Raw genomic sequence first — 144,179 nt, 5'->3', positions numbered from 1 at the left:
CCGAATAATTCTAGGTGTTCCTTTCATGCCTGTGCATTGTGGGCCTTCAGAAGAGAAGGGTCATTGCTAATAAATTATTGTGTTAATTGTCTGCTGGAGGAATTCAGTATTCGAGTTTCTTACTTTTCCTTGCTTCCTGTGCCAATTTTTCCATCTCTATAATTGTCCTTCCTGTTTATGCAATTCCATATGCACAGTGGCTACTAAAAGTCAGCTGCTAAAACTGTTTACTGTAAATATTTACACTGTGGCCATTAGTGAAATCTCTATCTCTGAATGGATGATGGATGGCAGAGGGTCTAATCCAAAAGAGACCCTGTGAGATAAACAGGCGAAAGTCATGTGCAGAGGCTGGGAACACTGCTTCCCATTCCCTTCAAGGCATAAGAAAATGATGTCTTATGCCTGGGACAATTGCTCTGAAACATGCTAAGAAGCACAAGGTTATTTACTGATGTCGGTGGCACTCAGGTGCCAGAACACGTATCAATTAATACTGAAAGCATCCAGGGACGGGAACAGAGGGCTAATGTGTTACTGCAGTTTATAATCTAATGAAGGTTGGATTGTACATGGACCAGGCTAACAGTACATATTGCACATCTCGAGGCCATGCTGTGAGCATGGAAGGCAGGAAAAGCAGAGATGCTAAAACACTAAAAAAGCCAGTATTTATCATTAATGGGAGCTGCAGAAATTAGGTCAACCCCGACCTGATGCCAAGAAACATCAACATATGCTGTTCCCCCTGACACCCAGGTTTCAGGGCTCTCTTTCAGTGGTGTACATCAAGCAAGGCTGCACTTACGTGTCCATCCTATGGCACTGTACAATGAGCTGAGACTGCTTCTGAGCCCCAGCTGGACCCAACCTGACAGCAGAGCCCCAGAAGAGGCAAATCCAAGAACCATGATGCATGGGTGTAGGGGATAGAGCTGTCTTCCCACCATGGCATCCCAGCTCACACATCCCATGCCATAGCTCTATGCTTCCCACCACTGATATTTCTCTACTTGGATACTAGGTGTCATTTCCAGTTCTTCACCTGTGCTTTTTTCTGTGCGCTCTGGTTCTGCTTTTAGGAACATGACCCATTATGGATGCCCTCCTCTTCATGGCATGCTGGGCTCTGGGCTGCCAGCAGCTCCTGGATGAACAATGGGCAGTCCATCATCCTGCAGAAAGGATGGACCTCAAGTGCCTGTTCTGCACACTTTTCATCCCCAGTACTCTTTCAGAATGAACTGGTGTGGCAAAGCACACATCCTCATGAAAGAGAGACACTGAAAGATATCAAAATGAAATCCCCTCCAAACACTGCACTATCTGGGAACAGCAGATACCAGCAGGTATTTGATATTAATCAAATATCACTGCAGTAATAGTTTGGACTTCATTCAATGTTAGTGGAAGTTCTTCCATCTAGTGCTGCCAGATCATCCCTGAAAGAAGAGTCACCTCATGTAAGCCAAGCCTAAAATCCCAAGAGCACAAATGAGAGAATCAAGAAGGTGACGTTCCCTGGAAACCTCCAAATAGACAGGTCATTATATCTTAGGATAGAGACGAGCCTCATGCCATGGTCCTAAACAGAGTTACATGTATTGTTTACAAACCAGGATAGAACATAATCTGAAAGCACTCGCTTAAGCCCCCTGTTTAAGCCGCAGCATGCGTTTAGATGCTGTTTGCAGGGATGGGCTGTCCTAATGATCCATCTGATATACGTCACGGAGCATGTCCTGTGGGGAAATAACTTGGCAGTTTACTCTGGATTTAAGATAGGACTTGTGAGCACGTGAAAACACTGTATGACTTATGCCTGCACGATGTGATGGCTTGGGAAATGCTGCGCGTGTTATTAAACCCGTATGAAATTAGGGCAACTTCTCTGTTGTCATTTTAATTCCTAGACGAAACTAAAATCCACAGGGAAACGACCAGGCTAATAACACTGATGTTCATGGATATTCATCCTCATGAACAGCGTCTTCGCCAATTCATTAGCCCAAAGGCTGAGTAAAAGCAAGCTGGAGGATAACAACAAGCATGGAGTCTGGAGTAAAGGAAAGGACAGGACCTTCCTTGAGCACTGTAGCAAGAAGGAGATGGAGAAAAGCTTTGTGGTTGACACAGGATGTCACCTGAGGACCAGAAGAGAATGGATGTAGACAACACGGTTCCAAATCCCATTGAGGAATCTGGATTACCAAAGAGTCTGAGGCAAGGAAGAGCTAACAGCTAGTTTAGGCAGTCATTTGGTTGGCATTTGTGGCTGTAGGCAGAGGAGGCAATCCACAGGCTTTCCCTAAGGGTGACAGAGGGGTGACCCAGGGCCACGCAGCAGCACAAGGGGATGAGCTTATAAGGCTCAACATCTGCCCAAACAGAGGAGCCACCTTTTGGTGTCATTTAGTGTGAGAATGGAGCCAGAAGGGGGCTGGTCTCTGCTCCTAAGTAACAAGAGATAGGGCCACAGGAAACTGCCTCAAGCTGCTCCAGGGGAGGTTTAGACTGAAGATAAGGAACAATTCGTTCCCCAAAGGGTGCTCAGGCATTGGAACAGGCTGCCCAGGGCAGGGCTGGAGTCACCATCCCTGCAAGTCTTCAACAACCGTGCAGATGAGGCCCTCAGTGACGTGGGTGGCCTTGGCAGTCCTTGGGTAATGGTTGGACTTCATGATCTTAAAGGTTGCTTCCAACCTGGTTTTTCTATGATTCAAACCCTGCTGACCTGCACCAGATGTACAGCAACGCTCATCTTCCACATCCACACTGGCACACCTGCAAAGGGAACTCCTAAAAGCTCGGTTTTGGTGAAAAGTCTGGTCTCTGTGGGCTACAAATCCATAAACCTCCATTTTCCCCCTTGCGGCACAGGTGCCCCTCTGATCAAAGGGAAAACAAGCCCTGTCTTGAATACAGCCTTTCATTTTGCAGAAGAGCCTTCCTTCCCACACCAGAATTAATCTCGGCACAGGTAGTTTTCCATCTGAAGCTCAACCTTCCTTGTGGGAAAGCTTATTTTTGGACAGCGGTACAAACGCTCAGCCCAATTAGCCACTGCTGCAAATGGTCTTTTAACAGCAGCCAGGGTGGGATTAGTCATTCCCGGGTGGGAAGGTTTGCTCCATGCATCACCTGCCAAGCTCCACACAGCCCCTTGCTGCAATGAAGAGGAAATGGATGGGATCTGGTGGTATCATCTTTGATTTCTCTCTCTAAGGTGTTTTATTTCTGCTGGCACTCCCAGAGCTCAGGCTTGGATGTGTTTATGACACGGCTTGATGTTAATGCGAGTTTTCCATGCTCCACCATTAAATTCTTACTCCCGAGTCCCCCATGTGTCACTCTGCTCTGACCTACCACTTGTATTTATCTTTTCCCCACCTTTGGAGTTTATAGCAAAAAAAGTCATCACACGGAGCAACAGATGGGAAGATCAGAGCAGGAAACTGTCTTCTGCTTGGCACAGAGCACACAAAATGGGCTTAGAAGACCACCGGCACACATCTGGAATGGGTCGCCCAAGGAAGTTATGAATGCTCCATCGCTGGACACATTCAAAGCCAGGCTGGATGGGGCTTGGAGCAAGGTGCTCTAGTGGAAGGTGTCCCTGCCCATGGCAGGGGGTTGGAACTGGATGAGCTTTAAGGTCATTTCCAACCAAACCATTCTATGATTCTATATCTGTGTCTTATTGGTCCTCCCCCGGCTGCTAGTGGACCACATGTGCCACAGTGGGCACACTGCAGTCTGCCCTGCAACAACTAATTAAACCGAAATTCATTAAGTTCAACTCAGCTGATCCAAAGCTTACATTGCAATGCGCTTTCAGGTTTGGTAGATTAACCCAACCCCTGCTGACACCTGACCTTCAGACACAGGTTTGTAGGCCAAAGAGCTACATAAGCTCATGGGATTTTGCTAAAGCCACTCTTTTCCTCAGTCTGGTGGGGAAACCGAGGCCAGCTTCCCACACCCCCAACTAACTCCTTTGACACGTGCCTCAGTTTCCCTCAAACAAAGACAGCCATGGCTTACAATGAGTGCCATTGAAGAGATAACCACACTCCACTCCCTGTTACTGACTTCAGAGTGGCATTTCCTCTATCAAGAATGAGTCCCACAGCAAGGTATATATACCTGGCTGCAAGACAAGCTTGCTTTTCACCCATGCCTGCTGCGCATACCGCACAGAGGTGTTGGGAGGATTAATTACTTAGCGTGTGCAGAGGGCTTTGAAGATAAAATGTGCCAAGTAATTACTATGTGTTTTACTGATTTGGGCATGCATGGACACTTTCTTGCTTAATGGTTTGTTGATTCTGTTGACTGGCAGCACAGCACAAAGCCCTGTTTCTTGTGAGGTTTCTTGTTCCAGTATTACTTTTAATAGGCTTTTTAATTGCAGTATTTACTTTAGTCACCTCTTAAAAAGCTAATTACTTGTGATCCTGTTTACATTTTTGTTTAGCACAGACAACAATTACATCTTTTCTCCCACAGCCCACAGTTACTCTATGACATGCTGGGCTTGATCTATTTCCCCCCCCTCTGTAAACAGGACTTTCTGACCGCAATAACTTATTTCCCTGCTCTTGCTCCATAAGGTGGAGTAGAATCTTGGTAAACACTCTCTGGTTTGCCCATGATGAAGGGAACATGGCAGAAGGTGTATTTGTTGTATAAACATGATAGGTTCACCCTTTGTATCATTAAAAGGTGTAAATGGGATGTGAATGCAAATAGGAGAGAGGCAGCACAACAGGGTAGGGAAAGAAAATGTATGCGAAATTCAGTGTTCTGCTGATTATGGTGCCAGTAATTCCATCCAGGGAGGGCATTAGGCTTTAATTTTAGGAGGACAAGCAAGTAGTCAAGTGGGACAGCTGGTGACACTCACTCTGTTTGGAGCTTTATGAAAGGCACCGATAGAAACATCAGCAAGGAGGCACAGCAGAGGGTGTTGCATTGAGGGCAACCCAACCGGCTTCGTGAGAGCTGGAAAAGAGGAGCCCAGCCAACCACCCATGCACCTTCTCCTTGGTTTGATGTCTTCCGCGGTATTTAAACTACCATTTCCACTTCCACAAACACCCAATTAAAGGCAAAGACCTCATTAGACAGAATCTGGCAGATCACACCTATGTTACTTCCTCACCGCTTAACGCCAGCGTTAAGCTCCTCTGCAGCACGCAGGCATCTGTGGAAAGGTCAAACCTAGCTCAGAAACTGCTACCACCAACCACCAGACAAGAAGGGTTTTCTTGTGCCCTTAACCTCCTTTTATTGCTGCTCAATAACCTGCTGCACAAGGATTTCCAAGTTGAGAAGCTTAGAGCAGATTACTTCTCTGCCTACCCTTACCCCCAGCCTTTGAAAGGACACCTAGTCCCGCAGGCGGAAATGAAGACCTTCCCAAGCACTCAAAGTGGGAATTAGATCTCTTCTTGATGAGATGACCTTTGATTTACACTTACCTCCTCCTTCCTTCCCCATGGTTTGTTTCTGCATAGACAGGCTGCTGGGAAAGCAGTTTCAGTGAGGGCTAAAAAAGAGGAGGTCAAGGTAAAGCGGTGGAAAGAAACTCCTGCTATCTGCTGAATTATCCACGTTATCTGTACTTCAGCCAGTCACCTCAGCTCTCACTTTGTGTTGTAAAACTCAAAGTCCCTGTAGCGCTTTGCTCCAGGAGAAACAAACCCAACCAAACCCTTTTGTGCCAGCTCAGACTGATGAGGGAAAATGGTTTAAACACTTTCCCCCATCTCCGTGGTCCAGGGGCCTCACTTGCCTGCATTTGCAGAGCACAGAGGCCAAGGGAGATGTGCATCTCCTTTAAGATACAAGCCAAAATAGAGTTAGCAGATGGAAACACTTGATTTGCCTCGCAGTGATGCCATCCAGAGGCCAGAGAGCTCCAAGGGGAGATCCTGACATGCAGAAAGAGAGCTGATACAGCTACTGCACAGGGATCTTAGGGGCTCATTCAGCCCTGCCTCTGTATTTACTTTTCACAGGTTTTATGTGCATTGCAACAGCTTTTTTTGCCCCAGGAACTCCCAGCAGGTGAAAAACCATGGAGGATGCTCACAAAGCCAGGTTCCAGGGAAAACCTACCCACCTCTGCCTGTCCTGCCATCTCCAACTGAGGTCAAGGCAATCCCACTGATTCCTGAATGCATTAAATTCATTACAAGAGCAGTAAGTCCCTCCAGGAGTCCTGCAGTCAGGTACAGCATCCTAAACCTTGCAGGGCAGGCAGGCTTCAGGAGTATCATGTTTTTCCAGGCAGGGTATTGAAAGCAACAGGAAAACAACTGTCTCATTGTTTCGAGCATCCCTAAATATTGCCAGTAAAGATCTGGTCAACTTTCCACAGTCTGCTGCTTTGGAGATTTTTCCATCAGGGCGATTTATTTCATCAAAACAGCTCAGAGGCCACCAGCTGTTAAAGCACTTATGGAAAGGGCCAACTCAATTCTCATTATTCACTGCAGGTTTCCCTTAATAGAATCAAACTGGTTAATAGGTGCTAATACCGGTAATACAGCCCTCTGTACTTTGACCTAAATTCTCCTCCGGTTCCCAAGGGGGTGGACACAGGAGGAGCACTGCAGGATTTCCTCCGGCGCAGGGACAGACAGGATTAACCCATACAGGCAACCCTCATCCACTGTGGTTTAGGAGCATTTTGGGGTCTAGGCTCCTTCGGATTGGATAGTGTGAAAAATCCCATCCAAAACCTCTGATCCCAAACTGCTTGCGGTCCATTTGCATCCAAACTGCTCAGTCTCAGCCCCTGTTCTTCACAATGACCTTTCCCTGCTGCATTCAACCAGTTCAGAAAGTCAAAATTAGGTTGGTTTTCTTTAATAGAAAGGTAAGATGTGGCACAAAGAGTATTCTAAGCTTGGTAACTGCACTACCAGCTTGAATACAGAGCAAGCAAGCAAATATTACTGTGAAATTAAAGGGGAGGGAGGGTGCCTTCACTTTTCCTTTCTTTTTTCCTCTGGGAGAATATCCAGAAAAATACAGATTGGTGCAAACACTGCAAATGCCACTGTGTTTTTGTCAGGTTCATTTGGCAGGTCAGGTTCAAATGAAAGGGTTCCTTTAGTTGCTTTCATTGCCACGTAAGCCAAGTTGTAGTTTCAAGTATATGAACCACATGTGCTTCTCTAGGATATATATGCAGAGCTGTGACAAAAGCAGCTCACACAAGCAGGCGGAGAGCAGAGCATGGAAGGGGATCTGGGGTGAAACGAGGCAGTTTTACTCCTAATGGTCCCAAACCCAACAAAAGCATGTGCTGTCCCCCAAGGAATTGGCCCTGAAGTACTCCTCAAATAGGAACAGGTACCCTTAGGCTTCAGAGTTAACGTTCCAGGGTGTTGACTGGGGCACAGTTTACACCTATGAGCTGGTGCAGTGGTGTGCAGCATTACCACGCTTCCTTTTCCTGCCCCAGAGAGGAGTCTCAGCATTCCCAACACTGACCTCCTGCATGCTCAGCCTGCGCTCCCCAGATGAGTTTTGGCAGTGAAAGGGAGGAAGGAAGGAATGTAGACTCCTCCAGCCACCAAGTTAATGGGTTTCAATGTGTAATTAGTGTCGTTCTTGAAAACCCCTGTCTTGTCATCACTCTGAATGTGTTTAGCTTCTGTTTCCTTGTTATTTTGGGATCTCATTTTTCCGCTAGATTGAGGAGATGCTTCCCCCTCCATGTGAGTGTTCATAGATGATTAAGACATGACTGGAATCCTCTTGGCCTGCTCTTTGCATGTGAAACCTTTGCCTCAGGAAGGGCAAATATCCACTATACAGTTTGGAAGCTTGACAAGATCTGGTGTATTCAGCAGAGATTGATAGACCCCTGATCTGTATCTAGCCCTGGGTACCACACTTCTTTAGGACAACCTATGCACAGCGACCATGAAATAAAGGCTAATTTTCTTGTATTGGCAAGAGTGATTTCATTTCAAACAACCCTGAAAATCCTGAAGTCACCCCAAGGGAGCTGATTTAGGAGATGGTTCAGCACGTGCTCTCATTATCATTACTGGGAAAAAATAGGTACCTTGAGAGGTAAAGTCAACTTTGAGTTAGGTGGTGGGGAGGAATTCTCTCTTCTCTCCACTTTTCCTCTCCAAATCAGAGAAATACCAATTGATGGAATTAGGGAATATAACTTGACATCTCTGCCATTAACTGTAATATATGATGTTTTAAACACAGGTATTGGAGGGTACATGGCCTCCTGCAGCCAAGGCAGTGTCCAAAGTCCCAGTGCCTGCACCCACCTCTATCCCAGGTAGAATGTGCATCAATGACGGGCTTCAGGCATACCCAGCTGGGTTAAGTTAAAGATGTACATTCAACCCTGCAAATGCAGAGATCTAGAGTTACACACTACATATTTCTGCTCTCTTACCCTATTTTGTTCTGTTTTCATATTTATTTGCAAGCCAGCACAATTGCAGAGTTCTGAGGAGGGATGCACTTACATTCTCCTGCCTTGAGACAGATACAAAGACTTAGGAAATGCCACAGAAGTAAACTCTGCTAAGAAAATGCAAGAATTGAACAGTTCAGCTTTCAAGAGTCAGATAATGGCAAACAGAAGGTTGAACTTTTCCCCTCGTGTGCATATGCATCATGATTCATTGCATACTCCTCTTATGCTATTCCTCAACTATTGCAGTACACCGTAATTTGTCTCAAGAGGCAAACGGTAGTTTGCAGAGCTGCATACTTGTCTCGGAGCAGCAGGGCAAGGCTGAGTTCACAGCACACCCTGTTCGCTATGCCCAATTCACTGTAAAGAATGACAAGCTTGCTGGTGTCAGGGAGAAGCAAGAGCAGGGCTGCTCCCTAAAGGAAAACCCAGGATACCCAAGCAGTAACTCAGGAACAGGGCAAGGGGCAGGCTCCAATGTAGCTCAGGTTGGGCTGAGATCAAGTGGGGACCAGCAAAGGTCCAAGGTGAGGCTGGTCAGAGGAATCAAGGTTGGTTAGCACCCTCAGGGCTCCATGCTGGTGCATGGATGTCCCCAGGATGTGGACACTTGACTTGTGGCTTCAAGCATTGCAAGCCCTGAAGATGGTCCCCAGGGTACAGGCTGCGTTATGTCAGACCAAGTGGTGTGCTCCATGGTTAAGCTGAAAGCTGCACCGTGCTCCAGCTGTGCAGGATCTGGCCTTGTGAGAGGACACGAAGTGGTAGGTTTGAGTCACTTCTGGCAGCAGCCTTTGAGGAGTTCATCATCCCCAAAGCACAGCTCTAGAAGGAGCTCCATTAGAAAAAGGGAGCCCGAAGCCATGGCTTTGTGTCCACATATCCACATCACTGCTTCTCTGTGGCCAGTTTGGACCAGTGAAGTCTTGCAGACCAGTAATGCCAATACCTCTAAAGCAGGTCCCTGAGCAGACGTCTGAAAGAAGTCCAACCGCAACATTGACGCCACTGAGGTCAGCATAACCCCGATGTCAGTTGAGCCTGCTGCCCGTGGAGCCTGCCTGTGTGCAGGACACACACTTCCCAGCGCTGCACGCTGAGTAATCAGCTATTCCCATGCAGATGAGCCCTGGGAGATGAGCAGCAATCAGCACTGGGACTCGCAGTTCTGGGAAGCGCAGACCTCTGCTTTCAGAAACATCTCACTGCAGGAGTAATAGCGCTCGAGTCTTGCGAGTCATAAAAAGTAATGGGAAACAGATGCTGCCGTATCTTAGATTAGAATCTCTGTTTAGATTTCCAAGATAATTTTTATCTCCGATACTTTGGCTAATGTAAAGGCTGATATGATAAATGGATTTTCTATGGAGTCCGAAAACAGCGCGCCTGCTTCAGAACGCAACCTGATACACGCTTGTCTCAGGCAGGGAGACAGAGATAAGAAACAGAATTGGCCTGAATGAGGGTCTGGATGGAGGATGTGTTATATGTATGAGGTCAAATGACCCTGGACTGGTGCTGGAAGAGGAGTCACATCTCCCCACCTGCCTGCCCTAAGCAGGGGCTCTTTGGAGTGAAGGGGAGCATCCCCTCAATCCCTCCCTGCAACCTCCCACCCAAGGGCATGATCTTGGAATGACCCTGGGATACCTGTCACTTCTGCAGGGAAGTGAAACCAAGGTCTTCAAATCCTAAGTGAGGCGAGCTCAAATACCCCGTACGCCGAGTTAAAATCAGCCACTATGGAGAGAGCAGGGTACCACACTCCAGCAACCGTATTTCCACTGGCCTGCAGTGCTAGGATGGACTTTAGACCTCCCGGTACATCCACACTCTCCTCACCTTACTTGCACTGTGTTTTCTGAAGCCTTCTTTTTCTCCATAAGTGGACTGATGACCTTTAACATCCCCTCTTCCCATTACCATGCCTCTACTGAGGCCAGGCACAGTTTGCTGCCATGCTGCTATCACCTTTTCCCCACCTCTTTTTGACCATCCCTTGGACACAATGGACACAAACGGTGGATACATCCTCTCCATGCCAACAGGCAACGGCAAACACAAGAAAGGAAAAAGAAATCTAAAATGGGAGGAAATTAAGATTTTTCCCTAAATTATATTTTTATTATTATTTCCCCAGCCTAAAACCCTTGGCAAAGTAAAACTCATCAGTCCCTTCTAGCATTGTAAGCGGAGGTTATGTAATATTTACAGTGATATTAATGCAATCAATCAGCGTCAGCAAGTGGAGATGTGGGAGCCAGCTATACACACAAGAGAAGTGGGGAAAAGGAAAGCACAAAGGGGTCCCTGTGATGGCCAGGGAGGGATGCCAAATACTTTCCCTGCTTTCTAAAGTAATAGGTTACAAAATCACACAATCTGCTTTGGCCCAGTTCATTAAACATAACTGACTTCCCCACAGACCCAAGATGCCCACCAGTGCCCAGGGGTTCACATAAACACCTTTCCTCCTCCCGTTCCAAGGGGAAGACTTCGCCCAGCCCTGCTGCAGCTCAGTCCCAAATGATGTCAAAGGAGCCCTTGTTGGATCATGGGTTACTGGGAATGGTGAAAGCATCATGGATCGAGAGCTTGCACTGAACAGAAGGGCTTTGCCACTGCCCCATCCACTTGCAATGAAATGCCAGGGGCTGAAAAGAGGCCATTCTTCTCAAGGCGTGTGCCTTCCAGCCACCAGGCAAGTGACTTTGCAACCCTGAAATCCACACAAATAGCCACTTCTGCTGCTTTGTTTTCTTTTTTAGGTGGAAACGTTAAGGTCCAGAGGGGATTGTTGCCAGGGCTTCATTTCTGCATTACCATCAGAGGCATTTTTGGCAGCAGGGAAGAGGCACCGATTTGCTGTACAAGAGCTGGAAGTGGGATCTGCAGACAGTTCTAGAAAGGCCTCAAACCCAGCCCAACCAGGCAGCCCGAGAAGGGGTCGGCAGTTGGCCTGCAAGAAAGTGGGATCATGCTGAAGAGCAACAGCTGGGACTGTGCTCTCATCCCTGTCTACCAGCATGGAAACACTGCAGGCATGGCTGAACCATATCTTGGAATAAGTGTTCCCTAAATAACTGCTATTGATGTTTGGAACACAGCCTGCTGTCTGGCAGAGGCCAGTTGTGGGATTGATGTGGACCATCACAAGCTCCGACGATGCTGGGACTAGGGGTCATTGCTGCTCTGCCTCTTGGACCACTCTCACCAGGAGAAACAGGCAAGTCAGTTCAGAAGAGATTCAGGGCATATATTCACAAAACCATGAATCCTCCCTTCAAAATAAGCCAGAAGGGATGGATTACCTTGTTTTCTTGATCTTAAGATGTTTATGCAACTGTTGAGATAGTGGTCAGATGGTTCTCACATGTCAGTAGACCTCCTCAGTTATTTCTGCTGGAATTTTGCAGCCAAATCTGACTCATCCAAGAAATGTAGATCTGCTCTGGATGGGTCACTGCCTGTTGATGTGCTTGTCTGAACTGAATAACAGCAGCTTCCAGAATTCACCTTTGCATGTTATGGAAAGGAGAAAACTTGGTGTCTTTAGAAAGGAGAACATCACTTGAGAAACCTAGGCAAGGACCCCAATATAATTAAGAAAACCTCAAGTGCTGGCAAGCATGGAGATGCCTAAAACCCTACAGCACTATCTTCAGAGGATTTGTTTGACCAAGAATTCTGTTTAACCTCTAGAGTGAGAAATTCCAGGTATGTTTCATCAGAGGGAGGAAATCCCATATAGAATCATAGAACAGTTAGGGTTGGAAAGGACCTTAAGATCATCCAGTTCCACCCCCCTGCCATGGGCAAGGATGCCTCACACTAGACCATGCCACCCAAGACCCATCCAACCTGGCCTTGAACGATGCCAGGGATGGAGCATTCACAGCTTCCCTGGGCAACCCATTCCAGTGCCTCACCACCCTCACAGTAAAGCACTTCTTCCTTATATCTAACCTGAACTTCCCTTGTTTAAGTTTGAACCCAATCCATCCGTGCAGTAAAACAACAGAAGGGACATACCATTTTCCCATGTTTATGCCTGTTATGTTACCCCAAAACACAAAGCCAGAGGCATGCTCAGGTCACAGTCAAAGACTTCCCCCCACCATGGGCCAGAGAAAGCCAGAAACCACCACAAGGAAACTCCTCCACCTTCAGAAAGAGTTTACTGACACCAACCTTGGTTAAGAGGCAAGGGACAGCTGAATGGCAGAGCATCAGCTGCTGAGCTGCTGACCCTGGTGCAGATGGAGATAAGGCTCAATGACTCCTTTGACCCCGAGTTTGGAAAGAGCTGTTGGCCCAGCCAGGATTGAGAAATGCCTGCTCTCTGGAGGAAGATGAGCACATGGGTAGCGCTGAGCTTTCCAGGAGCAGACCTCCCCTAGCATCCACTTGGCAGTGAGACCCAGTTGTCTTTGAGCAGGCAGTCAACATGTGATCAGTTTGGGCTCCTTCCCATTTACAAGGGTGACTCTTGAGGAAAGCTTGACATCAGATTCTGCCCCGGTCAGAGAGTGTGAAACTGTCCGAGGCCAAGTTCTGTGCACTTCTGAGCCAGGATCTCTCTTCTCCTCTGACCAAGGGAGTCTATTTCAGGCTGAGTTCCCAGTGACATGAGCAGGAATTCCTAGAATAAGACCCTTGCGCACAGATGGAAGAGCAAACTTTTGACCACTGAGCAACCACAACCACAACCCACTTCCATCAGCTCCAGCCTTTTGCTCCAGCTTTAGCTTTCCTTGTAGATGCTTGGAAGCTTTCTTCTGGGTGAAGGTCAGTGTCCTCTGGGAAAAAAATAGGGTCCCTTTATTGTTGTGGGGACCTGTCCCTTGCACCATGGAGGTGCCCACGAGATTCCCTGGAAACCTTTGTCACTGAGGACCTTCATCACTGGGGGCAAAGGAAAAAGAACGCTTGCCCCAGACAACTTTAATCATGTTCTATAAGCAACTATAGTAGGCGTCTGATCTTCCTTCAATCTCTTTTTAATCTCTGTAGAGAGAGATCTTCCTTCCAGTGAGCAATTCAGAGCAGGAATTAGCCTCATGTGCAGGCAAGAGCCTTACAGAGTCACCTTTCTCTCTCCCCTGTATACAGGGGTTGATGACCAGCCTAAGCTACGTTAGACACCTTAAGCAGACACCTGGAAATGGACAAGATGAACACTTCTCTGGTGCTCTTCCCTTTGTGTCTCCATCGCAGAGGGCAAAGTCTCATCTGTGCTTCCCAATCTAGACCAACACCTTTCTCAACACTAAATTGAGCAAGGATTGATACTGGGTAGAAAGGTGACCTGAAGCTCTTATTCCAGGGGGTCAGAGAGGACAGCAGCAGTTGCTTTCTCTGGTCTGTGGTGGTATTCACAGCTTTCCCTGTATCTCACACTGAGGCAAAAATTACACAATGCCCTGACCATACATTTAGCCACACTTCTGATGCTTCAGCAATCTGGTTTCTCAGCTAGAGGCTGGAGCCAAAGCATATTAAGAAATGAGCCTGTGAGTTGAACATATGCTATCAGCAAAGTCTCATTTTATTGTTGCCACTTACTATTTCCTAACAGGAGGAGGATGCACATGGGGCTGGCTTGAGACAGCAACGATGCAGGGCAAAGCCCCAAATTGCTTTAAGCCTTCAGGCCACTTGCTGTCACTGGTCTGCAGCACAAAGGCGTCCAGTTTTGACCCACCAGATAAGGCTAATGGAAGGAATCACCATAACAAAAACACTTCAACAGGACCTGAGGTACTGGCAACCACCTCACCACCACATTGCAGGCTTACATGGAATAAGAACAACTAAGCTGCAGATGAGCTCAAGATGAAAGATGGCTTAGGGAGAGCAGTTCACTCCAGTCCAGGGGAGCCATGGGCTTGGCCAGCAGTCCCTGACTAATGCCGAGTCCATCCTGTTTGGTTATAAACACAGAGCAGCACTTGGCCGCTGCTCTCGTCTGCATTTCCATTTGTGCTGATAAGACACATTTTTAAGGCGATGTTAATTGCCACACGAGATTTATTAGCATGGATATTACCCATCTTTTCCTTTCACCCCTCCCTCTCTGCAGCTCAATCCATCATTTTTATGAGAGGGCGAGTTGAGGACCACACCTCCTCTGCTTCCAGGGGATGGCACTACGAACATCAGCATCATCATCGCCCATTGACTGGAGTTCATAGAAAGCTGTGGGTAAATCACAGAATCACAGAGTGAACTGAGGTCTGAGAAGCCAATGGTATCATTTTCTCCTGATAAACCCTGAGCAGCTCAAGGTGCCAATAACATTGCCTCTAGTTTGCAGCAGGGTAATGAGAACAAAGAGCTTTTGGGGTGGAATCCAAACCACATCCTCCTATCAAACCCCGCCGAGCAAGCACGCTAAAATGGCTGAGCATGCAGCATGAAGCTATATAAAGCTGCAAGGATAATAGCCATTGTTTGGTGCCAGGCTTGAAGCTAAAGCAAGTTTTACAGGAGGAAGGTTACAGGCCTCTAATGGGATGTAAACTGCGTTTCTGTGCGCGGCAGAAAGTGTGCGCCTGGTGTCTGTGCGGATCCTTGCAAATTGCGTCTTGAAATGTAAGCATTGGTGGTGCCAAGCAATTACGATGTTTATAGAAACTGATGGCCTACATCTGTTTAAAATACTTCCCGGTGTTTAGACTGACAGAACAGAAAACATGCTGCAAAGAGCAAGCACAAACGGCATGGTTTGATATATTATTGTTTTCAAGTGAGAAGAACTCGCACAATATTGATTACTCAAATTCATTAGCACTGGAAGCACTCTAGAGTGAACGCATGCCACAAACCTGCCTTCCTGCATGACAGAATTAGCAAACTGTAAGGAAACTCTTCCCTAGGGCAAACCCTGTTTGGGACTAGACTGAAGCAAGAACAGTCTCATATCCCAGCACCATTACAGCCTTCCTGCTTGATCTCAAGCAACACAAAACTCTCTCTCCATTGAGAAATCAGCTTTGATTTCTCAAAGATCAGAAATCTTTGCCTCAGCTCCCAGTCTCTGCAACAAAGATCCATTCTTACTCCAATTTAGCTATTTACAGCCAGACCGAGCAGAAGAGCAAGCAGAGATCCCATCCTGACCTACTTGCAAGGATAACTGGACCGGTTCAGTACACAGAGAAGCCTGGCCAAAGCCCTTAGCTTTGTCTCACCTGCCTCACTAACACTGTCCTTTATTACTCTGACTCCTTTCAGCAGGCTCTGCAAACTGTGCCTCTGCAGAGTCAATGGTCCCTCCTCACACCAACATCCTGCTGGCACCATGATGCACCCTTTTTAATCCAGGCAGCTTTGGACACGAGCAAAATACCCAGGTGCTTTAGGGGTGAAAGCAGCAGAGATTTTGTAGATCACGACCGTGAAAGCAAAGAGAGCAGAGCTGTATGGTGCTGCTCCAACAGCCCTCAGTGACACAGTGGCTCTTCAGGGACCTCAACGAGCCAACACAAACCAGAACCACCTCCAGAAAACCTGGGATTGCAATAGGCAAACCCCAGGACATCCTGGGCTTTGGCAAACCACCTTCCCCAGCCACAGCAGCACTAAGCAGTGCTAACCACACAGCGATACTCCAAGTCTTGTGCCCGTACCCATAGGCTTGCTTGTATGGCCATCCTTATGTGCTGCGTTGTAGTGCTTTGCCACCTGGCTAATCAAAGCAGCCTTCCTTCCTTAGTAGCTTGAAATCCTGCTATATATCCCCCCATAGGATCACTCTTGGGTGACAATGTTTCAGAACAAAGAGCCCCATTCACCAGACAAGCCGTTGGAGCTCATTTGCTGCCTCTTAATGTTAATCTTAGAGGGGGTGCATTGCAAGTTTTATGGGCAAAGCACACAGATAACCCCAGAAGGGACACCCTGCTCTGGAACTCGTTATAACCAAGTCCCCTTGGTCATGGCTGCTGTGCAATAAGTAGGAAGGTCTCTCCTCAATTACACTGAAAACAAATGTATGGCAGAAAAAAAAACCCAGCTCTGGAGCTTTCCCATAGTTAAGTGTCAGGATTATTGTGGCATCTAAGCTTAGTAAAATACTTGCAGTTTCCATTCTTCTTTTCCTCCCACCCAGTCCCTTGTATTTAAGACCATTTATGTCACACACATGAAGAGGCAGCCACATCAAGCACATCATCACAAATAGGCAGAGGAGGAATGAGAGCTTGGAAGAGATGGAGGCTGCCTATGGGCTGTACATTCGTGTGTAAATTATGTAAACCAGAAGCACGTGCAGGGGGGAAGCTGTTTTCCCTGGCACTGGCAGCGAGCCCTGTGTAAGCACTGCAGGCTTCAGAGCAGTGGCATGACCACGGATGTCTCCTAGTGAAGCACTGCATCTGTCACAGCAGCTCTTGAACCAACACATGGGGATACCCCAGAGCCGCTCTCTGCAGATAAGCAAGGAACAAGAGCCATTCTTGCCCTGCACAGCCCCAAAACACCAAGCACACATTCTAAGCACTGCATGAGTCCAGCTTGGGGCAGGCAGATTCATGCAGGAAGCTGCAGAAGGACCACATCTCCCATGAGGAAGCTCTCTGGGGCATTGGGATGGTTTTAATGTTGCAGCAAAGCTACTGCAAAAGCTCTGCATATGCTCAGTTCCATGACATTGATGCTTTTTGCTTGCTTCAAGTACTGGGCTTGTGCGTGCTCCCATGGGAGAGCATCCTGTCCCCTCAGCAACAGCACTGTCCATATGGGACAATGTGTGCTGTTCCAGCACTGCTGTCTCTCCCCCAGTCCCTGTGTAAAACATGCAGACATTTTCATCACTTAACTTATGGCTGCCCTGAGGGAATGCGCATAAGATTACCCAGTGATCTCTAAATCAGTCCCAGAACAACCTTTCCCAGCCACTGCCAAACAAAAGCGTTTCCAGCAGAGTTCAAGTCTTCTTTTCTCTGTAAGAAACCCGCTTTTCAGACCAGCTCAGCTGTTACTCTTGAGTGTGAGCTGGTGGAAACACACACAAATACCTGCAGCCTCACTGAAATGAATGGTAAAAACGGCTATTGAATTCTGGGAGAGTGGAATGGGGTTTACACCCATTTAAGGAAGGAAGGATGGATTTGTATAGCACCTGCAATGCATGGGGCAGGTAGGTGCAGCATCTACCAAGCATCATCTAGCAAGCAAATTCTCAAGGGGTAGGGTGCTTATAGACCTCTATTCTCCTACCAAAATAATTCAGTCACTGACATCTCAGAGTGAGCTTCACAGGGTAAGGTTATGCTATATCCTCATTTGGTTCGATGAGGACTAGGGGATGCTCTGTTCTGCACCCACTCTGCATTCATTATCACCAGTCTATCATCAGAAGAGTGCCCAGGCTCTTGGGAAATGAAGATTTTTGTGCTTCAATAGAAGCAAGCCGCTGTTAGAGACCTGTTTGCTCTGTTCTCCCTCTCTCCTATTCTCTTACCCGTAACCACAGCCCCACACCAGGCAAATGAACCAGAAACACCAATAGCACATGAGGAGGGGCATCCCTGCCAAGTAAGAAAGTGCTATGAATAAGCAGCACTTTATGGCCCCCCTTTGGGGTGATATCTGCTTATACCAGCCTACAAGATTGTTCCTTCCACCAGCATGGATGGGTGGATTTCAGGTGAAGCCAACCCAACAGTTCTGCTGCCACCTCTCAGTCCAGCTGTGCAACCACCTCCAGATGTCTGACATGATCCCACATATTGGAGCTTTTGAAGTTCCTCATTAATCACCTAGGACTAATTAATGTGTAAGGCCCATGAGGATGCCCAGCATGACTGTGCACCAGAGCAAGGCCAAGCCAACGCTACCCATTACACAGGGGCAATCCTGAGGACACCTCTAGCCAATGCTGAAGGACCTTAGCAGCTAGATTAGCTTCATGTGAAGGATATGGCATTGCCATCTGTGTGAGGAGACACATCAGGGTCAGGGCTCTGAGGTAACAAGTTGTCCCTACACAGCCAGTTGTTGGATCTGCTATGTGTTGGTATTCCTACACAACTAGACTTGGAAGCTGCTCACATCAACATTCAGCTGGAGGAAATCCCAGCCATGAGCCCACCGGGATCAGGGGAATCAAAGTGTTACTAATACAGAGCCATTTCTCACCCTCCCAAATCCACACTCCCAACAATAGGATGCAAGAGGGAGGATTTCTCCTAAGCTGAGCTGCTCCAGCAGGAAATGGCACATTTAGCACTTCTTTCATGACTGACTTTTCACCACATCCTTTTGTGCCCTCTCCCAAGCTCTACTGATGGTGACAGCAGCACAAGATCCCTTCATCTTTAAGAGAAGGGCCTTACACATGCACCAAAGCAACCCAGACCCAGGGTGCCAATACATACTTTCTACTTGGCTGGTCCTTAGACATGGCCACAGTTGTGTCTCTCCATCTTAGCTCTACAAATCACAGTAGCACCAGATCAAGCCTTTAGCTATGTTATTTCCTGAGGTTTGCTCATCACAAATGTTGACAGTAAGGATCAGCTTTAAGCAACAAACCAGAAAAAAAACAATTCCCTTCCATATATTCAATCAAATCCTGTTGGTTCCTTCAGAAGAAAACACGCCGCACCATGTTATTACACGGGCACAAGAGGAAATCACTCTTTGGATTTGGAAAGCAGATATTAATGGGCTCAGACTGCAATAGAGGCCACGTTCATTTTGCAATTGAGTTACTTTCTCTGATACAGCCTTGATTCTATTTTCCTGGCAAATTGTGATTGCTAATAAACTGCAATAACTTTGAGTTTACATTATGACTCACAGCAGATTATCTTGGGCAGTAATGACATTCCCAAAGCGGAGGGTCTCTCCAGTGAAATAGCTGGCATATGGAAGCAATTGGGTATTTACAGATTCCGATGAAACCTACATATTACTGATGAAGAAACCATGTTTTGATAAGATAACAGGCAGCAAGCTGACAGACGTATTTCTTAAAGGGAAGAAAACATGAAGCTCCTAACATCTGCTAGGGAGCCAGGCTTCACCCAGAGCTCATGGAAGTCAATAGGCTGAGTCCTCCAGGCTTTGCTGGGGTTGATGATCAAGTCTTCACCCTTTCTTGGAACAGGAGCATGTTCTGGGTCAGCTCACTCCATCCCAGAACACTTTATCCTACAATAATATTCCAGCCTCCCGCTTATTCTAACCTGGAATCCGTTTATTTCCTCTAATACCCAACTCTCGGTGTCTCATTCTGAAACCCCCAGGGCACCTGAAGTGGGAGCTTTAATCTCATAGCTCTATTAGTCAATCTTTCTCCTTGTCTTCAAACCCTGTTTACACGGAGCAGCCTCCCTCCCTCATCCCTTTCTGCTTTGTCTTTTGCTTCTCAAGGCATTTCCTAGCTGCTGCGCTGGGGCTCCACCTTGTCATGTAAATCCAATTCAATTTGCACAGTTCTGCTTCACTGAGGCTGCTCTCTAATACATTCAAGCTCCGTGAAAAATTCCAACCAGGTGATGCACGCAGAGGCAGCAGGTCCTAAGGCAGGATGTGGCAAGGCTCTTCAAAACGCACTCCAAGAGCAGGCAGGTGCTTTTGAGGGCTGATTTGCTTTACTTCTAATATTGACTTTTAATTACCAACAGCTAAACTTTGTTGTTCCCATATGATCCACGCTGCCACAAAATCCGTTTTGCCCTGGGGTCATTGACACAGTTGGAAAACTTTCTGTGTTTACTTCGTTTGGGGAGAAAATGGTTTCTTTTTCATGCATTAATGTCAAACCGTGTCCATGCTCATACTGCGAGCTCTGATTCTGCTCTTCACTAGGCTTTGGACTACATACCTATGCTTAGTATGGAGATGTCTTCCAAAACCTCTAGTGAAGAGATGACAGCGTGCAGGAAACTAGGGGGAAGGATGAGTTTTATTTCATGGTTTTACATCTTCTTCTCAGTAGGTGAAGTTTTGAGAACACTCAGTATTGCTCTGCCTTGCTTCCAAACCAGGTTTGATCCCCTGCAAAATACCTCTGAAACCAGCAGCATTACAGAGCTCAGGTACGAGAGGCCAGCTTGAGGTTTAGGTGGCATTTCATCTATTCTTCTGTGCAAAATAACCCCAACAAAACCCCCAAAGCCACAACAGATCCCCAGCTCTTGTTCCACTCGGGCAATAAAACTGAAAAACGCTCTTATAATAGCTTAGTAAATAAATACAGGGCACCACAACAGTTCAGGTGATTTATTGGCACTTCACATTATGAGGGTGACAGAAAGCACTGCAATAGTCAAGCACCACGGTCATGGCCATTATAAACATTTCTCTTAGAGGGGTTTATTACAGAGCTGTAAAAGTAAGCTCTAGGCTAGAAGCTGGCATCTGAGTTGCCTCTGCCTTTGAAGTATTTTATTGCCATTAGAAATTTGGAAGGGTAAAAAATAAATCCATTTGGAAACCATGGTTTCATCAGCCACTGCACATCAAGAGTGAAAAGAGCAAGCAGATAAGGAAGAAGAGAGGGAGCAGCGCTGTTAAGATGAGTAACGTCCAGCAGATCACGTGCCAGGGCGATGTTTTCAGTTCACCTTTTCCCATCCATAAGTGACTCAAGAGCAGTGATTTCTACAGAGTTTCTCACTCTCTCCAAATATTTGCCCAGCCATTTCCATGCAGTTATTGGTGTGTAATTTACAGCTTCTCACAGCAGGGAACGCAAGTTGCCTTGGGGTACGGCATGCCATTGAGTGCTGCTGGGAAAGCTGCAGCGCTCGGCCTGGCTCCCTGTCTTCATCAGAAGAGGAGGAATTTGTATCCAAGTGGCTCAAGCCCTGCCAGGTTACACATTGGCAAGAGCAAGTGGTAAATCCCACCTGGCCTGATGCTCCAGCTTCAGAAGCCTGGGCCAGGCAGGAGGGGGCTGCTTTTCCATTCCAGACTCTCCAAATGGAGGTTCCTCTCAGATTTCAAATCTAGAAAGGATCATTGTGAGCTTCCTATGCAAGAGAGCCCATTCCTTTTTCTGGTTAAGCATATTTGGTTGACTATCACCACAGCATTGCCCCTGCTCATTAGTTACCTGCGCAGCATCACTGTGCCATGAATAGGGCTCTTTGGAGCATCCCTGGGAAGACTCATGCCCAGCGATACCTTTAAAACCCATTATAGAAAAGGGTTGCATAGAAGACACTTGGGAATGGGTTTACCACCCAGGAGGACAGTATGGGAGCACAAACTTCTCCATTAGCCAGATTGGACAGGGGTTGGAGCAACCTGCTCTACTGGAAGGTGTCCCTGCCCATGGCAGGGGTTGGAACTGGATGAGCTTTAAGGTCCCTTCCAACCCAAACCATTCCATGATTAGCACCAACCAGGGTTGCACTCTGAGCATACTGCAGCTCAGGATCCCGTTTTGATGGCTTGTGTGTACCCCTGGTGCATCACAAAACCCAGTTCAGAGAGACAAGCAGCTTTCTTCACCAATTGCCTCATTCCTCCAGGACAAACCTCACAGTGAAACCTATCTGGATAGACGAAGCTATCTGGAAAATCAGCTTGGAACATCTCAAACCCAAACTGTAGGGTTTGGTGAGGATGAACCACCCCAAAAGCAGCACAGGAGAGGAGGCACCCTGATTTACACCAGCTGGCAGCCTGGCCTTACACCCTGGCAAACGGGTGCTATTATGGTCTGCCCTTTTCACAGCCACGTTCACCACCGAAATCCTCCCAGATGCTGAATTCCAGGCTGGATGGATGAGTCCAGCTTGGAGCAGATGTTTATCTCATTTGCTTCCACACGCTTTTAAACATTTCACATGTAGGAAAAGGATAAAAGCAAGAAGATTAAACATGGATGTCCAGAGTGTAATTAACATCGCCACTGGAAAGCTGGGTGTGTTTTATCTTTAACACAGAGTGACACCAGCTTCCTGTGTAATATGCATGAGTCCCGGGGAAGGGGGGGGTGATCAGAAATAACACATTGATGTTGTTAAGAATCATCTACTATTAGTACTGTTACAAAGCTGGGGTGACTCAACTCAGTGAGACCATTACAACCTCTGTGAATCAGTTAAACTCTATTTTAAGGTCTTGAATAAGACTTTGATGGGACCGAGTGTAAAAACCTACATAGGGTGAGATGCAAGTAAGGAATTTTGACAGGGGCATTTGATTGACCCAACAAATCCATGCATCAAGCTGTCATCATCACCAAATGTGCATGCCTCAGATTTTCCAGTTCAGCAAGCTTATAGAACATTGGGGCTTTTAATATATTTAAAACCATGAGTTAAAATATAATTATAATATAAAAATGTTATAAAATAAAAAGCTTATGTTTTATAAGCTGGCCACACTGGAAAATATGAGGCACAATCATCTTCTCTATAGCGGTCTCCATATTATGGTTCCAAGTTCCTCACACCTTGTAATACAATTAAGCATCCCCCTTCAGTGCTTCAAGTTTTGCAGACTACCATCAGAAGCGACCAACCAGGCTCTGCTCTCTCCAACCATCCCAATGCTTGGTGGCTTGGAAACAGATTACTCCAAGAGCACGTATGAGAAGAGAGCCCTAGGGGTAGCTTTGGCTCTATAAACTCCCTGCATAGAGAGAAAGAGAGAAAGGACACAACTATTCTCTTCCCAGATGCCCAGATGCAAATGGGCAGGCAGGTGCCAAAGGCTTCTAACTACATGACTTAATTCAGCCTGGTGACAACATAAACCCATGTGTAGGAAGATACAACAGCTCTAAGCAATAGATTAGGGTGTTCAGTTTAAGCAAGGCCTAAATGCACTCTATCAGATAGGAACAGTGTTAATATATATATTCTTTAATTATATGTTGGCCCTGAGGTCATACATCTGAACTGCTTTCTTCTTACTATGCTCATATCCTGCATCTCCATTTCCCACATAAGCATGGTCCATGCTGCCAGTCCTGTGGCAAAGCGGTATTAGCACCTCATGGCCATTTAACCGTTCTTTGGATCAAAGGCTTGCACATCTTTGAACATGAGGGCTGAAGAGGTTAAGGTAAATCAAGACAAATGCAACTCCTGATAATTACAAGAAATTCTGGACACGGAGATTTTTTGGCTGGGTGATTCATTAACAGGTTGCAAGAGGTGTTGTGCTGGTTTTGGCTGGGAGAGGGGTAATTTTCCTTGTGGTAGCTGGTATGGGGCTGCCTTTTGGATCAGTGATGGATACAGCATTGGTAACAGGGATGTTTTAGCTACTGCTGAGTAGAGCTTACACAGAGTCAAGGTCTTTGCTTCTCATGCCGCTCCAGCAGCGAGCGGGCGGGGGGTGCATGAGGAGCTGGGAGGGGACACAGGCAGGACAGCTGACCCAAGGGATATTCCACACCACATGGCATCATGCTCAGCATGTAAAGCTGGGGAAAGAAAGACAAGGGGGAGTGATGGCATTTATCTTCCCAAGTAATCATTATGCATAATAGAGCCCTGCTTTCCTGGAGATGGCTGAACATCCACTTGCCATTGGGAAGTGGTGAATGAATTCCTTGTAGTGCTCTGCCTGTATGCACAGCTTTTGCTTTACCTATTAAACTGTCTTTATCTCAACCCAAGTTGTCTTTATCTCTACCCAAGTTCTCTCCCTTTTCCCTTCTGATTCTCTCCCCCATCCCACCAAGGCAATTGAGCAAGTGGCTGTGTGGGGCTCATTTGCTGGCTGGGGTTAAGCCACAGCCTTGCCTGTCAAAATCTCTCCAGTTATGAGCGCATGGCTTGCCTAAAGGAGCATAGAGGATGATTGGAGTATGGATTAGATCATTCTGCACCATAAGGACACCCTGTCCTCCCTATTTATTCTTTCTGCCTGGAGCTATGGGATGGATTATCCAAGCAGAGTACAGCTGCATCTCACAACTTGTGATCTATAATTGTGATGAAATCAGGTTTTGAACTCTCAGGGACTGTATGGGCCATGATGTTGACCTGGGAACCAAGGGATGAAGTGGAGAAAGGGGCAGAAAGGTGGTGCTGTCCTGCCCAGAGAAGGAAGAGACTAAAAATATCTGACTGTGGAGCCAGGGAGCCTGAGTCCTAGATCCCAGCTAAAACCTTGCATGTGTGCTGACTCCATACCACTCCTCCATAGGCTTTGGTTGTCTTTGTAAGGAGATCCAAGAAGCTGGTCAAAGAAGAGCTACAAGAGGCTCCATTATGCCTCAACTTCCAGATGACGTCCTGTGCTATGCATTGGCTGTATCCCTTCTTGATCCAGACCCAAATGAATCTGAGACAGGAGGGACTAGAAGGGTAAGGATCATTCCTAGGGACAACTTAAAGGGTGGACACAACACTGCTAACGCAGCTGCAGGAGGCTGGGCAAAGCTGGGTGTACCATGACAACTTCAGGTGGATAAAAATAATCTGCAGTGTGTCCAGGGCTGACTCTTACGTGTTAGGGAGGACCATAAGGAATGATACTTAGAGTTTGGAAGGCTGAGTGGAACGTTCCAGTTCTTCCCAAAATATACAGTGGAAACACTTGGGCTCAGAGAGGATTACTATAGCCAGGACAACAAGAGAAGCAGCAGTGAGTCCTAGTGCTGGCAGTGCTAGGGAAGCTGAGAGCTGACTCAGACATTATCTTCCATGCTGCCGATCCCAGCGTCCTCGTCTGGCCTTTGTCAATGCATTTCACTAGTGCTCTGAAGGCCAGATCCCCAGCTATGGGTCAAGCCAAAGAGAATAGGCTTGAACGTGGGGTGACTGGCAACAGAAAAACTTCTCCAGACACTTACTGTGGGCCAGAGGTGAGCTGATGTGTGATTGTTATTGCAGGCTGGGAGGCGTGGTGTGCTTGGCAGCTGCTGTTTCCATCTGCCTGCATGGCTGGATAGGGAAAGGCAAAGAGAACTCATCCAGGCTGCAGGCTCCAGCCACCCATGGGCCTGTCAAGGACAGTTGCCTTATGAATAGGTAAACCTCCCAGTGGGACAGTCTTTCCTGGTTTGCTGTCCCTTTGACAAGAGGTCACTATTTCCTGATGAAGGATTCCTCAAGGACATCAGGAATCAGAGGCCAGAACTGCTTCATTTTCCTTGTTGCTTACTCTGTTCCACCCAAACCATCATATGGAGTTTCTTAGTGCTTTGCCCAAAAACTTGGACAAAGGTTAGTGGACTGCTTCCAAACTGAACACGACTATTGATGATGCACCTCTGCTGAGTCTGTTCCAGGTTGTCACCATAAAATGATTATCTACTAATAATCACGATGTTACTGCACTTAAACTAACAAGCAGATTACAATTGGCATCCCATCAAGTGCCGCCAACTCCCACCAAGGCACCAAGGAAGGCAAAGCTCCTCCTCATATCAGTATCAACACATGTAGGTCCAGTGGCATGAAACTACACGAGTTATTCCTTCCATTTGTGAGCATTCAATCCAGGCATCAGCCAGACCACCAGCAGCTCTTTTCCTTTTGGCCTTCACCATATCTAAAGACAGGTTAGCAAGAGGAATTTCAGCCTCATTACAAAGGGACACTGTGTTTTAGGGCACATCCCACAGTACCACCCTTCTCATCAAACCAGGCCAACAACTGAAGCAGGACCAGAGCTGAGTTTAGGGCCATGAGTCCAAATTCCCTTCCCATAGCAACCAGCCATCAAGGAAAAACAGAGTCAGCGTGCATCCAGGGAGCACACCCAAGTCCCACCATGGGATTGCTCCAAAGAGATGTCGTGGTGATGCTATTAAAGAAACAAGCACTGAGTTTTCCCCACCCTCACTGTTCAGTTTCACTCTTTATGATCATGAGGCCGGAAAGCATAAATAAATCCCACTTAATGTCACTGTCATTTTTCAAGCAGGAAGTGTCACTGGTTGACACCCAGCCATTAATTTGACATGGGGTAGTAAAATCATTTGATTCTGCAAGTAGGATTTTATAGGAATTAACCAGCCTAAAGATTTATGGCCAACATAACTGCTTTCACTGTAAAGGCTGGTATTAAAGAAAAGAAGCATCACGATTACTTATTGTAAAGGGTTTTTTAACAATGGAAACAGTCACTTAGGAAACCTGTTTTTTCTATAGAAGCACACACTAATTTTACTCACATTCTTTAAAGAAATGCCACAAAGGTATTTTAGGAGAAGCAGATATTGTGAGAGGCATAGAGAAATAGATGGGGTTTTAGTGGAGTGTAAACTTTGACCCTAAAGAACAAGCGCATATGCTGCAGCCAAAGAGATGATGGTCATAGTTTACCTCTCAAAGGGTTTGTAACTGTCTAGCTATCTGATGAAACCTGAGATCATAGAATGGTTTGGGTTGGAAGGGACCTTAAAGCTCATTCAGTTCCACACCTTCCACTAGAGCAGCTTGCTCCAAGCCCCGTCCAACCTGGCCTTGAACACTGCCAGGGATAGGGCATCCCTACTTTGGGAACTGCAAGATGCACCCAGCTGTGAGCCACCTTCAGCACAAGGAGCACCACAACCAATGAATCCAAATTGGACATCCACAGCACCTGAGTTAACACCGTGAGATCCAGCATTCATTCTTATGGACATAGCTGTGCGTTAACAGGCTCAGGTGGCTTCTGGTTTGCATCCCATCACCTTGGAGCAAGGTGGAGCCATTCCTGACCCACAGGCAGAGCTGCAATCCTACTGCTGGTGTCTGCATTGCCTCTGCAACACCTCACAGCCTCAGCCAGAATTCCTGCACGAACCAACCCACAGCAAGAGGGCCTCTGCACCAAGGAGATTTATATGCTCAACAGCAGGAGACTGTAGGGGAGCAGATGGAGAGGGGGTCATGCAAGGTCATATTGGAAATATATGGCAGAAGCAAGAACTTCCACCCAGTTGAGCTAAACCCTCGCTCAATGGCAAAACCATGAGACCATCCTTGCCCTTAGAAGAGTTTTTCCATGCCCTAACAAGCCTGGTGGGGAACTTAATGACATCTGCGTGCTCTTGCCTGAGCAAGGACCTCATGATTTGGCTGGGGGCCATGAAAAGAGATGTCCAAAAGTTATGAAAATAAAGGTATTTATCTTCATTGTTAGAAACAGAGCCTGAGCCTTTTATTTCCCTCTCTTGGAGGATTAAGCTCACAGATTTACAAAGAACTGGTTGATTACCAAAATAAATACATGGCCATGCCAATTTATAGGACAGAAACGTAGGAAACCCATCCAACCAAATCAGGCAAAGTGTAATTCATGGGAGAGCCCTCAGCATGTGCAAAGGGCACAGTGCATGTGGAACAAAGTACATAGGGAAAACATGCTAGAAACCTCTATCTGCAGGAACAATTCCCAGCACAGCATACAATGGAGCTATAAAATAAATGGCTTGGCTCTCCACTGGAAGCAAAGCCCAACTGTTCTCAATGAGAAGGAGGATCATGTATCTTTATAATGAGAATTCAGTCATTTTTAAATGTTGGCTTTGCTCATATCACCACCAAATCTGTCTGCAGAGCTGACAGGCTGCAGACTTCATTTGGATTTCTAACTGTGATTATACATGGCAGTGATGGATACCACAGGGTTTCCAGGGGCTTAGGGTTTAGGGCTGGTTTTTGGTTTTCAGTTGTTTGGGGCTTGGGATCAAGGGGGCTGTTGGGGTATTTTTAGTGCCACTGTCCAATGAGGCTTAAAGAGCTCTTTCCTCATTTTAATAGTTCTGATAATGCACAGAGATGAAAGCAGACCCTGAACAAGTTCTTCTTTATATTGGCAAAGCTGCCCCTTCTGCAATGAAACCCAAGAGCAGTTTCTGCTTTCAGTGCTCAGTGAGATGGAGCAGAACATGCTTACTGAGGCTGAACATACCATTGCCCTCAGAGGTGTAAGCACCACCCTTAGCAGCAAAGGTGATCCTCAGAGCACTAAAACATCTGCTTGCTCAGAAACCAAACAACCCCATAACCACATGAACATAAAGGAGCGTGGCACGTTCAGGCATTAAAGGAACTTTCCTTCCTCACAAGGTAGAATATTGTTTTATAGACAATAGCACATATATAAGTGATGCGTTTCACAATCAGATCAGCTCCTTTCACAGCCCAACCTGAAGAAACAGTTGAAAATGAGGTAAGCCTTCATGCAAGGCTTAAACCCACATTTGGAATCAATTCTTTCCCTGTCCCACCAAGGCTACAGACAAGCACAGCACTTGCATTACGGTGGGATGCAAAGCAAGAGACTCTGTTGTAGCCTCGTGCAGCAACGCCCAAGGCTTTACAGGAGATGGGCACAGTTGGGTACTCAATTTCTCCACATCTTTGCTCCTATTATTAAGACTGAAGAGCAGAAGATTGTCCAATTACTGCTCTGGAAACCAAGTAAATGTTATTATCCCTAGGGACTACAGCCTGGTCTCCAATGGGAATAGCAACAGGAATGATTTTGACTTCTGTAAGGCTGTTCTCCACATCCTGAGGAGAACGTCCCTGCATTTGCAACACAAGACATTTGGAAAGCAGCATCCCACATATTAGCCTGATTTGGGGCACATGAGACAGACTGGAGTTTAGGCATGTGGGCCAAGTGGTTAACTGCTGCTTTGGAGACAAGTTAAATGCATATAAATCAGCAAGCTGGTGACATTTACCGAGTTCACAGCATGTTCTTTACAAGTGGACACAAAGCAGGGCAAAGAACAGGTTCAGATGAGTTGCTGATAACAAATGTGCTTATCTGAGCTAATCTCGCACACCACAGGGCTTGCTCCCAGCAAAAAGGATCTTCCCCATACTTCCAAGCACCACAAGGTCCACAGCATAGAAGTTCTGCACAGAAGCTGGATAACACCTTGGGCTCCAGGCTGCTGTGGACTTCAGAGCAGCAGTACATGGCCAGGTAGCATGAAAGCAGCTCAGGAAGATCTAGACCACACCACGGTCCTTGCAGTGATGGGAACACACCGAGATGCTCTTTGTTCTTTGCACAAAAGTGGAAGGGTGGATGCAATTCCTTTGGGACTGCCATCCCTGCAGTGAGCAGCATCCTGCCACTACATTGATAGCGAGTTTAAAGGTGATAAGGACAAGTCCACGCTTCAAAACTGAGACTAAAGCACAGATGCCCCAAAGTCCAGAAGCAGCAGCACCCAGTACCCCAGCTAAGTGCTGCTGTGGCATAGACCAGCTGCAAAGTGTTCATAGAGCAAAGCACACAGCAAAGCCAAGCAGGGCTCCGGCTCTCCTCCTCATGCCAATCCCTTCAACCCAGCACTCCTTCCTGAGCTTTCGTCATCTGTGCACAGACCTCGAGGCCAAAATGAGAGGAGCCTTCCCAGTTGCAGCCTTTGGAGCAGGCCAAAGCCTGTACACGGTGAGCTGTGAAATATATGAACCCCCAGGCTTTACATGAGCCTCACTCTTCTGTGCAACATCATATGGCTTTTGGATTTGTCTGCCCTGTCCACCTCTCCCATGTGTTTCTGATAATTGCTTACATATGGAAGGGTTTCTCTTGTTTGCCCTTAGAAGGGACACGCTGTTGTTCCTCCTTCTTAGATGAGGCTACAGGCGTACACATCATTTTTATGGGTGTATTTTATTGCCCCTACTTCTTTACAGCACATGCCACTGGTCTCCCTAGCCTTTCCTTTCAGTCCGCTGTTTGCCGTTGCCTTGCTGTTAGGTCTCCTCATTCCCCATCTTTCTTAGTAAAAACAGGGGCCCCTAATTAAGAGAATGCCTTATAAATCTCCCTGCATCCAAATAAGATCCAGAGCCTGGCTGGGGAGACAGATCTGGAGACAGCGGGTAGGTCTGGCATTCCTCATGCTGCACACAGGCTTCCTCTGGTGATGCTCTGCTTGGCACATGAGCTTGGGTGTCTGCACTGGCTCCTGGTGCCCACAGCTTATAGCAAGCATCTAAGAGAAGGATGGGCTGGAGACCATCCACTCGGGCCCCAAACCTTGGTTATACAGAGCAAAGACCCAAAGTAGGATGCTGACCCTGCAGGAGAGGCAGTCACCTTGTCCAGGGCTCCCTCACAGGACCCCATGGCACACAATGGTAGAGGTGGGTAGCAATCTCTCCCTACAAAAGCTGGGGATTCACTGCTGGGGATTCACATGGCCACCAGAGTGTTGGGTCAGGGGGCAAGCTGCATTCACATGTTGTTCTTCCTTAGTCAGGGCATATCCTACCCTCAAAACTCCCCAGACCAACCCAAAAAGCCAGGAGGGAGGGGGGTCCCATTATGAAGCCCTGCCTGGACTTTGCCCCAGTTTCACACTGACTGGTACAAGGCAGTTCCCACCTCAGCATACCCATCCCATCCCTCACCCATCACCCCATGGAAAGGTGGGCAAGAAGCTCATCATGGTTTAGGTCTCCTGGGTTGCTCTCTTCTCTTTCCATCGGTTATGGGTGTGCACAGGGAAGACAGGTCTTAACCTGGGCAGGATCACCCTGATGAGACAGCAGCCTGTGATTTACACATTGCATCACCCAGCTTATGTGTCCAAAGCGGAAGGCCTGGGTATGGCCCTCAAAACTCACAGTAACACCAAGCACCTTACTGAAAACCTGCTCCTTGTGGAAGAGTGATGCTGGAGGCACTATAACCCCAAAAGCACAAAGGACAGTGGTGGCCTGAAACAGAAATCACCCCACCCCACTAAATCACAGCATTACCTTTGTCTGTGCTTGCCCCCAGCCCTGACTTTTGATCAATACTGTGCCTGCCTGGGGATTTAAGCTCAGCCTCCAGTGGTGTCTCTGCATTACACTCGCACACAATAATTTCCTCGGTGTACACGTTGCTGGAGAAACAGCTGGTGCCAGAATTCCCCAATACCAAATCCCTCCTTGGGCCAGTGCCCAGTACTCTGAAAAGGCCGTCAGCATCTGGAAACAGTGATACTGCACATCTGCGAGACCCTCGGAATCACAGGATGGAGAGAGAACTACCTACAGGATGACTTATGTGGATAATTAAATCCCAGCTAGGAGGACACTATAGATGTACTCACCTTCCCTAACACCGTAATGCTTGAACTACCACATGACCCAAACGTGATGCTGCTGCCATAAACAACCCTTGGGGTAGAAATAGATGTAAACTTTGCTTGCCCTTACAACAGAATTGCAGCTAGGGAGGCTAAGCAGGTAGGATAAATCTAAGCAAGACATGCCTAATTATCAAGGGACTGATTCCAAGTCTCTTATTCACACGGAGTAGTAACAAAGCACATCATTGCACTGGTTGTCAGCATGACTCAGCATACCAGATCCAGGCTTTAACCACAACCAGGACCTCTAGGACCAAACTAGGGGGTCATATAAAGATTCTCCTGGCTTCCCACAGACTTGGGAAACCCATTTTCCCACTTAGGTTTCACAAAACATGGCTAGAAGCAAAATACCTTCATGCTTCTAGTACATTGGTTTTCTGGGTGCCTGGTATGGAGGGGCACAGAAGAACAGCTTGTGGTTTTAGCTGGGTTGGAAGCATTCCTTATTCATAATTCTGGTACAATTTATTCCACAACATACAAGATACCTTGCTCCAAAACATGCGACACTGTATCTTTAATGCATTTTCTTCAAGTCATTTAGGTTTTTACTACTAATGAAGTCCTGATTTCAAGACAGGGCAAGAAGGACCATGAAGCCCTCTCCTCTATTCCCCCATCAGCATCACCCAGCCCATGCCATGGCAGAGAGGCTCAGCTCACCACCACACCACGCATTGCAGCTCCAGCCTGGCCAGCATTTTGCAGACACTCACCTATCCACATCACTTCATGTGCATGAGGAGCCCCACTGAAACCAGTGAGGCTGATGGGGCACCTGGTGCTGTTTGCTGCACTCATGTTTCAGGGATTGAAGAAAGAGGTTTTACCAAGTCACCCAGAAGTCAGAGGTGTTAGAGTCAAGAACTTACAGAAGGATCTACTTCAGCTGTTGCATTTGTGTACTAACACCTCCTGCTTGGCTCAAGGACCACGTGAATTCAAAGAGGCATTACTTAGTCTGTGTATGCTTTTCCATTCCGTTTACATTCTATATGCAGAAGTCACCCCTTGATAGCCAAGACCCCGGGTCTCCATCACCCCAGCTGCCCTAGAAGCTTGGAGGCATGTTTCCCCATGGTGATTCTGAACAGAAGAGCCATCTACACCAACAAAACACTCAATACAGGCTCTGAAGTAGCAGAAGCCACCTGTGCACCCTCCAAGAGCCATCCTGCTGGACAGGATACACACACTACAGACAGATAACAACTTGCACAAAGAACAACATTAGCAACCGTAACATGAAACACACGGTAATGAGGGTTTCTGACACTTATCCCTTTGATCCGAGACCTAAGCTCATTGCAGTTATTTTCTAAGTCATCACAGATAAATACTGCCATGCATTTTCCATGACCCCAGTCAAAAGCTTCCCCAAAATCAGCAGTTCACAGGCCCACGGTGCAGTAGCCTTCAGGAGTGTGTTTTGGAGAGGATGAGGGCAGATTTTTGCCCTTTTGCTAGTGAATAAACCTACTCTGTGGACACCCAGTATCAAAATGATGAGAGATCCGAGTTCAAAACAAGGGTTTTGTTTCGCTGTAAATCCTATTTATGGCTTAGGGTGCAGCTGATACGCCGTTAGCTTTTATTTCATTGATAATTCTGTGATTGCAGTTGAAACCTCGCAACTTAATGAGCTGATGTTATTACTCATACTGTGTGGCCATCTGGAACCAGTTTGGTCAGAGAGCCCAAAGCACCAAAAGCCACCTGTAATGCATTAAGCCTCAGCCCAGTACCAGCTCCGTGGATTTGAAAAGCCAGGCCTGCATAAATACTAACCTGTGAGAATGTAATTGGAGAAGTGATATTTAAGAACTTAGAGTTTGCCAGAAAGGCTCATTCTCAGGGGAATGCATGCAGAGGCTTAAAGTTTAAAGCCAAGCGGTTTTTAGTTTCAACATTGTGAATCAAGAAAAACCATTGCATATGGATGTCGTTGGAGTGTCCAAACCGCTAGGTCTATCCAAACAGACCAAGCTATGCCAGGGCTTTTCAAGCCCAAGGCTCCCTTCCTAGCACCTGAGCCTCACGTTGCACATGTTGCTTATTACCGAGGTACTATCTCCAGACATCGCTCCAAAGGGACCAAAGAAACAAGAGGTCAATGCTTCATAATGATTCACAGTCACAAAGCCCATGTGACTGCCACAGTCGGCAAAGAAACCCCCGAATCATTATAGAGCAACCATGTGTACGAGAGGTAACACAAAACAAATCGCAAAGGCACAAACCAGCATCAAAACATCCCAATAAACACCAGCATCAGAACACCCCAACCACAGAATCATCACAGAATGGTCTGGAAAGGATCTTAAAGAACATCTTGTTCCAACCCCCCTGCCGCAGAAGACCCAAACCACTCTACTAGATATTGTGATCAGATGTAAGCTGCCTCTAAGCCAAGAAAAGAAGAGGAGCAATTGCATTACCTGGAAGTCCCTGGTGTGTCCTGAGCAAACCCATCCTTGGTGGCCTTCAGGGAGAACGTATGAGCTGGTGGCTCTGGTACTGGGGCACCAGAAAGGTAGGCTGTGCTGGCAGAGACATAAATGAGCGTGGTTCCTCTGTGCTGGTTAGCCCGGTGCTGATTCACACCAGCTGGGGGGTGAGTCACTGCTCAGATTGCAGAGATTTGGGGAAAAACCAATTTGAGGAAAACACACATTTTTTCTTCGGGGATTTCAAAATTCTTTTGGCATTTCTAGGGTAAAAATGTATATTGGGAGTTGCTTACACATTACCTAAAGCCCCTGGTTGAGTTAAAGGCTGTCGTGGTTTAAGGCACACAAAGCTCTAGTGCTTCCAGGTAGGAGTGCAAATCCGAAGGGATAGAGATGGCTCAGCCTTCGCAAGGGTTTTAATTCCTTTTATTCCCATTTGTCCCACAGAAGGGGACTTTATAGAGCAAATATAAATGGCTGTCTTTCTTCTCACACGTCTTGTTCTTCTACCAAGCTAACACTGAGCAATCAACTTCTCACTCCAGTAAACACAGGCCTTTCTGAAGACACAACTGGATGCATGAGCATTTTCCCTTAGAGGAGAGGTTTAAGTGTTTCACAAGGCCCATGTAAGCATATAAACATGGTCCTTGTGTGAAAAGCAAGTTTTATTCAGCATCATGTACATTTTACCCACTTAAGATACCCTGCAAGGCCTCAGCATGGCCAGCACCATCCAAAGCTCAACTATCACATCCAGCTGTCTTGCCTGGAATTAGTTTGTGCTTTATTTATTATTTGCTTAATGCATTTTGGTGACAGGAATGAATCCAGTTTAGATGAAGGCCTCGAGTACCATTTCCCCCCCTCCCTGTGTAATCCTGAAGTGCTTTGAAATTCACAAACAGTCATAAAACCAGGAAAAAAGGGCCAAGGAGAATTCTTTCTGATCTGGTTTTGATATAAGTGATGCGATGCAATATAAAAGAGCATCTACAGAAAGCCCACAGTAACAGCGAAAGCGTGAAGAGGTTTGATTTTAAACCCCAAAGTGTGGTGGATGTGTTAACCAGGAGTTGGGGAGAGGTCATGCATTCCTCACACGTCAATGTTTTCCAATCCCACCCCTGCCTGGAAAACAACCCAACCCTTTCCCCTCCCCATCCCCATGGCCAGGTAGGGGCTGCAGTGGAGGCCCATGGAGAAGCGGGTTGTCCCCTGGCCATGCTGACCAAAGCCCCACCATGGAACATAGGGAATAAAAGCTAACCCCAAAAGGAGGGCTGAATTTCCACATGGACATGCAAGAGACAGATCTGGCAGCCGCTTGCTTTTCACTCCCTTGCTTTGTTCTGTGTCAGAATATATTAAACAGGGGAAGTTTAGATGGAATATAAGGAGGAAGTTCTTTCCTGTTGGGGTGGTGAGGCACTGGAATGGGTTGCCCAGGGAGGTTGTGAATGCTCCATCCCTGGCAGTGTTCAAGGCCAGGCTGGACAGAGCCTTGGGTGAGCTGGTTTAGTGTGAGGTGTCCCTGCCCATGGCAGGGGGGTTGGAACTTGATGATCTTAAGGTCCTTTCCAACCCTAACTATTCTATGATTCTATATTAGGACACAAATCTTTGTGGCTCGCAGACATGAAAGCCTTTTTTGTGGGACAGCAGATACTTGTTTCTTCGTGATCCTTCAGACTCCTTCTTCTCTTCTGATTTCAGCAGATTCTTCAGTATTTTGTGGTGGGGGGTTGAGTAATTCAGTGTAAAACTGTCCAAGCAAATCTGCTCTGTAACAGCTCTTTGTGGCTTGACTTCCTGAGAACACACTTGAGAGCTCCATCAGAAATGCTGCTGTCTCTTCAGCCAGGTGAGGATTGGGATGGGAGGATAAAAGCCCACAAACCTTTGAAGGCTTCACAAAAGCATTTAGGAAACGTACTGAAAATTCCCCAGTATTTTCTAGGAATATTTTTTTTTTTTGGTTAAAAATATATATTCCACCTCTTCCCTGAAACGTATTTGTGGCTTGGACTGCAGTAGGAATCACTCTTGCCAAAGCTTTATTAGTCCGAGCATTCATAATTCCATGTATATAGAGGCAACAGGATGAAAGACCATATCATCCCTTACAATTGCTGCATGCTGTAAGAAACCTTGGGCTTCCTTTGAACCTCCAGTTAAGTCCCATTTATTCCCTACTTTTTATTTCAAATCATTTTCTTCCTCTGAAGCTTTTCATTTTTCCTTGACACCGTATCTGAGATAGGAATCCCACCCGTGCCAGTATGCCATTTCCCTGACCATGACTGCATCCTCCCAACCTCCTCCATTTCTATTCCACCCGTGCTGCTTTGATATATAAGATCTCTGAGGTTGGGATGGAAAGATTTTTATTCCAAATTTCTTTCACACTTAATCAGCCTCAGGAAAAAAAAAAAAGAAAAAAAGAAAGAAAAAAGAAGGAAAAAGCAGGATTCTTGGGAAGCTCAGCTTGGAAAACATCAATCACAACCCCTTGAAGGCCTCGCACTCACTGATAAATCTGACAGTGAACAGTGCCACCAACTCACTGCTGGTGACAGCTCTGGTTCCACATGGGCCCCACAGTGACAGAGCTCCTTGCAGTCTGCTCTCTGAGCAGGTACCTGGTTTCCTGCAGGACAAGGATGCCCAAGCACAGCCTCCAGCAGACGTGTTCCCATTGCAGCCAGGAGCCATGCTCAGAATAGGATCCAAGAGAAGGTGCTGTTTGCTTTGCTATTCTATCTCGTATAAACCCCTTGGATTTGCTCTAGGAATAACAAAAATGCCTTGCTGCTTTGTTTGCATTTTATTCATTCACAGCTAGGATTTCCAAGAGCTCCGAAGTGTGGGCACACAGACGCTGCTCTGCAGTCAGCCCAGCGTTTGGCTGTCAGGAGAAAATTCAACCTACACTCAATGCCTACAAGGCAAAAAACATAAGGAAACCCATCGAGATTAACTGGCTCATTCAGCATCCCACAAGTTTTCATTCACAGCTTTCCCTGCCAGCGTCGCACCATTACAAATTGAATGCTTCAAAGCTTTGTTTCTCCAGAGGCTTTTTCCTTTCATATAAAATAGACGTTATTGCAATGCATCCCCATGGCACTGTGCCAGGCAAGAGCAGGCATCTGCACACACCAGAGCAAGCAGCTCGCTTGTGCTTAGCCAAGAAGAAAAGGGGGGGGGAAAGTTCATTCATGGACCACACAGCGTTAAGTTGGGGTACAGGGGCTGTATCTGTCCTGGACGCCTGCTCAGGGTCACCTCCAAGCCTCAGCAGCATCTGCGCCATCCTTCACTTGAATCCATCCTACACTCTGCTGTGTGTTCCCCCAGCTATTCCAAAAGCCAAAGCAACCCCCAGCTCCATGCATGAATGCCTCTTCCAGTGGCAAAACCAAACCTCTGGGCTTGGGTCTCAACAGAGAGACTAAATGGGGCTCAGCTCTTCCCTGTGGCCTTATCCTGTTACACAGTTTGCACCTTGCTCCTTTCCCTCGTGTAGTGCAGTAAAAACTAGGAGACAAAACCAGCATCATTTTATAAACAATGTGTGCGAGGACCAAAATCAAAGCCCAGAACTCACGTGACATATCCAATCCATGGGCTGCTCAGCAAAGAGAGGCTGAGAGACCTGGGCTTGTTCAGCCTGGAGAAGAGTGGGTTCCTTAAGGGGAGACCATAGAGCAGCTCCAGTGCCTAAAGGGGCCAACAAGAAATCTGCAGAGGGGCTTTTTACAAGGTCCTGCAGTGGTGGGACAAGGGGGAATGGCTTTAACCTGCCAGAGGGGAGACTGAGGTGAGCTCTTAGGCAGAAGCTCTTCCCTGTGAGGGTGCTGAGGCGCTGGCACAGGGTGCCCAGAGAAGCTGTGGCTGCCCCATCCCTGGCAGTGTTCAAGGCCAGGTTGGACACAGGGGCTTGGAGCAAGCTGCTCTAGTGGAAGGTGTCCCTGCCCGTGGCAGGGGGTTGGAACTGGATGAGCTTTAAGGTCCCTTCCAACCCAAACCAGTCTGGGATTCTATGATTTTCCCAACAGTTTACATCTTTAGACCCTAAATCACCCATTGTGCATCTCCCCACACATATTGAAATATGCCTGTAGAGACCTCACTGGGGAGAAACCCTTTATTCAGACTGGGGGTGAGCCGGGCAGAGATTTCTACCTTCCTGTACTTAGCATTTAAAATCCTTTATTAGTGATACAAAGCAATAGGAAATTACAACCCCACTGTAACAAAAACCAAGCACCATGCTGCAGACCAGTGAGCATCTACCCAATCCTGCTCTGGGCTTACTGCTCCTATTCATTCATCTGCCAGAAACCTCCACTCCCACTTGAAATAAAGAGAGTAACATGAAAAAATCACAGCATCCCACATTCAAAACCATGTTTATTTGCAAACGTTAAAGGTGAATCCTCAAGACAATGGGGCAAAGTGGTGAGTGGTCAACAATCACTCTTATTGCTTCCCAAACGCTGACAATTAAGGCCTTTCTCCATCTGTCTCTCATAAGGAGTGTTTCTTCTTGCTGTAGCCCCTATGCATCCCAACGCTATGCGCTTGACACACTGCTTGACGTTTAATGGGACTTTAAAACCAGCAGGTGTGCAAGATGCAACCCCGGGTCAGGCGGTGGGGATGAGAGGCTCCATCCAGTGCAACAAAACAAAGCAAGCATGCTCTTTTTCATGGCTTACATCTGGTCACAAACAGGCCGGAGCACCGGAGCCCTCCCTAACCTCGGGGTCTTCTGCGGGCAGCGGATGGGAGGGGAGCGGGCGCCTCTGTCTCCATGGAAGTGCTTATCAGGTGGAAGGAAGTTATAATAAAATTTACTGCAGTTCCACAAAGTACCACTGTTTGCGTGTTATTAATCACTTACACGGGTCCCCGTCAGAGGAAATGGAGCCCCGACAGTGATTTATATGCTATTTAGATAACCTGGAGAGCGTGTTCTGAGCTCTGTGCCCAGGCTGTTGTCCACTGAGGGGGTTCCCCCTCCTTCAAACCCCCTGGGGTCCCCCCTAGAGCCTTCCTTTTGCCTTCAAAGCCACCGCTCTCCTTATCAGGGCCACCGCCAAAGCAGGCGCTTTCCAAGCGCGTCCGAACGCAGCAGCTTTTCCCATCGCTGTGAGATCAAACAGTCCCTCCTGCCTGCAAACAAAAACCTGGCTGGAAAACAAAGTGGCTTTCCCCTCTCTACGAGTCCCGAGGGACACCAAGTGCAGGCAGATGGTGATGCTGCGGATCCCACCCAGTGCTGAGCTCTTGCAGGGCAATGCCCAGTACAAGTCCCATCCCCTGCCTACCTCAGCATGAGAATATCCCATTGGGATGTTCATTTTGCAGTCGTAAAGGGGTTAATAAAGGGACGTCAGTGTCCTGTCAAGAGTAATTTGCATAACTTTTCATTTTAACATACATTTTCATAGTATAGAATCATAGAATAGTTAGGGTTGGAAAGGACCTTAAGATCATCCAGTTCCAACCCCCTGCCATGGGCAGGGACACCTCACACTAAACCATATCACCCAAGGCTCTGTCCAACCTGGCCTTGAACACTGCCAGGGATGGAGCATTCACAACCTCCCTGAGCAACCCATTCCAGTGCCTCACCACCCTAACAGGAAAGAATTTCCTCCTTATATCCAATCTAAACTTCCCCTGTTTAAGTTTTAACCCGTTACCCCTTGTCCTGTCACTGCAGTCCCTAATGAAGAGTCCCTCCCCAGCATCCCTATAGGCCCCCTTCAGATACTGGAAGGCTGCTATGAGGTCTCCACGCAGCCTTCTCTTCTCCAGGCTGAACAGCCCCAACTTTCTCAGCCTGTCTTCACACAGGAGGTGCTCCAGTCCCCTGATCATCCTCGTGGCCTCCTCTGGACTTGTTCCAACAGTTCCATGTCCTTTTTATGTTGAGGAAACCAGAACTGCACACAATGCTCCAGGTGAGGTCTCACAAGGGCGGGTGAGGTCTCACGAATGCAGCCTGGGGTGCAATGCACACAGGCAGCAGAAGGTGTTTGGGTTGCAAGTGTGTCTGAAGCACTGGCCTGGGCTCCAGAGTCCCACAGTCACTGGACCCCATGTGATGCAAGGGAGGACAAAGAGAAGAGTCCTGCTCTGTTTGCTGTCACTGACACCCAGGCTAACCACGTTATAGCCCTCCTTTTCTCCTCGATGCCTCCAGGAAAGCTGCTCCCGCTCATCACCCTACGAGCTGCTCCATGCTGCTGTAGGACAAGATGTTGCTCTGTGGTCCACTCTTGGAGACACAAGAAAGGACTCAGTGGACTCAAACCTGCAGGCTGGATGTGGCTCATTCTTCAAGAAGCTACAAAACTTCTGTTTCTTCCCCCCCACACATACACCTTGCTTTCTCATTTTGGGAACTTCAGGCCTGATTTCAGTCAGCCCGAACCTATGTATTCTACACAGAAAAGCCCTCAATTCTCTCTTTCCATCCTGATTCGTTTCCTCCTGTAATGTGGAAGTTTCTGTATCCTTGAAAAATCCACATCCCTGTTTCTGAGGAAGCAGGTCAGGGGGACGGGGCAGCAGTAGGCTAGTTTCAGTTTCAGTAGAAGGGTTATTTCCCTTGCTCCTAATCTCTCCTGCATATCACATTTCCTCTCTGTTTCATAAATGAACAAATTTACTGTAATCATTAGAGTTTTACTTCAAAATTAAAGGCAGGCTAATACAGAACTCTGCACGTATTAACTCTGACTTTGCTTTTGTGACATCAGATGTTTCTTAACCAAAACCATATTGTTTTGTGAAGTCTAGTGATTTTAGGCACCTTCAAAACAAGGGAGTTAACCTCCCGTTAACTGTTAGCCTTTCTTCATCATAAACAACCCAGCTCCAGATCAATGGTGGTGACATTTGCTTTCGCAAATGCAAGTGTTTGTTTCTCTCTCTCTGTAAACAGAGGTAATGTCTTCATGGCCTTTTCGGTTTAGTTGACATTGAGAAACACACAGTGTAAAGACACAGCCCAGAAAGCCCTGGCTGCAGGGCTGGTTCTTCTGGGAAGGTCCGGAGTCTCATGCTAAGGGTGGCTCTGAGGTTCAAGCAGAGCTCCATGGGTTGGTGTGCTTGAAATCCAGAAGCTTTCTTAGAAGTTCATTTGGAACCCCAGATCTGACATTTGGCCTCTGCATCATTTCAGCCATGCCCCAGGCAAGCCCAGGACTCAGGACCATACATTTGGTGGGGCAGATGCCCTCACCTCTGCCTGTATGAGATAAACTACGTTGAGAAGAAACAAGAGTGGCTGGAGCCAAGCACTGGAGAGAAAAAGGCCATCTGCTGCCCACAGAAGCTGTGGCTGCCCCATCCCTGGCAGTGTTCAAGGGCAGGTTGGACACAGGGGCTTGGAGCAAGCTGCTCTAGTGGAAGGTGTCCCTGCCTGTGGCAGGGGGTTGGAACTGGATAAGCTTTAAGGTCCCCTCCAACCCAAACCATTCTATAATTGCTCCATGGTACAAATGCTGTATTTGCTGGAGCTTCTTTTGTCCCAGTCAGGTCATGGGAAAGGGAAGACAAACACTGCAACGTGAAATGTGTCCTCACATGGGTTCTGTGAGGGAGCAAGAGGGTCGGAGTGGAAATACAGGAAGATGCCAGAGAAAGGTTCCTTCCCATTCCCTCAAAACCTATTGGGGAATAGGCTGCATGCATTTCATTGTTTTCCAGTCTAGAGGTTGCACCTGGGGTTGTTGATACCAATGCCACTTCTTCCCACTTTTCCCCTCTATCCCATGCTGCAGCTCGGAGCTGCTGTCCGAAGCAACCACTAGAGAAAGGATTTAACAGCCCAGGAGACCCAGCCATGGCATCTCTGTCTGTGCTTCAACCACAAGCTCCCACACTGGCCACAAGGCTAAAAATAAATGGGAGCTATTTAAATCGGAAAGCAAGATGTACTTTTCCTTCAGTCCTGCAGGTCTAAGCAGGAGCAGCTAAAAGAACAGAATGGTTTTGTTGTTTTCCTCAGCTTATTTTAATCCTCCCATGGATAAGTTATGAAATTGTGGTAGCACATTTATTGACTCCAAGCATTCATTCAGAAGCTGCAGACCACCGAATCCCACAATTTTACTCATGGAACAATCCCTCTCCCAACAGAAGCACCAGTTTGAGGCTCATAAATAACAACAGTAGGGAAAGAAGAAAAGCCTAAATAAGATGGGGAGAGAGGGTTCAATAACAAACACAGCTTGCTTTTCAAAACAGCCTTGCAAAAATGCTGTTTGTACCACAGGTCTCAGCTGGACAATACAAGGAATGTCAGGAATCTTATTTCTCGAGTCCATTCTTTGGGGAAAAGGCAGTTTTCAAGAAATACCCGATGATACGATCCTGAAAACAGTTCTATAAATCACAGCTAATACAGCCCCAAAACAGCTCTTTTGGAGCTCCAGCAACCATGGCAAGAGATGTGCACATATCTATTACTTCTGGTCTGTGTTTCTTTCAGGACGGTTTATTCCAAGACCTAAGTGCTTTGCACGTATCTTCTTAGAATCACAGAATCCCAGACTGGTTTGGGTTGGAAGGGACCTTAAAGCTCATCCAGTTCCAACCCCTGCCACAGGCAGGGACACCTTCCATTAGAGCAGCTTGCTCCAAGCCCCTGTGTCCAACCTGGCCTTGAGCACTGCCAGGGATGGGGCAGCCACAGCTTCTCTGGGCACCCTGTGCCAGCGCCTCAGCACCCTCACAGGGAAGAGCTTCTGCCTAAGATCTGATCTAAACCTACCCTCTTTCATTATCATATTTTTCAGTTTCGTGTTTTAATCACCTCCTCAGCACACAAAATAGCTGCTTTTCCTCACTGACTCCTCCCCATGCTCCTGTGGGGCAGCAGAGGCATAGTGGCAGCTTCACCAGCATGGCTGACAGCAAGCAGAGGACAGAAACTACAAGAACTAAGCCCAGTTTCCCCCATGGCATTGCCTAATTGGCAGTGTCAAGCAGCAGAGACGCAAAGGCATCTACTGCCCACCAGAACCCCCCAGGTCATGGGATCAGCTGTGTGTCTACGCTCACTGCATCAGCAAGGTATCAAAGGAGACATCCAGGGTGAATCTCCAGACCTGCTGGATGTAAAGCTCTGTTCATTGCGTGTCTGTGACACAGAGCAGAGGCGTGACACAGGAGCGTCCTGAGGATGGATGGGCTAGTTAACACATTGGCTGTCTCTGTGGAGCTGCTTGGAAGGAGGTAGCTTAAAGGATGGAGGCTTGATGGGCAGGCAGGGAGTCTGTGTGCTTCTTTGACACACTGCAGTAGCAGCCTTTTGGGTGGAAAAATGATGAAAGCTTTGGAAACAGAAGAATCATTCCAGGGAAGGTTGAGAGAAGATTTAAAGTAAATTGGGATGGTGTCTGCACCAGGATGCCAGCGCTGCCAGGCATCCCGAGGGGAGGCCACCCTTGGAGCCCATCTCCTTCCCGGAGGAGGTGATTTCCTGGCCATGAAGCTGAGGATTATTGAAGGTTACTGGTCTTACCACTTTCCCCAGACAAGGAAGATGAAATGGCACCAACAGAGCAACTGAACAAGGCTGGGAGTTGGGAGACATCCTTATCATGGATGGCCTGTGCAGGAGCAGCACCACAGCACAGCTCAGCCACCTTCCCCTCCTCAATGCCTGTCTGTAACCCTGAACAGGGCAGGGAGCAGAGGCTGATGATGGCAGTAGACAGATTCCCATTCCCAGAAAGTCAGGGCTTCACAGGAAAAAACACGTTCATAGAATCATAGCATGGTTTGGGTTGGAAGGGACCTCAAAGCTCATCCAGTTCCAACCCCCTGCCACAGGCAGGGACACCTTCCACTAGAGCAGCTTGCTCCAAGCCCCTGTGTCCAACCTGCCCTTGAACACTGCCAGGGATGGGGCAGCCACAGCTTCTCTGGGAACCCTGTGCCAGTGCCTCAGCACCCTCACAGGAGAGAATTTCTCCCTAATATCCAATGTTCTCCAGGTACATCTCATGTCTACCAAATGCCACAGACCTGTTCCCTTGCTCCACCATTAGCTCTGTATGGACAGCCTCCACATCGACCTTGGTGGTACCCAAGTTCATCCTCCCTCCCTCCAGCCCCAGCTGCAGGGCACTGGGGTGTCTCAGCTGGTGCTGCCCCATATCCACAGTCACTTTGGCCCTGCTACCCGCAGGGTCAGTGGCTGAATTCCCCTCATTTGAGTGCTGCCCTAAGTGATTAACCACACAAACACCACCCCACAGCAGACCAGCTGGACGGGTGACTTGAAAGCAGCTTTGCTCATGACACGCTTGGATTCTGCCTGGCGAGAGCGAAGGGTGAAGCTAAAAACATCATCCACCAGTGAGCACATTTTTGCATTTCAAAGAAAAAACAATTTTACTTGCTAATAAATGATTTGTTTATTTACCCTTTCCTCCCAGAGAATGGCTTCATGGCTGCAAGTCCAGATAACTTATGCTTCTATTTAACCCACGTGTGACTTCGAGGTCATCCATTCAGGGAAGTGTAGCATTTCTTACCATGGTATGGAACAAAAATAGGGCTGGACTCTTGCCAGATGGGAGGTTTGTATCTCCCCATGCAGAAGACACCCAAGTGGCAGTCTGGCTGGTGGCCATGCGTAGGGGAGAGGTCAGGAGCCATCCATCAGGTTGGGTCCTTTCTGGGTGAGCAGAGCCGAGTCAGTAAGTAGTTAAGTCTCCTGCTCCATGCCTGGAATTGGAAAAGCCATTGGGAGTGGTGTTATTTTGCTGTGCAGTATAGCACAGAGTGTCAGCTGCTTTGTTTTGTTTGCTAATGTAGCCCAACAAGTGACTGGTGGGTGAATTTAATCCGCTGGAGAACACACAGTTCCTGGATAGGTTTTGAGATATGCCCAATAGTGAAGCCATTTCCCTGGACACCTACAAGGGCTGGGGTTGCGGGTTGTTTGCTTCCCCTTTGCTTTGTTTTTAACAGAGAGCAGACCTCATTTATTGTAACAGGAAAACCAAGCGCTCTATTAAAGTCATGATTACGCTGCTGCCAAGTATTTGGGATGCTGGAGTTAGGATTTTTCCTTCACTAAGAAAAATCTCCCTGATCCCCTTCACAGGTAAATCTCTACACACCTTTCAAAGGTCAGTTTTTCTTCGCGTTCCCCTTGTGTCAGTATCATTTGTTTCATACTGGTAAGTTTCAGATGAAAACAAGAATATCTCAGTGATTCAGAACTGAAGCACCCCAGTTCAGGTTTGCAATAGAAAACAGCTTTCCAATGAGACATTTGTGTGTCTTCAGGAGCTCCAACCATTGCCCAAAGAGAAGACTGCAGTGCTACAGATGCTGTCTAATTAATCCTCCCTGCACCTTTGGTGTATAGAGGGTATTAACCTCAATTTACAGATCAGAAATAGGAGGCAGGAGGGAGATGATTGACAGCTGTAACGAGCACATTGCTTCATTCAGCCAAGGATTACAGCTCATGGTTCCCAATTCCCTCATTAGTAAGCTATGCAGCTCTTCCAATGGACCAGAAATGAATATTGGGGAATAAAGCAAAATATTTGCCTTTAGATGTTTGTGTTCCTGCAAAATATCTTGCTACTGAAGGTGATTACAAGCCCTGCTTCTGCCACTGTCACCTCTCCTGGCTTTCTTAATGACAAATTCATCTTGAGGGAGGAAATATCTGCTGTCACACCACGTCATAGGAGGAAGCATTACAGAAATGTAACTATTCAGCAGTCTTCAGGGGATCTGGCTGTGCCGGGGGCTGTTCTTCACATGCTGATTACGGCTCCCATGCTGCTTTATTTGCTGAGTGTTTAAGTCCTGGTGCCAATGGAAACCCAGTTTCATCAACAGTGTTTTCTGGCAAGAGAACATAAAATTGATTAAAAATTAATTCAAATCACCTTAGTAAAATCTTAGAACTTTGTATAACTCCAACAAGTGAAAACCAACACTGCTCTGTAGATGACACAGCTTTTTTACATACATTGGGGCTGCTCAGCCTGGAGAAGAGAAGGCTGCGTGAAGACGTCAGAGAAGCTTCCAGTAGCTGACAGGGGCCTGCAAGGATGCTAGAGACGGACTCTTCATCAGGGACTGTAGTGATAGGACAAGGGGTAATGGGTTAAAACTTAAACAGGGGAAGTTTAGACTGGATATAAGGAGGAAATTCTTTCCTGTGAGGGTGGTGAGGCACTGGAATGGGCTGCCCAGGGAGGTTGTGAAAGCTCCATCCCTGGCGGTGTTCAAAGCCAGGTTGGACAGAGCCTTGGGTGACACGGTTTAGTGTGAAGTGTCCCTGCCCATAGCAGGGGGTTGGAACTGGATGATCTTAAGGTAATTTCCAACCCTAACCATTCTATGGGTATATGCAAGCAGCAGGCCTTAGTGTAGGAAAAATCTGTAGGAGAAATCCCAGTGACTCCAAGGCATTGCCCCGTGACAGTTGATTTCACTACTGCATCTCTTCAACAGTACAGAAGAACAGATCACAGTGCCACGGAGATGCTTGTGGATTTATGGCCTCATCCTACCTACTCAAACCCCTTCTATACCTCCTGTCTATGGACTTTAAATCTTAAACTTCTGTAGGCACTTTGGGTTTAACAGAGAGGTTTTTCCAGAATAAAGTTGTTTGGGTTTCCCCCCACACTGGAAAAGAAAGGGTTTTCTATCAAAATCTGTGAGATTCATAATTGTGCTGCAAAAGGTATTCCCATTTTCCTGAAACGGAAGGGTTGATGCCACTCTGACTGGAACACCGCAACTTTCCCTTTTGCTTGCAATACAATGATATAATTTCTGAGAAGGGAAAAACACTTTCATCAGTGAAAAAAAAAAAGACAACAGTTTATTTTTGGTTTTGAGATTTTCTTCCCATTTGGAAACTGTTTTTTTTCCCTGTCATTCCAGAATGTGTTTTCTCTGATTCCAGATTTTTCCATAAATAACAAGTCTGATTCCTGCCCTGCTCTGTTGCATCCTTTCTGCAGGGTCCTCCCAGGAATGGCATGCCTCAAGGATTAAAGAGATGTAATGTTTGTAGAGAGATAAAGATTAAGTTCACTCAGTTCTTAGACCTCATGCCGGGTCCGAGCACGAGGCTGGATTTCACTTTGTAGGAGTTATCACAACTGAAACTGCTCTTCAGTGGAAACCACTATGCAACCATCCATTTGCAGTTGTAAAAGTCAATATATTTAAGCCTGCAGTGCATAACAATGACCCCTATGGATCCTCCAACGTTTTTCTTGGATCTCTATAAGCCTGGTTTTAATATATTACTCATCTAAATTGTTCCTGGGACTTGATTATTTGCTGGAGTTAAATATCCAATCTGAAAAGATTTTTAAACATGTGGATGCTGAATTCCCCACTGCACTAAGCTTCATTTAGCTCGACTAAAACTGCCATGCCATAAAAAAATGCTTAAAAACATCTCAAACGAACTGCTCTCCTGGTTGGTGGAAGCTCCCCAGGCAGGATTCCTTAGTGATGATAATCTCTGGTTTTGGCTGGCTCTGTTTAGTTCCCTGGAAGAATAAAATCCAGTTTTCACTGAGCTGGATATTGAGGTGAAAACAGAGGGCACAGCCGTCCCCTCTCCCCTGCAGCGTCCTTCCCCGTAAGTACATGGATACTGGATGTTCCCCAAGGAAAAAAATGTGGCAAGCCAAGCGATCTACAAAACAATATTGATTTATGCTCTGCCTCTGAAAAGGGGATGAAATCACCCTTGTTTGCATGCGCAAGGGCTCGCTGCATTCCTTCCAGTCACCGGGGCTGTGGAGAGCCCTCCTTGGTATTCAAAGGCAAATCCCTGCAGATCCATCCCAGCACCGGGCAAGTCCCTTTGTAACCATCAAGTGATGGGGCAAAGCCTGCTGAATTCAAAGCAGATCAAAGCCTGTTCAGCCTTTGCCTGGTTTGCTTTCCAAGCGCCAGCTCCTTTTCAGGATGCTGGTGTAAATTAGGGGCCAGTCTGTTGAAGGAGATGGAGTTACAGGAGAAAAGAACTGGCTCAAAAACCAGAGAAGCCAAAAACCACTGCACAGAGTTCAGCAGGCGAGTTTCCTTCCCTATTTCTTCCACAAAGAAGGAGAACTGGGTCATCTTGCAAATAACTGCACAGAGCCCAGATTTTCCCCCCTCCTCTCCTTTTCTATATGGAAGAGCAATTGGGCAATCATGTGAAGAAATGCATAAAGCTCAGCACAAGGTGCAGGGATTTTTTCCTCCTCCTCCTTGGAATAATCTTCCCTTTCGCTCTACAGCAATGAATACTAACAGGGGGGATGTTTTCAGAGTGTTAGGATGGTGTTCAAAGGAAGCACCACACATTTATTCCTAAACCATCAGGTTTGTTTGCCTTTGTGACCCTGAAGTTTGGGGGGAAACACCCCGATTTATGCACCTTTGATTGATACCTGTGGCAATTCAGTGTCTTTATCTCAGCCATGCAGTCAGATTTCTGCCGGTTTGGCCACAGAGCCTCCCTCCAGCTTCAACAACTTGATATCCAGAATGAATGAATCTGATCTGTGCATGCTTTTACAACCCCCTTGTCTTATTCCCCCCCAGGGAAAAATATCATCTGCCCTATTGTTGACTGCTGGGATTTACCCCCACAGTATCTCTCCCATCAACATGTGATTAATCACCCTAATCCAGCAGGCACCTCTCAGGAACCCAAGACCTTTTACAAGCCTTAATTAAGCCTTGCAACATCCCCGTAAAATAGGTTGAAGCTGGGGTTAAATGATTTGCCCGGGGTGACAGAGCAAATCAGAAGCAGGGATAGAAATGAGAAGGAAAGCTGCTGCTTCTGAACTACATGCATGGCTCCCAGGATTGATGCAGGATAGCAAAGCCTTTCTATTTCTCTTTGGAGATGGGGTCCTACAGCCACCAAAGCCATGCAGCCACGCAGGCAGGCTTCCCCAGCTCTCACCCACTGCCTCCATCCCTTCAGCCCAGGCATCCCCTGCAAGCCCAGCCTCTCCCCTTGCCCACGGTCCACGTTCACAGCTCCCTAACCGACTACTTGTACAAGCTTTAAGTGCCTGTAAACTGGCAGCTGAACCCTGCCCCGGAGCTGACCATTCTTCATGAGCCACCTCTCCTCATTTGACACCCAAATTGGAGTCAGACCCTCGACACTTGGCACATCATCAATTGCAGAGAAATCAGAGAATCAGAGCCAGATGTGAGGATGATGGGGAATGGGAATCTCCCTCATGGCCTCTGTAATCACAGCAAGGATGGTGGATCCAGGGAAGCCTTAAGGGAGGCAAAATTAGCAAAGGGGGGGAATGGTTTGGGAGCTCCTGACACCTTGCCAGGGGGCTTTTGTGGGATCACTTCTTTTCTAGACACACGTATTAAGGAGTCTCATGCAGGTGGCGGCGAGGGCTGACCATGTGCTTGCTTCTTTCTCTCCATCAAGTTGGGAAACACAGTTGTGGGTTTCTGAGGTTGGTTTTCTTTTTTTTCTTCCCAGGAAAAAATCTTTGCTTTGTTTTCCCTTAATTTGCCCCAGATTTTCATAGCAGACTGTATCATTAAACAAACAAACCAGCAACCCAAAATCAATGTTCTCTCAGCTGGCTTAGTGGTTTCCTCAATGACCCAGCAGCAAAAGCAGACTGGCAGGGGAAGGAAGATCTCTCCCTGTGGTACCCACCAAAGTGGGATCTGTTGGGAAAGACAAATACCTACAGCTCCAGGAAAATGTCAGTTTTCCTTAAAGAAGAGGGTTCCTCTATCCTTCCCTCCACTGCTTGCGCAGCTTCTTCAATGTATTCCTAAAGGTCATCCAAGGAAACATTATTCCTAGAAGACTCCTCCTCCCCCAGCACTTTACATCTCCTCTCACAAACTTTACACAACTTGGCATAACATTGAATAAATCAAATATAACCAATTCTATGAGGAAATGATGGTCTGAGGCCCTCACACATGCTCTGCCTGTGAGAAGGAGGGAGAGCATCAGCCCTTTACAGCACTGCTGAAAGCTTTAATGAAACATGAGAATAAGCAAAGCCACCAGATCCCCACTACTGTTTGGCATCTGCCTTATCTATTTTCTTGGGGGCCAGCTCATGTCTTTGGCATATATCTAGCCTGAGGGACATCCTGGCAAAGGGATTAACTATTCAAACAGAAAGCATTATCCACTGATGTGATCCCCTGAACGCACAGGACCTCTCCAACCCGGTGGTCTTGTCTACCATGACTCCCTGGAGACACCCTCTGCAGCACAGCATCTGATGGGGACAGAAAGCTGGTATAGCTGGTGGCCCCATGCAGCATCCCTGGGGATGCTCTCGCGTGCCGGTCCATGTGGGCTACTCCCAGGAACAGCTTGTCTCCAGGTTTGCTTTGGTGTACACATCTGGGCAAGTGGCATACCGCAGCGCTCAGGCATCTCTGCCTCGAGAGGTCCCCTGGGAGCTGCATCAAAAGTACTCCTCTTCCTTCTTCACTTCTGCTCTGCAGTTGTATCATCCACCCTGTCACACACATGCTGTGCACAACCAGCGACTCCGACCATCCCTGTCCGATGCACTCGGTCTGGAAGTAGTTAATACACAAGGTGCCAGGAAATGGTGCTAAAAATAAGCTGCATGGCTCCTCCATACAACATGCCATGCCTTACACGTGGCTTTTTTAGTGTGGCTCTTCAGAGCAGCCCTTTACAGAACATGCTTCTGGGGTTGTTTTTCCTACACCTATTTCGACATCCCCAGCAGAGCCACAGGCAACGGGTGGGTTGCTCCCCCATTACATCCTCTTGCGAGGCCAGTGCTCCCAGCTCCCTCAGTCCTTCTGGCAAGTTTTGCAACATTTGGCTATTTTGAAACCTTAAGATAAATTTCCAGGGCTTGTGTTTACAGCAAAAAGGCTTGAAAACACGGATCCTAAAGCCCAGAAGACAAACAGACACAACTCCTCATTTCACTGTTATTCTAATCCCAACAATTTCAGTGAAGTATTTGGGTTCTCGATAGGATTGGGCTTTTTTCCCTGCCTTTCAGAAACACTTCCAGAAATACAAGTAGTCTCACCAGCTGGATGGGAATATGGGGAATCAGGAAGTGCACAGAAAATGCTAATTAAAATGAGCTGAAAGCTCAGCATTTTCCCTGTCACCCTCCCCTGTCTGGATTGGCAGCTCCGAACTCGTCTCTCCGTGATGCAAGGGGAGATGAGCGAGCATCCTGTTTCAAACCCCCAAAGCTGCAGGTCCCTCTTGCATAGACCCCATTGCTGGGGTATGGCCTCAGGCTGCAAGAAGCCTTGCACCACCCATTTCCTTAAGTCAGCCATGGTACTGCTGCTGTTATGAGCCGAGTAAAATAGCACTTGTTCCACAGAAAACAGCCAGGAAACAGTTAATCCCAATTAGTTCAAACCAGCAGATATCATTCTTTATATTTTGGCAGTTCTTGTTTTGAAGGAAAAAATATGTTTGTGTTCTTGGAGTCGGTCTGAACAATAAAATCGAATGCCAGTTTTCTGGTCTAAATTAGGTGAAAGACCAGACTTTTTATCGTATGTGTGTGTGTCTGTGTGTGTGCTGTTCTGGTGCATGTTTATTTTATCCCTCTCTATATTTACCATCAAAATCACAGGCTGCCCCAGAGCATGCCGCAGCGTGGCAGGGAAACACGACAGCCCACTTCATTTGCTGAGGTTGGAAATGGAACCTGGTACCAGGAAAACGTGAGCTGCTATCAACAGCAAAAGGAGATTAATTGCCAGAAGATAAACATTATAAAGTCAGTCCTTGTCAGCATATCAAGTCAAAGCCTTTCCAGGGTGTGTGAATAAGGGTTTTAAACTTCTGCACTGGTTGAGGTGTTTTCATGTCTGATTTTAGTGTTTAACACTGAAAAATATCAGAACTCTGGGCTTCAAGGAGGCTAAAATCAAAAGGATTAACGAGTGGTAAAATGCCATGGTCAAAACAACCCAAGGCTGGCACATCTTGTCCATTGTGAGCCCACAGTCAAGGTGCAGGCAACCACTGCCCCATCAAATGGGAAGGAAAAGTGCTAAATAAGCACATTTTCAGCTCTGCTCCACACGCTGTTCCCATCTGCTGAGATCAGCTATAGGAGCCCAAGCAGCGGACAGTGATGCCGTGTCACCACTTCTCACCGGCCGTGTCACAGGGCACACAGAACCCAACCTGTGTGATCCACCCGGGAAGGCTCCAGTTCCCGTGTGTTTCTTTCCATGCAAATGAGCTTTTCATAATGTTGTTTTCAGCCCTCATTGTCTTCAGATGTCACTAATTTTCAGGACAGGCAAGAGGATGCCAGACTCGCAGTCAGCACAGACGCCGGCACGCAACGGAGAAACTATTCCTGCAGTGGAGCACAAGATACAACACAACCCAGCCAAAATGTGCCTGGTTCGTCAGCCAGCAGCAGCTCAGCTCGCAGCACGACCCTCCCCATCCAAAATCCCTCCAAACCCTGTCCTCTAGTCACCAGTGGAGGTGCACAGCTATGGGGAGAGCTCGCTGACATCTGGTTTCTGCGCACTGAACTAGGAGAGCGCCTTTGACATTAAATCTCTGACACCCTGTTTACCTCCTTCTTATTGTGTTTGCAACACTAGAGGGAGACAGGTTTCAAATCGGGTTTTGCAATGAGAAACCAAGATTTATCAATGATGGAAAGCACCCAGATTTGCTTGCAGAGCCCAATGCATCCAGGAGAAAGTAGGTGCCACCTCTGAGCACGGCCAGCTGCAGTCTGAGCAGCCCACTTCCAAACAGGGATTCAAGAGTATTTGGGGCATTCGACTCAAGAAATGCACATAAAAAATAAAATTTGAGCACAGGCTTAAATTTAAGCCCATACTGTAGAGCCTTCTGGCACAAGGGCTCGACCAAGGATTAAGAGCCACACACCGTATTACTCTTAATTGAGCTACTGTCTTCCCATATGCTTTCCCCTGGGGAGATCAGTGGCTGGCTTATGAGTTCAAGCAACAACATCAGTTAAAAGACTATTTGAACAATTGCAGTTGGCAGTTCTCTGAATAATATGAATGCTACAGAGTGTCGGAAAATGTCGTATCATCAATTTTCTGGTTTCCTGCACTCATTGCTTTTGATCTCCACTAAAAGATTTATGGAATGGCTTTCATTTTTACATTAACCTACTCCAAATTACACCAATTGAGAGCTGGGTTGGGTTTTTTTTCCTTAAACATCCAAAGAGAGGTTTTTAAAGCTGAGCCTTTTCATTCCTTCCAGTTTTGATTGTTTGAAGCGAAGGGCTGTTTTGGCAGGTTTATGGGATGGCGTCTGTTTTGCTGACAGACATGCCTGATAGATTGCTGTTTCATGTTTTAGTTTTGGAGCCGTTTGCTGCGTTATCTGCATTTGAAAAACAATTTACTTTGACTTAAAAGTTAAATCAAATATATGGAAATAGCAGCCTTGCTTGCAATCAGATCTTATATCTGTCCTGTTAAGCATCTTTGCCTCATTGTGGGTGAAATGCAGTGATGAAGAAAGTGATTCCTTCCCCTCCAGCACTGCCCACATTCAGTCATTATTGCTCATAGGCAAGGACTAATTCCTCCCCATGAGCCCCACAATGCCTTGAAATGTGAATAAGGGCACTTCTTGCACTGCCTGGCTAACCTAAAGAGGCTATGGATGAGTGTGAAATTAAAACATTCCTTAAGAAACAGGGTTACAGCAGCCAGGACATTTGATGTAGATGATCTCGCGGAACAGTGAGTTTTAGAGTGACCACAGTGTACATGAAGGATTATTTCCTTTTATTTGCACTGGGTATTCAATCATTTGGAGCCTTTGAGCTCGGCCTAGGAATTGCATTCCAGGAATTTGTTGGTGTTTAACAAGACTAGTTTTACTAACCTGTGCCACACCAGAAGTGTGGGGTGAGATAGAGAAAAAACCCTGAGAACTTCTAATGCCAACCCCTCTATGCAAAGCAACTTGCAAGTCAGTGCTCTACTTTCAGTTTTAAGTGATACCATTCACCATCCTCAGGGGTCTTACAAGCCTTGCTAAAAGAAGAAATGGATCTTTCATTTAAGCTACATTAAACAGAGATGCCTCATGCAATGTATTGAGACCTTCAGCGGCAGATCTGGAAAACACGTTTTCCTCCGCTGCTCTTTGCTGTTGGATGGCCTAAACATCTTAAACCCATGAGCCAAGTTCACCCCCACAAAGTCCATCTGTGACAGCACTGATGAGCTTGGCCTCGCTGACGCTTCTTGAAACAGCCTCCAGGCCCAGAATAGCCCTGCACACACCATAGCATCATTTCCTGAGCATGAATCGCAGGGACGAGGCAGGCAGGGAGATCTGTGGCAGCTCCTGACTGAACATCAGGTTTGAGGATGGTCCAGTTGTCTATAAATACAGCTAAACAAGGTACTCCTCTCCCACTCTGGATACTTGTTTTCCCTTCTCCTATCTCAGCTGAATTTTCCTACCAGCTTCCTGAAAACACTTCCCGATTTCACACCATAAACATCCTCCACTTTTATTTGACCAACACTTCCTACACTGCGAGGCCTTCCGCCCAGCTCTTCCAGAGCTGCTCCCATGTTTCCCCTATCTTTGATATCCCAACAATAAATGAAAAACAACCTTTCCTGTGCTTGGTACTGGCATGCTTTTGGCATTTATTTATTCCTCCCCCCTTCAGCTGAGTGGTGAGGTTATTTCATGCCTGGGTTAGCCAACAGCCTGCTTTGCAAGAGGCAGCAACGGTGGTGGAAGGACTTATTGCTCCCAAATCAAGGATGGGAGGAGCATCACGCCCGAAAGGAGCTGACGTGGTGCTGGAGGTTGCTCCTGTGCTGCAAGGACCCTTTCAGACACACATCAGTGAAGGCACACTGGGAATGGGACTGTCCACTACTGGAAGGCGGAAGGTCACAGGCAGCCCGGTCTCCACGAGGAGCGCTCCCTCCAAGCCACACACCACTTTCCTCGGATCACCTCCTCCTCCTCCACTGGGGAATTCCCAGAGCTCAAGCCAAGGCCAGCTGAAGGCAAGGGATGTTTGTGTTGACCTCGGCAGCCTTGGACAAGGCTTCCTAGAAGAAGAGCTTCCTGGAAAGCTGACGGACAGAGAGATACTTCCTCGGGAGCCATGCTGCTGTCAGCCAGGTAAGGTGCCACCTTTGTGCTGTCTCTTCCTCCTATGGAGAGCTTTAGCCACTGGTGGGGACTGACCATGACTTATTTTATAGCTCTTCTTCAATTTGTTCAACACATGAACTCCCCAGAGCTCCAACCATGTACAGCTCTCATTGGAGCCATGAGCGTGCCCAGCCCTAGCAAACGAGAGGCATGTCCTCCACCACAGGCAGCTCATGAACACCCAGGACCCATTTTGTTTGGCTGATGAGCACCAAATGAAGCTGGAACAACCATGTTCATCGAGGCTGGAAGTCAGCCTAATGCCAGGGCTATGGTGGTACATAAAGGTGTGGTAGGTGACTCAGCATTTGGATGCCTGAGCTTTAGTAGTATCGTAGTAGGATCTGCAGCATCCAGAAAGGGGCTGATTTTTGGAACTAGCATCACATCAGAAGGGTGATGCACTCCAAACAATGCAGCTCTGATTTAAGGAGAGGCCGTGTAACCTCAGCTTCTGCAAAAGTCTTTACAGAGGCATTTGGCTGGTGCGGTTCAGCAGCAGCTTTGGGAAGATCTTCTGACACATGAGAAAGCAAAAGAATGCGCCAGGAAAACTCGGCTGAGGAGCAGCAATGCGTATTTATGGACACCCTGTAAATGGGTGCTCTTAATTCACCATGATTGTGTTGGAGCCACTGGTGGACAAATGCCCTGCTTGTGATGTAAAAATGAGAAAGCGAGGATCAGTTGGAGAACTGTCATATTTTGTTTCAGCCAGGCTTTTTTAGTATTGGATGCAGCCAGGGATATACTACCCTCCCTCAGAGTGGCCAAAGATAACATGCAAAGCTTTGCTAGAAAGGATGACTACAGAAGATGAGGGAGTGATGGGGAGGATGCTGCAGACATGCACAAAATACCTGTCCCATTATACGCATCACGCAGAGGCTCCCCCCTCAAGCAGCTGTATTTTTTCCACCCTGCAATTCATAAGGGATTCTCATCATTAGATAGCATTTGACTGTATCTAGGGCTATTTCTTTTTTAACAAATGGGGTAAGAAGCTGAGAGCATCCTTTGTTTGTTAGCCGCTTCTGATTTGAAAGCAGGGAGGCAGCAGCTTCTCTGAGTGTCCACATAACATAGGAAAGGTAGCAAAGGAAACCCGACAGCTTTCATTAGAGCAGCTCTGGATATATTATTACAGATAAAGCACATTGTTGGGAGGAGATTAAAGCTGTGAGAGCCCTGGGATGCAGAAAAAATCCTGTCCATTTCATTTGTGTTTTACCCTGTTGCTTTTCCTTAAAGGGAAAGGACAAAGAAACCATCTCACAGTGTTCCTTTTGGGCAGGATTTCAATCCACCTTCCATCACTGTAAAAACTGATGAACAGAACAAGAAATAGCAAAGTGGTGGTTTCATAATTCTAATTTCTGCAGCATTAGAACATGATAAAGCAAATCAGAGTTGTCCTTGTTTAGTACTTACAAGACAACACTTATGGAGACTTTGTTGTGATGCTGTAAGAGTCAGGACACCTGCGTGCACAGTGTCCATCCTGTAATTTAAGTGTACACTGCTTAAGGCTGCCAAACATGCAAAGACCATAGCTCAGAAGAGACAGCTGGGTGCAGATGACTCCTCCTGTTTAATCCTCGCATTTGGAGCTGAGGGAAGCTGAGCTGAAGCAACACTGACTCCATCCTACCCAGGGGCACCATGCTCTCAGCAGCAGGGCAAACCAGACAACGCATAGCATTTGTTTGGTCTGACATGGTGCTGTAATTTAATTGCCAACTGCCCAGCCACTGTAAGACAAGTAGGATTTATTAGGATCTATATACTGTAATACTTTGTCTATTGGTAATATTGTGTTAGGAATAGGTTTGTGTGCAAGTATAGATATTGCCTATATATATTTTATATGTATATTTAAACTACACAGAGATATGCAAAAACAATGCAGTAAAGAACTGAAGGCAAACATTACACAGCTACAAGCCTCAGGCTCAGAAGCACGACAAGAGCACACAGCAAAGGCAGGTCCTGTCTCAACAGTGCCTGCAAGCAAGCCCAGGCCAGCCCAGCTGGATGGGGAGTTCAAGGCCAACAGGAGCACACAGCACACACTGGATGAACTTTGCCCAGGTCACAGCAGCTCCATCAATGGTTTTATGCCTGTATCACATGAGCAAAGAGCTTTAAGGAAGGACTTACGGCCATGTCCACACTGAGCAAGCTCTGGGGGCAGGCGGCTGCCCAAAGGAGGTTGGCAAGCAACGTGGCCACGCATGACAGTGGTGATCCACACCCTTGAGAGCAGAGGCTGCTCTCGGCTTCCCAGCACCACGCCAGAGATGACAACAATGCAAAGCTCAGCCTCTGAGAGCCCTACAAGCCAAAACATCTCTAAACTCCTTTTTCCTCCAATCAGTTTTCACTCGTGGCAAGAATCACTGGAGAGTTCAGTTATTTGTTCCAACACACATAAAGCAGCCGTCCGGCCCGATGACTGTGCAATATCAAACAAGAACAAAACAAAGGACAAACTTAAAGCTGGAGTCCCCCAGGAACGAGCCAAAGGAGTCCTTGGGAACAACATGCTGCCATGCACAGCACACCAGGAGAGTTCTGCCGATTCAGAAACAATGAGCCCCTCCATGGCGAAATACTGAGGACAGGACTCCACCTCTCCAGCATTGGAGACGCATTCAGTACACACCATAGCTCAAGTGCTGGGTGAAAAAAGAAAAAGCTATTATCACTCCAAAACAGGCAAACAAGACTCTCTTGAGAAAACAGATCTGGGGAGAGTCAACAGGGCACGGGTAAAAATATAACAACAAACAAAACCCAAATTCTCTGTTTTCCAGCTTGTCCTTTTGGGCCAAAGCTTTCCAGGTGCTGAATGAACCAACTAAATTCATACCTTGGAAAGCCTCAGGGCCTGGGTTTTCTTTTCAACAGAGAGAGTCAGATTCATCTTCAGCCAATGCTGCCCATCAGGGACGTTATGGGGTGATGGATGTCCCTACCCCATTGGTCTTGGGCCCCCACCCCAGCTCTGCAGAATAAGGAGAGAGGATGGACCACACTGTAATCAGAAATCTGTTAAGCAAAAGGAACAGCAACATCAAGAGGCTCAGGCCGACAGCAAAGACACCCTTGTCCTCTGCACACCATCACCACTGATGTTCTCCAGATCATTCACTGCCATCTTCATCTCTCAGTGAGCTACCAGCTCACACACCAACCTCCAAAAACATGAAGACCTGGAAGACCATTAACCCCAATGGGGGTGAACATCTTCTGGCATCATTAGGCACAGCGGGTTTTGGTCCTCAGTGCAGACAGTCATCCCTGCCTGATACGCCACTGCTCCCATGTCCTCCCAACACAACCAAGACCACCAGATTGAGCATATTTGTCCCAGGCCAACTTATTAGCTCCCAACAGCTTGCTGTCTTATTAAAGACCCTTTTTGTCATCCAGGCCCTAACCACCTCTTGGGAGCACTTGTTAAAGGCTTGAATACCTGAAGGTTTCTTTGGGGGAAGAAGAAATCACGCTTCTCACAGGAGCTCGGCCAAGAAGGCTGATAATCATCTCGTGATCACAAATCACTTTTCATAAGGACCATTTATGAGGTAACAGTTGGCATGCGGAAAGCATTGCATTTCACCAGCAGCTCACTGCAAACGAAACACGGTGAACCCTAAAAAGAAACTGTGACTCAAAGGCTGCATTCTTCTCTCCCACAGTGACCCCTTTGTTTGGTTCTACCCGAAAGTTTCATTACGAAAGTCTGATACAGGAGCCTTATTAAATTGTGATTAAATGACGTGTCCACGGCGAAGCCTGCTCATTCCGCTGTTGATGTGGGCTGGTTTTCTTAGACTTTTAAAACACACAGGCTTATGAAATAGCTGTAATATCTTTCCCTGTGATTGCGAGGGAATGGAGGGTCTTTGCTCCCACTCTGGTTGTACCTGGCCTCGCTCCAGAGGATAACATTTTCATTAAAAGTGTATTAGGTGCACAGTTCACCACGCAGCCATCCTGACGAAGCGCCTGATCCAAAGCCCATTGACCTGGCTCAGAAGCCTTAATGGGCTTTGGTGAACTTTGCTGGCCGCTATAAAAACAGAATCACCCATCACTAGAGTGACTTTGAGCTGTTTTACCATCAGTTGGATCCATTGCTTTCCCCCTAACTCCTTCTACACTTTGGGATCTAAAAACCAGTAGAATAAGCAGCATCATGGCTCAGGCCAGATTGCTGATTAATATATTAGTGCAGCAGGGTTGACTTTTGGACACCTAAGAAAGGGTTAAACAGTAGAAAGTCAAAGCCAGTGACCTCCCCACCATTCCTGACCAAGTATTAGTTCTGAGCCTCGAGTAAAAGCTCACAGGAGTGATGCATCTTTCCCTTCAGATGACTCACTTTAAATGGTGCCCAGTGATTTACGCACAGAAAAATGTATTCATAAATACAGAAATGCACAAATTCATACATCTTAAGGGCAGGGGAACAGTCACAAATGTTCACTCTGACCCTCTGGAGACTGCAGCCTCACCCAGCAACTTCTGCTTGAAACGCATGGCTTCTGTTTGAGTGAAAGCATCCAAATATTACAGCGAAATGCTTTAAAGTACTTTCCTCTAATAGCTGTCAGAAGGGATGCTGTAAAAACAGAATCCCCCTCTTCCTGCTGCTTCAGAAAATCCAAGTCAGGGTAGGGATGCTTAGAGGATATTATTATTATTATTATTATTATTATTATTATTATTATCGTTATTATTATTAATAACAATAATCAGTATCCCTTAGTGAGATGCTGTTTCCATATTCAGTGCTGTGCAGCACAGGGCTTTGGGGCAACACTGGAGGCTCCCAGTCTATCGCACCCCTTCAGCACTGCCACAGGCAGCCCCACCAGCCTGTCTCACCCAGTCATACCCATCTATCCCACAGGCCCTTGCAAACAACAGGATACTGGAGTAAGTTCACCGGTTAGCAAAGCCACCGCTTCATATCATCTACAGCTTCCTCTAGGCAAGAGCAACACTGTGTTCATCCAGCAGATAGTAGATCAAGCTACGCAAGAAAGGTGGCAGAAGATGGCCAGAAGCTTTTATGGCAATATGGGTTGTTTCTGGGAGATACTGGCAGCCTTCTGGCTGAGTCAGCAAGAATTCTCCATGGGGCATGTATCGTGGGCTGGCCTCCTCACAACCCCAGGACCAGAGGGCTGGATCACAGTCATCCAGCAAAGGCAATTTAAATCATGCATCACAAAGTACAACTGTGTGTAAATATTTGTGTAAGATAAGATCGGTGAGCAGCCTCGCAATATTTCAAAGGCTGAGCAAGGACAAAAAAACAGATTATATATACTGCCTGAGAAAAATAAAATCAGGAAATCCAGCAGTGTGTTTATGTTAGGGTAACATTTGCTCTGGAGCGGGTTTCTGTCAATGGATGTCCTACACATGGAGCAGGGAGCGCAAATACGAGGGCAAGGCATGCAAAGAGATTTATCTGAAGATCAGACCTGAGTCTCATGAGGGACTCCTAATCAAGCCATCCACCAGCCACACGACATCAGAAGGCTTTCAGGAAAGGTTGGTGGACCTGTCAAGTTGACATATGGAGGCACAGGCAGCTGGTTGCTAAGTTGTATTTTATTCAGAGCAAACACACAGTGAGCATCTCTGAGATAGAATCATAGAACAGTTAGGGTTGGAAAGGACCTTAAGATCACCCAGTTCCAGCCCCTCTACCATGGGCATGGACACCTCACACTAAACCATGTCACCCAAGGCCTCGTCCAACCTGGTCTTGAACACTGCCAGGGATGGAGCATTCACAACCTTCCTGGGCAACCCATTCCAGTGCCTCACCACCCTAACAGGAAAGAATTTCCTCCTTATATCCAATCCATACTTCCCCTGTTTAAGTTTTAACCCATTACCCCTTGTCCTATCACTATGCTCCCTAAGGAACAGTCCCTCCCCAGCATCCCTATAGCCCCTCTTCAGATACTGGAAGGCTGCTATGAGGATTATCTGCTATGAGATAATCAATCTCTTCATATTCAGGAGACAAAGTTTGCTAGCTGAAGTAGCTGCAATGTTTTCTGACAAGGATACATTCCAGATTTCTTCCTTTTAAATTCTTATTTTTTTTTATTAATACTTATAGCCCAAGCTCAACACCATCACAAACCATTCTGAACTGGAGGCTTGGAGATGTGCCATATGTGCCACACCACCCTGTCACTCTCAGCAAGGTAATACTGCTAGTGCTGACCCGTGACGCTCCAACACAAAAGCAGAATCTATTTCCAGAGAAGGCAGAAAAAAGTCTGCCTATTTTATAGGTAGGAAGCAGTCAGTGCCAGCCTTTCAACTGGTTTAGGCCAGAGAATGAATAGCAACTCTCAGCTTTTCATAAAGATACTCCCATTTCCCAGGCATGAGCAAACTGCAGTATCAGATGTCTACAAAAAGAACTACATCGTTTGATAAAGACTTTGTACCTGTCAGTTGCATTTTGCATCAGAAACCAGATTCTCCACATCACTTAATCACTTTGCCTAGCACGTTAACCTCCAGCAGTCAACAGTTTCTTCTGCCACAGCCACCTATATAGGTAGAATCCTAGAATGGTTTGAATTGGAAGGGACCTTAAAGCTCACCCAGTTCCAAGCCCCTGCCACGGGCAGGGACAGCTTCCACTAGAGCAGCTTGCGCCAAGCCCCATCCAGCCTGGCCTTGAACACTGCCAGGGATGGTAATATGTTGAGACAAGGAGCTTATATGTGACTTCAAGAAGCTGGTTGGATTCCTGACCCCATCTCCACACTGGGAGTGAGACCACTCAACCCTTCCCTGTCACCCAGCATTGAAACCACACACGGACTGCACAAGGTGGTACGTAACCACAGTGCAAGGACTTGAGCTTTCTAACTGTAGCCATCCGATCTGAAAACATGACTTGGGCAAGGAATGAGGGAGTCAAGCATGCAACCACACTCCAACCACCAGACAAACAACTGCCCCCCTCATTTTGCAGCCTCACTTTTCTCCTCCAGATGCTTTGCATTTCCCCTTTCCTCTGCCAGGTGTTTTTAGCACATCAATGTTAAAAATTTCAGCATGCTCTAGGATCCCAGCCTGCTTTTAAACAAACTACCACAGACCTGTCTTTATGGAAGATGTTTCTTGCCAAAAATACTATTTAATTTGTAAGCATTTTATGATTTTCTAAGAGTTATAAAGTCTAGAATTAGGAAATAAATGGCCAACGGAAAAGATCCCTCCTGGTAGCCAAAGTGACCATATAATTGATTTTTTATGAACAGCATCTGAAGGAATGAGTCACAACCCATACGGCTATTTTGGAATCTAGATATACATCTCCTTTTAAGCCTCTCAGAAGACTTATCCAAGTTTTCCACATATAATCAATGGTGATTAGACAAGGATATGAATCATTACAGTTCCTAAGGCCGAGCACATGTTTGCAGGGTGAAGGATTCACACGTTCTTGCTCTATAAATACCCATCCAAGGTTGTCCAGAGCATGAGAAACTCAGAAAGTGAAAAGGTATGGGCAGAGCAAAGTGCAGACTCATTCCAGAACCAAAGGCCTCCTCCCTTAGATGGGTGTAAATATTATTAACTTAGGACATGGTTCAAACTGCAGTTGAAGTCAGATGGAAAAACTTTACCTCTAAGGCGGGCTGTGTATCCTCTTTCTCCATGGCCTTACCCGTTTTCTCATAGCTTGGCCCAGCCGGTGAGGAGCTTAGGTTACAGATTTGCTCACTCCGCTGTGATGCTATACAAACAACACCCACACAGTTCACATGTGCACACTCTTCCCATGGGCATCTGGGCTGTCCAGTGGTGCAGAAACATCCTTCCTATGGGCCCACGTTTGCACAACCACACACATGCACAGCTCACACAGCTTTATACACCCAGACTTCCTCCTGGGTGCTGCATTTAGCTCCACCATTTAAGCCTGCACTACCTGTCCCATTGCCAGAGGATTCACATTCATTCCATGCCATGGAATCATGGAATCACAGAACAGTTTGGGTCGGAAAGAGCCTTAACATCATCCAGTTCCAATGCCCCGGCCATGGGCAGGGTCACCTTACACTAAACCATCTCACCCAAGGCTCTGTCCAACCTGGCCTTGAACACTGCCAGGGATGGAGCATTCACAACTTCCCTGAGCAACCCATTCCAGTGCTTCACCACCCTTACAGTAAAAAACTTCTTCCGTATATCCAACTTTAACTTCCCCTGTTTAAGTTTAAACCCATCACCCCTTGTCCTGTCACTACAGGACAACACGGAACTGCATCCTGCACCTTCTGAAAGATGCCGAGAGCCCTGTTTGCAGTTGCTCAGCACTTCAAATTCATCCAACAGCAGTGTTGGGAATTTTGCTCACAATGACAGTAGATGGAACAGGTACAAACCCCTGACCAATTCAACCCCTGCAGACATGACTACTAAATTCTATTGCCTTTTATTCCAGCCTCAGGTGCTGGTTCACAATACCCTTCCTCTGCCCATGGCATGCAGTACTGAGCACCTACGTACAACAGAGCACACTTGATTTTAAGGACTCCCAGAGAAGGAACGTCTCCCAGTACAAAACAGACTTCTTGTTACCATGTAAGTCTAAGCCAAATAAGTATTTTGCAAGTTCATATGCCATGGAAGAAAAAAACCCATAAACCAGGATTTATGCATGATCTTCACGCATCATAACTCCAAAGCATCTTTCCACCCATCAGACTTCCAGCACCCAGAATTGCTGCCCACAAATACTAGAGATGCTCGGCCTAGATTGCACATTTATAACTTTGGTAGACTTTTAGAACCAGAAGGGACTGTTATTAAATCCCATCCAGCTTCCTGTGAAACACAAACCAAACAATCTCAGCTGATAATTTCTGTATCGAGCCCTGTGACTTCTACTTGAATCAGCACCAGACGCTCTCCCAATGTGCTACAGCCACTATATTATACACCTCACAGTTCCTGTATTCCTCCAGGCAATGCAAAGGAGAAAAGGGAGCCACAGTCCCTTTTGCTGCCTCTTTGCCCTGATAAATGAGCAAGCAAGCTGAGTGCTGGCAGTATTTTTAAGAGCTGTCTCGTCTTGGAGGCAAGTAAAGCCTCTGCATTCCTTGAAAAGAGACGACGGGGTGATAGAAAATAGACCAGGATCCATAATGTGTTACACAGCTTTAACTTCATAACACTAGCACACATTCAGATCCTGTTTTAAAGGGAAGCTGAAAGATTAACATCGGCTCCTAGGCCAAGCCTGTTGTAATGAAACCCTTCCCTATAGTTCGACAGAGGCACTCACGGCGTCTTTTACGATGGCTGCCAAGGGAAGTCTTCAAGACAGACGAAAACTTTGAGGTTAAAATTTGAAAGGAAGACAAACTTATTCTCGTATTCATGTTACAGCTCATGATAAACTATTCCAGAGGGGATTCTTACCAGGATGCGAAAAGAAATTTTATGGAGAACTAGAGCCATTCATCTAATGTGAGGATGAAAGAGTAACGTATTACCTAGGAGGACACAAAGAAAGGTAATATTTCGCCTTCAATTTTACTGTGTTTCTAAGGCAATTCAGTCAGATAAAATTTGCAAAGCCATTTGAAGATGAAAAGGCCTTTACAATAACCAGATCCAGAGGATCGTGATTTAAGGAAATATTATGCCAGTTGTAGCAAAAGTAGAAGTGTTCATATTTGAGTTATTTCACGTTATTATGAAAGATACCAAGACTAGCATTCTTCCATCAGAAGATTTCCCAGATTTCCCACCCACATCGAATCTAAAATATCTATATAAGGAGTTTTTTCCTACTTCACACATCAAAGCAACCTTCCCCATGTTGGCAGCTCAGCTAGAAATAGGGCTTACATCCCTCAACATGCACTTCAACATCTTTAGTCTTGATTTAGCCTCTCAGTTAACCATTGCAGCAACAAGGAGATGCTTTGCAGCCCACTCTTACTACTCTTTGACTAATTGCCTCCAGAGGTAGCAGACACATCAGTTCTTCCGAGCACATGGAGGAAGATTTGATTGCTTGAGTACTAAGATCATCTACCTGGTTGATTCCCCAGGTAGCACAGATGATTAAACCACCCCTCCAACACAGGAGAATTGGGACTGGGAGGCTCTGTCCCCTCTGGTGTAGCAGGAGCCTTCATGGTGCCGAGGAGCCATGATGAACACAGCCAAACTCACAGCCTTGGAAGTGCTCCTGAACCAAGAACAACAGTAAATAACCTGCTCTCAACCAAGAATGAAGGTTTCCAAGCTCAGCTGGGGCCTTTTCCCTTTTCTTTTTTCCCCCCATTTTTTGCCTGAGAAAAGTTAAAAAAGCTCTGAGATGCCTTGGAAATGTAGCCCAGCAAGTGCTGCTGAAGGGGATGTTTGCAGGGAGCCCTGCCATGACCTCAGCTTTTCAAACACTTCAATCAGAAAGACTCAGAAGTCATGCCAATGCCAAATTATCCCCATGCAATACAAGAAAGGCAGCTAATCCCCGCTTCTTGATGATAATTAGCACAATAAGAAACACCTTTCTGACATGATTTAGCTCAGAGCTAAAGCCTAAGCTGGCTCAGAAGAAAACTCGTTCGAAGGAGCAGATGATGACAAAGCCTTGAGTGGTGCATTGCACCACACGGGTGGTGGTCATAGAAACAAACCACCTGGCCTTCCTGGCTCATCTGCTGCATCTGGCCATCAGCCATGCCTTACCTCTCCATGGTTTTGGATACAGGCAGGAATTTCTTCTTCTTCTTCCCAGTGGCCAGCCATACTTGATTTTCTAGCTATTCCACCAAGGAAGTAATCCCCCAGGTGGTTATGTGCTACAAGACTCCCCACAGTGACTCAGCCCTTGTGGAAACGACTTCACAGGAAGATCTGGAGGAAAAAGAAAGTATATTCTTAGTGAATGTGACAGTGAATAGATGTGGTAATGAAACTCGAAGCAGATGCAGGTTTAACGCCCAGGTAACTTTCCATGTGCCTACCCTCATCCCCAGGCCTGAACTGGCTCTTGTTAATGGAAAAGCCATCACAGGAATAAAATCTTCCATATGGATAATTTGTAAGGGTTGACTGGAGTTCTGCTACTGGCACCTACAAGAGGACAGGTGAGGGTTTCAGCAACAGTGCTGCCAAGCAATACTGGGAAGATGATTATATCAAAAGAGAGCACTGCCTCAGACTCAAAACCTCACTGCTGCTATTTCTCAAAGGGTTTGAGGCTGGGAAGCCAGAGCTCCCTCAGCAGCAATCCTTTCAAGCTATGATCCAAGATATGGGGCAGGGGAAAGATGATGCTCCATCCCTGGCCATCCATGGCCAGATTGGACAGAGTCTTGGGTGACATGGTCTAGTGTGAGGCTTCCCTGCCCATGGCAGGGGGTTGGAACTGGATGATCTTAAGGTCCTTTCCAACCCAAACCGTTCTGTGATTCTATGATTTCCACTAAGATGCCTTGATTGCCTCCAACCCATTAAACTGGTAAAGAACAGCAGGAATCAGAAGCTTTAAAAGGTCCTGGCAAGATCTGGGAATGCTTCTGTTATGTGCAAAAAGCCCCAGGTGCCAATGCCACCCCGCATCTCATCAGAGCACAGATGCCACCTACTCCCAAAGCTAGAGCAAGGGATGAACCCTTAGCCCTGTTTTCCCCAGCACAAGCAGTGAGCAGGGAAGGAAAAACTTGCAGGGAAAATTAGAAACCCAAGCAAAAAATCCTGTCCAGAAACAGTTCTCCTCTGGGGGAGATAAGACGAGAAAGAGCAAATCACTTGTGACAGATGGCAGGGGTGGTGGGGAATGCACTAATGGGAAGCACACACATCCCAGGAGGATGAAAGCACTATAAAACCTTATGAAAAACCAACTGCATGTCTCATTGGGCTGCTTCACTGTGGTGCCTTTTATAAAAGATATATTCATTCAAAGGCAGATCTTGATTTCTGTCATGAGCCCATTATTACACAAGTGTTGTGAACTGCTGTTAAAGATACAGTAAGTCTGTATACACCCACATGTATATTGAACCCAGATTTATACAGCTACAGGAAACTAGGCACTCTTTATATTAAATAAATGCTGAATTCAGTGCATCAGCAGCATAAACTGCAGTGAGACTAAAAGCAAGGTGCTGACTGCACTGCAGCATGACACCACTGCTGCATACATTAGCTCTGTTTAGAGCCATTGTAGCTGGGTCAAAAGGCAGCATTTTCTTTCTCTCTCTTTCCTAGCAATGCCTAAGATCAGCATTATTACAGGAGTGCTGCCTCTCAGCAGTGTTGGTACAGCTTAGATTTCACTTGTAGATCCAGCCTTAATCCTTTGTCACCGTGCGGATGCGCCGGTTTGATGGAAACCCCTTTCCAAGCCCTTGTGCCCGCTGCTCCCTGCACAGTGATTCCCAAGTGATGCATTTCATTTTGGTTTCCTTCACTTTGTATTCTCCAGTTATACACCCTGCTCCAATCAGTGTGCCTGCTCAGGAAACATAACATAAATACCAGTGCTTGGTCAACAAGACAAAAGATCAGCAGTGAGAGCACCACAGAGTGAGTCCTCCTCGGTTCTCTGCATTCAGGGCAGTGCTTAGGCAAAGGCTTAGCTTTAAGCAATATTTAATCTCATTTACTTTATAAAGCCAAACTACAGGATAAAATTCCCAGAACATTAATCCCATCTAACACTGGTGAAAAAGTAGAAGCGGTGGGTAGGAGCTCCAAATCTACACAGCCTAGTAGCACACTGCACAGGTCCCCCAGCCAGCTCCAAGTGACTTAGCAGCACACACAAAGCCACAATAACCTGGTATTGTATTTGAGTTAAAGACATAGAGATACCTATCTTACATCTCAAAGCTAGTTATCTATTGCAGGCTCCTACCCCAGCATGAAATACTGCCTCTGGTGTAAGCAGGGTGGCAGAGGTACATACTCAGCATCCTTCCAGGCACTACCCACCTCCTTTAAGGTCCCTTCCAACCCAAACCATTCTGCGATTCTATAGAATCAAAGAATAGTTTGGGTTGGAAAGGACCTTCAGATCATCCAGTTCCAGCCCCTCTGCCGTGGGCAGGGACACCTCACACTAAACCATCTCACCCAAGGCTTCGTCCAGCCTGGCCTTGAACACTGCCAGGGATGGAGCATTCACAACCTCCCTGGGCAACCCATTCCAGTGCCTCAGCACCCTTACAGTAAAGAACTTCTTCCTTATATCCAACCTAAACTTCCCCTGTTTAAGTTTTAACCCGTTATCCCTTGTCCTATCACTACAGTCCCTAATGAAGATTTATTGTTTGTGATTTATTGTTTGTATCTTCTGACACAAACACAGCCAGTACCTGCTTTCAGGATGGGCAGGCATCCCATCAGGCTGTTAGATACAAAAAACTATCAGAGAATACTGTATGGAGATATTGCATTCCAACCCTCAGTGGTATGAAGGACAGATTTCATTCCTGAGATGCAGCCCACTGCTTTAAAATAGCACATGCTGGTTTTATGAGATAGTCCAGAGGAAAACACCCAGGACACTTATCAGCTGAAACCCCAGGTAGCACACAGGGAAGCAGATTAAGGGAATAACATGTTTTGCACAGGCAGCCGTGCCCTACGCACACATGAAAAGCCCAGGGAACAGTTAACCCTGAGTACAGCTGCTAGGGTTTAGTACTACAGACCCACTGAAAGATTTATCTCTAATGCTCAAACAGGCAGGAGTTTGGTAGGGATTCAAGGAAAACAGTAGTGCGATTCCTTTCATTTAGCATCCTGAGCAAGCCTGGATAGAAGAGAAACTTCACCATGAAGCAGCTACAGGTAGGGGATGCTAATTCCTTAATGAAGCTCAGATCACAGGAGGTCAGTAGTAAATCATGCTTGTCACCCATTACAACACGGGGAGACCAGCCCAGCCAGGGTGCTCAGGAACCCTGAGCTGGCAGCAGGCACCAAAACCAAAGATTTCGGATCATGAGAGCCAGGAGGTTGATGGAACCACCTTCCACTATAGGAATTGGGGTTGAGAGGATAGAAACAGCTTTTAAGATGGTTCTTGACCAATTTATATATAAAAGATCCAAGATGTGGACTCTTCGAGCAGCTCAGGACAGTGACCCAGGACATCTCCCAGTCCAAACAGCCAAATACTTGTGCTACTCACAGCAAAACATTTTGGGGTTAGATGTTTGCTGGCCCAGCTCCAAACTGTTGTCCTAAACAATTTCTGTGATCCCCACTGTAACTCATTGCTTTTTTTTTGCTGTTGTGTATGAGCTTTCCATCTCTGGGTGTGCCTTACCATGGTGAAATCTGAGTCTGCCACTTAATTGATACCATAACTGCACACTGGAACGGCGTGCCCTGTGCTGAGCGCCATCCGCACACTCTGAGGTATTTGTTACTGCAACAAGGGAATACAAAGCTTTACATGCAGGAGATGGAAAAGGTTAAAGTCAATATTTTGGCTGGTGGAAATATTTATGGAAAGAACCCGTGAATTAGTGAGCTGTATTCATTCCACTGACATTTCCTAACTGCGTTAACCTTTTCTATTTCTTGTGGTTGGCTCCTGTTTAATATGTTCTAATTATATGAGAACCAGGAAGCAAACGAACGGCTGAGATTAAAGTTAAACAACAGCCACAAATACTGCAGGACAGATCCTCAGCACTGAGCCTCTAGATTCTACCTCCAAGTTCAATGTCTCGCAGATGAGACACATAAGCCTATCAGATACATGTGCAGAGCTCATAGTTTCTTGCCCACTCCCTCATCTGTGGGCAGAGTTTGTTCCTTTGATGGCACCGTGTTGATGTTTTATTGCGCATGTAGTAAAGCATGTGAGTTCATTCAAAGAGGGTTCACAAAGGACAAAGAGCTGCTGCAAAAATCACCATTTCCTCCGGTCTTCATACAATGAGAAAGGCAGGAAAAAGGGATTCAAAAGCCTTCACTTAATGATGGGCAGATGTTCACAGAGGCTTCAGCCAACCTTAAGCACCGATCAGGTACTACTGCATTCAGTGTGTGCAGTAATAGCAATTCCATTTAACGTGAGCAGGCAGTCATCCGCAGTGATTTATGAGCACAGCAATATCTGTTACAAAACACACAGGATTGGAATAACTTTCTCCCAGCAAAACGTTACATCACAAGCGAATGCAGACAGTTGCAGAACTCAGATCCACAAGTGGAAGATGTTAGCAATGTGTTCTAGTTCAGTTTGATGCACGAAAATGCCAGATGGCTACTCTGCTGTTCACCACCTCCAGAAGTGGATCATAGAATCACAGAATGGTTTGGGTTGGAAGGGACCTTAAAGCTCATCCAGATCCAACCCCTGCCACAGGCAGGGACACCTTCCACTAGAGCAGCTTGCTCCAAGCCCCTGTGTTCACTGAACACTGCCAGGGATGGGGCAGCCACAGCTTCTCTGGGCACCCTCTGCCAGTGCCTCAGCACCCTCACAGGGAAGAGCTTCTGCCTAAGAGCTCATCTCAATCTCTCCTCTTTCAGTTTAAATGGAAGAGGAGGAAGAGGTTCAGTTATGCAAGTTGTCCCTTTTAACAAAATATAGTTGAAGCTGGTGGACAAGGAAGTACCAGCAACTTGCTGACACTGTCACAAACTCACCAGGTCAAAGATCGCTGGTGATGCTGACCTACGGAATAATTGCACTTCTGCTGGAGAATCACATGTGGCTTCAGCATGAGGCACCCAACCTCATGCATTCGGGGGGTTAAGAGTGACAACTCCACTATGCCAACACTTACACATGGCCAAGGTGCTTTCACAGCCTGCAGTCCCGATCACACTGCCACCTACATCTGCATGTCAGCTTCCTTTGACTACAATGGGATAGTAAAGATGCTTATGGGTTGAGCAAGAGGGCTAATGAGATTACATGGGCTACTTTTGATCTAGCGACCTCCTGCCTCCTCGCAGACAAAGCAGGGATCCATGCAGAGCGACAAGGAAAAGGCCACCACCTTTTATCTATTTGGCCTGTGTGAATGTGTGTCCTCTCAGCACTTTGCTCTCCTCTCTATGCACGGTCCAGATGACTGTTCAGTATTCCTAATTGTTGTCTTGTAGCACAGCTTCCGATACGATGCAGCAACAAAGGGATTCGTGCATGTGGTTACAATTAAATCCCTGCTTAAGCACTTCACTGAAGCCAGGCGTTCACTGAACTGCAATTGTTGCTGAGGCGGGGGCCATCCCTTCCTATATGATGCCTCACACGGTTTGACCCTGATTGGCCTCCTCTACCCCACTAAAATAAAAACAAATAACTAGGAGTAATAACAATAAATGCTGTCACCCTGGGAGAAGTTTATTTCCTTTGTGTTTCCAAGAAGGGTACACAAGCTTCAAGGAGGGACGTTGCCACCTCCTACCACCAACAATGCCAAAAATAAATAGAAATTAAGTGAAAGAGTCAAGTTTCTAGCGGCACAAGTTCAACCACAGCAAATATTTTGTGGGGATGCGGTACAGTTTAGACTCCAACACGTTTCCTTATGGTCTATCTACTTCCTCAAATAATATCAACTACACTCACTCTACAACAGCCAAACCTAACAGAGCGTATCAGCTCAGCAAACAGCTCTATTCCGCTATTGCTTAGGGGCAGAAGGGATCCTAGAAGGTTTGTAAAGGATTTTTTGACAGCAGACCTCTTGGCTGATCTGTTAAAAACCACTGTTTGCTTTGCCCAGCACAAACAGAACCTGTTAATAGCCCTGACAGCCTCTGCTTTTCTTTTCAGCAACTCTGCTTCCCTCCCCATGCACCTTTTTGTAAATAGAAATGATTGAATATAGTGATCTTGGGTATTTCTTGTAAGTACATGCATACGCATATATACATATACATGGTGCCTCTGCCCCAACAGCCTGCATGCGTTAGGCAACCCCTATGGCTTTGCATGGGGAGGAATTTCCCCTTTACCTGGTAGCTTTGCAGTCTTCCCCTTTGTAAAGCCAGTGTCATTAGAGACCTGAAGCACTTATGCTTTAGCACACTTTGGGGTAAATAGCGTTACATTAGCACAGGTGCAAATAGCTTTCTAATTCTTATTAATGTAATAATGCGGTGCTGCTGGTCCGCACTAATTAAATCCATCTTGGTCTGTAGTAGGGGAACAACACAAGGAATTTCCACAGCTGTCAGCTGCTGTCTTCTCTCAATTGCTATGGAAAGCAAACAAACCATAAAGGCAATTCATAATTATTATAAACACTCCCTAACCTAAACCACGTTGACGTTTCTAAATCAGAGTTGTATGCTTGCTCTCGGCTGTGGTGTCAGAAAGGGAACAGAGCCAGCTGAAGGAAGGACAACCAGCTATTAGATTTGAGGGCCCAGCAATTAGTTTGATTTTAATGAGCTGCTTTAACACGCAGAAAGTGCTTCCCCCATCGCTCTGACCAACCCACCCCGCCTCTCACTCCATCAGGTTGAGCTTAGCTTGAGACAGCATTCGGTTTTCTGCTGTTTTCCTGCAAGGTAAGTGCTGTTCTGTTTGGAAAAGTGCTTGTTTAGAATGGCTTTGCCATTTCTATCCATGGGCATTCATTATCACCAGCTGAAACAAAATAGAGATCCGGTTCCCTGTGCCGAGTTTTCCTCATAAACCCATTCCAAGAACATGGCTCAAGCACTTAAGTGATATTGAAAGGCCTCAGCATGAGGTTTATGGCTTCCAACGTCTGCTGAGAATGTAGTTATAACTGACAAATTCAGAGGCAGGTATTTGGAAGCTCTGCCACAAATACATCCCTATAAAACAGATCTCAACTCTGACATTGACCAAGACGTCATTAAAGTGGTTTAGTAAAAGCAGCTGACTGACAAAAACAGGTCTACACACAGAAGAAAGCCTACAGGGCTGAATCTGCCTTTCGAGCAGAACCAGGGCGCTCTGACTCTCCATTGAACTGTGTATCACACACTGATTTTGCCTGGTTTAATTTAAATTGCCAGCTTTACCTTCGAAGAGAGGAAATCCTTGTTTGCTGTTTCTCTTATATATTATGGTTTCATTTAGATTTCATTTGGTTTTGATTTGTGGTACTTCCTGAATGTCTTCTTTGTCTTCTATTTAATCCCCGAGAGGATGGTCAGAGCTGACAAGCTCAGCGATCAAGGGGCTCTCCCAGGGGGACCTGCATCCCCCTGCGTGTTGCATCCCTGATGGACAGACATGGCTTGTGCAGAGGGATGCTCAGAGAGGAGGCTGCCAGGGTCAGCCCGTGCCAGCCTCAAAACTGGGGTAAACCCATTTCTCAGACCCATCTGGCCAACTCCAAAGGGCACTCCAGAGGACTCCGAATCCAGCAACATCAGAAAGCAGGAAGGGACCAGAGCAACATATCCCAAGAGAATGACAAGAAAAACCCCTCAGCCATGCAGCACAGGAGCACCCAAGCAAGGACTAAGGCTCATTCACATACTCCCAACTCTCCTGCGGGCAGAAATCCCAACCTGCAAAAGAAACCCAATCTGAAGTTTAACCTTTTTCTGAACCCTGGGAAGTTCGCTCTGACATAAACCAAGTTATTCATAACCTTCAAACCATCACTGAATTTAGGTGGCAGGAAGGGCTTTGCAGAGCCCTTTTAGATCCTGTGAATTCTTCAGAAGCCAATTACTTTACCAAGGTGAGAAATGCCAGTAAGGAGCAGAGCCCTGCTGCATTAGGAGCAGCAGAGTTTCCCAGTCTCGAACAGCTGATGGTTTTGATCACCAGAGTATGCCGGCATCGAACATCAACAGCAATGTTCACTGGAGTCAAGGCAAAAGTTGTCACAACTCCTTTAGCGTGGCACCCAAAGGCTCAGTCACATCCAGGACCTGCACTGCACAGAGTAACAACAGACACCAGTTTTCAAACCTGCAGGACAGAAAGGATATCCACACTGTGCAATACAAACACACCCGGACCAGCAACAAACAAGGGACATGTCCCCATGGACACTGCACTGGGAGAAACCCATTTGTGCCTTTCTCCAAAGCTCTCCCTTTGTGCTGAGACAACACTCCCCCCCCTGCCCCCAGGGCACTGATATGAAACTAGGCTAAATGAAAAGTGGAACTAATCTGAAGGATTATGTTTCACCACTGTAAACCACTTGGCTGCCCTCAACCTCCAGCTCCTCCAAGCCTCACTGATGCTGAGCAGTTTGGCTGCCGCATCCTAAGGGAACACTTTCACCCCCCTGCACTGGTGTTCAAGTTGGGCTCAGATGGGATGTGCTGTAAAGCTCTCTTGCTCTAAGTAGTCAAGCAAAGAGGAGTCAACCAAGATGACTCCTTAACTGGCCTCTTCTAATCACCACATAACCCTTCCATGTACTGCACAGCCACTGCACATGCGCGTTGAACACCAAAATGAGCTGCCTCATTTGGAAACTCTGATTTCTTTTATATTGCACCATGATGTTTGAAACACCCTGGTCAAGACCTCCCATGCATACAAAGCATGCTGAAAAAGACCGTATTTTCCCCACAGGCTAATTCCTACTTTGAACCAAAAGGCATATAACATGCTTTACCTAGGAAATCGGATATGGTATACTCTTCTCACACTTTTACTAGGTCTCCACACAAGCATCCAAGTTTGACTTTCCAGCCAAGACCAGGTGGGAAAGTCCTGCTATTAAAACACTAACAGGAAGCCGTGGGGTCATTCAGCATCCCTACCCTCCAATAAAAGCTCCTCTTCCACCGGCATGTAGCTGGGGGCTCTTGCTTATCTTTCCTCAACCACAAAACCAGGCTGGATGTTAATGTGAAACAGAAAACGTACCCAAACGTGATGGTAGTGTATTAAAAAATATAGTGAACTTAATGTAGTAAACTCTTCTTAAGTACAAGAACTGCATGGTATAAACACTGCTGGTACTCATAAAGCTTCAGTTGGCTTTAACAGCTTTTCTTGCAGCCTAGCATAGCCTTAGTGAAGGACATCTTTTATTTCATTGTGATCACAAGGAAACATCTTTCTTTAACAATGTCACCAGAAATAAAATAAAATCATGAAATAACATAAAATAACATAAAATAACATCAACATGCATCCCTTGCTGTTATCTTTTTCAGGTCATTATGTCCTGTGTAAGATGTCCCAAGGATGACTTTTCGTTACCTGCTATAGAGTGGAGTTAAAAACATTCACCATTCTAGAAATGTTGCTAAGGTTTTTAACACTGGCCCTGGTTTAGGAATAGGGACCAAGCAAACCAAGTTCAGCCACAGTTTACTGGATCTCCTTTTTTATCTGGGGATAACGCCAGCGTAACTAAGCACAGGAAGGTCCATTTCCAAGTGTGCCCCCTGTACCTGGCCAAACCATCCTTCTTTAAAAACACCCCAGAAATACAGCACGAGTAAATTGGAGATGAATGATGCTGAGCAACATTTTCCTGCCAGAGACAGATCATTTTGGGCTGTTGGGGCATTGGCACAAGTTGCTCAGAGAAGCTGTGGCTGCCCTATCCCTGGCAGTGTTCAAGGACAGGTTGGACACAGGGGCTTGGAGCAAGCTGCTCTAGTAGAAGGTGTCCCTGCCTGTGGCAGGGGTTGGAACTGGATGAGCTTTAAGGTCCCTTCCAACCCAAACCAGCCTGGGATTCTATGATTCTATAATTAATCAGCCACAGCCTAAATGGCTTCTGTCTTAAAGGACTTCCTTCTTCTCCTAACGTATCCTCTGTGGGTCAGAAATGCCAGCGCAGTATTATCATTCTGTCTTTGCATTTCAAATACTAGCCACCATGCTGATGAAACAGACCTTTATTGAACTTCAAAGACCCATAATTACATATCCTTTCCTTCAGCTTTGATATTTTAATATTCAGCTGGTGAAATTATTATCTATTCTAGCCACAAAGCATTTATTTATTTTGCTTGCTTTATCTCTTGTTATTTCTGCAGTGGTAAGAGGCTGAGGAAGAAGCCCCCCTGCTTATTGGCAGCAGCAGAAAGTGGGAATTGAATGTACCAGGACTTTTATCTCCAGCAGCTGAAGAACGAAGTGTTTGAACTCCTTCTCGAACCCTAACGGGACTCAGAAACCTTTCCCTGCAGCCAGTTCCTCTCATTTATGCTTTTCAAGAGCCAGCCAATTTTCCTTATATAGGTTTCCCTGTGCCATAAGGGAACACAGGGGAGTCAAGAAGACACCAGTCAGCACTAATGATGTATGATGCTTGTGTTTGCTCAGCTCCAGCCTCACTAAGGTGGATGCACATGAAACAGGGGCAATGATACTTTATGTATTCATGCAGTCCATAGAGCAGCAAAATAAATACACACAGGTAGAGCACAGCTCCCCTTGCCAGCTGCCAAAACAAGGTGGTGTTTCATGGATCTGTATCCCTCATGAGAGCAAGCCCCATGAACGTTTCATGCCCTTCCTCCAGGGAATTTCAACAACAGAACAGAGTGGCATAATTCAGAGCCAGAGCTGGATTTCCCAAGCTCAACCCACAGTCCTGGCCCAAACCTTCAACAAAACCAAGTGAAAAGTGCATTTACATCACCAGAAGGCATCAAAATAGGGTGGAAAAACCCCTGAGTACCTCTGCATCTCATTGAAACAGAGCTGTAGCGAGGAGGTGCTGGAAATCGCATCGGAATGATGCTAGTGATAGCCTACAGTGCAATTTCTAACATAAATCTCCTTGGATGTGCCTGGATCTCTCTCTGGGAGAAACAGGCTGATGCTTGATCCTGTGCAGGCATTTCTCAGGAGACATCACAAGCCCTTTCTCTCTGTTGGGTCATTTCCAAATAATCCCCAAATCAAACCGGTGTTAGATGAGCCCAATATCAGCATATGGCTTTCATCAGATGATTTCCCAGCTCTTTAGGAACGTGACTTCATTGTACTTCACAGCAGCCCCTGATGGGTTTCAGCAGTCTTTGCTCCGCCTTGCTGAGCTGGAAACTGAGGAAAAGGCTCTATGTCACCTTTCCAAACTCGCAAAGCAGAAGTGGCGGAATTATCACTGAGAGACCTGAGCTCTTTGTCTCACGCTTCCTGGGACAGGCTTTCCAAAATCCATCTCTTTAAGAAGATATTTCCCCACAAAGGCAACTAAAGGAGCTAGCCAGTTGGAGTAGGCCATTAATGCTAACATGTTCCATAAAATCACAAGCCTTCACTTAATTGAAATGATAGATTCTTACCATGAGCTTTCCCAGCATTAAAACCAAAGAAGCTCTTGCGGCAACATATGGGGTGGGTCTCCAGGCCAGGAACCATCTCGTTCAGTCCTGGGAATCCAACCTAATGATATAGGACAAGGACATGAGATATTGATAGGACATGGGGGAATGGGTTTAAACTGAAACAGGGGAAAATCAGGTTAGATTTAAGGAAGAAGTTCTTTATTATGAGGGTGCTGAGGCACTGGAACAGGCTGCCCAAGTGGTGAATGCCCCATCCCTGGAAGTGTTCAAGGCCAGGTTGGACAGAACCTTGGGCAACACGGTCTAGTGTGAGGCATCCCTGTCCATGGCAGGGGGTTGGAACTGGATGATCTTAAGGTCCTTTCCAACCCAAACCATTCTATGATTCAATATGGAAGAGATATTAGAGAACTGGATTGTAGTCTATAGCAGAGGTGCACTACTCCCACATGTGGCCTCGCATGGGCTGTGCATGTGGCTGCGCTGGCCACCTCCAGACGCCCCCTATTCAAACCTGTGCTCACCAGTCAGCTGAGGGATGCTCAGCACAGGAGAGATATAAAAGCCTCTTAAAACCATATTGGGTATGTATTTATTTACCAGGAAATACGAGGAGAAGGAATGGGGGAACCCTATAGAGCACACTCTTCTTGCAAATGAAAAGAACTTGGGATTTAGTTTTCAGTTGTATTAGAAAATCTGGGGTGGGGGGGGGTTATTTGCAAACTTTCATACAGAAATGACTGTATTCGGAAATGTTAATGCCTGACTTCCAGCCCCTGAAAAGATGCAAAGGAAATGGAAACCTAAACGAGTAGCATATGCCATCCCCTTGGCTCCAGCAAGGAAAATATTTGGCTTCCACTTGCAGCTAGCCTAATCAAAAAGAAGTCTGGGTTGCAGGAATGTAAGTCGAAGTGAATGTTACATTTACATTAGCCATTTGTTAATTAGCCAGCAAATGAATCACCCCCCTGGACTGGCATGGTCCACACAATTTAAAGCAAACACTGGTTGTGTCAAGTTAAACCGATGCCCTGGAGTTGGCTAAGCAGAAACATTCCCAAATGTAATTATTAATAAGATTTTCTTGTATTATTAAAACCATCAAGATTAAAATACCACGGTGGGTATTTACAGGCAGGGAAGTAGGAGGGAGACTCAGGTGTTTATTAAATCCATTTCCACATATATATCCACCCTTGGTGTGCTATCCGTTTCCCTGCAAGCAAAAGCCCTCTTTCACCTAGTGTCTACCCCTGCGGGTACCTCTTTGGTTATTACAGCATGATTTGTTGGCTTAATCAATATTCAGGCTAAACAATCATTTCTTTTAGCAGGAAGGAACTCTGTCACCCTTCTCGGTGTATCGTGCCAACACATCAAGGGACCAAAATGTTTCCCTGGGGTGTTAAAGGAACATTCCTGAGACAGTGGCTCAATGGGGACTAGAATAGCTCTTAGTGCTGGAGGGCTTGTATCATGCACAAAGTCTTGGCTATTGAGCCTTCCTCTTCCTCCTGAAGTTGCTGACACCTTAGAACAGGCTTTGGTAGATGGAGGGTTAAGGAATCACTGCAGCCTCAGTTCCTGATCCCACATGGTTTCTCCACTGGGTTTTCTCACCAGTGAACAGCAGAACAACCCAAATAAAGCTACTGGGGAGCCGGCTTTCTTATGGACACTGAGACCCTGGTAAACTTTCCTGTACACTAACATCTGAAACTCAAGTGCCCCAAGACCTTCAGAAAAGGATATCATTCTTCTTTTTTTTCTCACTTCCTTTGAGCTTAGGCCAAAAGCCAAAGTCATAAATGGAAACAGTTATTCTGGGCTCAATATCACCTTTTGTGCAATGACAAAAATAATGTGTTGTTGAACTGCTTGGCATGACTGCCCGAGCATGTGACAAGAAGCTAATTACTTTTGAAGCCAAATCCACTCGAGAAAACAAGAATCTAACTTATAGCAACTCAGTTTTTGCCATTTCTTGCTCCTCGAATGCATAGTTTCTTTTTAACTCTCTCTCATGACACCCTTTCGTCCTCTTTCAAATACTAACACAGTTTGTAGCTGAACTTGCAGACTGTCCTTCTCTCAGTCTTGCTCACTCCATGTGATAACCAAATCCTTCCTGCAGAGCTGGCCTCTTTTTCCACCGCCACACAGTACATTAATTCACTCAACACATTTGTTTGCAGCTGTCTTCCATCAGCAACCCCACACCCGGCTGGCTTCTCAGAGGAGAGGGAAAACTTAATTTTCCACTAATGAAGGCATAAAGCAGGTAGTTCTGAGTCCTGTGCTCCCCAGAAAGATTATGCTTCATTTTGCTGGGAAAACAACAAATATACTTGGGCTGCTAGTTCTGCTCTTAGGGTAGGTGATCAAATATGAGCCTCTCCAGAGAAGGAACAGCTTTCAGATTCGTAAGTTTAGCTAAATCCAACAGTGTCTTCTTAACACAACCTGCTCATTCCTATATATATGTATTCATATATACACATACATTCCTATATAGGGACAGCTACTGATTTGTTACGAATGATCGTATTAGCGGCTCCTTCCATTGCTCCCCCCAAACCAAACCCTTGCTTATTTTCACCTATAAATGCTAAGGATAAAACCAAACCAACAGCAAATAAAAAACCCCAAAATCAACCCCAACAAATGAACCAAACCCTCAAAAAACCTCCAAAACCCAAACCCCATCAAATGGACAACCAGCCATCTCTCATGCACAAAGGTTAGCAAGAAGATTTGCTCTAAGTGATGTCCCTAGGACTGAGTCTGCAAACACAGCCCTGCACCTGATATTTCAGAGGCATTTTCCTCTTTTCTCACTCACTCTTCAGTCCTCCCTTCTAATGTCAAACACAGGCAGTAGCTTTGAAGCTTTTCCAAATGCAAATGCCAGAAGAGTCCTGGTTTTCCAGTCCGCCTGCCAACTCCAGCAATCATTAATTTTATGTGCTAATTTTAAAGTTGATTGTTTTTGTGTCTTTGACTTCAAAGGCAACTCCAGTGAAAAAACCTCAAATCCATTTCAAAAAGGTAGAAAATTATTCTGTTGAAATGTCTTTTCTTGCAAAAAAAAAAAAACCCGTTCTTTTTATTTTAAGGAGCACAGATTTCTTCCCTGTAGCATAAACGCTGCAGAAGATTTTCACGCCAAACATTCGGTTGATTCCAAAAAGGCCTTTAAGAAAAATTAAGAGAGTTAAAGAAATCACATTAAAAGTGTTTTCACTGGTTCCACTGGTGGCACTGTGGATTTTACGACCGAAGTGTGCACGTAACATACATGCAGAGCAATTATGTTTTTCAGTTACAAAACACTATTCATTAGATTAAATAAAATGACAGAGATTTTGGTCTCTTTCTGCCCTCAGATATTATACAGTCACTTGACTGGAGTACAATTTTGACTGTTTTCCCAGCTCATCAGCGCATTAAAACCAGCTGTGGGTCTCCATAAATTGTTTCAGCAGAACCCGCTGAAAATATCTGTATTTTCCTTCCTCTCAGCCCAACAAACGAAATTTGGAGGTCATTATGGTAGTTTTAATTATGATTTGGTAGGGATGTCCTTCACTGAAATCTGTAGTTCCATAAACAACACGCTGCTTCTAATATGACATGCTTCTGTCATATTAGATTTCTTTATTTCAATTGTAAAGTCACAAAACCATGTGCTTCCCATTTTAGCTCCTGGACCCCCTGCTAAACTTATACACATGAAGGAGCGGTAGCAAAGGGAGAGCAGCAGCCAGAAGTGTCCACAGCCTTATTCCTGCTTGTGAAAAGATGTTTACTCCTTCTGCAAACAACAAAAGGGGGAAAAAAGGGGGAGAAGAAAGAAAACCAAACCAGAACTCAACAGAGCAGGAGCAAAACCAGACTGGTGTGAAGGCGGGTGCAGAGACAGAGCTCCAGCGTGATAGGGGTTTGTAAATGTACAATAACTGCATGAGCTGCGAGCCTCATACATGGCTCTAAAGTGGAACCAGCTGCCAGCGCCTGGCTCCCTCACAGCAGAAGCTCTGGGACACGTCAAGAAAAGCTCCCCAGTGCTGCAAACAATTAAAGTGGGTTTTTATTTGTTCCATTTTATCAAAGCTCTTAGACTGGAGAAAAGAGAAATGTGAAGGGAAATAGGAACAACATAGTGGAGAAGGTGGAGAAGGGCTTCACTTGGGTTTAGTTTGGTCTTGACTGGGTTAAACGCAAGAAGAGGTTCCCATGTCCCACTCCCATTTCTCTCTAGTAGAGAAAATTTAAGTCCCTCCTCAATCTGCAGTAGCATTTAGGCTGTATTTTAACAGAGACCTTAAATATGTGCCTAATTTTAATCACCTGATTTATTCTATTGCCTGCAAGCCTAGACTGCCAGTGGGTGATGCACAGTGTAGATAACACCGATTTAACTTTATTCGGTAACTCTCCGATAATTCAGGGCCCATAATATAAAGATGTCATTACCCTCGTTTATTGCTTCTACCACATGGAACATGTTTGGTGTCCTGGACACAACCAAGTGGTTAAAGTGCTGCTGAGATAGGCCCTTCCAATTAGGAGAACACTGGGAAAACATTGACAAACAACTGTCTTGAACAGAGCCCAAGCATTCCCTTTGACAATGTGCACTGCATTTAGAAGATGCATTTTGGCTGGAGAAGGAATATTCTGGCCAGGTATTAAGCATATCTGTGAAAGAGACATGCCTGTGGAAACCTGAGAAGGTGGTTTTGCACTGAAGAGTTCACACAGTTGGCTTGACCTCGTACTGATTCCCTCCTAGCTTCATATAAACATCTTAATTATCTCATCACAGGCTGGAAACCATATAACGAAGGAGACATTTGTATCTGCCCCACCACAAAACATCCCTCGTGATAATGAATTTCATGTTTGTCAGATGAAGACTTTAGGAGACTAAGTTGAAGTTTGGGAAATAGCACAAAATGTCCAACTTTTCGAGGGCAAACGAGTTCTTGGAAACCACAGTCAGGAACAAACCAAAGTAGTAGAAATTCCAGTTGAAAATGTTAGACTGGTTCCCTGCCTTCTGCTGGCAGTCGGATTTTGGGAATGAACAATTAGTGTAATAGGTTCTGGGAGCTACTGAGCCAGAAACTGAGAAAAATGGAAACCCAGAGAAACAGCTGAAATATCTTCTCATTCTTATTTAGATTGCGGTTACAGCAGCTGAATGGCTATTTTTTCTGGTCCACTTGTGTAATACTGAAAACTGGGGAGGGGAGGAATTGTCCCAAGTCGACCTCACGGAACAAAGGGGAAAAACTGTGGGACAAAAAGAAAAGAGGGAAAAAAAAGGAGAAAGATTTTCTTTGGAGAATGGGGAAGCGTGCAGTGTTTCCTGTTGGGGTGGATCAATGGCTTTGCTCAGCCCCAAAAGTAGATTACTTATTTTCTTTACAGACTGTTTTTAGAGGGGAGGCAGGAGAGGTGTTTTGAGATGTATAAGCAAAATTGAAGGATGTTCCAGGAAAGAAAAGAAATAGTTTAGATTGAAAAGCAGAATTTTTCAGAGGAGTTTAAAAAGGAATGTTCCAAATAAGAAAAAGAATCAAGTTTTCTAATTCAAACTTGTTGAAATAGTGCTCTTTTTTTGCCTTTTTTTGGTGGCAATTCTGTTTTCATGGGGAAAAAAAAAATAAGGTATTTGACATAACTTTGCAAAGCAACCAAATTAACCTTTTCTGGAGGGAAGAAAGGAGAAGGCACTGTACCTCACCTGGATGGTGGGGCCTGAGCCACAGCACATTATGGCAGAGCCCAGCATGGGTCCTGCTCCAGGGCAGATCTTCTCTGGAGGTGGGACCAGCACTAAGGCACAGAGACCCCTCTTCCACCTGCAAATATGGGATCTAAGGTCTGTGAAGCCCCTGTACGATGCCACCAGCCCAGAGTAGAAGCAAGGCAACATCCATGGGTTTCTGCAGGTGAAGAGAAATGTAGGGCTTGCAGGGTAGCGATAAGACCTGAGTGAGATCAGTCATCACATCCCTCTAAAGAGCCAGGAGAGGAAAGGCAGACATAAACCAATTCCAGCAAGCCAGGTGCTGGTGCCACAAAGCCAAGCAATGACAACATCTGCCTTTTGAAGCACGGAGATTTGTTACCTGCCAAGTTTCTGGATGCCTGCACTCGTGTTCCAGGGGCCTAGGCGTGATAGTTAGACTATAAAACCCTCCCAGACCATTGCGGCTCTAAGGCTATTACTCAAAAGTTCTTTGGGGAGTGCTCTGTGTTTCTAGTATTGTCTTCCTATAGGATAGGATTTTCCTTTTGTCCAAAAGACATAGTAGATGGCGAGTGTTGAGCTGATGGATCTGGCCAAGAGAGATTTCCCAGGATGGAGACCTGCAATGGGTACCTTTTAGCTTTCAGCGTTTGATCTAGACTAGTTGCAATCAATGTCCATGAGTAGGGTCCAGTCGAGAAGGACTTACAGTCTGAGTCCTTGAGGCTCTCATCGCTTGGGAGCTCAGCGTAGCACAGGGCTGCACTACCATGTGAGGTTAGGGGAACAGCAGGGGTTCGCCATCTCTATTTCACCCTAGAGGCCTTTTACAGCATCCCCCAAGATGATGCCCATGTGCCTCAGTGGCATTACTGCATGCTGAGCCCTTTTTATTTCTTATTTCAACTGCTGGCATTTTTAAGGATGCAAGATATAGCTTTCTCAGGCCCAGGTGATAGAACCAAGCCCTCACCACCCTCCAGCTTTACAAAGCAAATTCTCAGAGATCCCAAATCTGGTGTCCATGAGCAAGCCCACTTCTCCAGCCCACCGTGCTGGTCCTGCACATAGCCAAAACCTGTTCCATGTGGGTTTGCACTTCCAGCTGCCCCAGGGGAACCCACTCACCAGTACCTTATTGGAGGCCTAAGACTCCTTTATGCCCCAAGGGACCTTCATACACAGACCCCATGGGAAGTGGTAAGCTGGTGTCAAACAGCTGAAGGAGTTCAAGAGCTTAATTTCAAGGAAAATTGGTAGTACCTAAACTCCCTTCAAAAACTGAACTTGCTTGAACAAGTTCAAAAGTCCCATTGGTGCATTACAGAACAAGCAGAAGGAGTTACTTATACCACTGGAAAAACCCCTACAGGGGTAAGCAGAGTCCTCCCCTCCTCAGAAACTCCAGCTGAGGGCACTAAAAATATCATTTGTGGCACAAGGAGAGGAACCCATACATGATCTTCCCCTAATCCTGACTAAAAGGCAATACATTATGTTTCCAAATGGTGGTTTCCCCTTGAGGTGCTAAAATAGACTCAGATAACAGGGTTAGCAAGGGTCCATAGCCAATATGAGGGACATACCAGTGGGGTCACCCTTCCCTTCAGCTGCTGCTGTCCCCTGATCCAGGCTGCCTGCTCTCTGCTCTGAGCACACCTGTAACTGAAATGGGGGATCCCTTCAAAGAGGGACTTTCACAGTGGAGAAGTGCCAAACCAAGACCTTCGCAGCACTAACAGTGAACTCAGATGCTTTCTGGTTCTCACGGTGGGGTTAGACACAGCTGTGCTCGGACCAGATCTGGGGCCAAGGGCTTTAAAGCTGTTTTAGATACTTTGGCCTTCCCATGTCTTTGAAAAGGTTGTCAAGGCATTCTGTGAAACAGCTGAAAAGCTTTATTAAATTCTGCAGAAAGCTCCAGAATCTCACACAGGCCATTCGGTGTGTATTAAACGGTATTGTCACTGACTTCCCCTGCGCTCGATCCCAGCTCACACCACTAAGCCCTGACATGAGGAGATGTGCTTACTGTGTGAACTGGAATCACGCACTGGGCCAATTCAGTTTTACATCTATTCCCCCTTGATCGTAATCCTAAAACACATACCCCAGGTGTCTTATGAGATCATCATTTAACAATAGCATCATCATGGTTTGGTGAAGCCCAAATAGAGGCAAAGTCACGCTCTAAGGACTGAGTTTCTTCTTTCATTTGGAGGAGGGAAAGGCACAGAGCTGAGAAATCACAAGTGTCTTCCAAAAAGCAGCAGTGCTGGTGGACGAGGCAGGGAACGGGTACATGGATTGAGGAGTAAGGTCTAAGGGCTGCTCTTACTCCCTGCTTCAATGCAGCGCTGACAACAGCTGGTGTCATGCTTGGGAATTTCACCCTTGGAGCAGCTTCTCTCCAGCTCTCCCCAGCTGTGCTGAGGTCCACATAAGGACCCCCAGCCAGTGCCAAACCAGGAAATGTCCCAAATGCTTGGCTGCATGCTCTCCATTATATCTGCCCTACCTCACCACTGCGGCATCTGTGCCCTCTGGCAGCAGAGAAGCAAGTTGTGCTGGGGGGCTGTGAACCACCAGCCTTCAGTGGTTGTATTTCCATGGACAGGAGACATGTCTTCACTCTGGCTCTTGGAAAATGATGAGACTAAAGGTGTAAAAAAGGTGTGTAAAAACACAGCGTTGCCCCTGCTCCAACAGGAATTGAAGGCAGATTCACACAACTGCAAAAGATGGGAATCTAAGATGCAGGGGTAGCTTGAGAGCCAGGGCTATAAAACAAACCTAAGCATTACACATTCTTAACAAAGGCGCGATCTGGGCTCACTGCATTCTGTTTTTGTTATGTTTCCCCCCTGTTTTATGCTGCTTTAACCTTCGATTGTTGCTGTTGGAATCCTTTTTTGCGCTGTTCCACTTGTCATTCTTCTTATTTTTATTAGAGACACTTTGGCAGAAGACTTATCAAAATGCGCTGAGCTTGTCAACGAACGTCATTAGCAACGAGTTGAAGCAGACAGTGTAAGCAGGGAAAGGGCATGGGAAAATATGCAATATAAAATCTTTTTACATGTCAAAGAAATGCAGCGGAATAATGGCAAAGGCCTTGCTGTGAATTATTTCTGATGTTATAGATGTAAGTTCCCACTATTAAGTGATTTCTAGCCACGTTTCAAAAGGACTGCGCAGGGGACCAGATGCTCTTCTAGAAGATAATGGCATAGCTTCATCAAAATCACTGCACACTCTGTGTGCAGTGTAATCAGGTTGAGATTACACTGTCCACATCCGGTAAGCGACCAATTAAGGACTAGATCACCATTGCTGGCAATCAAAATCAGGCCACTGGCATAAATGTAGCTGTATCAGATGATGCCCAAATCACTCTTTCTTCTGGGCTAATACTACTGGTTTACCCAAGTGGCCCACACATTCAGCATCGTGCTGGGGCTCGATCTCAACATGCCAAGCTGTTTGTTACAGGGCTAAAAGGCTGCCCCTCTCTCAATCCTTCCTTTGAAGTTTCCTCAAAGACATTTGCTTACTTAAGCTCATGCAAGAGAAGGTGAAGCCTGACCCCACCAACCACTGGTGGTGTCCACTTTCATAAGGGTATGAGAAGAAAAATAAATCACTGCAAAATGAACGTAAGCAAAGCCTCACGGTGTGCTTACCTAATTAGGTGTAAGGTTATATTGCAGGTTGTACTGGACTGAACAAGAAGGGCTGGAATTCAGTAGGCTTAGGTTAAACAAAATAAATCATAAGGTCAATGGTAAGGTGAAAAGAGAAAGGCATCCCACCCACCACAGTACAGCAGCAGCAAGCAAGAAAAGTGCACTCTTGGCATCCCAAAGGCCAAGGAAGACATATGAGCCTGTAAGGTTTAGTCCCTTTGGCTGCAATTGCTGATTACAGCTCTTTGGAGATCAGCTTCTGATAAGTAAATAGGTCAGACTGCTCCTGGCCAAGGGTAATGGTCAAGTGATGTTATTTAACCTCATGTGCTTCCATGGGGCACTGGAGCCGGATGGAGAACCACCACAGAGGGTCACTGAACATGGGTGAGCACATCAATAGGAACACAAGTGAAGCCCCAAGGAGAAGAAATGGCAATAACAACAGACCCTCGCAGCTGCACCAGCACAGGAGGAGGGGAGCATGTGGTGGCTCATAACACATCATAAACACTGCTGGCTGCAGCTCATAGGGAGGGACAGGCAGGGCAAAGGTACAAAGGAGGGGAAACTTGGAAGAAAAAGCTGATTAGAATTGGAAATGCTTTAATTGATCACAACCTTCATGTCTTTGATATCCCTCCAAGTGTGATGGGGTCTAGCAAGCTTGCTAGACCACACGTGGGAATTCCATCAGAGAATCACAGAATCAGCTCGGTTGGAAAAGACCTTTAAGATCATCACGTCCAACCATTACTGCAGGACTGCCAAGTCCACCACTAAACCATGTCACTGAGGGCCTCAATCATCTCACATATGGAGCTGAAGACCTGCACAGGGCAGGGAACTACTCTTCCATCACTGCACAAACTTGTGCAGGTTGAGCAGATGTAAGGAAGAGGAGTGCAGAACAGGTTTGCAAACCTGACTCAGACTTGATGGGAGCTAATGCGATTTCAGTGGGCTGAACATCTTTCAGAGCCTGCTTTACCGCAGGGAGCGTTTTTATGGCCAAAATAATATGTGCCATATGGAAAAGCCCTGCAGAAATTAATAGAAGTGCAACCAGTAGGACTGAAGAGAAATGAAATAATCTATGGAAACGGCTGTGTAATCTTTAAGGCTTGATAGAGAATGATTCCCTCTCCCAAAGACTTTTTAAGACATTCTATAGAATTGCTATGATGTAATTCGCTCTTAAATCCTAGTCAAAAGTTCCAAAGCCTAAGAATGGTTATTGTTTTCTGATTAAATTCTGTAAGACTTTTGCATAAAGAAAGAGCTGGTATTCTCATATCTCTGCTATCCAAATCTGAAGGAATACAAGACCACTGGATTTAATTATATCAGGCATATAAATGTCTTCCAAACCATTACATATATCTGTGTGCATGAAAACACTCATTCATACAAATTAGGTGCCGTTGGAATTGATAGAGGTGAACCTGCTCTGATGGGACCAGCTACTGAAACAACTACAGTGACTGACATGCTTTTAAAGGCCACAGAAGGGAAAAGGCTGGAAAGCTCTTACAATATGTTTTTGGAGGTGGAAAAATACCAGTGCATTGAGATGGAAACTGTTTGGAGGAGCACGGTGGGTTTGCTCTCACTCCTTTTGCAAAGAGGAATTTCTGGTAGTGCACAGAAAGGGAGTATGTGCTCACCCTGGTCCAGGGCACCCTGCGGCCTGGGGTGGGGAGGCCAGCTGGGATGTGAAAGGCTTTAGAGCTGGGAATTGAGCCTGGAGTGCTGGCAGCCCTAATATTTCCCTCACCAGGGGACTGTAAGGTATTTGTTCTCCTCCTTTCTCTCTCCCACTCATTCATTTCAAGTGAGACCTATTGGTTCACAGTGAGATGGAGAGGGAAAAACAACCCTGCAATGAGAAAGCACTGTTGTGAGATGGAAAAACTGGGGTTTACCCAGCTCTGCTCCAAAAAACACCTAAAGGAAGAGATGAGAGTGGCTGCCTGAAGCCCACCTGTGGGTCATGAGGTTCTGCACACTGCTGGAGCATGCCTGGGATTCCTTCACCAGGATGCCAAACAGGCAATTGGAACTGGATGATCTTAAGGTCCTTTCCAACCCTAACTATTCTATAATTCTGTGATTGCAGCCAGGGTGAAGTTGCTCAATGTTGTGAAACACAGGAGGAAAAATGATATATTAAAGTAATAAAGGCAAGCAAAAGTGCTCTCTGTAAGGGGGCTGGAAGGAGGGGAGATCTCAGTGTGTGGTAAACCGGTGCGAAACGCATCTTGGCATCATTTTCTGCACTGGAGGAAAAAGGGACATAAATAGATGCAAAAAAATCTTATGGCTGGCTGGTAGAGTATACATGGACATGTCGTTAAGGAGCTCTGATCCCTGATTTAGTGAAGTACTTTAGTGTATGTTTAATTTTCAGCATGTTAGTACTAAAACGGGTCATAGAGCACTAGTGAAAATGACTGGTGTTGGTCTAAAACAGATGAAAAATAAGCAATGATGAAAGATACATATTTCTTTTTAAGATTTCTTGGGAAAATTATTGCTTAAAAATAAAAAGCACTTCAATGGTTTTTAAAGAAACTTTCAAATTTAAAATTCCTATTAAACTCAACTCCTCTTCCCAAAGGAACGTAGAAAAAGATCCAGCACACTGGAGGGTTTTCCTGGAAAATGCTTGGGTTTGCCATTTCTTTTAAAGGCAAACATATGGCTGTGGATCTCCTGGCAAGGTTCAGGGTTGTACCAAGATAGCTCTTCTGAACGGTAGAAACAACTACACCATACATATGAAAAAACTCAACGTGAACCACTCACATCTACTCCCAACACCGACAGCCTGGTCCAGGGAGGCGGTTCTGCCCCTCTGCTCTGCTCCCATGAGACTCACATTCAGCTCTTGGGGCTCCAACACAAGAGGGATGTGAATCTGCTTAAGCAAGTCCAAACGAAGAGCACAAAGATGCTGCAAGGGCTGGAGCAGCTCTGCTCTGGAGCCAGGCTGAGAGAGCTGGGCTGGGTCAGCCTGGAGAAGAGAAGGCTCCTGAAGGGGAGACCTGAGAGCAGCTCCAGTGCCTGAAGGGGCTGCAGGAAACCTGGAGAGGGGCTTTGGACAAGGGCCTGTAGGGACAGGACATGGGGAATGGCTTTAACCTAAGAGAGGGGAGACTGAGATGAGCTCTTAGGCACAAGTTCTTCCTGTGAGGGTGCTGAGGCGCTGGCACAGGGTGCCCAGAGAAGCTGTGGCTGCCCCATCCCTGGCAGTGTTCAAGGCCAGGTTGGACACAGGGGCTTGGAGCAAGCTGCTCTAGTGGAAGGTGTCCCTGCCCGTGGCAGGGGCTGGAGCTGGAGGAGCTTTAAGGTCCCTTCCAACCTAAACCATTCTATGGTTCTATGACACGAAGTAAACTTGCCTCAACTTAGCTTTTATTATTCAGTTCAAACAATGGTCCCTGAGGTGGACCAAATTTCAAACAAGTCTTGGTTGTGCTTCAAGGGAGCAAGGGCCACTCCTACAGCTTCAGGTGCAAAGACTCTGTGACTTCCTTTTTCACATATATTTGACAAAGCTAAAATGTGACAATTTTAGCCCCACTGTGGGAATCTTCTCAAATCTCTGCCTTCTCCAAGGCCACCTGTCAGAGTATCATACCCTGAGCCTTTAGGCTGCTGTGATTTATACTCTATTATTTTATTGTACATCAGGAAAGACCACAGTTAGAAAATGAATAGTATATCATCAGTGCAAAAGTTTTTCTTTAGTAATTGCATTCAGCTGTCTTTTCAACAAAGGCAGTCCAGGGAGAGGCAGCAATTTTGCTATATCGGCCTAAATCTTAATTAAAAATGGGACCAGAAAGGGCAGAAGAAAGCCAGAAGTTGTTTTTCTTTGTCCAGTAGCCATCAGAAGAAAAATCTCAGTTTATATTCTGGATTTTATCACTTCTGCAAACTCTGCATGTTGTGTAAGACCAACCTGTCCCCAGTGAGGCTGGCACACTCGGTGATGCCACAGAAGTGTCCTGCAGATCACAGAATCACAAAATGGTTTGGCTTGGAAGGGACATTAAAGCTCATCCAGTTCCAACCCCCTGCCACAGGCAGGGACACCTTCCACTAGAGGAGGTTGCTCGAGGCCCCGTCCATCCTGGCCTAGCAAATAGTCACCTGGGAAGGGACGAGCCTCTCTGATGACCCTCTCATGGGACAGGAGATAACGTTACATGCAAGGCAAGGGGCTGTTCAGACACTGTGAAACCTTGGAAATCAGACTGCCCTTGTTCTTTGGGAGCACGCCCAATGCTTTTTGCTCCCAAACTTACAAGGCCATATCATAACCAGGGCTGAACAGGCCCCCTCAGTAGTCTGTAGCCCCGAGGTAGGGTGTTGGAGCAGCCATCTGATGTGCAAAGGTCTTTGTCAGCCTGGGGAGCCTTGTACAAGCACAAACGCATTTTGACTTCCCTCTCCCATGAATGACCTCCTAAGAGGCAGTGGCAGCTGCCTGGGACCGTTCTTGCTGGCAGAGCGTGCCGCAGGTGGCACCATCTGCACCAGAAAGGCCAAGCCAAACAGCTCATTCCCAGCTGCAGGGAAGGGCCGGCAATGGGATAGTGACTCCCAGGCGGGGTGAAGGGTGGCTCACACACTGGCTCCCTTGTGGAGGAGGAACAGGCGATAATTAGCACCTGTAGGCAGCTCCCAGCCCCTTGCAATAAACACAAATATGTCTCCTGGCATGGCCAGCTAGGAAAACACAAGCTGAAAAAGCCCCCCTGTGCCAGACACATTCCGCTGTACGTGTGCCACTGCTGCGTGCCAGCTGCTTCCTGTGGGGATGTGTCCTGGAAAGCCAGCAAACCCGAGCCTGCTCCATCAGGAAGGATGGAAGCTCTTTCCCCCTCAGCTGTTTTCACATGCTTAGCAGCACGCATGGGCTTCAGAGCTGCTTTCAGCTTCAGATTTTCTTTCAAGATGTGACCCCAAATGGATTTATGCTATTATTTTATGGAATATATGTATAATTTGTCTAGTTGCTTCAATAAGAGTCATGCACACCTTCCTGCCTCCTTCTCACCCCTCCTGCACGCACACTGCTGCAATGTAGATGTTATGGCATGAGGAGCTGCAGATTGCTCCATCCCTGGCAGTGTTCAAGGCCACGCTGGACGGGGCTTGGAGCTACCTGGTCTAGTGGAAGGTGTCCCTGCCCGTGGCAGGGGGTTGGAAATGGATGAGTTTTGAGGTCCCTTCCAACCCAAACCAGTCTGGGACTCTATGTGCAGCAGGCACAAAAAAATAACAGTACCAGCCCAAGACATGAAAAAAACCCTCTCACAACGGATATGGAATCTTCTCAGATGCCCAGAACCCATGAGGTTTATGGGATTTGGGAAAGACCTTGACCATGAGGGATATCATCACAGTTGACAGTCCAAGCATGAAGGGCAAGTAGGCCCTCTGGTGATGGCAGTGTGGGAAAAACACATCCAGCCCTACACCCAGGGGGACATTCCACAGTGGGTGGCCATCACCAGGCTCCAAGAGGACGCGTCAGGCAAAGAGAAGAGACGCCCATGACCTTCTGCCACCAGCACCCCAAGAAACGAAGGCTGGACGTGGGAAGCTCCCAGTGACCACTCACCCCAGTCACGGAGGGGGTCTGTTGGAGGGGCTGATGCTGCCACCAGCACAGCTGCAGACACACCAGGCCCAAAGACAATAAACAAAAGGACTTTGCTCTCAGAGCTGGGGCTGGGCATGAGGTTATGTGATTTTTGGAAGCCTTGCAGAAACTCGTGTGTGACAGATGGAATTCAAAAGCCCTTCGCGTTGCACCGACGCCCTGGCGCTACGAGCCAGCTCTTGCTAAGCACTTTGCTAGGTGGCTACCTGCTGTGCAGCTCCATCTAATCAGCACTGACCATCTCCAAAGGAAACAGCTCTGAACACTTCCATTGTTTAAAGTCTTCTGCTCTGGGCTCACAAAAGCCTGGTGCTCTGCTCTCTCAAGTGTGAAAACTGACTATAAAGCAGGTCGGACTCAGCTGGGGCTTAGTGGGCAGCGTGAGCTGCACACCAGTGATGGGTTTGCATACAAACCACTTGGCAGGGCTTCCAGGACAAGTCAATTCCTGGAAGGAAAAGTGGCTAATAGGTATGAAATACACTTTGCTTGTGTACCAGTTAAGAGCTAAGGCCAAATCTCTGACTGTCAGATTGATATAAGTCATAAAGCATTGACTATTGACAAGCTTCCTGCTCCTGAGCAGTCACACCTGAACCTTTGCTTCTCTGAAATTCATCTCCTTGATCAAAATATACTCTGGGGCTCAGCAGCTGAGATGTCCTGGGGCACAGAGCATCCATTAGTCACAGTTTAGCTGAAATTCCTGCTGGCTTCCTCGCTGTGCCAATTTGGACCCTGGGTTTACCTGTGCCTGGCCAGGGTAAGTGACTGACTCCTGTTATGTATTTCCCCACGTAAAAAGAGCATTTGTATTCCTTCAACCAGTGTGACTTTTGGTTTAGATTCAGGGAGAAAAGCAAACTTTTCCTAACAGGGGCAAAGAGCGTGTCACCTCCATAACATGCTACATAAACAGTTTCCCTTCTGGCAAGCAAGACCCACCTGAAATACAGAGGAACAGTGCTGAGCAAACACACTTAGAGGTGTGATGGAGCTACTGAGGGCTGCCCAGTCAGCAATGCCTGCCCTCCAGCAACCCCTTGTCTGCTTTAACAACCAGAAAAGTCAGTGTGGATAGGTATGCAATGGGCCAAGCTGTGGCTGTGCTCTAATTCCCAGAATCATAGAATGGTTTAGGTTGGAAGGGATCTTAAAGCTCATCCAGTTCCAACCCCTGCCACAGGCAGGGACACCTTCCACTAGAGCAGCTTGCTCCAAGCCCCTGTGTCCAACCTGGCCTTGAACACTGCCAGGGATGGGGCAGCCAAAGCTTCTCTGGGCACCCTGTGCCAGCGCCTCAGCACCCTCACAGGGAAGAGCTTCTGCCTAATGTCTAATCTAAATCTCCCTTATTCTCTCTTATTAAGTCTCCCTTATTGCTGGGTTGCACTTGAAGGTGCTCTCAGGTCTCCCCTTAAGGAGCCTTCTCTTCTCCTGTCTGAGCCAGCCCAGCTCTCTCAGCCTGGCTCCAGAGCAGAGCTGCTCCAGCCCTCACACCATCTCCATAGGTTCCTTGGGACTTGCTCGAGCAGGTCCACATCCTGGAAGTTCAGATGATGTTCACAGCTTAATTCTTCCCACTGTGACCTTTTTTCTCTCATTGTCCCTATCACCCAGGAAGAAGTTAGTTTGATTTAGGTTCTTGTGTTCAGCAGCCTTATCAAGCTCAGAGATAGCAAGAAAAATATCCCGCAGAATAAATACATTGCAAAAGAAAATACAGGAAAGCTCATGTTGTCCTGCATCCAGGAAAACAACAGCAGCAGTGCAGTTTTAGTATGTCGAGTTTAACTGTTTGATATTTGTAATCAGATAAATTTGGAGGAGAGATGGCCTAAGGATTTGAGATGGTGAATACCCTAAATAAGGAATGGCGATCTTAATGGGTTATAAAAACCTCCAATGTACTTTTATGTTTTCTCTTTTTCACTTGCTGTGATTAATGTTGTGCCATTGCTATGATCCAGGTAATAACCACATCAGAAGGAGCTCCTGTATTCATTTACTGATAGATCTGTCTTATAGTCATAGAATCCTAGAATGGTTTGGGTTGGAAAGGACCTTAAGATCATCCAGTTCCAAACCCCTGCCATGGGCAGGGACGTCCCACATTAGTTCATGTTGCCCAAGGCTCTGTCCAACCTGGCCTTCTCAGAGACTCCTGAGAAAACTTGTCCAGTTCATGGTCAGTTTCCCCCCCTATTTTAGCACAAGCATCTTCACCCTGCCAAGGAAGGACTGCTTTAACAGGAAAGGGGTGACTTCCTCAGTGACCACCATGACTCTTTGTAGATGCCATAGTCCGTTGTCTATCCAGACCATGTGCAAAGGCACAAGAAAGGCAGCCAGTCCTGCTGCTCACAGAGAACTTAGTGCTAATTCATGATTCCACCTGGGCTGAAGACTTAAATTTCATTATATGCTTTATAAACTTAAGAGGTTTAGAAATAACATATAATATTACTGGCTCAGAATGAATTTCCATCTAAAGGCAAAGCTTTGAAAGGGATGTATTAAACCCAGGGAAATTCTGCTTCAAAAGCTCCACACACTTCTGAACATAATATCCCAAAGTCATACTCCAACGTTAAAATTTGATAAAAACTGGAAATTACTTGGCATCCCAGACTATTTGGAGATACTGAGTAATAAAATGGATAAGATCTGTGCCAAGAATAAGATTAATTTTCCCCATTGTTGGAATATTTGAACTATAAGAATGAGAAAGTTCTGCTCAATATTTTAATGTGGCAGATTTTTAGTGGCATTGGTTTATACATCTACCTATTTCTCCATAGTTTTTCCCTTTATGTTCAGTGTAGGTAGCTGAGATCTCATCTGCTGAAATCAAGGTTTGGGTGTACAGCCAGAAACAGCCACGTAGGAGATACTTTTAACTGATTTCATGAATCTGCCAACCAGCAGAAGTCCTTTCCATGATCAAGTATTCAGAGTAGACTTGTTATTTATATGACATTAGATGTTGTTCACTCCCGTCATCCTCGACTCAAGAATCATAGAATAGAATCAAAGAACAGTTAGGGCTGGAAAGGCCCTTAAGATCATCCAGTTCCAACCACCCTGCCATGGGCACGGACACCTCACACTAAACCATGCCACCCAAGGCTTCGTCCAATCTGGCCTTAAACACCACCAGGGATGAAGCATTCACAACCTCCCTGGGCAACCCATTCCAGTGCCTCACCACCCTTACAGCAAAGAACTTCTTCCTTATATCCAATCTAAACTTCCCCTGTTTAAGTTTTAACCCGTTACCCCTTGTCCTATCACTGCAGTCTCTAATGAAGAGTCCCTCCCCAAGCATCCCTATAGGCCCCCTTCAGATACTGGAAGGCTGCTATGAGGTCTCCACACAGCTTCTCTTCTCCAGGCTCAACAGCCCCAACTTTCTCAGCCTATCTTCATACAGGAGGTGCTCCAGTCCCCTGCTCATCCTCGTGGCCTCCTCTGGACTTGTTCCAACAGTTCCATGTCCTTTTTATGTTGAGGACACCAGAACTGCACACAATGCTCCAGGTGAGGTCTCACAAGAGCAGAGTAGAGGGGCAGGATCACCTCCTTCGACCTGCTGGTCACGCTCCTTTGGATGCAGCCCAGGATACGGTTGGCTTTCTGGGCTGCAAGCGCACACTGAAGCCGGCTCATGTTCATTTTCTCATCAACCAACACCCCCAAGTCCTTCTCCGCAGGGCTGCTCTGAATCTCTTCTCTGCCCAACCTGTAGCTGTGCCTGGGATTGCTCCGACCCAGGTGTAGGACCTTGCACTTGGCATGGCTAAACCTCATGAGGTTGGCACCAGCCCACCTCACAAGCGTGTCAAGGTCCCTCTGGATGGCCTTCCCTCCAGCTTGGTGTCATCGGCAAACTTGGCAATGGGCACACTCAATCCCATTGTCCATGTTACCGCCAAAGATGCAATTGCTTCTTTCACCAGATGAACTAAAAGAATCCTTTTTGCCATTTCCCTCCCTAAAACATGATTTCTCTCAAAATCTGTATTTTGGCTTCCTTTGTGCTGTTGTGTTGTTTTTTTCATGTCCTGTCTTCTCTAGGGTGATAAATACCCAATATGGCAGGCCCAGGTTATTGAAAACAGAGCAAGATAAATACAACTGGGGGGGAAAACCATGTTTTCTGGGGTTTGTTTTTTAGGGGGAGTTTTACAACTGAAAGAACGAACATTGGTTCACTTTGTTCTGAAGGCTACAAAGGAAGAAACAGTATCTGAAATAAAGGGCTCTGCCTGGAACAAAACTGGGATTTCTTCAGAAATGCCTGCTGAAAATGAAATATGAAGGAGATGTTATTAGATGTGTTGGGCAAGGTCTCTTCCTAAGGCCGCTTCAGCAAATAAAGGCAACTGTGGATTTTAATAGCCACCCTGGGGAAGGGAAAACCAAATGTATTTGGCTCATTAGCATGTAACAAGAGTAATTGGTGATTTAGAAATAGGTGTGGCAACGAAACGGGACTGACAAAACGAATCACACATCAAGAATATGGGAAACTTGGAGGAAATCTGGAGAATCACCAACAATGTTGAAACAGAGTATGCAAAAATAGCTGTGTTCCTACTCGCTCAGTTAACCCAGAGGTGGTTTATGTGTGTAGGCAGTGGGACAGCCCACTAATCCAATCTGCAGGAGCAGGTGGGATTGGATTGAAGAAATCAATGTGATTGCTCGGTCAGAGGAGCAGTCTAGGATTGTGGCCAGTGTTGGCAGAGCCCAAGCACCTCTTTGCCCTTGGATTTTGGACATTATTGTGTTATTTAGTTCCTTTACAGCTCAGTTTGCTTTTACATCTAAACAAAGTGAAATATTTAGTTATCACCTCTGTAGCACTTCATTCATTGGTTTATAAAATGCTTCTGGAGGAAAGACATGAAGAATGGTTATCAACAAAGAGTCTAAAATCCTAGAAGCCAAAAAGAAGGGAGCAATCAGAGCCTCAATACGGCTACCATCAGATTCAGATGATGTTGCTCATCATGGAGGAGATTCAGTCTCTGATTCTGACATCACTATTTACAATCAACTCAGCTCATGCAGCCTCCGTTCTCTCTTTACGAGAAACCACAAAACAAGTTGCATGAAAATCCCAAGTTGCTGTGGGACAGCATCTCCTATTGTAACTCTTTTTCTTCTTCTTTGTTATTTGCAGTGACGTTGAAGAGTCACTGACATGAAAATCCACCTCCAATTTAATGCCATAACAGAGACAGATGCATTATATTAGGAGTTTGTACCGCTCTGCAGAGATGAGAAAATATTTACAGATAGTTCAGCTGATCTTTTCAAGTGGCATGATTTGATTGCCTATGAATAATTATTATGAAAACATTTGCAAGGGTTTTGTTACCTACCTCCCCTTCTCTTTAGAAGATGTCTTTCTGGAAAAGATTCTTCAGAAAAAATGGGGCGTAATGTAATACATGCCTATAACATAGATTGTTAATTTTTAGTGTAGCTGAATCGCAGCATGCTTTGATTGAGAGGAGCCAACACAAACATGCAAAATATGTGCCTCTTTGAACAGGATACACCACATCCTGCATTTGGTAGCCAAAGGTTCCAGTTTGCATCACAAATGTAGTCCAAGATCTCTCTCTCCTTGAGGTATGTACCTCGGGAAGTGCCAAATCTGCAAGACACGCTGCCTTTTTTTGTGTGTGTGTGTCATTTCTTTCATTCTTTCCTAGTTAGTAAAAAAACACAACAGTTGAATCATTTGCTTGTTTGGGTTTTAGCAGCGACCCAGCAGGTGATTGAAAGAGAGGACTGCGTTGTCAGGAGGGACTTTGATTAATCAGAGACTTGATCGCTTGATTAATCGTCCCAGAAAGAGCTGACTCCAGCACAAGTGCCCCAGCCAACATGTAAACACGTCGAAAGGACATTTTCGAAACACAGAGAGACAAATTGCAGTTCAAAGCTCCTCTTACTGGCCTGTTGATTTGACTGCTCGAAACAAAAGCCTTGCTGCCCGCTTGATAGAAACCAGGCCTTCGACGGGAGGAAACAATTGACTTCAGGTCCTTTCAAATGTTGAAGAAAAAGAGCTTGACATTTTCTTTGTTAATTACTTTTTCTTTTTTGTCTTCTCGTTCTTGTTTACAGCAATAAATTACAGCCCTTGGTCTTTTTATAAGGAAAGTTCAGTTTCCTCTCGTTTTCAAGCAATTTATAACACATGGTTAAGAGCTTCAGTTACGCAGGGCTCTGCAGAGCTTCCCAGCAAAGCATAAATTAGCACAGTGAGGTAGCAACCAAAACATCATGCTCTGCATTGTCCACTCATCGTCACATCTTACCTGCCATTTCATGCTACCCAGTAGGAAACCTTGAGTTGGAAAGGTTTCCAACCCAAAAAGCCTGCCTGATTGACTAGCAATCTCATGTAAGGAGGGGGAAAAAAAGGGGATTTCAGTTGTCTCTCAAGCAAGTGGAGGTCATAAAACCTCTTTCTTGTCACGGAAACACACGGTAGCAAGCTGTGTGGTGCATGTAAGCACTTGACAGTGTTCCTTCTCAAGTCCAGGAAAGCCCATAGACACCCTGTTCAGAACGGTGCGTGAGGAAAGCCAGTAAAAAGCAGAATTAGTATTGCAAGAACTCTGGGGAGGGTAGGAAACAATTTCCTTTCCAGAGAAAAAATAAAACTTTCCTACAGATTGTGCGAAACAGAGAATATAGGGAGAAAATTGAATGTTTCCAATGGTCAAGCCAGAAGCGATGGGTTTGGTCTTCACCCCACTCTACCTGGGGAAATCCCCTATTGAGGTGCTGTACCCTCCCTGAGCTGCCTACACGGAGGCCATAGCCTGGCAGTCACCAGCTCAATTCCTTCCCTATCCAATTACTCTAAGTGGCTTAATTGCTGTTTGGTATCAAAGGCCTCAGGCCAGGGTGAATCAGGAGCTTTCCTTGTCATCAGCAATGCAACAAAAAACTCAAAGAAAAAATTTGGTTCAGGTCAAACCAAAACAGAAACTACTTTACTTTTGCCAATGGACACCTGAGACCTCCCAGGTCCATCACCAGTAACCCAGCAATAAGGGAGATTTGATAAGAGAGAATAAGGGAGATTTAGATCAGTCCTTAGGCAGAAGTTCTTCCTTGTGAGGGTGCTGAGGCGCTGGCACAGGGTGCCCAGAGAAGCTGTGGCTGCCCCATCCCTGGCAGTGTTCAAGGCCAGGTTGGACACAGGGGCTTGGAGCAAGCTGCTCTAGTGGAAGGTGTTCCTGCCTGTGGCAGGGGTTGGAACTGGATGAGCTTTTAAGGTCCCTTCCAACCCAAACCAGTCTGGGATCCTGTGATATGTGAGTTGTGAGACTAAACAAGTCAATGAAAGTTAAAATAATTTCTAATAATGCTTTTGGACACTTCCAAAGTAAAGTGTTTCACTTTTCAAAACTCTGAAATATTGCATCTTGACTTTTACATTCCTTCCATGGCCACCACCCGTGGTTTTGACATCCAAAACTTGATTTTGAAATGCTATTTGCCATTCCCGAGCTGTAATTTTTAATACATTCACTATTCCAGCTGCTTGTTGGTCACAGCTACTTGTTTCTCATACCAAGTGGGGTATGAGCTTGACATGTCTTGACAACACAAAAGCACAGTGCAGCACTTTTGGTGAAAGCATTAAACAAAACCAGTGCATCCAATCTGAAAAGATCTGAAAAGAGTCCACAAGCTGACAGTCTAATTGCTTATTAATATTTGCTGAAATATAAATAGACAAAGAACCCTATTCCCCAATGTTTTGCTAACAAAACGGAGACATACTAGAACATATTGGATGCTTTTGCAATAATTGATTTGTAATATACATATTTTTGCTTTGGTTGGCTTACTTTTGCTGTATCTTATCTTCACCATGTTTTATTTATCATTAATTAACCCAGCTTCATCAAAGACCTTGAATCTCAACCCTGAATTCTAGCAAAGCACCATGGAGAGCTAAAATTACCAGCCTCTCCTCCCTTCAGCTACAGAGCCAAGAGATGCAGATCTACTTCACCTCTTACAACTTCCTTACTGGCAACAGGAATCCAAAGGATATTCCTCCCCTCTTTTATACATCAATCATAAGTCCTTTGTATTCATTCTCATTGCCTGTACAGCCATATTTTAATTAATGAAATCAAAAGACCATCTACTAAAATAAACCAGACTTAATGAGGAAAGAAAGTCAAAACAAACAGGCTCTGTTTACTTCCTTTGCACTGATTTGCCAAGAAATGAGCTCCACATCCAACATTATTGATTCATGTCAGAAATATTGCCCTCTCGCAGCAGCATGAAGAGTAACATCTGGATCGAAAGGATGAGGGGGAACAGGCGTGCAGTGAAATGAAAGCAACACGACATTGGCTGCATGGCTTGGCAGATATCTTCATGCCCACAGGTAGCGTTTATGTCCTGTCGATCAATACCACAGAGGGAAATGTGACATTCAAGGTCTCACATTTGGTTGTGGCTCCATCTCTCAATGGAGAAGGAATGGGGACTTCCAAGTGCATGGTGTGTCCTCCAGAAAGCGCTGCTCTGAGCCACAGCTGGAGTCCCTGGCTCATAACACTGAAAGATGTGGTACCATATGAGCATAACAGAATTCAGCTGTCACTTACTACTGTGAAAGAGCTTGGGTTTAGTGGCCATCACAGCAAAATGTGACAGCTGTTCACAGGACTGAGTTTGTAAGGAAATAGGCATCCGACTGCCCCCAAAGCAGGTGAAAGCATGCAGAAAACACCCGATAGAGAAAACCACAGAAAACATCTAATCTGAGAGTCACCTTCACTGGTTACAGCTCTGCATACAAACAAACACCTCCAGCCTTTTGGAATATTTTATGTGGTTTGTTTTCCTGAAACCAAAAGATTCAGTCCAAAAGTATCATTTCAATCAGAAGACCTTTTCCTTCACAGAAAAGCATTTTAAACCAAAATCTAATTGGGCTCTAAGTAAGGTTTGTGTTTTTAGAAAATTGAAATGTTACAAGCTTTCGTCCTCCCATCTTTAATTGATGCTGTTCCTCTTTCATCCCTACCCCACCTTCCTTTCACCACAGGCTTTTGGCTGGTGGCACTGGCTTTCTTCCCTTTCCTTTGACATCTTCACACTATGCCTCCAGCTTCTGCAATACACAGGGCAGCGGCGTGAAGCCCTGCAGGACCCACCTTCAGCTGTGGTACCACCCTGGGAAACAGAAACAACATGAAGGGCTGCAATTTTTCTTCATAAACCCCTTGTTTTCCTCCTTTTCAACTGGCTCTGCAAGTATCGCGCGCGGATCTTGCAACACTGCTGGATTTCAGCAGCGCTCTTTGTTATGCCCCCGTTTGCCGACGAACAAAGAGGGAACTGGATGGCTTCTGCAAGTTGGAGCGGGATGTTGGCTCTCCACTCCCTCCTTCAGATTTGAGTCTCCTAACAATGAACAATGGTAACACACTGACTCCCCGTTGCTTTTGCGCTCCATGTGGCGTGCGAATGAGGCCAAGGGCATGGACATGGCTCTGGGACAGGGTATTTTGGTTTCCTGCCTTTTTTGTCCAGCACATAGCTGAAGCCAGAGCATCCACAGGGGTATTCCCTTGCTACACTTGGTGGCATCTGCCCCTCAGGGGCTGTTTTGTCGCTGAGAATAGTAAGAGCATTAAACAGAGGCCAAGGAAGACAGCAATGTGCAAGTGTCCCATTAACTCCATCCAGTATGATCAACTCCCTTCTAGTGGCAAACAGCAGCACAGTGTGCTCCTGAAGCACCTTGGTCTTCATACCTCATGCTCCGGGAGCCACAGCTGCCCAGAGGATGGTCCTGGCCCCTGAGCATGGACTTAGTGACTGGATATTGCTTCTAGGAGTAAACATCCCATCAGCCAAGCCACTGGCAGCTCCTCCGTGTCCAAATGGGTAGACAGGCACTAGAGCAGCGGATTTATGGCCTTTCCATTTGGGGTTAAAACCTATTGTCAGTCTGAACATTTGCAGCCCTGTGGATAAACACAGGCCTGCCCGGAGCCAAGCATTAAATCCACGCTCACATGCAGAATAAATAAAGAATTAAATGTGGTGCATAAATAAATACAAATGTTAAGCAGCATGGAAACTAACACAGCCTCCTCTGTGTCCTCGCTGGAGGGGCCTTGGCGCAGGAGCCCGCCCCGTCTCAGCTCAGCGCCAGGCTGCTGCAGTCAAAGCTGAAACGCAAACGTGCTCTTATTTTCTTGGGCTTTTCCCCCCCCTTTTATGCAGATCTGGTCCCTAAATTCTCACTTTACAGAGCTGACAGAGGTCAACACAGACAGCTCAGAGCCAGGTGTGATGAGTTGGTGCAGAAACAAAGCCAACTAGGACAGTCCAACGCGTTGGTAAAGTTGTAACGAGAAATGCTGACTCTCTTGACCTGATTTTCTACCCCAGATTATAAGACACGCAGTGATTTATCTGGGTTTCTTATCCCATATTCACTGGTATGTTTACTTCTTCACTGCTGTTTTTGGGGGTTCTTTTCCATTTTTCCTTTCACTCCCTTGACTACAAGCCAGGGTGTCAGCTGCAGATTTTGTCTCTGTTCATAGCTATATCTATATCTTATATCTATAGATACAGATATCTAATCTATTTCTATATCTGTATCTATATCTGAAAGGATCTCTATACGTGTCTTTACAGAAATGCCTTTCAAGTACCAGCCTTCCAAGCAGAACTAACTGTCCTCCAAAGCACTAAAGCAAGTGAGCAACTAGACCACACCGGACTCCCCTCTGATCTCACACCTGTCATATCCATATAATGCAACCCATTTTGATGACATTGACATGAGAAGTTATTTCTGATCTGCTTGTGTGTGTGTGTTGACTCAAACGCAAGCCTCTCTCGCTGATGGGGGTGGCCAGATTTTTGCATATTATATTTTGACTAAGAAACTCAAGCAATAGAATCATAGAATCGGAGAATACAGGTTGGAAGGGATCTCAGGGATCATCTGGTCCAACTCTTCTTAGCAAAGCATGACCTAGACTAGATGTCCCAGAACCCTGTCCAGCTGAATCTTATAAGTGCCCAGTGCTGGGGAATCCACTGCTGCCCCAAGGAGATGATTCCAATGGCTGATTGTTCTCATTGGGAGAAATTTTCCTCTTGTGTCCAGTCGGAATCTCCCCAGGAGTAACTTGTACCCAATAAACAGCTAAGAACCAGCTGCTATACAGGTCTTCAAATAAGAGCATCAGCACAACACCAAACACCACAGAGGAGCAGGCCTGTGCCCACTGGACATGCTGGATCTACCACCTGAACCTTACAGCCCAAGGGTGCTCTCTAAAGACCTCTTTAGTCCAGACCTCCTTGTTCAGCAGAGACAACCAGAGCCTTGACATGTTATTCAACAAGGAGTTGGACCAAGCTTTTCAATTTGGGCTGCCCAAACCTTCCTAGTCATTCCAATGATACTGAGATATGGCTCACACCTAAGACTAAGCTACAAAACTGATACACAGAATGGCCTATTCAGATGGGAAAGGGAGCTGAAGCTGAAGTTGCACCCTAGTCCCTGGCAGTTATGGCCTTCACACTCTGTTCATGGCACAATTGTTTCCCAAAGGCAACAGGGCTGAGGATAGCCCCCCAACAAACTCTGCAAATGCCCCATAGCCAGGAGAGCCAGTGGTGCCTTCAGAGATGCAGCTGAAGGTCTTTGGAGTGATGGGAAAGCCATGCAGATTCTGCTTGCCTCAGCACAGTTCCTTCCAACCCACCCTGTACTGCCCCAGCATCTCGAAACCCTCACCACACAGGCGCCACGGGGGAACCTCCTTAGTGAGCATGAAGACATTTGTGGATTTCTAGCTGAGTAATTCTGGTTTTCCACCATTTGGAGGATGAATTTTGCACCAATTAGCTATCAGATCTGTCACCATTCCCCTAATTGCCTATGAATTTCACAGTGAGCAACATGAAAGCCATTAGTGGTCAGATAGTTACAACAGATTCGGAACACATTTCCAAAGGGAAGAATTATTAACTAAGATTTGTCCATGGTGACATCTAAGCTCCACTAACAGCTTCCCAAGCTCTCAAGAAGGGATTGTGTCTATTTGGAGGCATTCAAACTCCAGGGGTGCTATATCTCACAGTTAGGGTGGGGGCCTTTGGCCCACAGGCTTTTGACCACATCGTATGCATGTATCTAATAAAACTTGATAATAATTGAATAAGCCTTCCAGTATCTGAAGGGGGCCTATAGGGATGCTGGGGAGGGACTCTTCATTAGGGACTGTAGTGACAGGACAAGGGGTAACAGGTTAAAACTTAAACAGGGGAAGTTTAGATTGGATATAAGAAGGAAATTCTTTCCTGTTAGGGTGGTGAGGCACTGGAATGGGTTGCCCAGGGAGGTTGTGAATTCTCCATCCCTGGCAGTGTTCAAGACCAGGTTGGACAGAGCCTTGGGTGAGATGGTCTAGTGTGAGGTGTCCGTGCCCATGGCAGGGGGGTTGGAACTGGATGATCTTAAGGTTCTTTCCAACCCTAACCATTCTATGATTCTATGATTCAAAGATGAATTTCCTATTAATTGCTAAGCAGCACTCAAGGACCACAAGTGCTGTCATGCCCCACTTCTCTACAGGAATAAAGGAGCCTTTCCATGGGTACCACATGGATGCTGTGTGATTTTCAGTGTGCAAGGTTATGATGTGCACTGCATGCAACCAACCAAGGGAATTGAAAAGGCCAAACTCCCTCACTGCAGCAAGGTCTCTGTTTGGTGATTTCATAACTCCAGCTGGTCCTCTTTTGGCAACAGAGAGGATTTTTATGAGGGAAAATGCTTTAAATCTGCTGTCACTGAAGGCCATCAGACACCATGTGGCATGTCCATGGTATCACCAGTGTGCGCCAGTTTTAAAAGAGAGGTTTTAGCTATAAAGCTGCCAACCAGGAAAACCCCATATGAGAGCAATGCTGAACTTTTAGCAGTGAAACATCCCTTTGAAAACCCTTCTTCCTGCTCCTTCTCAACCCCAAAGCTTTAGAGAGATAGAGAAGGGGAAAACGAAGGGTGTATGCTTCAACGGCCTGTGATAAACATCCCAGGATTAAAACAAAGCCAAACTGTGTGTCCCGTTTCTGAGCAGAAACAGCTGTCACTCAGCAAAAGTGTTTGCTTAATGACAAAGGAGCCAAAAACCCCCAAACCCTTCCTTAAAGAAGGCAAGTTTCTGTCTTTCATAATGTTCATTTTGCTCTGCCCTGAGTTAAAAATCAGGAGAAATCAGTGTTACATGCCAGGTAGGAGTCAGAGATGGAAATCTAGCAGGGTAAGTGTGAGCTACACAGCTATAAATTGCTTGCCTTAACTGTTTGTGACAATTGGTAGCAGACAAAAGTTACATATCTCCAGCAAGCGTTTCTGCAGCACACAGCTTTCCTTTCTGCTCCAGTTCCCGTGGTCTTTCTCACCACCTCCTTGTGAGAGATTTTCCCTGCGTATCAAGAAAACGCTCCAGGCTGGGAGGAGAAGGAGCAGGCAGAGCCGAGCCAGGCCACAGAAACCTTCTGACATGGCCTATAGCAAACAAAGGCAAAACATAAGAAGCCTCAGGGGAGTCGGAGCTCCACGAGGCAGAGATTTTGTGCATTGATACCTGCAGACAAAATCCCGATTGTAGACACCAGTTCAGTGCCAGAACACTTTTCCACTAGGAGACGTCAAATTTATGCTTCTAGTAGGGTTGAGAAGTTCACAGAAAGGTCATATTTGTCTGCTGCTTTGCACTGTAACGCAATATCTCTCCCTGTGATTGTAATTAAGACCCTCACAATTAATTTGTTCCCCCATCACATTTGAATCTTCACTTCTTATAACAAGGAGGAGAAATGCTGCTGCAGTCGCTGCCTTCCCTACCAAAGAGAAAATGAAGACTCGTTACTTCTGTCAATAAATAAAGGGCTACTCACCCTACCCCCATGACACCCTGTGTTTTTGCACACAGGCTGAAGGTAATTGCTCATTTCAGCTGCATGATGCCCAAGCATCTTTGACTTTGGAGCGTTTGCCTTGTTATCCCACTGCCTGCTATTGGAGTTCCAACCAGCTGGCTGCGTGTGTGCAGAGCAAATGTTGCATGTGTCAAGGTGTGGGCAGGTGGGTGAAAGCAGGAGGGAAAGGGGAGAGCAATTTTACAGTATTGGTATCATTTATATGGCATCACAACTGCAGAGGAAGAGCAGAAATGTGATGTTCACATTTCCCACTGAAGATGCTGCACGGTTGAGATTTACCCAACTCTTGATTGAGTAAAAACTGGAATATTTGCAACTTGGAAGATAAAGTTACTGTGATTGGGAAACTCTCTTCTAACAATGAAACACACAAAAGAAGATACTTCTGCCTATTTGGTTATGTGCAGGGTAAGAACATTCAGCTCCTAAATTGCATTCAGGTTTCTTTCTGCTCCTACACAAGGACTAAGTTTTCTAACTTGTTCACTTTTCTCAGTGCATGGGTTTGTGCAATACAAGTGATTGGAAAAATTACAGAATTTGACCTTAAATTAGCAGAGAAGTTTAAAACCAGTCTTTTGGATCCAGGCACAAACTGCATTTTGTACTATTGCCCTGATGCATAGGCACAGGTCAACAGATGTCAAGGAGCTTGTAGATTAACCCCAGGCACAGGACAAACCAATGGGCTCTTGCCATGTTGCATGGACAGCTCATCACTTTGGGGTTCAGAGACATGCCTATATATTCAGCCAGTAAACATCCAGAGGCCTCCTGGGTGCACAGCTAGCATGCCATGTAGTGGTGGTGACCTGTCCAAGCTCTCTGTGGGCTCCTAAGGAGAGAAGGACCTTTGAATCATTTCAAATTGAGCTGATGTAACATTGTCACATTATAGTTTTTCACCACTCTTGTCCTGCCCTGTAAAAGTCTTACTCAGGTTTCTTTGATTCTCCCAGATGAGTAATGATGTTGAGCTATACAGAAAGCTTGGAAAGCAGCTTTGGATGGAGAACAAGACATGGACAAAGTTATGCGGTGCATGATCCAAATCTCTGAAACGTGGGGGTAGAACAAATAATCCCTTCTCTTACATAAATACCAGATTCATTCATCTGTGGAGGATTCATATAAGGCACGAGCTGTCTACAAGGCTACAAGGAATACAGCTACTTGAGCCCTTTGTGTCCAGGATGGGGATAAGCCCACATGAAATCATACAAAAACTCCAGAGGGTTTTCCATGAGGTCACTTCAGAGCTGTCCTCACCGAAGGAGGAGGATGTGTGAATTTTAGCACTGCCAATGTGTACCTAATGGTAAATGCTGAACATCTTTAACCCTTTCTGGTAAATGGATGTTCCTACACTGGGCAATGAAGCAAGGAATGGACATACCTGACTGCTGTCATTGCAAGAAGGCTGGGTAGTTTGGTGCTTACCATAGTAATCAAGGTCCTTCAGGAGCAAACTGGGTCATCACCAGAAAATGAAGAGGCTGCAAGTACTATGTTGGAGCTCTGTAGAGTAGGCAGCAGTAGGATTAAGCTCAAAAGTTGGGTAGACAATGCAAATGAACTGGGCACATTCTTAACACTGGCTGAAATAGCACAGTCCTAGGCTATCTCTGAAACCATCACATCCAAACGGCAGAACTATCTGTTGATCTGTCAGTTTGGCCCTAAGGATGAGAAGGGACTGCCTAAGCACATTGAAACATGGTGAATGAGGTTTATAACACCACACATTTCCATATTTCATGGATCTGAGGAAGGGAAAGAGATTGAACCTAAGCAACTTCCCAGGCAACCTACACAGTTTGTTGACTCTTAAGAAGAATACCTACCCTCACATCAACATTCAGGTGTTTGGTGGTGGAGAGGAGCGGATTGCAGCCACCACCCAGCACAATTCCCACAGGCCAACTGACATCAGCCTTCTCAACCTGAAACTGGAATTACTCGGTCAGCAGCAGAGGCAGTGAGTGCAGACAGCTGGTTGGCCTTCAGGATGAAAGCCGGCTCCTATTCCTTTGGACCAGTCCTTGTCCATTGCTCCACTTGTGTGCTCTACTGTGTATATGTCTTCCAAGTCTTTCTCTAGCGTTGGCTCTTTAGAGGTGTCCTGCTCTTAAAAGGTATTGGCCCAGAGAGGTATTCACTGACAGAAATACAAGAAACCAGCCAACACAAATCAAGATGTCAATGCAGAGAAGAAAAGAAAGGGAAACAAAAGAACATTGTGACCAAAAGCCAAGCCTGATCTACCTCAAAGCAGAGGATGCAAAACCAGTGCATATGCATTGATGTTGTTAGGCATACTGCTACATATCAAAGGCCAAACACAAGTACCTACTGTTGCAGAAGGTAGTTTGAAGCACAGTCCTTCAGACACTTTCAGGATACACTCAGCCCTCCATTATCTGAGACAATGAGAATTAAGGATTATCCAGACAATACAAAAATGCAAAGGATACCTATTGTTTCTGGACCACTCTGGTATATTACAGAGCCAACTGACTCTGCAACTCAGTTCTTGTGGTTCCAGGAATTATAGAATGGTTTATGTTGGAAGGGACATTAAAAACCATCTAGTTCCAACCTGCTGTCATGGCAGGGACACTTTCCACTAGATCAGGCTGCTCAAAGCCCCATCCAACCTTTTAAAGGAAGGTTTATTAACTTTGTCACGAGACTGCACGCATGTAGAGGTGCTCCTGGGTGCTGCTGGGCCCAGACTACCTCTGGAAGCAGTGGGGCTGCAGCTGAGCAATTCTGTTCCTGGGTTAATAAATTCTATAGATGTAAGATCACTGTCTCAGTAAGACATTTACTTTGTTGCCTGTGGCTAAATATATTTTTAAGCAGTTACCTCAATAAGTATGCTTTAAAGAAGCCTATGTTTGTGCCTGCCTGCTAATGAATATATTTCATATATTTGCTGAGGTTTGGCATCTTCTGGTGGGGTGCTCATAACGGTCCTCCCTCTCACAGCACTGCCCGCACATGACTCCCTGCGTGTCTGTGTTGCTACCAACAACCTAAGACAAGCACTTGACCACTCTCAAATCAGGAAAGTAAAAATAATGGTGCATGTAAGCCCCGCAGGGCGTCATCTTGGACCATCTTCATGACAGAAGGTCTCAACGATGCAAGCATGTCCTAAGAAGTCAATGTGAAGAGCTAATCTGGCCTACAACAAGAGTCTGAAAGAGTACATGACCACTGCAGAAGCAAAACGGTGCCCTGAGACAGAGTAAAGACAAGGAGATGGAAAGAATATGACCATCTAAAGAAGGAGTTGTTGAAGATCAACATTCCTAAAGAAAAAAACCATCTGGAGGACCTAATGGGTCAACTGTCAATCAGCAACAAAGATCATCTTAGTTCCCAGGGTAAACTCTGAACTTGCAACCTCCAGGCTCAGCTAGTAAGCAAATGTTTGCACAAAAAGCACAATAACAATTGTTTCAAGGAAAGATGTAGCAATCTACATGAAACTTTTGAGTAGGAGATAAAATTTGCTCCTAACTATTTGCGGTTCACAACACTTCAGATCTATTGTAACCATTTTATGACCATGAAAAATGTCATGTTGTCACTACACGAAGCCCTCCAGTCATATTCCAAAGGCATGATCCATCACTTGAGTTGAAGAAAACTGTCTTCTAAGGTTTGGCACCATGAGGGTCATGACACATATCCTGTCTCAGAGAAGATGGTGACACACATACTCACCAGCCACGCTACTACAATATAACAAACAGTCTGAGAGAGTATTTCAAGTCTTGCTTGTTTTCAAGTTTCCAAGCCTGAAAGTGCACCAACTGAATGGTTCTTCTAAAGTGTTTTTTCCCAAAGTAGCATTCAAGCAACAAAAGCAACATGGCACTTACTTTGTCAAACTATATCCTGATACTTACAACAGAATCACACTGTGGCTGAGAAGTGACACTGCACAACAAACAGGGCATTTTGCTGTAGGCAAGTGTCCAAGCAGGAATTAACTGGTCTGCTTGAGTGGCTTCAAAAAGAAGTGCAATACAAGGAAAACATGCAAAATTTGAAGGCAAATCAGCCTCAATCCAAATGCAAATCTGAAATTTTTGATGTTGGCCAAACTCTCTTTCTCAAGGTTGTTAATGCTGATGGTGCATATTTCTTCTTTCAGAGTGTTACAAATCATTTAGCATGGTTTTAGTAAGAGACAGCATTACAATTGTGTAATATTACTGCTTTATCTTGCATTGCCAAACTTCTCTCCTCCTTCAACCTCCATTAAAAGAGGTCTCTTAATAGTTCTTCCCCACTGGTATGGAAATGCCAGGTTCTGGGAGCTGTTTTAAAGGCCTTCAGGTTGGGATGGGGTTTGAAGTTCAGCATTTGACAAAGCAGCAAACAAATCAGCATCTCAGGTATTTATTGGTGGGATGGAGAGTTTGTTCCTTAGCAAACTCTTACTTGAACATACACTACTGAGCAGAAACTTTAGATTTATGCCCAAAAAGTTATTTCTTTCCTTGTGCGATCGCCAACACTAATGGTCATCCAGTGACCTGGAAACTCTGCAACTCCCTGAAAGACAACAAAACTCCTCTGCCTTAAAATGGATCAAATAATAGCAACTAAGTGCCAGCTGTGCACCACGGCCCAGCACTATCTACATTCAGCACGCACTATTCAGCACACCAGGTTTGGAGAAGGTGTGAGTTGATTTTGAGACTTAGCTTTCAAGTCACAGGACAGATCCCATTGTGTGAGTCTGCTATGGTCACCTAACTGGTAATTTCATCTTCCCTGGAATGAGTATTGTTAGAGGAGGGTGCAAGCCGCTGCAAGCTGCTCCCATTCTGCATGGGTTCAACACAATACAGTCAAGCAGATGAAAACTAGTAACAAGTGCTAAGATTTTTCACAAAGGTCTGCTCTAGTCTGTATCTTGTATTCACCCAAGAGGAAAAGCAAAGCCCAGCAGTGAAACAAGGGCTAAACACAAGTGAACAATGTCAAAGCTCTCCAGTGAAATGCTTTTCTGTAAGTTGCATTACATGCATGATAAACTGAATGAGCTCTGAATTCCTGCTCCAACTGGATACGAGGCAGGGGAGTAATTAAAGCAGCATAAAACAGTCGACCATGTCAAGAGTAATCAAAATTAACAAGCTCAATAGATAAAGATTGGGGTTTTCCTGGAAGCTATAAGTAAAGCTATCAGAGCACTAGAGGACACCAACAAGTATCTCAGCATTCTCCCTTCGTTTACACAAGAATTATTCAGACCTACCAAATATACAGCACTCTGTCCTGGCCTTGCTGGCAGATGGCCCATTCACCACGAAAAAAACCCACACAAAGATCTCAGTGTACAGAGCCCCAGACTGTGATGGTGTGAACTGGAGAAGCACCAGGGACCAAGCAGGGGTAGGAACTCATAAGACCTTATGGGTCCTTAGGCCGTATTGCAGCAAGCAAACTGCTCAGAAGGACAAAAAAGAGCCCATGAGAATGAGTCTCTATTCATTAAATATGTTTGTTCTAAGTCAGAGTTGTACAAACTGTCCCTCTGCTGCCTCCTTGGAGGTGCTGAAGCCAGCCCAGATAAACTAAAGTGAGTAAGAGGGCAAAGGGAACATTTGCTGTCTTTATTGCTGGCTTCTATTACACAAATTAAGTCTTATGAAAGACAGCATCATGCTGAGGATATAAGATATCAAGTGAAGGCAGCCTAAGAAACAGGATTTTCCTAAAGCCAGATTTTGAGGTTTTCAATAGGAACAAGTTTTGTTTGGTTGCTTATTTAAAATTCCATTTTACTCAGAATTACTTTTCTTCCGCGAAGACAAAAAAAAAGCCCAAAATATAAACCAGAAAGAAACAGCAGTGGAAAAATACGGAGCAGATCTTTGTTCTCTGTTTGGTTCCTGGTTGTACATACTCTGGGAGAACCCATTCCGTATTCTGAGGCAGGTGAATTCAAAGCAGTGGGATGGAACAAGCTGGGTTAGACATGGAGCATGAATAACCATGGAAAACGGGTGGGTTTGATGCCTTGAAGTTGAGAAAATGCTTTTTTGGAGGTTATCTTTTCACTAAGACACAATCAGCTGGTCTCCGTGCCAGGTTAATCAGTGAAATCCAGTATCTAGTGGCTTGATGATGTCAGCCTAAAGATCCAAGCATTCTTTTGAGTCCTAAACTCTACGACCCAGATCTATAAATGAACCATGTGAGGGGAATACAGCAGAACTTCACTTCTTGCCTTCAGTAACAGGTCCTCCACCAACCAAAAGCATCATTCCCTATCTCATATTTCACCCTGAGGTGCATGCACACCACGGAGACCATCGGCCATACCTTTCCCTTATGGGTTGGGGCTCAGTGTCTGGAAAGGTTGTTTTAGCCTCACCACAGTGTGTTACACCTCTGTACCATCCCTAGACCTGTCCAAGGCTCATCATGCCAGCTCCACAGCAGCTCAGGCATGGGCATCATACTGGCAAGAAAAAACAGGGGTGCAGAAAGACCCTTCCATACTGGGCTTGAGGGCTGTCTCCATCTATCAACTGTATTTGTGTTGCAGTAGCACCTAGTGGCCAGGGCTATGAAAACACACAGCAAAGGGCACACTCCTGCCAAAAACCTAAATACAGTTAAGTTTAACCCAGAAACAGCAGGTGGTCATGTGTGACTGATGCAGCCAGCACAGGGTAACTCAAGTTGATTCTAAAGGCCTAATTCTCATGTGAAAGTGAGAGTAGAAATAATTTCCATCCTGTGCTTGCTGGCTCAAGAGACCTCAGAATAAATGAGAATCCAGTCCCAAATCCTCAATGGGATCCTGGCTTCCAGAAGGATTTCAGCTCGAGAAGGGGTCTGGGTTCTACTCTGCAGTGTGCGAACAGCTGAATGGGCAATTCATATTAGTTTAAGAAATGTCATGATGGGTTTGGTTTGGTTTCTGCCTTTAATAACTTCACCTCGCTTGCCAGGCTGTAACCAGGGGACCTGTAAAGACTGCTGAGCTAAGATCAGCACAGATCATCCCACCAGAAACACACAGTGGAAAACTGAGAATGCAGGAAGAAGAGGTGTTGCTGAAGAGCACGAATTGCAAGGAAAGCTACCTCTGGGAAAAACACCCTTTGTTGCATCCTTCCTGGGAAGGTGGAGAAGGACTCTTCATCAGGGACTGTAGTGATAGGACAAGGGGTGATGGATTCAAACTTAAACAGGGGAAGTTTAGACTGGATATAAGGAGGAAGTTCTTTACTGTAAGGGTGGTGAGGCACTGGAACAGATTGCCCAGAGAAGCTGTGAATGCTCCCTGTGGTGTTCAAGGTCAGGTTGGACAGAGCCTTGGGTGACACGGTTTAGTGTGAGGTGTCCCTGCCCATGGCAGGGGGTTGGAACCAGCTGATCTTGAGGTCCTTTCCAACCCAACCCATTCCATGAGTCTATATTTAATTCAGGCATGCAGAATCTAAAAGCAAACTGAGATCAGAGAGCTTCATGGCAGGAATGCACCTGGGGGGTAAATTTCCCTTTGCCTTTTCATTGTTTGGGCAGAGCAAGGGGAAATAAGTGTCATGTGGAAATGCACAGAAGCAGGTCCTGAAGTCCCTTTTCTCTGTTCCAAAGAGGTCTTGCTGAACAGGTCTGGACTGAAAAATGAGAACTTTTCCAAGTCAGTGCATGCTTCACTTGACACTATGGGCTCAGTTTATGTATGCTCTTATGCTAGCTCTGGGCTGGAAACCACACTTGGGTCCAAGACTGTCATATTTTGCCTTGCTGTCTGGATGTCGTCTGGATCAACCAGTTGACTGTGGGGTGGGGAAACCACACAACTTGCATTCAAGATCTGTCCCCATGGAAGAAAGGGACAGGAGCCACCGGCAAAGCCAAGCTCAGAAACAGCTATCAGGAGAACAGTTGTAGTCAGTGATGCGAAAAGTCATCACTCCTTGTCCTGCCATGCATCAGCCTGTAGAAAGAGGAATTATGGGTCTTTCAAGCCCAGCAAATAGATTTCCATGTAGAAATTCCCTCCCACAGACAAGATAAAAGACAAGAATTGATGACAGGGAGTTGGAGAACGGAAAACAGTCAATGTCAAGGGCAGTTCTATCGCAAGGGGATGAGCCAGGCTAAGATGCACAGACAGCATCACAGTTCTGGGCCTACAAGGGAGTTAAATGTGTAAAATGGATCAACACTGAGATACCTGGAAAATGCACTTCAGGAATTAGTGCAAGAATCTACTCTCTTTTGCTCTGGTTACTTTCTTCCAGTACAAAAAACATGGAGAGGGATAAAACCCCACATTTCTTGCAGGACCTCTTTGGTTTAAGCTTTTTTCATTAGAGATGAAAAATGTTCAGAGGGAAATGAGCTCATTTCTGTCATCTGCTGCCACCATCTGCAAACCCAGAAGCAACATCTTTGAAATGCTGTATTAAATCCACCCACTTCTTTTGTTTTCGCCTTCCCTCCCAATGGGATGGGCAGTACAAGCCAGTAAAAAGGGAAGCTGGCCTGGCAGAAAGGACCCAAAAAGGGCCACCATAAACCCATGCTACTGCTGGCATCTGCCTGCCCCATGAAATACATCAATTTTTCCTCCATTTCTTCCTCTTCAGGTTGGCTAAATTAACTCTTCCTCTGTGCAAGGTTGATGTGTTACTTTAGAAATATGGTGCTGGAGGGAGTGTGGTGATCCAGGGGGAATTATACAGAAGCAGAGCCTGGTTTTAGAATCATAGAATAGTTAGGGGTTGGAAAGGACCTTAAGATCATCCAGTACCAACCCCATGCCATGGGCAGGGACACCTCACACTAGACCACATCACCCAAGGCTCTGTCCAGCCTGACCTTGAACACCACCAGGGATAGAGTATTCACAACTTCCCTGGGCAACCCATCCCAGTGCCTCACCACCCTTACAGTAAAGAACTTCTTCCTTATATCCAGTCTAAATTTCCCCTGTTTAAGTTTGAACCCGTTACCCCTTGTTTTGATAGATGATCAATGGTTTCTGATATGTGAGCCGCTCTGCTGCTGAATGCAGAGCTTGGGAAAGGAAGATCACATAACAGTGTGAATGTCCAGGCTGGGTTGAATCCTCCAGTAAAAGCTTCTAAAACAAATACTAGCAATCCAGCATATTCTTTCATGCCCCACTGGTTCCAACTAGGACTGGGACCAGATGTGCCAGTTTTCAACAAGAAAGGCTACTCATGCTATTCTTGGCACAGCTTGAAGCAGCAAGTACCACTATTTAATATGGTGCCTAAATGCCACAGACCCATTTGTTCGAGTTGCCTCGCTTGGTTTTTCAAGTTCAGCTGGTTCTGATAACCATCTGACCTCCAAGGCCCAGGTCAGCCACAACCACCCTTCACAACTGCACCCATCACTAATGTTTTCCTTCTGGAAATGGGTTTCTTCCTCTGCCTAAAGATTGCCTTGAAAATGAAGTTTGCAGGGACAAAGTGCAGACACTCTGCAATTTAGGAGTTAAATTGCACTGTGGTTTTAGTACTCAGATACAGATTGTGAAGCCTTTTTTAGGGCTTGGAGGCATGTTGGCATTCCAGATTAGCAAACTGGGCATGGGTGCTACTGACAGATGTTTAGCAAACTGTTCACATAGCTGGAGATAAGGGATTTACTACCCTGAATGTCCATGAAAATGAAGAGAGATACAAGCGTATCCAAGTTGTGTAGATAATTCATCCTCCCAGGGACATTTGTCTTAGAGGAAACAATTTTACAACATTCTTGGTGAATGTAATATACATGCACAGTTGGGGAATTGTCTCTTTGAAAGAACCTTACACAGGCTCTTATGTTGTGCGAAGATTCACATTATATGGGACTGATGTGCCGGAACTCAGATATAGAGCAGAGTAAATCCCCGTCTCATACTCAGCTCCGAATGATTACAACATGTTACCCTGCAGTCCTGTTCCTTTCAGTTTAAAAGGGAAAAGGTCATTGAAAACAATGTAATTTATAGAGAAGACAGACTCTGGACAGGCCTTCAGTTTGGAAAAGGCCAAAGTACAAAACAGCCTTTTTCCCTCTGTCTTCACCAGTAAATCTTTCTGCTAGACCACTGCACAAACCAGATTTGCTCACAAAAGAAAGGGACAGCCAAGAGTGGAGGAGCAAGAAGTCAGAGACAACTCAGGGTAGGTATAAACATTCAAGTAATAGAATCATAGAATCACAGACTGGTTTGGGTTGGAAAGGACCTTAAAGCTCACCAGTTCCAACCCCCTGCCACAGGCAGGGATAGCTTCCACTGGACCAGGTTGCTCAAAGGCCTGTCCAACCCATGGAGACGGATGGTTTTCATCTCAGGGTACTAGAGGAAGTGGATGATGTGACTGTTAGACCACTGTTTATTACCTGCAAAAGATCACAGTGACTGGGGGAAGTCCTTAATGGCCAGGAAAAGGCTGACATTACACCCATCTACAGGAAAGGTGAGAGAAGGATCTCTGGCAGCTGGGTTCTTTCCATCCCTGGAAGGACCGTGGAACACATACATTTCCACATCCCATGGGAAGAACTAGAATACAAATAGGGAATAATCAACACAAATTTACCTAGGGCAGATCACACTTGACCAATCTGATTGCCTTATGTGGTGAAATAACGGGCTATATAGACAAGGTGAAAGTAGTGCTGTCAAGATACTTCGCTTTTAGTATGGCTTTTGTCACTATTTCCCATGTAAGCTGAGGAAGGATGGACTGGATAAACAGATCATTGTATGGGTTGAAATGGGCTGGACAGCTGGACTTCAAGCGTGGCAATCAAAATGATCCAGGCGCTCATTCCCAGCTGGGGAAAAAGATGGGGTAGAGGAACAAGGCTTGTACAGTCTGAAGAAGAGGAAGCTAAGGAGGAATCTAACAGCCACCTGCAACTACATGGAGGAGGGTGACAAAGGTAACAGAGCCAAATGCTTCTAGGTAAGGAAAGTTAATAGGTGCAACACAAATTGCAGTATTCAGGAAGAAGTTCTTTACTGTGAGAGTGATGAGGCACTGGAACAGGCTGCCCAAGGAAGTTGTGAATGCCCCATCCCTGGAAGTGTTCAAGGCCAGGCTGGACAGAGCCTTAAGCCTGGGAGACGTCCCTGCCCATGGCAGTGGAGTTAGAATTAGATGCTCTTAAACTCCCTTCCAACCAAACTATTCTAGGATTCTATATGGGAAGCTAAGCTTGAACATTACAAAACCTTTTACTTAACAAGGTAGTACAGCTCTGGAAAAAGTAATCAAGAGATGATGCTGCATCTGCATCCATGGTTGTTTTCAAGCCATGGCTGATCTGATCTAGTTTTGATGATAATCCTGATCCAACTGAGAGGTCCTCTCCAACCCATTTCTCTGTAATTGTGTGATTCAGAAGGTACCTCCATTGAGGAAGGAACTGAGCTAGGAAGTAAAGCAAAAGCATGTTAGGACATAGCCTGGCTCATCTATCACTCAGTCTCCCATACAGAAACAGGACAGGACACAGCTAGTCCCAATGCAAGGGGTGGACGGGACATTATCTAAAGGGGACATGGCCACGTGGCTGGTTAATATTAATGAAAACAGTGAGCTATGAAGTCCCTTCTGCCTCACTTCTTCCCCCTTCCACTCCCCAAACCTGGACTTGATAGCTTGCTGGAAAGAAACTTCTTAACATGTGAAAGGAGCTCCACTACTACTGCCACGAGATGAATAAATCACAGAAGAGAGAAGCAAGGCCAGACCAGCTTTCATAGTAAATAAAAACAGTTCTTTGTTGTCAAAAGGAGAACTGGATCTTTGGCAGAGTCTGGTGACAAAGCTATGCTCCATATGTAGGAAGAGAGCTTCAAGAGCCTAAAAGCATCTGCTCAGATATGCCTGAGGAATAATTTGGTGCTTGCTTGTGACCACTGATGGTTCAGGACAGAGCACCCCACTTTACAAAGAGGCACCTTGATTTGTTCCCCATTGTGGGGCTACTGAGATGCAAAACCTTGTACCCACGTGATTTCAATCACGTTTTGGCACATGTACTCTGTCCTCCTCTGGCAGAGCCGTCACTCAGCAAGGCTGCCTCTGCTTAAGGCCTCCTTTCCCACTCCCCCACCCCCTGTTGTTACTAAGCAGGGCTTTTCTGTTTCGTCTCACTTCGCTTTTATTATGGCAAAGCCCTATAAAACTATCAAGTAGAGCTGGCTGAAAAGCAGTGTTTCCAGTGCCTTGAAAATGTAAGGGTTTAAATATATATATGTATAAAAATTTGGGGGGGATCCAAATGGAACAGAACCTTTGTTCAGTTGTGTGTTTTTGAAAGGAGAACAATTTCCAGGAAGCCAGAAGCTCCCCAGACCCTGCTGCAGCCTCCCAGGGAAATGCACGTCAAAGCTTGTCAGCCTCAGTGGGCAGCTGCAGAGCTCCAGCATCCCTGGCCTTGGGGCAAATCCACCAGGTGCATCCGCTCGGGAGCCAGGGACTTGTACACACTCTGTTTCTCCTGTCCTGGAAGAGATCTGCCAGGAGTACAGGTGGGTTTCCTCAAGCTCTCTTCCTCAGGCATAGGGAAAGTCAATTGTGCTTAGCGCAGTTCCCAGCATAAGAAGCCATGCTCAAGGAACGATGTTTCATGGGAACATTTCTGACCAGCTCAATTCTCTGGGATAAAGCATCAAAGAAGAAACTCGTTGGCTGAAAGAGCATTTTCACTGTGAGGATATCTGATCCATCTGCAACGTGATTTGCCTCGCATGAGCGTCCAGTCGCAGGGATCCTTTCCATTTAAGCTGGCTGCCAACAAACATGACTCCATATGGAAATGTCAAGACAACGACCACCCCACCAGTGCTAATGGTCGCTGGGGTGATGTCAGTGGATGACAATTTGGAACACCGAAACTGCTGCTCTTTAAAAGCAGAAGATCCTGGTACTGTTTTATGACCTCGTTTGGGTGTATCTTCCCTTCACCCACTTAGGCCCGGTGATGAGAATGGCCATAAATTGTTTGGATGACTTTTAAATGGATTCTTCTGAATCAGCCCATATGGATATGACAAGCTGGTGAAGCGTACAGCATGCTACAGCTTGGCATCACGCCTGCAGCTCCTTCCCATAAAATGGGCAGCTTTTAGACCCGTTTAATCACACTTAAACAAGCTTTTTATCTCATTTGTTCTGCGTCATAACTCTCCCTCCAAACACTATAAACCACTGTGGCAACACCACAAAGTAGAGGCCAGCCCCACATTTTAGAGTCATCTGCCTGGCTCTTGCAGTTTGTTTAAATCAATATATCATGAAGAATATCTCTTCTCTGTGGATGTTTTTTGCCAACTCGAGGAGGCATAGCCCTGCCCTAAGTTCATTTTCTCATGGTAAAATTGCTACCCTTTGCATCCACTACATCCTTGTTGAAGGCTGCACGTGCAGTGCCAGTGCCTCCAGATGTATGGAAATGGTACCTAAAGGAACATGTTAGGATTCCCCCTGCCTAGGCGATCCTTCAAATGTGGCACAGACGGCTTTGTGTTACCTGCTCCTCTGCACAGAGGTTATGGGAAAGATAAAGATTGGTTTGACTTCTTTCTTTCCACATTCAGCCTCCCTGTACAGCCCAAGTGTTTCAACACTCACGTGGACAGACCCCTGCTCCTTGCTTAGATGCAGTGGCTGATATAGAAAAGCCCCACAATGATGGGTGCAGAGGGGAAAATACACTTCACATTGACAAGCAAACCAAGCAAGCAACTCCATGAGAACATCTGCCATGGGGGCTTCAGAAAGGGACAAGGACACATCCACACAGGTATTTATAGGCCACATTTTCCCTTCATTTACATGCAAGAAACCCTAACAATGGCAAAACTTCCCTTCTATTTTTGCCACACTCATTTGCCACACTCAGTTTCACGACAAATCCCAAGGGCAAACCAGGATCAACTGGATGCCCCATCTTGTGCCTGACAGTGCCAGTTCCCTTTGTTCAGTAGATGGTGCCTATCACAAGACCTCAAGAGTTAAAATGCCCTGATAAGCTTTAACCTCCTGAGGGAGAGAGAGAAAGACATCTGCTTTTTATTTTCACAGCCAAGCATCTCTGTACTCCTCTCTGAAAAGCCTGCATTCCATATAAACAGAGAGAAGCCCTCATAATTTATGCAATGATACACCAACACGTTAAAAGGGATATATTTTACTCTAATGAGAGAAATAAGACATCATTTCCTTCACACGAGGAAGGAAGAGTTGTCATAATAAATGCCAAATGGGCACCCCTTAATTTCCTTAGGAGCAAGGATACTGGGACAGAAGAGACTTGGAGCTGTAGCTACCTATTAAACAGATCTTTCCCGAAACAGATGTTGACCCTGCAAGGATATCCCGGGAACTAAAGGATGCAAATTTATTTGGATAAGCTTAATCAGGAGAAAAGCATGTCTGAAAATCTGTTGTGTATCTGAAGAACTCATTGCAAAAAGAATCCAAATAGAGCAGATGAAAAGAGCTCATCCTGCCAGACCCTTTATGGCAGAGGGAACTGGGCTTTTAACTCTTTTCTGAACCTCCCAGCAAAATCAAATAACAACCCTGATATGTACATTTACCCACACAACTCCTTGCCTCACCGACTGGTATTAAGTGTGTGCTTCTTGGATGGACACATGAGAGCAGTCACATCTGCACTGCAACAAAAGCCAGTGATGGCCATATAAAATCCACAGCTAGAGGCTGCTCTGTCTTTTGAGGGGGTTCATGCTGTTTTGAGAGAGTGGAAACATGACTCTAACTTTGTCCTTTGTCCTTATTCCTCCATCAACAGGAGGGAAATACAATAAAGTCTGCAGTTCTGCCCATCTCTGCCCTGTTTAGAGCATCTCTTTCTCCATACACCAACAGGGGAGAGCAACACGATGCCCAGTGAAGTGGCTGCGTTCACCTTGTTTGCTTATGTTGCCTTTTCTGTAGTTGTCATCTTCCCCTCCTTCGCAGTGTAAAACCTTTTTCTTGGCAGCAGAAGGACTAGGAAGAAAGGCAGAAAGGGGTTTCATCCACAGACAGGTATGAAACTGCAAAAGACCTGTGTAAATATAAATGGTAAGAGAGCCTACAGGTGAAGGAGCGAGATCAAACAGCAGCAGTGTAGGAGAGGATGTTCTGTTCTTTGGATGAATTCCCATGGGGAGAATATAACTTTTAGACAGCAAAAATAAATGGGGATCTTCATGTGTGCTGCGGTGCTAAACTGCTTCTAGCTACTGCCTGGGCATGCAGACAACCAAAGGAGAAAGGTGTGTCTGAGTGGAGGTAACAAGCCAAATGAAGAGCAAATCACCTCAAAACATACCCTGATCACGCTCCGGAGCCTGTACAGCTATAGATAACAGGACAGCCTTTCTATGCAAGACAGTGTTTGTCCGTTTGTTTGAGCATTTAAGCAATTTACCTAAAGAAGGCCTCTAATGCATGAATTTCAGTAGGATTTTACACAAAAGCAAAGAAGCTAAACTAATAAAAGGCAGCACATTGAAATTCATTTTAGAAAGACTTTGAAATAGGAAATAAGGACATAAAGGCAAGATGGAATTCCAGTTCCACTCTGCAACATTGTCTTAGAGATCACTACAAAGGGCCATTCAGCCTGAGATCACACTTGCGCTGGAGGAAGTCCTCTTTATGCGCTGTTAATTACTTCAACCATCTATAAAATTAATGGCTGAAGGAACCACATTTATAGAGATGAAATTTCAGATATTATTGGCATTTAACAGAATAGTCTTTGTTACTAATTACTCTATTTATGAACTGTTTGGAACAAAACAGGACCCACCCCAGGGAACCTGCTTTGATCCCACAAAAGCACCACAGACACGGATACACATCCTTCATTCAGCTTGATGCTGCACAACTGCACTGAGGGAGAGGCTTTTCACTGCACTTTGCAGTTGTCCTGAATCCTGCATTTTGTGCTCCTGCAAAGGAGGCAAGGGAGGATGCTCCATCCCTGGCAGTGTTCAAGGCCAGGTTGGACAGGACCTGGAGCACCCTGCTCTAGTGGAAGGTGTCTAGTGGAAGGGTTGGAATCGGATGAGCTTTAAGGTCCCTTCCAACCCAAACCATTCTATGATTCCTTGAAAATAATGGGAAGAAAACACAGCATCATCCATTTGTTTAGATCCTTGTCACCATATCCAGCCCCTGTTGCTCAGAAGTTCTGGGAGACAAGGTGGTAGTCTCATTGCACTTGGAGAAACTGAGGCATGGAATGGGACGAAGCACCCGACCCAAGGTCAAGGGGGATGTTTGTCCCCAGGGAGGAGACTGAGACTGAGTCTTGCAGTTTCCCCTGTGCTAAGGTCTGGCTCAGCTTCATCTTTTATAACACAAGCTTGGAGCAGATTGAGCAGAAAGCTTGTTTTCACTATCATCTCCCCTATGTGAATGCAGCATCACCCTCCTGTCCAATCCCAGCCAATGCTATTGGGTTAGGTGCTTGCCCCCTTCAGGTCCCCAGGGAGGTTACACACAGATTGAGGAGGAATCTGCAAACCCCATCCCACCATAGCTGCAGGCTGAGCCCCAAAACAAGCTCTCACCTTCCTCTGCAGTAGTGCTGAATGAGTACTGCACAGTATGTGATTTATGGCCCTCATTTCATCCTTCTTCCCTTCACATCAGTCTGAATGCAACACACAATTTCTCCTTTCGCCTCAGAGAGCTTTACCATGTAGTCATGTTCAGCCAAAGCATCCATGTTGTGTTTAGGTCTGGCCTGGTTTGGGGAAGCTGCCAAATTACTTCCAAACTATATATATGCCCCAACAGCTTTTAAACTTGGTTTCCAAATGTAGCTACGTGACCTTGAAATTAACATTGATCAGGCTTCCAAAGCAGTGAAATTAGCACTTGGATATTAGGAAGTTAACCCCAAATGGGCACAGATGAACTAAAATGACATGAAAAATGGGAATACCATGTATGCATGGTACATTCAGCACTGGTCACTGCATCAGCCCTGCTTCCATAAACCCTGTGTCAGCAAGACGAAGAGCAGAGAGCAAAATGAGTAATGCTTTAAGGGCCTGGTCCCTATAGCTGCATTTTGGGCCCACCACAGAAACCTCACACAGAGGCCACACAGTAAATAGCACTGTGCATCTTTTTACTCTGATATGAACTGCGTTATGTTATAGGGATCTGGGTGCAATTTAACCGCACGCTGTATGTGGTAGAAAACCTGGATAATCAGTGCACAGTGCTGTGCAGGAACACTGATTGCCTTTAATACCTGTAACGAAGGATAAAGCTGGCAAGGGCTGGGAGGGGACCTAAGAGCTGCTTTCCAGGCACTTAGGAACGTTTTGCTTCAGAGCCCAACCTGGGGTGGATTTGTGTTTCTGTGAGTAAATCCAGACCTGAATGTGGGTGTTCTGAGTAAAGCTTCACTGCTTTCAGCCACCAGCTCACGTCATCCCTAAGAAACGCTGCTTTCCTTTCCACGTGAAGTGTTCCTAGAGCACTGTCTACACTGAATTCATTACACTTCCACCTACAGAAAAGCATATATACACGAAGGCTGGAATTAGCTCCGCAGCTGGTGGTGCCTAAGAGATGGCCACATGCAGTCCTGGGGAGCCAAGTCAGTCCAGGGGTTAGGTCCTTGCATCTGCCACCCCTAAAATCAATAGCAGGTCATAGAATCATAGAATCATAAGATAGTTTGGGTTGGAAAGGACCTTAACATCATCCGATTCCAACCACCCTGCCATGGGCAGGAGCACCTCACACTAAACGATGTCACCTAAGGCTCTGTCCAACCTGACCTTGAACACCACCAGGGATGGAGCATTCACAACCTTCCTGGGCAACCCATGCCAGTGCTTCACCACCCTTACAGTAAAGAACTTCTTCCTTATATCCAATCTAAACTTCTAGCATTAACATTTTTGTAAGGCTAGGAGGGCAAAGGGATCCTGGTCTGAGGGCAGAAGGAGACATCCACCCAGGTGTTCTGATGTCCAGGATGTACATTACCAAAAGGCCTGGTCACCCACTCCTCTTTATAGAAACTTCCAGCTAAAAGGAGTAGAGAAAGATCCTCCTGGGGGCAAGGCAAAAACAAAACACTTTACATTTAGATCCCTTTCTTAAACCAAGAGAATTTCCTCCTGCTGGCCCGAAATCTTGAAAGTATTATGAACTTCTTCTGCTATCTCTTCCCCCATCCGTGATGTAGAAGTAAATCTTCTTCTTCCTTAAATCTCTCTCCCTCTTGACTCATCTCATACATTCCTTCACTTGGAAACCCAGCCTCTCATCCGTTCCAGGCCTCTTTCCACGCCAGACTCTTTGGGAAGAATTTTCTTCTCTTAGTAAAAACCTGGATTTCTCTCTTCTCCTTGCTTTGCTTTCCCAGATCAAGCCCACACCTTCCTGTCGGATCTCTTAATTATCCTCCTGTTGCCACTCTCCGTGTACGTTCCCATTTCCCTTCTGTTGCATCCAGGTTTCCACCTGCCAGATTCCCATTTCGGACAAGTTTATTTAGACTCGTTTTACTCTTTACCCATATTATCCTTCCTCTTCTCTTTTGGCTGATCTCACAAACCACCCATCTCTTTCATAGCAAACACAGGCAGGTGTTTCACATGTTTTACATAAAGCTGTGTGCATGTGCTTGTGTTTGTATGAACAGAGATGTAATAACAAGCCAAAACGTGTGTTTCCAAGCCAGAGCAAAAGCATGATGATAAATTTCCCCTTTTCACATCCACTCAACAGTGACTCCACTTAAAGAGTAATAATTTAGGGAGAAAATGCATAAACAGACTCATTTTTCTTCTCATATGATGGGCAAAATGGGGAAACACAATTCCTCCCTTCCTCGTTTGGGCACAAAATGCCATGGAGAAACGTGACCCACACACCAACTTTGACTGAGAACCACTGAGGTGAATGACAGCTTCCCTAACGCCTTCCCATGGCCCTAGGTCCCACCCTGAATGCTTGGACCTAACCCTGCAGTGTCCAGGTGCCTTTGGAGACCTCTTGGCTCTCCTCACTGGGGACAGGACCCAAGAGGCCAGGTAACTTGCTCTCCAACCTGCTTGCAAACCCCACTCCAGAGAAGTCTCTGCTGCATCCTAAGCACCAAGATTCATTTTTGGACAGAGATTACAAACGGTTTGCTTGAAATCAGCAGGTAAAATCAGTTGTCATTCATCATTTTGAACAGCACACAAGGCTTTAAAACAGCAGTCACAGGAAAGAGTAATTAAAGACATCAGTATATATGGGAACTGGGATAGAATACAACTTTGGGATTTGCCAAAGACAGATATTCATTTCATCTGGCTTCTTTGCTAGAGATTTCCTAGAGGACACACAGTGAATCCAATTGATCTGGACTTCAGTAAAGTATGTCATACAGGGCCACATGGAAAATGGCTCTTTATAGGAAAAAAATGGGAATTTGCACAAGATCTAAAAAGTGCAGAAAGTGATGATTTGTATGACAGGAAGCGCATTATGTGAAAAGGAAATTCTTTGGCTAAAGGGAATTACTCATGGAGCTCTTCAGTGTTGGGTCTTAGGAATCCTGCCCTGTCTTCTCATTAATGACCATGGCACGTAATGTAAGAAGTGCACTGACGAGTCTTGCTGATGACCCCAATTTCAGAGATCCTCGAAACAGGGAGAACAAGGAACTGGATAAGAAGTCACAGAGAATGCACAGAATTTGTGCTGCAAGGCATGAGGCAATGCATCACTGTAACCTCCCTGAAGTGGAAAGACCTGGGAGCACTGAATAACACTTCCAGTAGACAGAGGGAAGTGATAACACCATCGTACTGGAGTGTTGTGCCCACTTGTACATAAGGAAGGTAAATTCACAAGGTACCATAGGAAAGACCGGGATTAGTGGAAGAGGGAAGCACTGTCAGGAGCAGAAACAGGCAGAGAATTGCCTACTTACAAGGAGAGTGAGGACACCCCTTGACTGCACTCATCATGCTTCTCCAGTGACAGGAAAAGAGAGAATAAGCTAAAACCCAGCATTAGAGCACAGGGATATGAATGGGCTGAGAGGAAATCTGGGCTAGAAATTAGAAGGCTCAGTGGCAGCTTCGCTCAATGCACGCACAGGCAAAAATCCTGATTTCAGGATGGAGCTTGCATGGTTAGCGAACGTGTGTGGGATTTCATGGTCTAAGATAGCAGCCGCCTGGGCTGCTGACTGCTCTGCAACAGCTCAGTACTCAATCTAACTTCAATATGGAAGTTACTCCAAATGAAATGTTTTGCCTTTGCTTTCTTAATTGTCTCTTCTTCTAGACAGACCTCCATAAGAGAGGAAAGGCCCCTCTCCATGTGTGAAACCAACTGAATATTGCACTTCTTGAGTCCCACACCCATAATGACCAAGACATTAAAACAACCAGGCAAGTCACTGAGGCAGAGGAAACAGTAGTAAGCCACAATTGCTCTTCCTGCATAATGAGAGCTGACTGATTTTTGTGCCCCAAATCAAATGTGGTTTAAATGAAACAATAGGCTTAAAGTACATTGGCCAGAAAACCTTGCAGAGCCTCATGCTCTGCTTTGGAATCCCAGACTGTTTTGGGGTGGAAGGGAGCTTAAAAGCTCATGCAGTTCCAACCCCCCTGCCACAGGCAGGGACACCTTCCACTAGAGGAGCTTGCTCCAAGCCCCTGTGTCCAGCCTGGCCTTGAACACTGCCAGGGATAGGGCAGCCACAGCTTCTCTGGGCACCCTGTGCCAGTGCCTCAGCACTCAAACAATAAGGCAAAAGCTCTAACAGGCTGCTAAACTCAATGATACTTGTTTTGGTCATCAGCCCATCAGTGAAGGAGCAGAATCTCCTCCCACTGATACCAGCTGTATAATGGTCACCTGAACCCAGGCATCACCTGCATACTCTCTGTTAGAGATGCCCCATGCTTCAAAGGTGAGAAGCAGCTCTGGGTAGGACATGCAGCATGTGGCCAGGATGAGCAGCCTGGGAAGCGGAAGGTGTTGCAGGCCTGGTTTCTAAGATGTCCTGCTTTCTAAAATGCCCTGGTGTCTGAAACGGTTCATGAGAGGTGCCAACAACAAGAACACGTTGAGGCTCCATGTCTGCAGGCAGGCAGCTGTCCAAACAGCCAGGTGAGCATCAGTAAGTGACAGCAAACATAAGGTACCCCTCAAAAGCCATACAGTACAGTAACACTAGCAAGATGTTCAAATCAAAAGTGAGTGGTGTTGTGAAAGGAGGTGGTAAGAAGCCAAAACAGGGTGAGGTTTCTACATACGGAAGAAGTCCAAATCCCCATCTTTCCATGCTTTGACTTCTTAGAGGGAAACAGACTTTTTCTTCTGCTTGTAAAGAAGAAATATTCCCTGCAGTGAACACAGCCTAAATATCCCAGCATCCTGTTGTTGTATTCAGTCCAGGAAGTGAAACCAAGGCTCTGGGTCCATAATTGAGGCCACATGGACATCCCCACGCTCGTGCTGAAATGTTCTGGCTTCACCAGCCCAGCCAGGCTCCAGGTGAGAGCTGAGCTGAGGTACCTGAGCTCCTGCAGACTCCTTATCTGAGGGCCCCATCTGCAAAACTGGGGTAATCATCCGGCTCTCATCTCATCAGCGCAGAGGATGTGTCTTCTAGATGAACATGCAAGAGGGCCCTGGTTTTGGCTAAGATAACTGAGTGCTACAGTTATACATGTAATAGAAATACAATTATATATATAAAATAGAAAAGATGGTCATATTATAGACATTATTACAATCAAGAATCAGTGGCTCTTCTCCTGAAAAGTCCCAGCACTTCGAGTTTTTCATGGTTTTGGTTTTGGAACAGACTAATCACTTTCACATCATAAACAAATAATGGGTTTAATAGATTCCACATTTGTGGAACATTTACAGCTAACATGTAGCAAAGCTCTTGTCCTCCCTAGGCTTTCTTTCCCTTTTTTTTTTCTTCTTTTTTTTTTGCTGAAATAGCAAAATATATTCTGTAGTAAATTAAGTGCGATTCATGTGGCACGTTGTAGGAACACACTGTGGATGTGGCCTATGAAACAAGCTTTGTTAGAATTCTGTAGCCCTTATGTTCCAGTTTCGTGCTTACAATTCTCAATCTGTTTCTGCTGCAATTCCATGTAAGGAACAACAGGGGAGCCTTTCTCTGTCTCATGTAACACCTTTGAATCCCTATCAATGCAACCAACAGATGGGGAGGAGTCGGATGCTGCCCCGCCATCCACACGGGCCGTGCGCTTCCACCCCGCTCGAGGGCAGAGTAAGCGAGAGCAGGAGCCAACCCTCTTAAAGCATGTATAATCTTTCACAGGAGAGTTCAAATCCTGATGAACCCTCTGGGATCATAAATTAATGTCTGCTTTCCCGGGCTACCCTGCCTTTTTCCCTGTTGTGCCCATATCCATCCTGGTCACAGGCAGCATCTGCCAAGCGTGCAGGAGGCAGTGATAATCCTCCAGTGGGATGAAGCCTGGGGATGCTGGAATTGTTCAAGGCCAGGATGGAGCAAGCTGCTCTAATGGAAGGTGTCCCTGCCCGTGGCAGAGGGGTGGAAATGGATGAGCTTTAAGGTCCCTTCCATCCCAAACCATTCTATGGTTCTATGAACTCCTGGGACTGAAGTGGCTTCACCCCGTACAAGCTCAGTTCTCCCACTGAACAACCTTACTACTATTTTTGTTGTATTCACTATATCTGCATCTGTCTGAAAAGCCACCTCTCTGCAGAAAGGCTCAGCTTATAGCAACTCAGCCCAAAAGAAAGCCTCTGGTGCATGATTTTCCTTATCAAGCCCAGAAATTCCAGCTACGGAACCTCTGCTGGTAAAAACCCACTCCAGTCCTTTGAGTCGTAGGTGTCTAACATAAACCATACTGGCCTGAGAGGCCCGGAGAAAGGTGGTGGAGACAAGATTAATGGTTTCAACTGGGAGTGAAATCCAGTAATTAAGTAGTGACCCATGACACTGGAGAAGCAGTAACAGTTTGTTGACCACAAGAATGATTGCTCTGAGCGCCTTCTTAATGTTGTAAATGTGAAAATGATTTACAGCACAACCAACAGGGGAAAGAAAAGCGCACTCGCGAGCAGACACGATTGACGTTAGTAATTGTTCCTGACTGCACACATATGTGGAGGTAAGAAAGTAGAAATCCTTTTGGTGCGTAGCATGGTAGCAATATATCAAAACTGCTAACAGCAAAGGGCTCAAACTCCTTGAGCTGAGATGATTAAAAAGAGTACAAACACCATTCATAACACTGAAACAAACAAGAAGCATGAAAGGGAGGAAGGCTTTGCTTTTCAGTAGGGCTTGTTTGCCTCGGATCTGGAGCTGTGAGCGCGTCAGGGCCTTGCAGACAGAGTTAAAAACAAATGATTGCTATTCGGTATCTGTCAGTGCTGCTCTGCTCCTGAAGAAGAAGTGGAAAGGCTCTCAGGGGATTTCAGCAGCATCTGAAAGCATGAGTCATGTCAGATTTAGCAACAATGAGATCTAAGTGGAAGTCAACTGAGAACTGGCAAAGAGAGAAGGACACGATGCTTGTCCTCCAGTGAACTTCACTCACACAGGGGATGGTGAAGTTCAGCCTTGCAGTGGCACCTTTATGGTCCTGAGAGAAGATGTGAGCATCAGCATATCCCAGCTTCCTCTTTGCTTGTAGATGAGGAAGACAATCAAGCCTTCTTCCCCTTGGCCTCAGGGGAAGTTCATCCAGGCAGGGATGGTCTCCTCCAGCACAAGCCAGGGTCTGACAGTCTCAACCGAGCAAGATTCTTTTTCATCCCATTACTTTATGCTGCTACCGGGGGAAAGAAAGAGGGTTTGCGCTGCCCAGGTGTAAAGAGATCTGCTCTGTGCTGGTTTGGAAAGATTCCTTTTTTGGTCAGAGAAATGGATCTGCAGACTTTGGTAAAATGGTGATGTTTCATCCTTTGTGAACAGGAGGAGGACTGGAGAACAGCCTCATTTCCAGCCACTGTTTTGCTACCTGAACCCCAGGTTTGCTTTTCCTCTTGTGGCTGATCCTGGGTCAAGGCAAAGAAGCTTTCTGAATAGAGTGGGGCTATTCAGTGCACCCCAGGGAGACACATCACACCCAGGCACTTCCAGCCACCAGCCCTTGAAATGGCTCACCCAGATTACATGCAGAAAGAGACCTCACCGCATTTGGGTTGAAAACCATCTGCAAAGACCCCAAAAACTGTCACTGTTCAGACTTGAGGTTTTATGCAGCCTTTAGCCAGGTCATCAAGACCAACATCAGCTGATGACAAATGCACAGTGATTAAAGGAAACAGGGTCTCTGACCCAGCCAGCTGCCACAGGATCACCGAACTATAGAATGGTTAAGGGTTGGAAAGGACCTTAAGATCACTTAGTGCCTTGCAGTGCTGAGACCCCCTTCCCCTGCATGTCAACCTGAAAGGCAGTGGATTGCCGCTCAGCAGCCCCAGCCCAAAGCTGCTCTTCTCCCTTCTCCAAAAAGAAGATGTAGAAGGAGCAGGGGTCATAATAAAGCTGAGCAGAATAAAGAGCATGGCCTTCTTTCAAATGGAATTATTTTCATGCTTGGCTTTTTCAGCATCACTTAAGCCTCCAGTTCTACCATCTCCTGTTAAAAGCTGGTAGATTTTGTTGTGTTTTTTAATATGGTCATAACCCTATTTTATATAGAAGGGAAAATGCTGGCTCCCCGTGGCTTTCATGTATGTTCATACTGGTGTAATTCAAACAATATGATGACTCAACTTGACGTCGTTTCCTGGCTGCACTGGCGCTTGTGGTAATCGAGAGCTTCAACTTTATTGGGGCGCCTGACGGAGCAGCAGCAAACACCACAGAGAGCCCTAATGAAGGCCAGCAGTGGACAGGCTGCCCACCTCAGCCCAGCAAGGACACTTCTTACCCCGGGTAGGCGTCATCTGGCCACGTGAGCACCCAAAAAGCTGTCACCTCCACCCGTGCAAAGGGCCGTGCACAGAGACCGAAAAGAAGCCAACCCCACTCCCATCGCAACATGCAAGAAGAAAGTAGAGGTATGAAGCATCTGTGCTACTACCCTGGAAGTTGGCCTTGTGCCACCCCAAATCCATTGTGAATTCTCCTCTTAATAATAATTCTCAGAGCATGAGACGAGTCAGTGTTTTGTTCCAATGAGGACAAGAAGCATTCACAGCCTGGTTTGAATTACAACTAGAGGAGGAAGGACAACCAAAACTTGAAGAATTAAGGTTGAGGACAAAGAGGTGAATAAAAAGTGGTGTCTTGGAAGTGCAGGACATCGGTGTGCCATTGCATTTGTGCGTGTTTCCAGCAGGAAGCATCTTAACACAAGCACATGTCTTGGTGTCTGGTACATGCACATCCCTGTACATGAACACATCTAAGAGGCAGGGCTGGTAGCACAACCTATTATTAAGCTTGCCAAACATTTCCAATTATAAAGCCCTGTTTTCAATTGCTAATAACTTTATTAAACTTAAACCACTTGGGCTGCAGTTTTCCACGCCAAGTGTCTGCCTTGGGATGAATTTTTTGTTATGCCTTCTTTTCTTGTTCAGCCACCAGCCAAAAAGAGGTTCAATTGTTTCAGACAAGATGGGTAGGGAAAATACTGGGGCTTGTAATGCAAAAAACCCTACCAACCTTGTCTTGCAAAGGTCTATATCCCTCCTGCTTTAGAGAAGGGGCTGGAAATCTGCAAGTAGTGATGAATTTTGTCAAATTTGCAGAGAAAAACTGGCCTGAAAACTCTTTTTATATTCAAGCAATACATCTTACATCTCTGCGACTCCATGTTTCCTGGGCACGCTTTTAGCCTTTTGCTCTCATGGCATTGGAAGAACCATTTGGGATCACTCTGTCACAGCCCATCTGCACTCAGAGAGAGGCAGAGAATATGGTTTCCTTTCAAACCAACTCTACTATCACCATCATCCTTCCCTTCCCAAAGGTGGCTGTCTTTGCTCCAACCGAGCACCCCATCTCCATATTCCACACGCTGCATTTGTCAATCCCAACAAGGAATGCAAAACAAGGCACAGGGTATATAGCCCTTCCTTATAAATCCCATGTGATGGCAAAGATGTGTCTTTGCCCTTTCCTCCCCCCATGCAGCAGTACCTTTAGGATCCCTGGAGTTTGCCCACTTATTAATACCGCTAACATTCACATCTGTTTCGGATTGGTTTCTGTGGATGGGATTTAATAACAAATATGTTCTCCATTAATGCTAGCCTTGCTGTGCCTACGTTCACTAACAGGCTTACGTACTTTCTGATCAGATCAGATGTTCTCTGTGGTTTGGTTGTCAGGTTTTCTGTTGGGTGACTTTCTTCTAGCAAATCAGGTCTGAAATGTAAAACATGCAGAAGGTAGCATGGAGCCACCAGCACCAGAAGGTTCAGAGAAGAAACAAAGCCAGACAGAAAACCCACAGCCCCACTCCTCCTGGATTGACAGACTCCTGGCCTGATACATGGCTATGCCAGAACAGCCTTTGCTGCCTCATGGGAGGTCCACATTCCCCTTGGCATTGCACTCCCCTCGAGATGTTAGACATGTGGCAAATGACACTTCTGTATGAACTTAAGGTCCTTTCCAACCCTAACCCTTCTATGATTCTATGGTTCTATGTCTGGGAATAAGAGAGGGATCCAATGGCATTCATCCAGGCAGGTGTGTGAGGATTTCAGCTTGACACGACTATAGGCAGAGGGTGCAGAGTTCTCAGTAGCTGTGTTTCTTAAAAGGTGAAAGAATCACTGAAATAATCCAGATCTAAATCCTTTACCATCCACAGAAAAAATCTAGAACAATGCCTACAGTTCACACAGGGTATTAAAAATGGAGATGCTGCAAAAAGCCCAGGAAAGGAGGAAAACTGATCTTGTTATGGCTTTTCAGGTGATGCTTCCCATGCACAGGTCTGGAAAGAGCTGGACGGAGAAGTGGTAAATGCCCCATCCCTGTCAGTGTTCAAGGCCAGGCTGGACAGAGCCTTGGGTACTATGGTCCAGTGTGAGGTGTTCCTGCCCATGGCAGGAGGTTGGAACTGGATGATCTTAAGGTCCTTTCCAACCCAAACCATTCTATGATTCTATGACACAATGTGATGGTTGCTGGCATCAGACAGGGGGCTGGAACATGAGGTTTAGCCTTGAGTCAGTATAGCTCAGGAATATTCAAGACACAAAATAAGCAAGATATGGGAAAATCAGGAGCCCTACAGTGGGGCCAGAAGCTGGTACATATGAAGTGGCAGTGCAAACACAGTGGCTTCCAGCAAGGCAGACATGCTCTTAGCAACGAAGAATAATACATCAGTGGGCCGAAGGACAGATACAGACACAGGTGCTACCACACTACAGCAAGGATAAAATGCTAAAGCTCATTCGGCGTTCTGGGGAAAAACATCTGTTTTTTCCCATGCTGTATTAAAATGACAAATTGTGGTTGTTTTGAGAGACATCACCGACAATCCCTTTCCCACAGACAATCCCATGTAATTGCTGAGAAGATAAACTTTCAACCAGGCAGAAAAAGTCCAGAAACATGTATTATGAAGAGAAAAACCCACTGCCTTTTGAAGCAAATCATCTACCCAATACCTGTCATTGCAGCAAGGGACACACAACCCCCACCACAGTAGCAGCACAGTTCAGACAGAGGCAAAGCCATCAGCTCCCACCTCATACATTCAAGAGGCCCAGAGGAAAACCCACAGCAGGTTAAGACACTGTAATACATAGAATCACAGAACAGTTAGGGCTGGAAAGAACCTTAAGATCATCCAGTTCCAACCACCCTGCCATGGGCAGGGACACTTCACACTAAACCATGTCACCCAAGGCTCTGTCCAACCTGGCGTTGAACACTGCCAGGGATGGAGCATTCACAGCTTCCTTGGGCAACCCATTCCAGTGCCTCACCACCCTTACAGTAAAGAACTTCTTCCTTATATCCAATCTAAACTTCCCCTGTTTAAGTTTTAACCCGTTACCCCTTGTCCTGTCACTACAATCCCTAATGAAGAGTCCCTCCCCAGCACCCCTATAGCTCCTCTTCAGATACTGGAAGGCTGCTATGAGGTCTCCACGCAGCCTTCTCTTCTCCACGCTGAACAGCCCCAACTTCCTCAGCCTGTCTTCATATGGGAGGTGCTCCAGTCCCCTGATCATCCTCGTGGCCTCCTCTGGACTTGTTCCAACAGTTCCATGTCCTTTTCATGTTGAGGACACCAGAACTGCACACAATACTGCAGGTGAGGTCTCACAAGAGCAGAGTAGAGGGGCAGGATCGCCTCCTTCGACCTGCTGGTCACACTCCCTTCGATGCAGCCCAGGATACGGTTGCTTTCTGGTCTGTGAGTGCGCACTGAAGCCGGCTCATGTTCATTTTCTCATCAACCAACGCCCCCAAGTCCTTCTCCGCAGGGCTGCTCTGAATCTCTTCTCTGCCCAACCTGTAGCTGTGCCTGGGATTGCTCCGACCCAGGTGTAGGACCTTGCACTTGGCATGGTTAAACTTCATGAGGTTGGCATCAGCCCACCTCACAAGTGTGTCAAGGTCCCTTCCCTCCAGGGTATCAACCGAACCACACAGCTTGGTGTCATCGGCAAACTTGCTGAGGGTGCACTCAACTCCACTGTCTGAAAGAGATGTTTTCTGTTTCTTTCTTCAGTTCAAAAGCTGTTCTGTCCCCAGACAAGGTGTGCTCAGTGATCCAGAAGGATCATGGAAGATGACAGCTCCAGTGATCTCACAAAACATGGCTGGTGAACACGCATTTCTGCTTTGCTTTTTAAGCAGCTAATTCAGGCTGTGGGTCAGAGCTTGCACACCTGTTGGAGTTGCTCAGCTTGTGGGTAACCCAACTGATGGAACTAGAGTTTCTTGGATAAGTTCCTTGCTTTTCTAGACTCATATCTACACAGGCAAAAGCAAACAGACCCAGATTTTCCCCTTCTCACCTTCTGAGTTGACCAAACACAAGCCAAGACTAATCCAGAACTCTTACAGCCATCATACCTTGGATGCTGCCTCAGCTGACCATCCCTGGCCAGACCTGGCTATGGACAGGTTCACTTTCCCTGGGTGAAGTTGTGCTGATCCTCTATTTCACTGTTCCAAAGGGTATAACTGGGAATCAGGGAGAGCTGCTGTTCCCCTGCAGATATTACAGCTGGAGACCTTGCACGGTGCAAGGTGGAGACCAGCAGAGACTGAAACAAGCTCTGCAATGAGAAGCCAGCACTGAGGGCCCCGGTGCTGACCAGCATGATGTGCACGGATGCTCCCACCAAAGCCATGCGCCCTACAATCCACAGAGCAACTCACGAAGAGCATCCCATCGGGGTTGCTGCAGACAGAAGAATGCGTATGACCACCACGAGGGAGACTTTAACCCAGCTCCCTCATCCTTCAAATGCCAGGTGGGAGGTTTGACCTTGGGCAGCAGATCCAGGGCCCGTCCCATGGCGCAGACACACATGTGCACATGCAGAAGAAGATGAAGTGCTTTTGCCCCTGACCCCAAGCGAAATGGCAAGCCCCAATCGTGCGGGGTATTCCAATGGCCACTTAGTGTTTGTAAGCTGTCCTCTGGGTAGGATTTCCAGGCGCACAGAGTCGTATCTTTCACACCTTCTGAGCAGGGCTATAAATTACAGCGAGAGTCCCTGTCACTTGAGCCCCAGCACTCCGTACTCCTGGCGCCTGCTGGGTTGTTGTTGTTGTTACAGCTACAGCTCTAAATGGGGAGCGGGTGATGTATGGCTGGGAAGGGACTTCTCCAAGTGCTCAGCGAAGCAGTCACAAATAGGAAGATACTGCAGTTTCCTACAATATTTAGCATTATATAGGCCCTCAGCAGTGCCACACTTTACTTCTTCATTTCTAGCATCCCCCTTTGAGAGCTCTACCCCACTTCATCATCATAAACATGTCAACAATCAGTCCCCGTGGAGGGCTCTGCTGTTTGTTCTTTGGCTCACATGGAGAAAGCATGTCCCTGCTCCAGCCCCCAGCACACATTTCTCTATGCTCAAAGGGGCCGGAGTTGGAACGCTGCCATCCTGTGGCTCCCGGACCTTGATATTTAAGGCAAAAAAAAGAAAGGAAGAAGAAAGCAAAAGCAAGGAACATGAACTTGATAAATACGATCAGCTGCCGGGAACGTGCCTGAAGCCTCCTGCTGCTGCTGTTGACATCAGAAAGCTGCGGAGTCTGGGAGATGGGAGGAAGTTTCATTGTCTTGCTCCTACCAGGAGCACGCGATTGCCGCTCCAGCTGCCTGGTGCTACCCGGCGCGTCTCTGTCACCGGGATAACAGGACATCAGTTCTCACCTCCTGCGCCCGCTGCCTCTCCCAGAGCCTCGGAAGGACTTTTTCATGGAAAACAGCTCCAGTGTGACATCTTCCCAGACTAATCCTTTATTACACCTGAAGCTTTCCCATTATCCACCTGACAGCTCTGTGTTCTGCAAGGGCTGCCAACGGGGCCCAATCCCAGGGTGCATCTGAGCACTGGGAGAGGTACCACTTGGGTTGTGTGTTTATGCTTTTTCTTGGGTGGCTCTAGGCAATCAGCTGGGCAGCCCCGGTTGAAAGCTATTCCATGTTTTAGGAAGAAAGAGGATCCAAACTGCTGTCAGCTGGCTTCAAGTCCATGTTTCCCTGTCCGAGCTTAGCAAGGAAGTTCAGGCTTCCTTCAACTCCACTAACGCAGCAACTTGGTCAGTCAAAGGCGCAGGAGTGAACTTCATTAAAAGTGATGGAGAAGAAAGCAAGCCCATTCTAGTTAATAGATATATGATCTCAATGTGAATTCAAGTATTTGAGTTAGAAGAGACGAAAACTCCTTTGGGATAAATGGAATCTGAAGCATTTTAGCAGGGGCATGATGAATAATTTCACAGTGACAAGTCTCGAATATATGTGATGAAGCCAGAAATACCTGAGAAGATCCTACACAAATGCCTTTTCAGACCTTTGTCATCCTTCTGTTTTCTTCCAGTGTGCAATGCTCCCTCAATCTTTCAGGTCCATGGCATTAGGTATGGTACAGGAGGGAACTGTTTTGCTCCATACAGGGAGCTTAGGCCCCCTGAAAGGGGCTGGCTGGACAGTTATGAAGATGTAAGCACTCTGTATATACCCTGAACAAACTTCCCTAGTGCTTTGCTATAAAATATGGTGCAATGCTTGGCTGGATGAAGCATGGTGAAAGAGCTCAGGCTTCATGGCTCATTTAGCCTGGGACTTCTCTTCAGGGACAGCCAACAAGAGCACTGATTTTGATCGCTTTCTTCTGCTGTGGAAAAAGTTATTCTGGGGTTGGAGCTGAGACTGGCTCCTTTTACAGGGCTTTTAAGAGGCTTCAAAGTGGTCACCTGGAGAAGACAGCTTCCAAATCTGTCCCACTCCAAGCCAGCCAAATCCTTTCTCACATGAACTTACGGCAGTAATGCATTTGGGAAAGAAAAACACCCATTCAGGCATGGGGTTTAAGAACTGTTTGTCATTCGGCTACGACTGCAAGGCAACATCTCCTCCTCCCAAGTTTCTAACCCTTTTGTAAGAAATGTTCAGATCTCTCTTCAAAGTAAAATGATATTTTTTTTTTAATAAAATAGGGATTTTTCTTCTAAAAACCCCCTTCCATTTGGCAGAAACAAGACAGTTCCTCATAAACACCACGGGGTTTTAATGACTGGAGCCCTCTTGGTGTTCATTTGCCCAAGCAGCCCTGGTGTAGGAACATTAGGGGCACTCAGGTGTGAAGGTGCTGAGAGACCTGTAAAGCATTTGGATCAAGAAACAGAAAGAAAACACAAAATGAAACCTTCCTGAATAACTGAAGGGTTTCTTCTCTTCCAAAATCACTGGAGAATCTTTATTCCAAATTCCTCCTCCTCCCTCATTATCCCAGAGACAGATTTAAACAGCACTCTGCTTTGCAAAAGAGTTGTGAAGAGCCCTAGAGCCAGCCAACGGAGATAAAAGGCCACAGCTGAGTGTTTGTGTAAAGACAACAGTTGCACCATGGGTGACAGATATTTTGTTATATTGGCCCACCACACCACACAGATCTGTAAATGGAACGATGATGGCTTTGTGCAACCTATCACTGCTCTTCCCTGCATCAAGAAAGCTCTGGGGAGACCTTAGAGCAGCTTTCCAATAACTTAAGGGGGCCTACAAGGAATCTGGAGAGGGGCTTTTTACAAGGGCCTGTAGGGACAGGACAAGGGGGAATGGCTTTAAACCAAACGAGGGGAGATTGAGATGAGCTCTTAAATAGAAGTTCTTCCCTGTGAGGGTGCTGAGGCGCTGGCACAGGGTGCCCAGAGAAGCTGTGGCTGCCCCATCCCTGGCAGTGTTCAAGGCCAGGTTGGACACAGGGGCTTGAAGCAAGCTGCTCTAGTGGAAGGTGTCCCTGCCCGTGGCAGGGGTTGGAACTGGATGAGGATTAAGTTCCCTTCCAACCAAAACCATCCTGTGATTCTGTGATCTGTGGCGCACAGGGCTCCCCATGTAGGTCACCCTGCTATCTGGGATGGTCAGGACAACAAAAGGCACAGACACCTTTGCTTTGAGCATACAGCCTCTCCCTCCTACTGTCAGGCTCCATTTGTATCAAAGAGTGGAATATGTCCCTGTGCTGGTTCATATCACAGGTGCACAAACCTGGCCCTTCATAAGTGCATTACTTATGACCCCTCCGTGCACAGCAGCCCCATTCAGGGAACGTGACAGCTCTCAGCACACTTTAATCCCTGTCACGCAACTCAGCAGCTGCCCTAAATCCCTGTGAGTGATCTCCTGCAGGACAACCCCTTGCACCTGAGCACACACCTGGTGCAGAGCATAGACTCATAGGACCGTCGAATGAAGAAAAGACCTTTTAAGATCACCAAGACCAGCCATTATGTTAGGTTGCAGGGAGGCACCTGCAGTTTTGCATATGCCCCTGCAGGAGCCCTGTACCTAGTCCCTAAATCCTCTCCTGCAGTTCCTGAAACAGCCTTTCCTATCATTATGAGGCTGAAAAGAAAATAAACTTTCATGACCATTTTTATTATCCCGTTTAAGAACTGTTTACCACCTGTTTCATTTCCATGTTAAAACATGACATTCATTTGGACCCAGGCTCACCTAACCCCTCCTTTTGTCATCGAATTGCTGTACTCAGATCGACTAAGACAGACTTATTATTCCTACATAAATCTGCTTCCCTCTCCATGCTGGCCATGGCTTTTGGCAAAGAGGTTTAAGAGGGGAGCTTGGAGGAAATGAATGATATTTTTCATCCTAGAGAAACAAATGCCAAAAGTCAGTTTTGCAAAGATAATACAGCTTCAACTGACTCATGTGTTTGTCGAGATGCTGTGACCCTGCAGAGCCCCGGTGAAAGGAAGAAGCTGTGATTTCAAACTGCATAAACTGTTGATCTTTTGCATTGTTCGGACTTTTGCAATCAGATCTCTGCTCCAGTTAATAAAACGAAGGCAGTTACTCAAGAGGTTTTATATTCAGGGCAGTGAGCAGACCAGCTCTTGGAGACACCAGCCAACTGCCTCTAGTAAAGCCCAGTTGAATGCAATCACATGCAGCTGCTCTCCTCTGTCTCTGTGCAGCATTCCTCCTAAAGTGGTTCTCCCTCACTTAATCCCATCATTAAACCTGAAAACCAGATCCCATTGTTTTAATTCACCTGGCAGCAGCTCACCCTGCTTTAATTGCATACCACTACAAATTGATATGAGAAAGGGAACCCAAACCCCATCTCAAAGCTGTCAGCAGAAACACAGTGTTCAACAGCCCTGTTTGACACACAACTCTGTGTTACACCTATGAGCTTCCAGGCCTTAACTAAGCACAACACTGTAAGGATTTAAGGTCTCGCTAGTAAAAGCTCTATTTACTCCCTGGGAAGTCACATACAGGGTATTATTTTAGTGGTCTGTCAACACAAAGCTTCAATCTGAGTGGGGTTGTGCCATCCCCAGGCAGATATATTAATGAATCACTCCAACAGAAGCCGTAGCATCCTAATGCAAGCATCCTTTAAAACAAGAAAAGCAATCAGAATTCAATGTAAACCGCAAAACCAGCAAGTGGATATATTGTTAGGAGGTTTTGATTAAAGCTTTTGAAATTAAAAGGATCAGACTGAGGATCAGAGAAACATACCGCAAAATCATCAAAAGAAGATGAGGAGCAGATTTTGTAGCCCTTGCTCTTGAGGGAGATAAATCAGTGCTTTCTATTTTATGGAGGGAAGGGGTTGCAAAGCTTGGCCTTTGCTGCACAGAACATGTTCTTAACTGATCTTGAGCCCCTGAAGCCAATTAGTCCTTTGGTGTTTCCGTACAAGGAGTCTCTGACAGGAGAGAGGCTTCTTGCTTGTCACTTGGCTGGATGTGTCAGGGTGACTTTAAGCACAGCACCAGCAAGGTAACAAACAGGCAGACGTTGCAGCTCATCCACCTCTAATTCCTGGAAGCAGAGAAAGCCTTTTACAAAGCATCAAGTGAGAGAATTGCTTATATTGCCTGAAGGGTACAGCTTAATGCTTTAATGTCATAAAACTCCTTGCACTGCATTTCTCACAGAGTACAAGCAGGGTGCCATATCCTGTTTTTTACAGGAAAACTTCAGCATCAACATCAATTTTTGTTTCCAGCCACACCAAAACTGAGGGAAGATCATCAGCCCGTAGCCACCTCAACGTGGCCAAACCCTCATCCACCCCGAACCCCTACTGAAACCCCATTCTATTTCTTCACCAAACCATGTGTTTCTAACATAATTTTGCCTAAAATCTAGTCCTTCCTTGGATGTATAAAAGCTGAGCATTGGATATAGACTTTGCATCTAAGTCTGTATGTGCACAATCAGAGCTGAATGCAGAGCAATGTAACTGCCCTGTAGCAGCGATTCCAGCACGGCTTGTGCAGCGAAACCAGATAAAAAGAGATGCTAAACCCAGATGCTAGTTTACAGATAGGCTTTCAGTTCATTTACAGTAAACTTCTCATTTTTTAGGCTACCCAAAAGCCACAGAAATGAATCCCCTTTTGCACTATGCCTCTGCTAAAGTGAACCCTGCTTAAACACAGGCTTGGAGAAACCACCTGAATTCTTCTCTATTGGCTGCACGTTTCCAAGTCACGTTTATAAGTGACAGAGCAAAACAAAGCAAAACCAAACCAAAAAGAGGTTCTCTGCTGAGAATTTATGTGGCAAGCTTTGCCCCGCAGTGTGGTTTTATAGCCTGGTTATAAAGCCTTGGAAACAGAAGGGGATAGAATGGAAATACTGACAGATCCTTACCTAGAATATGGCAAATGAGCACACCATAAAAATGACTAATTACAGATACTGTAAACCCCAGCTTAGCTCTCGGGCCCAGCTTCTGGGCTGGAGGGGGGAGATGCAGACAGTGATAACAGAGGGCTCAGCTTCTGCTCCTGTTGGCTTTGCCTACATAGACAGGAACTTCTAGTTTTGACCCTTCATTAGTGGCCATGACCACAACAGGAAACACTTACAATGTTGTGACCTTAGTGGCAAGAAAGGTGTTTGCAGGTTACCTGGCTTGAAAAAAACCCTGCCCTTATTTACTGCCTGCAACAAGTGTCTGGCATATGTCCACCCATAAAGTCCCAAGCAAGTTTCACCTTATTAAACCCCACCTTTCTACTTCAGATGGACTTGAGGATGTCTTAGACCATACACCAAACCCCCAGATTCCTCTAAGTGAAGAGGAAGGGAGCTCCTCAAAGGCTCTGAACAGCAAGGACAGGAAGACAAAGTGAGGAGCTGAGAGCTGCTGGATGGAGTCTGTCCACAAAAGGACACACAGGGATTAGGTGGTTATTGCACTGGGATTGGCCCTACTAAAACAAAAGAGACCAAAACTATATGGAGACTTGATAACACTGAGCACCATGCATCAGCAGGGGGAAGGTAATTTGGCTGCCCACGTGGAGAAGGCTAGTTATTGTGAACAGTAGTTTCTGCATGATTGCAGGGATGGTGCACACACTGTCATGTTGTGGAAGGGCTCTGCACAGCTATTGCCTGCTAAACTGGGAAACAACCTGAAAGCTGTTGTCCCTTGGGAGCTGCTCCTTTGCAAGTATTAAGGAAGACCCTTGCATCCTTTCCGCCCATGCTGCAGAAGCTGATGTCAGCTGGCAAAGTGGAAGGCAGCAGGCTGGGGGAGAGCTCAGAGAAGGACAACCTCCAGCATTCCCATTTCCTCCTGTTCTCCTCCCTTCTGCTGGGGAACCACCCCGCTTGGAAGTGATGCTACCTCCATTGTCCTCCAATGCTTCCATCACATGTATGCTGGGTGCTGCCTTCAGTGCTTGGCTGCGCTGGCCACAGATCCCTGCACACTGTCCCTCTAATGCTCCCCAGGGTCACAGTGAGCTGATCTCTCAGCTGTATCCATTAGGAAACCTAAGTGGAGCCAGTCAACTTTACAAGAGATGGTTGAATTGTTCTTGCACCAGAGGGGCCCGCTATCACAATAAAGGCCTCAGCAACAACAAGGGACAAACCCTGGCCATGGACACCCCGAAGGCCTAAAGATAAAGGGTTGGATTACACAAAGCAGCTTCTCATTATCCACTCCTTGATACTGGTTGGGAACCTTGTTTTGAAGGAATCCCTTAATTAGGTTTTACAGTGCATAGGTTAGGCATTTTCCAGCAACAGCTTTATTGTAATGGGTTGCACATGTTCTCATACTGTACACTGAAATGAAACTTAGCTACAGGGCATTTCCTTCCGTTGCTCTTGCAGGGGAGCAGCTTTAACCTCTTTGCAGACACAAAGCCATATTTCACTCCTGAGAGGCCACAGCAGTTCCCCACTCCCCATCACTTGGGGTCATTTCAACCCTTTAACTGTGCCATGAACTCACAAATGTGCTGCAGGGAGCAGTGGCAGGGGAGAGGTGAGGCAGAGATGGAAAACACCCAGGAGGTTAAAACCCAGCAGTGCCCCAGAGTGTCCCAAGGAGCCAGCCCACAGTCCTCAGCCATGCAGCACATACCTGGTGGCCACATCACTGACCATTGCTGGTAGGGGAATCATCTGGAGAACCTCCTCTGGTGCCAGCAGTGCTGTATTTCTGTGTCATCAAAGTCAGGACTGGTTTGGGAAAAGAGAAGAAAAAAGCAGTTTTAAGGGAATGAAGACACAATTCATAGGTAAAGGATAAACCAAAGATTGGAATGGGCAGATATATGGATAGGATTTGTCTGCAGACATCAGCTGTGGTGAGATGTTCTCCTGGCCCTGGACTCGAGATGAGTTACTCAGAGCAACCAGAGCTACTTCTTGGGCTGTAGGGTTTTCTTCAGCTGGAGACTGCTGTGACACTAAAGAAATGGGAAGCATGAACGCTGCTAGGTCACAGAAGTGACTCAAGGATTCCTCTATTCAACCCACAAAACTGATG

General features: G+C 46.1%; 2 long non-coding RNA genes across 4 annotated transcripts; one reads left to right on the top strand and one right to left on the bottom strand.

The window, feature by feature from the left end:
* Positions 1–44,363: 44,363 nt before the first annotated feature.
* On the bottom strand, positions 44,364–143,863 carry LOC134165914 (uncharacterized). Of its 3 annotated transcripts, none has more exons than XR_009965687.1 (2): positions 143,772–143,863; positions 44,364–45,841 (listed from the first exon to the last, which is right to left on the bottom strand). It is a non-coding gene; the product is annotated as an uncharacterized LOC134165914 (long non-coding RNA). The 3 variants fall into 3 exon arrangements; XR_009965688.1 differs by lacking the exon at positions 143,772–143,863 and adding an exon at positions 58,060–58,554; XR_009965689.1 differs by lacking the exon at positions 143,772–143,863 and adding an exon at positions 51,602–54,598.
* On the top strand, positions 54,600–77,665 carry LOC134165915 (uncharacterized). The gene is made up of 3 exons (XR_009965690.1): positions 54,600–55,154; positions 68,960–69,065; positions 76,188–77,665. It is a non-coding gene; the product is annotated as an uncharacterized LOC134165915 (long non-coding RNA).
* Positions 143,864–144,179: the final 316 nt, after the last annotated feature.

The sequence above is a fragment of the Pezoporus occidentalis genome, unplaced genomic scaffold, assembly GCF_034315485.1.
Source record: "Pezoporus occidentalis ecotype Australia unplaced genomic scaffold, CSIRO_AGI_Poc_V1 ctg25, whole genome shotgun sequence".
In the NCBI taxonomy this organism is placed as follows: domain Eukaryota; kingdom Metazoa; phylum Chordata; class Aves; order Psittaciformes; family Psittacidae; genus Pezoporus; species Pezoporus occidentalis.
Note: the sequence above shows the minus strand (reverse complement) of the source record. Positions and strands in the feature narration are given on the sequence as shown.